General features: G+C 45.5%; 2 pseudogenes across 1 annotated transcript; both read right to left on the bottom strand.

Annotated features, from left to right (window-relative positions):
* Positions 1 to 44,005: 44,005 nt before the first annotated feature.
* LOC147745346 (uncharacterized) lies at positions 44,006 to 130,253 on the bottom strand (annotated as a pseudogene). Its single transcript, XR_015307487.1, has 3 exons — positions 129,850 to 130,253; positions 47,713 to 47,766; positions 44,006 to 47,191 (listed from the first exon to the last, which is right to left on the bottom strand). The product of XR_015307487.1 is annotated as an uncharacterized LOC147745346 (transcript).
* On the bottom strand, positions 88,323 to 90,040 carry LOC147745347 (18S ribosomal RNA; annotated as a pseudogene).
* Positions 130,254 to 144,179: the final 13,926 nt, after the last annotated feature.

The following is a 144,179-nucleotide window of genomic DNA, read 5'->3' as shown; positions in this document are numbered from 1 at the left end:
TATCTTGACGATATTGCTGTCTTTAGCTCCACCTGGGAGGATCACCTGGTCCACCTGCGGAAAGTGTTAGAGGCTCTGCAAGCAGCAGGTCTCACTATCAAGGCTACCAAGTGCCAGATAGGGCAGACACAGGTTGTATACTTGGACCACCTTGTCGGTGGAGGCCAAGTTCAACCACTGGAGAGCAAAATACAGTCAATCAGGGACTGGGCTCCTCCAACCACCCAGACTCAGGTTCGAGCTTTCTTGGGCCTGACTGGTTACTACCGAGAGTTTGTCAGAAATTACGGATCGATTGTGACTCCGCTTAATGAACTGACAAGTAAGAAAATGCCAAAAAAGGTTCAGTGGACAGCGGGCTGTCAAAAAGCATTCGATGACCTAAAACAGGCCATGTGCACGGCACCTATCCTCAAGAGTCCAGACTACTCCAAACCATTAATTGTCCAAACAGATGCTTCTGAGTTGGGTGTGGGAGCTGTTCTATCTCAACTGAATTTTGATGGTAATGACCAGCCCATTGCTTTTATAAGCAGACGGCTGACCCCCAGAGAGAAAAATTGGTCAGCTATTGAGAGGGAGGCCTTTGCTGTGGTTTGGGCCCTGAAGAAATTGAGGCCATACTTGTTTGGCACTCATTTCAAGATTCAGACCGACCATAAGCCCCTCTTATGGCTAAATCAGATGAAGGGTGAAAACCCCAAACTGCTTAGGTGGTCCATTTCCCTACAGGGGATGGACTTCACAGTGGAGCATAGACCTGGCACTGATCATGGCAATGCAGATGGGCTCTCCAGGTATTTCCACTTAGAACAAGAAGACTCACCTGGTCAAGGTTAGTTTATTGTCTCAAAGTTTGGGGGGGTCATGTAGGAGAGTAGGGTCTGCTCCTATGATCACCCAGATTTTTTGCTTTTGTTTCACTGGTTTACGACTTTCTCGGGCTGTCGGCCTGCCAATCAGACCCACAGCCTAGCTGTTCTCTCGCTAAATTGATGTGTGTACCTTAGGTGCATTACCCAATTGGAACTGGGCCACCTTGTCAGACCCTGTAACTCAGGGCATCGGTGTACCCAGGGCCTACCAGGGGCTGAAGCATGTATTATGCCACCCCTGGATGGCCATCTAAATCTGACACAACTGGCTGCGCGACAGCTGGGGCAACGTGGCGTACTCGCCCTTTGCTTTAGGTATAGTATCCCTATATCTAACCCAAAAATGGACACCCGAGTTCCTATCAGTCACTCCTATGGCAGGCCTTGACAATCCTGAAGGCAGAGTGCGTGGAATCATGTGAATTGGGCTCTGGCATGAGCCGAGCCCGGTTGCAGCTTGCGGAACCAAGACCCAATGGCTGTTCCATGATAACGCGTACCATATTAGTAACTTCGGTATCGCGTTATCAAGACATGTCGAGTAAGGTGTCATACGAATCGGGATGCTGACCCCTCACCAATGCTGGCGACGAGGTTAGCATTCCGCCCTTCTAGAGGGACACGACATGTACGTAACTGTGAACCCCGGTTAAAGTTAACTGAAGCCTCAGCTCCACAAAATGGATGCTGCCACCACAGACACGAGTCTGACCTCCTGCTGCTGGGAGTCCTTCCAGCGAGGAGAGCTTGGACAAAGGGTTTCCTGTCCGGGGCGGTGTTCGCACCATCCCAGGCAGGGTTTTGTGTATCCTGGGTAGGCAGGGATTCACAAGAAGGTGACTGCGGAGTGGCACCCCGGTGCTCACTACGCATCTGCCGGCTAGAACCAGTTCCAGGGGCGCCCAGCCCCTGACCTGGGGAAAGTCCGGCAGGGGAGAGGGGTGTAACCACCCCCTTCCTGGTCCCACCCCTAGGGCCGGACCTAGTCACGTACCCACCCCTTTCTTTAGGATAAAGGCAGGAGCGGGGACCCTTAAAAATTAGATCATCTTTGAATCAAGAATGCTTTCTACGAAAGGAACTCTCGACTCTTCTCAAGATTTCTCCCTTGTGGCTAAGGAGTAGTCACCCTGCATCTGCAGGCACCATCTAAGAACTCTGCGGTTTGCTGCAAGTCCTTCCTCAGGAATCCGACTGCCCAGCTCGACGAGAACCGGCTTCCCTGGCACCTCTGACCTCTACCCACATCGTCAGCTCAGCTGAGATCTGTGGGTGCGACGAGACCTCGAGGGACCGGCCATCATCAAGACCTGCACGATTTCTTAACCAGTACGACCACCGAGGGATCCTCTGGTGAGTGCTCTGGGGTCTGAGAAGCCCCGACCCTGAGCAGCTCCAGCACCGAAGTGCAGCCTCCCAGCATCTCCACGATCTGCATGGGGCCCTTCTGCTCTCTGCTGTTCAGCACGTTGTCTGGTCACTAGCCGCTGGCTTGTGACCTTCTTGACGACACTCGACAACCAACGCTGCTGGTCTGGTTGCTCCAGACTGGCTTTTGCTCCCTTCTGAGAGAGGAGCACCCCGGACCCTCCTGGTCCACTCAAGACGCCATTTTAGGCCCACCATGTGGCCCTGAAATTTGCCAAGGATTGTTGCCCCAATCCTGGGCCCAGCGACGCCGACAGCATCAACCTTCGTGGGACAGCTCGCACCTCCATCCTGGTCGCCGACAACACCTCCTGGTCCGTGAGGCTGCAGAGCCTAGCATCGCCCACTCACCTAGTCGAGGTGACGATCATCCGGTGCCCTCCTGGTACCCTCTGACTACTGGCTAGTAGTACGAACTTGGTCCCCTCTTCTTTCAGGTGTCATCCATCTCTGATCCAGGCTTGGATCTCTACGAACTATTTCCACTGGTCGCCGGCCAGCAACTCCTTCCTTCTGGCTCCTGGCTCGTCAGCGAAGACTCCCGACGTCTGTAAAGACTTGTGCAGCCGCAGCCCTTGGGGCTAGGTAACTTCGGCATTTCGGTGCCCGCATAGCCTCCTTATTTAAGGGTCCCGAGTCCCTATCGCTTCCGACTTGCCTTATCGGGTCCGCCCGAGACCACTAAACTTTCCGTGCCCTCGGGCACTTGTATTGATTGTGCACTTGAAGTATTTTCTTAAGAGTTTCGTTGTGTGCTTAGTATCCTGTCCTCATAAAGAGTACAGGGCTGTTGTGATTCTAATAAATATACTGTTTATTTTCATAACACTTGTGTGGTGTCCTTTCACTTGGTGTTCAAGGGGTATGTGATGGTATAACAGCTGGCTTAACACGCCCTCTAGAGTTTAGCCCGAAGACTGCTCGTATCCACGCTACTAGGACAGCTGGTCTAAGGTTGACTTACAACCAATCACCATAAGGGTCGTTTGGACTGATGCATAGTGATCACTAGAATAGTGAGCACTGCATATCAGGCCAACTTCTCACATTATCCATGAATAGAATACCTCTGTCTGCCGATACTCGTGTGCCTCTATCACGAAAATGACTGTACCAAGATGAGGTGTTACTGCCTGGCTTTTCTATGGGGGTACAGAACAAAATTCAAACTACACGGTGCAGCATGCTACCCATGTAGGTAAGCGCTCTGGCGCACCACATGTGGTACTAAGCGCTATGTAAATGTTGCAGTACATTACAGCTGTGTTTTTTCAAACCAAAACCCCGAAATATGTAACAAAGCTGAGAGTGGGAGTGAGTGCGTGTAGAGAGAGATAAGTAGCCAATGGGTTCTGAGGGCAGGAGAAAGAGGGGCGGTGAAGAGATGTGAGTGGGATGAGCAGTGAAAGTGAAAATGAAAGCTTGGTAAGTGAAAAGTGAGATTGTGCAAGATGGGAGAGAAGAACGGTAAGGACATAGAGCCAGTGCCAAGAAAGAAAAGAAAATACCATCCTAAATTAACTTGCTGTATATGGAACTCAGTACCACAGGTTTTGTTGTTTCCATGTGCTATAAAAACTGCTATGAGTATTACCCAATTTATTGGACTCAAACTGTTGACCTGGGAAGCATGAAAGACTGAAGTGGCCCTTTTTACACTTCACAAGCAGGTGTCAGCCCTCATTGCTTAAATCACTGAGCCTTGCTTAAAAAAAGCAAATGCTTTTTAAACTGTGAAAAATGTCATAAAAAATAGCAAGCAAATGGGAGAGGTGCAGCGACAGAAAGGGACATAGAAACTATGAAAAAACAAAAAAAACAAAAAAAATAGGAAAAGGAACTTAAGGGTGGGAGACCTAAGAAGAGAGCGGAGAGACGAGAACAGATATTTTTTGTAGTTTGATTCAGAGCATTGATGGGCTTAACATGTGCACTAGTTACATTAAACATAGAGATTTTAAGTGATTTGTCCTGAATCACAGGATGCTGAGCCTACGCAGGGACTTGGAGTTGGTTTCCCTGTTGCAAAGTCGCCAGTTCTGGCTGTAACCCACATCCTCTCCCCGGATAACAAATGCTGAGGTAAGATAAGAGAGGTTAGGGGCTGGATGCATGCAGAGAGGATGGCGTAAGGGGCTACGGTGGTTAGAGATACAATATAGACAGGAAGGAGATACTTAGGGGTAAAACGAGGGAGAGGAAAGTGTTGCTATGGGTAACTGATAGAAAGAAGAGAAGGTGAGGCGTGGGTAGGAAAAGGTAGACTTTAAAAGAAGGGTGAGTTGGAGAGAAGAAAAAAAGGAGGCAGAGGAAAAACTGGAGATTAGTAAAGAGTACAGAGACAAGAGATTAGTAGACCTGAAAAGGAGAGAGGTGCGGAAGGAAAGAGGACACAGAAGGTGGAGAGAGATGCAATTAAGCGAGAGAGGAGAAACAAAGAAAGAAAAAGAAAAAAGGAGTCTGGAAGAGGGACTACAGAACGTAGAGATGTAGAGAAGAAAAGGAAGGAGAAATGTGTAGGAGAGCAGGGCACGATGGAATGAGACGAGAAAAAATGGTGTCTGGGATAAGAGAAAGTTTAACAAGTGCAGCCACTTGGCTACGATAGTGAAAGCGACGATACAGGACAGATGGCACCCAGCGCGCCCCTGCTTGCTCCCGCAAGCTGTAGGCCGCCACACGCACGAGTGAAGGTCTTGAGTGATTGCAAGAGGCCCTCACCTAGAGCAGCGCATGCACGCTGTGCTAGGCGAGGCCTAAAATGAAGGCTGTGGTCCAACGAGGATTAACATAGCCAACCTGTGACACAGTGTAATATTGCATGATTGTGCTTTCAATAACGAGAATATAAAAATATTTGGACTGCTCTGTTATAACATAAACTGATATTTAAAATTTTTTAAAATTACTCTCCTAAAGAAAATAAAGGATTCTCTTAGTCATGTATTCAACATCACAAAAAAAGACTAAATGGAAAACCCCAGCTGTTCCACTGAATCAATTCTGAAGCCCTACACAAAATATTAGTTGCCCTCGCTAGCCATGCTTGAGGGGGCATTGGTAATTCTAGGCTCCAGTGATGATTAACACTGGAATTTGATGTGATGTGTTGTGCTGAATCAGTCTCAGAAGGTGATGAGCTGCACAGAAGTGGCTTGAAGTGCAAAATGCTCACAATCTGGAGTTGGGCCAGAAAGTCAAACTGAATCTACGGTCATCGAAATGTGTGAAACATCAGGCATTTAAAACAACTGCAGAGATTCCAATTTATGACGATGGTTCATGATGATGATCTGAGCCAAATCACAGAACATGGTGTGAGAACAAGTAGCGCACTGGAGCTCACGCTGACTATTTGAACATGAAACTCGTAGCAGTCAAGTTGTATCACAGCAGCTATAAAGATCGATCAGTGATTAGAATCCATATCTCAGTTATCCAAGTGGAAAAGGAGAATACCAATAAAGGCAGATCAAGGTGCTGAAATCTCAGGTTTTGGGCTCTCTGTGCTTACATTGTATCCGTACAACGAGGTTGTTTAAAATGCACATGATGGTAAACACAACAAAATCAATGTAAAAGGAGAAGGGTTAAGGACATGGAGGAAATGAATGATGCTAGCACTGTAATATCAAATAGTTGTGACAGGAGTCCCTCAATAATATAAAAAGGACAGAAATATTACTTCAAGTTATAAGTTGCTGCTCCTCAGTCAAACAAATGCTGTGGACAAATGCTCTGGTGTTCTAGCAGGATCTTCCAATTCGCTCCAATAGCAGTCCATGTACCTGCATCCACTTCAGTTTTACCATTCCTGTCGAGTTGAATACCTTGGAGGCTACTTGCAATGGTAACTTACACCCATGAGTAATCTACACATGCAAGATTGCTCATACACTTTTGAGTAACTTTGCTACTTTTGGATATTCGCCATTTAAGAGTGTAAATGTATTCAAAAGTGTAGATTTGCATAACTCCACTCCCTGAAACGAGGTGAAGCCCAATTTACAAATGTAAGTTACTTGTGTGCAGATAGAATATTGAGTTTAAAATGTTGAGTTGCACAAATATTGAGTTAGAAATATTGTGATTAAGAAATATTGACAGAAAGAATATTGTGTCCAAGAATATTAACTTAAGGTAAGTAATATCGATTTTAAAAATACCAAAGTGTTTAATATAATTTGCAAAATTGTTAAAAATTGTTAAAAATATCGATTTTCTAATTAATGTTATAATTTTAGTATATATTTTAAATGTATGTGATGTATTGTTTTTGTATAAGAATTGTGTGCATTTTTATTATATGTGTTACATTTTTAGTAGTTATACATTTTTATAATTTGAATTTTACGTTTTTAGTTCCGTAGCGGGTTGTCGGTTTATAGGGGAATAGGGTGGGAAGTCATTTAATTATCTCAAATTAATTGATTATGTTTTATTTATTAATATTGGTTTAATTGAGATGTAATGTTAAATGTGTAAAGTAATTTATTATTAATATTTTCTAGTTCAAAATGATTATTTCATTTGTAATGAACTATGGTAATTGTATAATTAATTTTAGGTGTATGTTTTGGTGTTTATAGATGTAAAGGGTGGGAAGTAATTTTTTTTAACTGATGAATTAATAGTTGGTTGTTGATTATAATTACCTAATTGGTAAATAATTATGGTAATTGTGTAATTAATTTTAGGTGTGTGTTTTGGGGTTTAAAGGGGTAAAGAGTGTTAAGTAGCTTATATATTTTTTATTAATAATTATTTGTTAATTGCATTAAATAAAACTTTAATATGGCAATAGTGTAAATATTTTAGATGTTTATAGGGGTAATGGATGGGAAGTAATTTGTGTTTAATGAATTAATCTTAATATTTATTTTGGGTAATTGTTTATTTTTTGTATGTGGTTTTTACTTTTAAAGGTGTAAAGGGTGGGTATTAAACACATTTTAATTACTTTATAATGAGTTATTAATAGTAATGGGTTTTAATGTAAAAATACATTTTAAATGTGTTTCTTTATTTTATAGTATAATTTAGGTGTGTGTTGTGGACATTATAGTCTTAAAGTTAATGTTAATGTTAATATTAACTGGTATTTATATAGCGCATATTCCCCGGCAGGTCTCTTAGCGCTTTGGAGAAAGTGGCCAGAGCTACTAGCGGTGCCATAATAGTGCAAGGACAGGGAGCTAAACTGTGTCTGAGGCTTCTCTAAACAGGACCGTTTAGAGCTGCTTCCTGAACAGGAGGAATGCGGATTCTTTGCAAAGGTGTTCAGGCAAATGGTTCCATAGTTGTGGAACCAGGACGGAGAATGCTTTGCCCCCCCTTTGGATGCAGTGTTGCATCGTGGAAGAGTCAGGCAGCAGGCCTTGAAAGACCACAGTGTACAGCCTGGAACATAGTTCTCGAATTGTTCTTTAATGTGGGCTGGGGCTTGGCCATAAATTGCTCTGTGGGCGATGCAGAGGCCCTTAAGTTCTGGTCTCTGCCTGATGGGGAGCCAGTGCAGCTTATTTAAAAAAAATAACAGATTCCTAGGCAACAGGGAGGCCTGCAGGGTGGCAGGTCAAGCAACACAAAAGATAACATAAGCTACGGTGTACTCAACAAATAATAGCAAAATAAATAGACAAACATTATTCATTTATTATAAAAAACATACGCACAGAAAAATACTTAAAACCAATGTGATTAACAAACATGGAGATGGTAACAATGTATATCAAATGATGTAGGGCATAGAATGATACAAGAAGCAATATATAAAAATTAAATACACATACAATGAGAAAATTCAATGCCAAACAAAAAGTTAATACAACAAAAGTGGGTTAGATGTTGATCTCTACGCTCGTTTTGGGGTATAAAACGCCTTCTTCGGGAGAACCACTTGAAGATCCTATTAAAAACATAATAATAAAAATAGATAAACGAATCATATCATATGTTAAAGTACACTGAAACTATTTCCATAACTGATGATCATACGTACAGCAGAAAACAAAAAATGGCTGTTTGGTGCTGGACAGAAGAAATGGAGCAAAGGAGAGGAACCACACCCTTGTGAAAAAGTGGTTTGAGATAGTATAGAGTGACCTGATAGGGTTAAGAATGAAAAGATAGTTCCAAGAGAACACAACAACGGGGTAGCGTGACACCTTCTTGGGAGCCTGAAAATTAATCATCCTGGCTGGGTAATTCAGTACCACCTGCAGTTTTTTAACAAGTTTCTGGGGGAGGCCGATATATAAGGCATTGCCATAGTCTAACCTCGAGACAATAGTGGCTGACACAATCGTCTGTAATGAGATGGTTGAAAGGAAGGGGACAAGTTTCCGCAACTGCCTCATGAGACCTGTACATGTGCCGACCACTGAGGTGACCTGGTTGACCATGGAAAGTTCGAAATCAACTTTAATGCCCAGGCTTTCCATGACCGGCAGTGGTGTGGGTGTGACACCTAGCTCATGGGGACAAAAAAGGTCTCTCCAGGGGTTGTTTTGGTGGGGATAACAAGGACTTCTGTTTATCCAGGTTGATTTTCAGTGAATTGGCTGTCATCCAGTTCACTGTAAGCCTGAGAATGTTTTGTGCATGATCATGCGCATGGGAAGCATTGTCAATAGGGAAGATGAGCTGGGTGCCATCTGCGTAGTTGAAGACTCTGCAGTCCAAGCTGGCTAGGGCCACTACCAGCGGCTGTAGGCACATGTTAAAAAGGACTGGGGTCAGTGCAGAGCCTTGGGGAACGCTGCAGGTAGGGATGCCACTGTCCGATGCCTGCTCACTCAACTGAATCCTCTGGACTGGCCTGACAAGAAGGATTCTAGCCAGCGATGAGCCAACCCAAAAATGCCCAAAGCAGTGAGTCTGGCCAACAGTTGTGCATAGCTGAACATATTGCACGCCGCTGATAGGTCTAGTAAAATCAGGATGCTCTTTTTTTTATTGTCAGCCATGATTCTGAGCTCGTCGACTACTGACAGCATAACCAGCTCAGTGCTGTGATGGGCTCTAAGCCTAGCCTGTCGCCCCTGGAGTAGTGGTGTTCCTCCAGGAAAGACGAAATTGTCTTAAGGACATGTTGTTCCACAACTTTTGCCAGGAAGGGAATCTGGGAGATGGGCCTATATTGTTGGGGGTTAGCAGTGTCTGCCCGGGTTTCTTTAACAGGGGGGTGACTCAGGCCTCCTTCAGGTTGGATGGCAAGTAGCCAGACTCCAAGGAGTTGTTTAATAGAGCGAGGATCTGCCTTTCCAGCCAAGGGAGGGCCATTCGGAAGATTCTGTTGGGGGGGGGGGGAGGTCTGCAGGAGAACCCGATTTGGTCCGATTCATCAGCAATGTCAGAGAGGCTGAGTCTAGGTTGGGAATGGTGGTAAGTAGCTTACGGGGGGAGGGGCTTGGAGCTGAACCAAGGAGTTCTGATTAATAGGGGTATTATGAATCTCGGAGAGGATATCCCTGACCTTCTGGAGAAAAAAAGATTGGAATGCATTGCAGTCAATGGGCTGGGCTGCCGATTTCCGCTCAGACTTTTCGTTGAGTTCTTTCAATATTTTGAAAGTCTCTTTCTGTTTGTTTGCCTGGCTGTAATTCTTGTCTCGCGGTACTCGGCTTTCCTGGTCATAATAGATTTTTTGTACGAGGTAAGTAGAGTTTTGTAAATTATCAGCTCGGCTGGGTCATATGCTTTACGCCACCGTCTCTCTGCTTGATGGAGTTTTTGATTCCTTTCCCTCAAGATCTCATTAAACCAGGGGGCCCCCTTGTTGTGTGTTGATTTAGATACTGTATATAGATTTACCGATTTATGCCCATATATAGGTACAATCCATATAGCCCTAATTTAGGCATAGAAATCCAGCACTTATTTAGGCATTGCTCATGCTAACCAAATACAGGCATGGTCAACTACATCGGTTCATCTTCGTCACAACGAGTTCTTTGAAAACCAGATGCTAAAGCCTAACCCTGGCCATAATACCACGCTACGGTAATGGGGCATGCAGACTTTGTACTAATTAGCACTTCGCAAATGGGGCATGCAGACTTTGTACTAATTCGCACTTCGCAAATTTTACGTAGTACAGTACCAAAACTGTGCTTAATCACATAGTGTAACAGGTAAATTAACAACATCCTCAGATGCTTTGAAAAAGCAATTTTACATGCTTAAAAGCATATAACCAATTCACAAAAGTGAACTTTTACAATGAAAACATGAGGCAATGAGAGAGCTGATGATTTTGGGGTCCCCCCTAACCTAGGGGGAGGACCAAGCAGATGCCTTGAACACAAAGAGCATAAACAAAAAGCACATTTTGTTGAACTTCAGTGGTTTTCCCATCCTCTTAGGACCACCCCAAGCACAGTTATTTGCAAAAAAACATCCCAATGAAAGGCCCTGCAAAGCATTATGGGACGAGATTAGCAGTGGGCGGTGAATATTATAGTATCCAATATCAAAATAATTCCCCAAAGAGCTGCAGTTCACCTAGTTTTTACTAGATGTCCCTCACGAGTCAAATGCAAAGCATTGAAATTATTCTTACATCAAGCTGCAGTTCCACTAGTCGTTACTAGATGTCCCTCATGAGTCAAATGCAAAACTATTGAAACCCTTTCATCAAGCATTTGCATTTGACTTGTGATGGATGTCACAGGCACACCACCAGACTATGCCCAACACTGCAGGAATGAGGATAGCCCCATTCCTCCACCACCACCCAAGTGACAACCACTGAATTACGCACACATTGAACCTGCCACTAGAGTACCGGGAGAGGGTGGCATAAATGAGACAAAGTAGGTAGGGGAAGAACACCTCGTCTGGCCTCCTGCTTGTCCTATTCTATATTGGCATAGGACACAGACAGCACCTGAATAGGGAGACAAACAACAACGAACCTCAGTATTACAATATATATAGAGGTACAATGTCTTAATGAACATGCACACACAAGCCCCGTCTTTAACGTACAAGAAAATCCCTTACCAGTCCAGGCACGTAGAGTAGTAGTTCCTTTTATTAAAGCTTCAGGGATTCCACAATAACTCAATGTTCCAGGATACCACTCTCCTCATAGACATAGAAGTATATAAATCCGGGGGAAAAAACTCCATAAACAGAGAAAACCCCCAGTTCTAATATAGGGAAATAATGAAATGTCAGAAAAAATGGCTAAATAGTGGGCACTACAAAAGGTAAAGTAAGGAAAAATGCTACGAAATGAAATGTTCGTGTTTCCCCCCAAACTCCACACAATGACATGGAGTGGACACACAAATCCAGGAAGTTAACCAGATACCGATACACTGACACACGTCCGCATATCAGACTCCACAAAAAGGGATTCCAGGAATAAAGGGTTCTGTACCAGAAAAAGACTCCTCAGACCGGCAAAAGTGCTCCCACGATGGCCTCAAACAAGAAAAAACTGGGCAATCCAAATTCGCCGCCTGAGGTCCAAGATTCAAACAGCAACAGGCAAGAAAGGCTGGAATCCAACAATCTAAATAAAAACAGCAACAGGCAAGAAAGGCTGGAATCCAACAATCTAAATAAAAACACGAAGACACAGGAAACTCCAAGAACAAGTCCATCCGGGTGAGTCTTGACAAGGGTAGATAACAAGCACTGGTAAGGCGCTACCAGCTTCCTTTTAAAGGAAGTTACCCCCAGACATGTGACTTACGTGTGCATGGCCACAGAGACAGGACTACAGGACAGATAGAGAGGCAGGCTAAATCCTAACAAGGGACATCTAGTACCACCAGCTGAACTGCAGCTCTTTATAGAATTATTTTGATATTGGATACTATATAATATTCACTGCCCACTGCTAATCTCATCCCATAATGCTTTGCAGGGCCTTTGGTTGGGATTTTTTTTTCCAATAACTGTGCTTGGGGTGGTCCTAAGAGGATGGGACCACCACCAAATCGTTCAATAAGATGTGTTTTTTTGTTTTCAAGGCATCTGTTTGGTACTTCCCCTAGCTTAGGGAGGATCCCAAAATCATCACCTCTTTCACTGCTTGCTAATTTTTAGTTTCATTTTTGTGAAAAGTACTATATGTACTTTTGCATAAAAAGATAGAGTTACTTATTTTATCATAACTGGCACTGTGCAAGATGCCATTTGCAATTATTTTGCAATTTTTTTGCAATTTTGTCACAGTGCAGACAAGTACACAGTGTCATCAGCTACGCTACGCAGACTACGTGTACTACGTGAAGTTCAAAGTATACTATGTGAAGCTACGTGTAGTGCTGCTATGCAAACTATGCCCAGGCCTATAAAGCCTTTAGGACTTCCCCTTGCCTGGATATTGATTTCTCCAAGAACTCATTTATTATGCATGAACATCTATTCCTTAGGGGTTCATTCATGACGTTCCTATGCCTGACTTGTATGTCAAAACTGGCATTCCTAAACACCTTCAAGGTATAAATGTAACTTGACTTGCTATGGAAAACCAATGGTGCGGTACGGCTACCTACTTGCAAAACACCGCTCGCCACAGCAAGACTAGATGTCCCTCACGAGTCAAATGCAAATGCTTTATGAAAGGGTTTCAATGGTTTTGCATTTGACTCGTTAGGGACATCTAGTAACGACTAGTGGAATGCAGCTTGATGTAAGAATAATTTCAATTCTTTGCATTTGACTCGTGAGGGACATCTAGTAACGACTAGGTGAACTGCAGCTCTATGTAGAACTATTTTGATATTGGATACTATAATATTCACTGCCCACTGCTAATCTCGTCCCATAAAGCTTTGCAGGGCTTTTGGTTGGGATTGTTGTTTTGGCCAATAACTGTGCTTGGGGTGATCCTAAGAGGATGGGACCACCACTGAAGTTCAACAAAATGTGCTTTTTGTTTATGCTCTTTGTGTTCAAGGCATCTGCTTGGTCCTCCCCTTAGGTTAGGGGGGACCCTAAAATCATCAGCTCTCTGAATTGCCTAATGTTTTAATTGTAAAAGTTCACTCTGGTGAATTGGTTATATGCTTCTAAGCATGTAAAATTGCTTTTTTAAAGCATCTGAGGATGGTGTTGATTTAGCTGCTATGCTACGGTAAGCACAGTTTTGGTACTGTACTAAGTGCAATTAGCGAAGTGCAAATTAGTACAAACTTTGCATGCTCTCTTAGCATAGTGTAGTATTATGCCCAGGTTTACACAAAAGCATGCTATTACAGTATTATTTTATCTTACTGCTAACGCTGTACATTTTATACTTCGCATTCTGTTTTTCTATTTTAGCAGTTCATATCTCTTGTATGAGAAATAAGACTGTACAATAAACCCTTTTATTAAAACGTCCGTCTCACTATTTCTGTGCAACTCTGTAGAAACGAAACATGCACGATTGACTGAGTGAAACTGTTATCTATTGTTTCCACGACTCTGAATATATTGTTCTGATTCTAAGGGAAACAAAGTTGTCAAGTTTATGTGGTTGTCATTTACATTATACCAATGCGAGAGCCTATCAGGGATATAGGAACTACACTACACACTTGTCTCTAACTCTTTCCCTCTGCTCCGGTGTCACTTGATCTATGGCTGCACAGAGAGTACCAGTGAGGGATTTACTTTCCTGGTCCAAGTTTCCTATCTCAAATTTGGGGGGGGGGGGGGGGGAGGTGCTGAGTAGGGTGTCACTAGGTTCACTGCCTCAATTTTATTCCAACTTCACACTCTTTTCCACTCTGCGGGTGGTTGTGACAGTTGGCTGTCCATTGGGACTCAGCAGCTAATTAACGAGTGGTCAGACAAGGCAGAGGGGGTTGATGTCTTTTAGACTAGCCCGTGGTTGTGAGGTCCAAATGAGGTCCAGGATGTGACCTTTAATGTGGGTGGGGCCATTCTTCCGCTGAGTAAACCAGTGACTGACCAGGGTGCTTGGCCCCTGGACCTGGTCGGGCGCGGATAAGCTAGCCTTTGGCGCGCCAGCGGCGCACCGGCTGCGCACGTCCGCTGCGTGTCTGCTCCACGTGGCTATTTAGGTACTCCCCTTCCGCGCCTCAACCAATCAGCTCTGCGTTGCAGCAGCTGTACTCCTCCTGAGCACTAGACCGCGTTTAGGCAAGCGGAAGTGCTGGTTACTTGGGAAAGTGCGTAGGCGGGGCAAATGCGCTGCAGGTACCGGTCAGTTTTACTTTAAAAAAATAGGTCAGATTTGTTTTTTTAAAAGCATGTGCAAATTCAACACAATTATTTAGCAGCAAGAATTAGGCCTAAAAAACTATTAAAAATGATTAAAAAGCAATATTTCCAGAGCACCTTAAATCTACATACACTGAGGACCTCCTAGCGAGCGTTGGCGTCTCTCTCCACTTCTCGCTGCGCGTCCGCTCCAGCATGGCTATGTAGGTACTCCCCTTCTGCCCCCCAACCAATCAGCTCTGCGTTGCAGCAGCTGTTCTCCCACTGAGCACTAGACTGCGTTTAGGCAAGCGGAACTGCTGGTGACTTGGGAGGGTGTGTCGGCAGGGGAAATGCGCTGTAGGTACCGGTTAATTTCACTTTAAAAAATGGGTCAGATTTGTTTTTTTAAAAGCATGTGCAAATTCAACACAATTATTTAGCAGCAAGAATTAGGCTTAAAACACTATTAAAAAGCAATATTTTCAGAGCACCATAAATCAACATACACTAAGGACCGCTTAGCAGGCTTTGGCATTTCTCTCTACTTCTCGCTAAAGTGTGTGTAGTTAATTAATGTTATTAGGTTGTTTTTTAAAATAATTTTTTTTGATTGAGTAATAATTATTAATTATGTTAATTATGGAAGTAAATGTAACTTAACATGTTGAAATGTTATGTTATTTGTGTGGTGCTAATGGGTAGGAAAAAATAAATACATCTAGTTTTTAGTTGTAAATATGTTCTAGTTCAAAATATATTTATAATTTTATTTTATATAATATTTATAGGTTTTTGTTACATATAATTATTATAATAATATATTTTCTGTTCATATATTTAACATGTTTGCTTTTTAATTTAAAAAAAATATTATTTATTTACTTTTATATTTTTCTTTTATTAACTGTTTGAGTGTGAATAGTAATTTTTGCCGCTCCGCATCCAACACTTTCCCTATTGTTGCACTCACTGGAGTGGGAATAGTCATTTTTACTCCTCCGTTATCCAACACTTTCCCTACAGTTGCACACACTAGAGCGGGGTTAGAACATTTTACCCCTTTGCTGCCCAACATTTTCTCTACTGTTGCACTCACTGGAGTGGGAATAGTAAATTTTATCCCTATGCTATGCAACACTTTCCCCACTGTTGCACTCACCAAAGTCGGAATAGTAAATGTTAACCCTTTACTATCCAACACTTTCCTTATTGTTGCACTCACTGGAGTAGTAATAGTTGTTTTTACCCCTCTGCTATCCAAAACTTTCCCTACTGTTGGACTCACCAGACTGGGAATAAAAAAATATACCCCTCCGCTATCCAACACATCCTACTATTACACACCGTGGAGTGAGAATGGTAATTTTTCACCCCTCCGCTATCCAACCCTTTCCCTACTGTTGCACTCTCTGAAGTTTGAATAATAATTTTTACCCCTCAGCTAGCCAACACTTTCACTACTGTTGCACTCACTGGAGTGGGGATAGTAAATTTTACCCCTCCGCTATCCAGCACTTCCCTACTGTTGCACTCACTGGAGTGGGAATAGTACATTTTACCACTCCGCTATCCAACACTTATCCTACTGTTGCACTCTTTGGAGTGGGAATAGCAATGTTTACCCCTCTGCTATCCAACTTTGCCTACTGATGCCCTTTTTGGAGTGGGAATAGTAATTTTTGGCCCTCGCAAACACAACACTTTCCCTGCTGTTGACTCAATGGAGTGGGAATTAAAAAAATGTATCTCTCCAGCCCATGACAGCAGACGAAATAGCGCAGGTGATCATATCACCGAACTCAGGAAAAGCCCTTGGCCCTAAGGGCCTTCCCATCGAGTTATACAAGCTTAACCCTGATAAATTGACCATTTATCTTAAAGCCATGTTTGAGGAGAGTAGAGAAAAGGGGGCAGGTCATCAAGACCTGCACGATTTCTTAACCAGTACGACCACCGAGGGATCCTCTGGTGAGTGCTCTGGGGTCTGAGAAGCCCCGACCCTGAGCAGCTCCAGCACCGAAGTGCAGCCTCCCAGCATCTCCACGATCTGCGTGGGGCCCTTCTGCTCTCTGCTGTTCAGCACGTTGTCTGGTCACTAGCCGCTGGCTTGTGACCTTCTTGACGACACTCGACAACCAACGCTGCTGGTCTGGTTGTTCCAGACTGGCTTTTGCTCCCTTCTGAGAGAGGAGCACCCCGGACCCTCCTGGTCCACTCAAGACGCCATTTTAGGCCCACCACGTGGCCCTGAAATTTGCCAAGGCTTGTTGCCCCAATCCTGGGCCCAGCGCCGCCGACAGCATCAACCTTCGTGGGACAGCTCGCACCTCCATCCTGGTCGCCGACAACGCCTCCTGGTCCGTGAGGCTGCAGAGCCTAGCATCGCCCACTCACCTAGTCGAGGTGACGATCATCCGGTGCCCTCCTGGTACCCTCTGACTACTGGCTAGTAGTACGAATTTGGTCCCCTCTGCTTTCAGGTGTCATCCATCTCTGATCCAGGCTTGGATCTCTACAAACTATTTCCACTGGTCGCCGGCCAGCAACTCCTTCCTTCTGGCTCCTGGCTCGTCAGCGAAGACTCCCGACGTCTGTAAAGACTTGTGCAGCCGCAGCCCTTGGGGCTAGGTAACTTCGGCATTTCGGTGCCCGCATAGCCTCCTTATTTAAGGGTCCCGAGTCCCTATCGCTTCCGACTTGCCTTATCGGGTCCGCCCGAGACCACTAAACTTTCCGTGCCCTCGGGCACTTGTATTGATTGTGCACTTGAAGTATTTTCTTAAGAGTTTCGTTGTGTGCTTAGTATCCTGTCCTCATAAAGAGTACAGGGCTGTTGTGATTCTAATAAATATACTGTTTATTTTCATAACACTTGTGTGGTGTCCTTTCACTTGGTGTTCAAGGGGTATGTGATGGTATAACAGCTGGCTTAACACGCCCTCTAGAGTTTAGCCCGAAGACTGCTCGTATCCACGCTACTAGGACAGCTGGTCTAAGGTTGACTTACAACCAATCACCATAAGGGTCGTTTGGACTGATGCATAGTGATCACTAGAATAGTGAGCACTGCATATCAGGCCAACTTCTCACATTATCCATGAATAGAATACCTCTGTCTGCCGATATTCGTGTGCCTCTATCACGAAAATGACTGTACCACCTCGTGATGTCAGTCCGTTTTCTATAAGTTTTAAAGTTATAGTTTTTCTTATGTTGACTGGAATGATAATTGCATCCGGTTCATTAATGCCTGTAACATCGAAACCCGGTTGATTTGCGTCTACCGCAACTTCATTGGTTCCGTTGTTATTGCCATTTTCTGACATTGTAGTAATGAAGGTTTGCAGAGCAGGTTTCCAAGGAAACAAAGATTAGGTGCACAATATTTTGGAACACTGTATCCTTCAACGTTGACTAAACCAGAAACTTTACATAGGAATCTCTTCCTACTAAGTTCCGGCGGATTTTAACCTTTCAACCACTCCAGACGTCTATTGGAGTATTTACGGGAGAAAGGGTCTGTGTGAAAAAGCACGACTGAGTTACTCTAACGTCTTGCGTTAGTTTTATCGCCTTACCAACCGTTGGGCGCCATGTAGTGTAGTTCCTATTTTCCCTATAGGCCCTGTGCATTGGAACAACATAAACAGCAGTATAGACGTAGGAGTGCGGTCTTCTAGGTCTCTACTGACTATGTTAGACTTAATTTAGGTTTGCGCCAGCTAGCTCAGAGGTCACTGGAAACTTTCTTGACTGAATAGGAAGTGATCAGCTTCCCTGGCTCAGACAAGAAGGGATTCAGCTTCCGACAACCGCATAAACATGACAACTGTGCTCCTCAGAATAAGAGCCAATCTCTAGAGTCGTGTGAAACAATAGACAGCTATTTCACTCAGTCAGTTGTGCAGATTTTACTTTCACCCGGATGCAGAGAATAGAGAGACGGGCGTTTTTCAATAAAATATATTATTTATTGAGCAGTCTTCCTTCTCATGCAAGAGAAATGAATTGCCACAATGGCAAGACTTGTTATTATACAAGTGCATACAGTAAAATGAGTATTACGAAATAATACTGTAAAAGCATTGATATGGTTTCTTAGCCATAAGATAGTTAAAATGAATAAAATATATATACATTCATATATACATTGGCTAACGACCTCAACTGGTCCTTCTAACTACGCCTACCCCAGTGTACCTGACCTAAGCCTAATACAAGGGAGGGAGTAAATAGTAGTAATTTAAGTTAAGTTGGTTTTGCCAAGAGTTTGCCTCAAGAATTCTCTCTAAGGGTTTATTCAGCACCGTACCTCTGGAATAGAATGCAGGAGGTCTGGTATCTCCTCTCAGGACCCGATATCCCAGTTACCCGCAAGGGTAGGCTGGAAACGCCGGAGCTGGATTTTCTCGGCAGGAGAAAAGACAGCGTCTTTCTCAGCGCGTCAAGGAGGAGGGGCAGCGTCCGTGGGCTTCTCGCATCTGCTGGGCTCTGCAAGGGGACAGCTGTTCTGCTCCAGTATTCACCACCACCGTGTGCTTGCTTAAGGCAACGTTGGTATATTTATACCTGAAAGGTGCCGAGTTTGACGTAAGTTTTTGGACATAAGACGTCAATAAAGATATCACTAAGAACTGGTCGTTCTTACAGTGCTCACAGGAGTTCTATTACTAATCAAAACAAAGCAAGCGGGGCTTTCCCAGGTTGCTGGGGGGTTTGAGATGTCGAAAGAACTTGGTGTGTTATCTAGGAATCTAAGGAAGTGGCTTCTGCTTTGTCATGGACTGTCAGGAGCTGCAGAGACGAGTTACTGAAATATGGCTCTGATCGTTATGCCATTATAGGGATATGTATTGAATCTAGTCGTATAGGGGCATGAGGTCACAATATTGATCAGGGTCCTAGATAAAACACAACAGGAGAATTCCAATTCCCATTGATCCAGATTTGTATCCTGCATGTGCTTTTATTTCATAATCCCAGCGATTTAACGCCTTACAGCTGTTTCCCATAAGGTGGGTCTCCTGTAAAAGAACCACATCCACGGAGTGTCTTTTTATTAACTGGAGCACTATGCCTTGCTTGACTTTACTCCCTAGCCCATTTATGTTCCAGGACATTAACTTCATTTCAGCCTGAACTTGTCCCATCATGTTACAGCTGATCTCTTTTTAGCAATTTGTAGGGGCTTTGCTGGGTTTCATCCCTCCCAATGCACCCTAGGGCCCCCAGTAAAGGACACAGTGTCTTGGTCATGTTGGCAAGTACTATCTGCGTGTTCCATGTAACATAGAAAACAGCACAAAAATTGACGGTGCCCAGTTGCCCCCCCTCCCAACTCAGCAGAGAGCCTGCCGACCCTACCCAACTTACTAAACATAGGGAACATGTGCTTGCCCTTCATCTCTTCCCCCATCCCATCTTGGACCTTACAGTTAGTCTGTCTGCCATTAATGTAGATCTTCAATTCTCATCAGCTCTAAGGTGTTGCAGCCCATTTCTGCCCAGGCTGCTGACCAGGTTCTACGTTGTATTTTTCCATTCCCAGTATGATAGCTGGACGGTAGATTATTTAGGCCAAAGTTACTTCAACAGATAATTGTCCAGCCAGTCCACAAAGATACTTTGCTCTTACCCACTTTTCCTCAGTATCAACTAGCCTGGCTCTCGGTCTCTGATTTCATGGCATAACCTGTGTGTGCCTCTTCGGTTAGTCACTCATTTGGGCCCATCGCTGTTTTCTTTGTTTTTCCATGTCAGGTCTCACTGTGGGCGCCCCCAACTGTCCTCCAACCCTCCTCCAGCGTAACAAAGAATCAACCCTCCCACCGGTTTCGACATGGAGGCATGCTAGTAAGAGCATGGAGTATGTCACCTCTTTATCTCTGAGCGCCCTCATCACCTCGATGAAGCTGCGCCTAAGTCTTTGTGGACATCTACAAAAAATGTATGAAAAACGTATGAACTGGTACGGATGGAGAAATTCTGGTACCTGCAGATCCGACATAATATACAGGCAGCAGTGCCCCAGGGGTCTGAGCTCCCAGAGTCGTCACCTCTGGTATGTAGACTCCTCGAGGAACACTTGCCCCGAAAGGCAATATCGCTCACTTACCGAAAGCTCATTAACAATTTACCAGACACTCTTACCACCCTGAAAGACTGCTGGGGTCAAGACATAATGGACTTACAAGAGAAGGACTGGCCCGAAGATGTATCCTCCCCGAGGGAGGTAGCCATCAGGGCCCGTTTCAGACTAGTCCAGCTCAAGATCCTGCACCGAGTGTACATCTCCTGCACTACACTTGTGAAGATGTGTCGTAGGACAGACCTGTGGTAGAGTGTGTGGGGGGGGCGGGGTTGGGATCATTTTACTACATAATATGGACATGTCAGAAGATTCACGGCTACTGGCAGGCAACTGTCATGTATGTCAGGGGTGGTAGGACAAGAGCTTACATTTTCGCCTAAATGGTGCCTCCTAAATGTGTGGAAAGAGACAAACATGGGGCGAGCAGAACAAACCCAGGTAACCCTGGGTCTTATGTTAGCAAAAAGCTATATAGCTCGCCACTGGGGAGCTACAGACCCCCCCCCCCCGCCCACGCTTTCAGATTGCAAGAGGGATATGGACTGGTGTATGCTGGCAGAGAGGGTGCCTGAAAAAGTGGGGAGAATTTGGAATAAATAGAATGAATATAGGGGGAATCCATGTATGGGAGAGGATGCAGCCTTATGGCTAGAGCGGTCAACCATGAAGCTGGGGAACCAGATTGGAGTCTCGGCAACATTGCTCAACATCCTATGATTCTGGGCAAATCACTTAATCTCCCCGTGTCTAACAAAAATGAATGTGTCCTTCTGTAACGAAACTGGTGCTCATGTACAGCGCTCTGATACCCAATTTTGCGGGTCTAGTTTACGCTATGTAAAACTCAAATAAATAAATAAATAAATAAAAGCGTTTGCAATGCAATAGGTCTTGCATTTACACGAGTATACGCTATTGGCATTGTAAATCACAATGCCTTTTATTTACATTTTATAAACCAAAACATAAATAATTGAATACAGACCCACTTGGAATCAGATCTTGAATTCCAGGAGGTATGTCCACTCCACCTGACTCATGACAGTCCACATAGCTAGGGACGAACGGATCCTACTATACTACTAAACAACCAGACCTGAACCACCACATAGTATCTGACATACAATCAGACATAAGGAACACTACTAGCAAAAAAGAGACCAACATACTGCTCAAATTAATGTAATTTCTAACTATACTCATTCACTACTAATCCTTTTTGGGTTCCGGAGTAGCGTGCTTCAGCCAAAGGGTGCTTAGACGCCTCGTCTGGGGTAGTAAGCGCTACATAAATGTAATTACAACTACACACAGCTAGGTAATCAATATTATACGAAACCCAGCAGTAGAATTGCAAGGGTGCCATGGGCCCTGTTCCAGGCAATAAAAATGCCTCCTTTGACTACTGCTGGGGTAGTAAAATACAGCAATTATCAGAGTTCACAAACCCTTGGTGCCACTGCACCTGCTGCACTAATAGTAGGTACACCCCACCCAGCATGAACAGACACCAGTCACGTTTATGACGGTCTGAAAGTCTATACAGTGCCTGAATTCACCAGGTACAAAAGCATATTTTGTTCCTTCACTTGGTGCAAGTAAGGCAAGGCATCACTGAGCTGAAAGTAACTATCTTCAATGGGAGGAAAGAGATTTGGAGGAAAGGGACACAGGGGAGTGAGAGGCAAAAAGAACTCAGGTGTGATGCAGTCAGGATAGCGCTGCGGGAGGACATCTCTAGGCACCTGAGCCAGGACGCTCTGACCCAGAGGAAATTCTAGGTCAGAGAAAAGAACCGCTCCTGGAAATAAATTGATGCGGTTATGTATGCGGCGCACAACTAAACTAAACTGCCCCGTATGGGGAAAACATCTCTTACAGGGCTTTTAATGCGACTCGTGTCCTGTAATTAGTGTTCTTCAATTAAAGGGTAGAGCCAGGAGCCTGCCCCTTCGGGCTTTGCAAAGACACAGACAATCTCTTACAGTGGTTTAACTGGGTGCGGGGTTCCGTGGCTCAGAATTGAGGGGCGGTTATGAGGTGTTACTGCCTGGCTTTTCTATGGGGGTACAGAACAAAATTCAAACTACACGGTGCAGCGTGCTACCCATGTAGGTAAGCGCTCTGGCGCACCACATGGGGTACTAAGCGCTATGTAAATGTTGCAGTACATTACAGACGTGTTTTTTCAAACCAAAACACCGAAATATGTAGCAAAGCTGAGAGTGGGAGTGAGTGCGTGTAGAGAGGGATAAGTAGCCAATGGGTTCTGAGGGCAGGAGAAAGAGGGGCGGTGAAGAGATGTGAGTGGGATGAGCAGTGAAAGTGAAAATGAAAGCTTGGTAAGTGAAAAGTGAGATTGTGCAAGATGGGAGAGAAGAACGGTAAGGACATAGAGCCAGTGCCAAGAAAGAAAAGAAAATACCATCCTAAATTAACTTGCTGTATATGGAACTCAGTACCACAGGTTTTGTTGTTTCCATGTGCTATAAAAACTGCTATGAGTATTACCCAATTTATTGGACTCAAACTGTTGACCTGGGAAGCATGAAAGACTGAAGTGGCCCTTTTTACACTTCACAAGCAGGTGTCAGCCCTCATTGCTTAAATCACTGAGCCTTGCTTAAAAAAAGCAAATGCTTTTTAAACAGTGAAAAATGTCATAAAAAATAGCAAGCAAATGGGAGAGGTGCAGCGACAGAAAGGGACATAGAAACTATGAAAAAACAAAAAAAACAAAAAAAATAGGAAAAGGAACTTAAGGGTGGGAATCCTAAGAAGAGAGCGGAGAGACGAGAACAGATATTTTTTGTAGTTTGATTCAGAGCATTGATGGGCTTAACATGTGCACTAGTTACATTAAACACAGAGATTTTAAGTGATTTGTCCAGAATCACAGGATGCTGAGCCTACGCAGGGACTTGGAGTTGGTTTCCCTGTTGCAAAGTCGCCAGTTCTGGCTGTAACCCACATCCTCTCCCCGGATAACAAATGCTGAGGTAAGATAAGAGAGGTTAGGGGCTGGATGCATGCAGAGAGGATGGCGTAAGGGGCTACGGTGGTTAGAGATACAATATAGACAGGAAGGAGATACTTAGGGGTAAAACGAGGGAGAGGAAAGTGTTGCTATGGGTAACTGATAGAAAGAAGAGAAGGTGAGGCGTGGGTAGGAAAAGGTAGACTTTAAAAGAAGGGTGAGTTGGAGAGAAGAAAAAAAGGAGGCAGAGGAAAAACTGGAGATTAGTAAAGAGTACAGAGACAAGAGATTAGTAGACCTGAAAAGGAGAGAGGTGCGGAAGGAAAGAGGACACAGAAGGTGGAGAGAGATGCAATTAAGCGAGAGAGGAGAAACAAAGAAAGAAAAAGAAAAAAGGAGTCTGGAAGAGGGACTACAGAACGTAGAGATGTAGAGAAGAAAAGGAAGGAGAAATGTGTAGGAGAGCAGGGCACGATGGAATGAGACGAGAAAAAATGGTGTCGGGGATAAGAGAAAGTTTAACAAGTGCAGCCACTTGGCTACGATAGTGAAAGCGACGATACAGGACAGATGGCACCCAGCGCGCCCCTGCTTGCTCCCGCAAGCTGTAGGCCGCCACACGCACGAGTGAAGTGTCTTGAGTGATTGCAAGAGGCCCTCACCTAGAGCAGCGCATGCACGCTGTGCTAGGCGAGGCCTAAAATGAAGGCTGTGGTCCAACGAGGATTAACATAGCCAACCTGTGACACAGTGTAATATTGCATGATTGGGCTTTCAATAACGAGAATATAAAAATATTTGGACTGCTCTGTTATAACATAAACTGATATTTAAAAATTTTTTAAATTACTCTCCTAAAGAAAATAAAGGATTCTCTTAGTCATGTATTCAACGTCACAAAAAAGACTAAATGGAAAACCCCAGCTGTTCCACTGAATCAATTCTGAAGCCCTATACAAAATATTAGTTGCCCTCGCTAGCCATGCTTGAGGGGGCATTGGTAATTCTAGGCTCCAGTGATGATTAACACTGGAATTTGATGTGATGTGTTGTGCTGAATCAGTCTCAGAAGGTGATGAGCTGCACAGAAGTGGCTTGAAGTGCAAAATGCTCACAATCTGGAGTTGGGCCAGAAAGTCAAACTGAATCTACGGTCATCGAAATGTGTGAAACATCAGGCATTTAAAACAACTGCAGAGATTCCAATTTATGACGATGGTTCATGATGATGATCTGAGCCAAATCACAGAACATGGTGTGAGAACAAGTAGCGCACTGGAGCTCACGCTGACTATTTGAACATGAAACTCGTAGCAGTCAAGTTGTATCACAGCAGCTATAAAGATCGATCAGTGATTAGAATCCATATCTCAGTTATCCAAGTGGAAAAGGAGAATACCAATAAAGGCAGATCAAGGTGCAGAAATCTCAGGTTTTGGGCTCTCTGTGCTTACATTTTATCCGTACAACGAGGTTGTTTAAAATGCACATGATGGTAAACACAACAAAATCAATGTAAAAGGAGAAGGGTTAAGGACATGGAGGAAATGAATGATGCTAGCACTGTAATATCAAATAGTTGTGACAGGAGTCCCTCAATAATATAAAAAGGACAGAAATATTACTTCAAGTTATAAGTTGCTGCTCCTCAGTCAAACAAATGCTGTGGACAAATGCTCTGGTGTTCTAGCAGGATCTTCCAATTCGCTCCAATAGCAGTCCATTTACCTGCATCCACTTCAGTTTTACCATTCCTGTCGAGTTGGATACCTTGGAGGCTACTTGCAATGGTAACTTACACCCATGAGTAATCTACACATGCAAGATTGCTCATACACTTTTGAGTAACTTTGCTACTTTTGGATATTCGCCATTTAAGAGTGTAAATGTATTCAAAAGTGTAGATTTGCATAACTCCACTCCCTGAAACGAGGTGAAGCCCAATTTACAAATGTAAGTTACTTGTGTGCAGATAGAATATTGAGTTTAAAATGTTTAGTTGCACAAATATTGAGTTAGAAATATTGTGATTAAGAAATATTGACAGAAAGAATATTGTGTCCAAGAATATTAACTTAAGGTAAGTAATATCGATTTTAAAAATACCAAAGTGTTTAATATAATTTGCAAAATTGTTAAAAATTGTTAAAAATATCGATTTTCTAATTAATGTTATAATTTTAGTATATATTTTAAATGTATGTGATGTATTGTTTTTGTATAAGAATTGTGTGCATTTTTATTATATGTGTTACATTTTTAGTAGTTATACATTTTTATAATTTGAATTTTACGTTTTTAGTTCCGTAGCGGGTTGTCAATTTATAGGGGAATAGGGTGGGAAGTCATTTAATTATCTCAAATTAATTGATTATGTTTTATTTATTAATATTGGTTTAATTGAGATGTAATGTTAAATGTGTAAAGTAATTTATTATTAATATTTTCTAGTTCAAAATGATTATTTCATTTGTAATGAACTATGGTAATTGTATAATTAATTTTAGGTGTATGTTTTGGTGTTTATAGATGTAAAGGGTGGGAAGTAATTTTTTTTAACTGATGAATTAATAGTTGGTTGTTGATTATAATTACCTAATTGGTAAATAATTATGGTAATTGTGTAATTAATTTTAGGTGTGTGTTTTGGGGTTTATAGGGGTAAAGAGTGTTAAGTAGCTTATATATTTTTTATTAATAATTATTTGTTAATTGCATTAAATAAAACTTTAATATGGCAATAGTGTAAATATTTTAGATGTTTATAGGGGTAATGGATGGGAAGTAATTTGTGTTTAATGAATTAATCTTAATATTTATTTTGGGTAATTGTTTATTTTTTGTATGTGGTTTTTACTTTTAAAGGTGTAAAGGGTGGGTATTAAACACATTTTAATTACTTTATAATGAGTTATTAATAGTAATGGGTTTTAATGTAAAAATACATTTTAAATGTGTTTCTTTATTTTATAGTATAATTTAGGTGTGTGTTGTGGACATTATAGTCTTAAAGTTAATGTTAATATTAACTGGTATTTATATAGCGCATATTCCCCGGCAGGTCTCTTAGCGCTTTGGAGAAAGTGGCCAGAGCTACTAGCGGTGCCATAATAGTGCAAGGACAGGGAGCTAAACTGTGTCTGAGGCTTATCTAAACAGGACCGTTTAGAGCTGCTTCCTGAACAGGAGGAATGCGGATTCTTTGCAAAGGTGTTCAGGCAAATGGTTCCATAGTTGTGGAACCAGGACGGAGAATGCTTTGCCCCCCCTTTGGATGCAGTGTTGCATCGTGGAAGAGTCAGGCAGCAGGCCTTGAAAGACCACAGTGTACAGCCTGGAACATAGTTCTCGAATTGTTCTTTAATCTAGGCTGGGGCTTGGCCATAAATTGCTCTGTGGGCGATGCAGAGGCCCTTAAGTTCTGGTCTCTGCCTGATGGGGAGCCAGTGCAGCTTATTTAAAAAAAATAACAGATTCCTAGGCAACAGGGAGGCCTGCAGGGTGGCAGGTCAAGCAACACAAAAGATAACATAAGCTACGGTGTACTCAACAAATAATAGCAAAATAAATAGACAAATATTATTCATTTATTATAAAAAACATACGCACAGAAAAATACTTAAAACCAATGTGATTAACAAACATGGAGATGGTAACAATGTATATCAAATGATGTAGGGCATAGAATGATACAAGAAGCAATATATAAAAATTAAATACACATACAATGATAAAATTCAATGCCAAACAAAAAGTTAATACAACAAAAGTGGGTTAGATGTTGATCTCTACGCTCGTTTTGGCGTATAAAACGCCTTCTTCGGGAGAACCACTTGAAGATCCTATTAAAAACATAATAATACAAATAGATAAACGAATCATATCATATGTTAAAGTACACTGAAACTATTTCCATAACTGATGATCATACGTACAGCAGAAAACAAAAAATGGCTGTTTGGTGCTGGACAGAAGAAATGGAGCAAAGGAGAGGAACCACACCCTTGTGAAAAAGTGGTTTGAGATAGTATAGAGTGACCTGATAGGGTTAAGAATGAAAAGATAGTTCCAAGAGAACACAACAACGGGGTAGCGTGACACCTTCTTGGGAGCCTGAAAATTAATCATCCTGGCTGGGTAATTCAGTACCACCTGCAGTTTTTTAACAAGTTTCTGGGGGAGGCCGATATATAAGGCATTGCCATAGTCTAACCTCGAGACAATAGTGGCTGACACAATCGTCTGTAATGAGATGGTTGAAAGGAAGGGGACAAGTTTCCGCAACTGCCTCATGAGACCTGTACATGTGCCGACCACTGAGGTGACCTGGTTGACCATGGAAAGTTCGAAATCAACTTTAATGCCCAGGCTTTCCATGACCGGCAGTGGTGTGGGTGTGACACCTAGCTCATGGGGACAAAAAAGGTCTCTCCAGGGGTTGTTTTGGTGGGGATAACAAGGACTTCTGTTTATCCAGGTTGATTTTCAGTGAATTGGCTGTCATCCAGTTCACTGTAAGTCTGAGAATGTTTTGTGCATGATCATGCGCATGGGAAGCATTGTCAATAGGGAAGATGAGCTGGGTGCCATCTGCGTAGTTGAAGACTCTGCAGTCCAAGCTGGCTAGGGCCACTACCAGCGGCTGTAGGCACATGTTAAAAAGGACTGGGGTCAGTGCAGAGCCTTGGGGAACGCTGCAGGTAGGGATGCCACTGTCCGATGCCTGCTCACTCAACTGAATCCTCTGGACTGGCCTGACAAGAAGGATTCTAGCCAGCGATGAGCCAACCCAAAAATGCCCAAAGCAGTGAGTCTGGCCAACAGTTGTGCATAGCTGAACATATTGCACGCCGCTGATAGGTCTAGTAAAATCAGGATGCTCTTTTTTTTATTGTCAGCCATGATTCTGAGCTCGTCGACTACTGACAGCATAACCAGCTCAGTGCTGTGATGGGCTCTAAGCCTAGCCTGTCGCCCCTGGAGTAGTGGTGTTCCTCCAGGAAAGACGAAATTGTCTTAAGGACATGTAGTTCCACAACTTTTGCCAGGAAGGGAATCTGGGAGATGGGCCTATATTTTTGGGGGTTAGCAGTGTCTGCCCGGGTTTCTTTAACAGGGGGGTGACTCAGGCCTCCTTCAGGTTGGATGGCAAGTAGCCAGACTCCAAGGAGTTGTTTAATAGAGCGAGGATCTGCCTTTCCAGCCAAGGGAGGGCCATTCGGAAGATTCTGTTGGGGGGGGGGGGGAGGTCTGCAGGAGAACCCGATTTGGTCCGATTCATCAGCAATGTCAGAGAGGCTGAGTCTAGGTTGGGAATGGTGGTAAGTAGCTTACGGGGGAAGGGGCTTGGAGCTGAACCAAGGAGTTCTGATTAATAGGGGTATTATGAATCTCGGAGAGGATATCCCTGACCTTCTGGAGAAAAAAAGATTGGAATGCATTGCAGTCAATGGGCTGGGCTGCCGATTTCCGCTCAGACTTTTCGCTGAGTTCTTTCAATATTTTGAAAGTCTCTTTCTGTTTGTTTGCCTGGCTGTAATTCTTGTCTCGTGGTACTCGGCTTTCCTGGTCATAATAGATTTTTTGTACGAGGTAAGTAGAGTTTTGTAAATTATCAGCTCGGCTGGGTCATATGCTTTACGCCACCGTCTCTCTGCTTGATGGAGTTTTTGATTCCTCTCCCTCAAGATCTCATTAAACCAGGGGGCCCCCTTGTTGTGTGTTGATTTAGATACTGTATATAGATTTACCGATTTATGCCCATATATAGGTACAATCCATATAGCCCTAATTTAGGCATAGAAATCCAGCACTTATTTAGGCATTGCTCATGCTAACCAAATACAGGCATGGTCAACTACATCGGTTCATCTTCGTCACAACGAGTTCTTTGAAAACCAGATGCTAAAGCCTAACCCTGGCCATAATACCACGCTACGGTAATGGGGCATGCAGACTTTGTACTAATTAGCACTTCGCAAATGGGGCATGCAGACTTTGTACTAATTCGCACTTCGCAAATTTTACGTAGTACAGTACCAAAACTGTGCTTAATCACATAGTGTAACAGGTAAATTAACAACATCCTCAGATGCTTTGAAAAAGCAATTTTACATGCTTAAAAGCACATAACCAATTCACAAAAGTGAAGTTTTACAATGAAAACATGAGGCAATGAGAGAGCTGATGATTTTGGGGTCCCCCCTAACCTAGGGGGAGGACCAAGCAGATGCCTTGAACACAAAGAGCATAAACAAAAAGCACATTTTGTTGAACTTCAGTGGTTTTCTCATCCTCTTAGGACCACCCCAAGCACAGTTATTGGCAAAAAAACGTCCCAATGAAAGGCCCTGCAAAGCATTATGGGACGAGATTAGCAGTGGGCGGTGAATATTATAGTATCCAATATCAAAATAATTCCCCAAAGAGCTGCAGTTCACCTAGTCCACCGGTTAATTTCACTTTAAAAAATGGGTCAGATTTGTTTTTTTAAAAGCATGTGCAAATTCAACACAATTATTTAGCAGCAAGAATTAGGCTTAAAAAACTATTAAAAAGCAATATTTTCAGAGCACCATAAATCAACATACACTAAGGACCGCTTAGCAGGCTTTGGCATTTCTCTCTACTTCTCGCTAAAGTGTGTGTAGTTAATTAATGTTATTAGGTTGTTTTTTAAAATAATTTTTTTTGATTGATTAATAATTATTAATTATGTTAATTATGGAAGTAAATGTAACTTAACATGTTGAAATGTTATGTTATTTGTGTGGTGCTAATGGGTAGGAAAAAATAAATACATCTAGTTTTTAGTTGTAAATATGTTCTAGTTCAAAATATATTTATAATTTTATTTTATATAATATTTATAGGTTTTTGTTACATATAATTATTATTATAATATATTTTCTGTTCATATATTTAACATGTTTGCTTTTTAATTTAAAAAAAATATTATTTATTTACTTTTATATTTTTCTTTTATTAACTGTTTGAGTGTGAATAGTAATTTTTGCCGCTCCGCATCCAACACTTTCCCTATTGTTGCACTCACTGGAGTGGGAATAGTCATTTTTACTCCTCCGTTATCCAACACTTTCCCTACAGTTGCACACACTAGAGCGGGGTTAGAACATTTTACCCCTTTGCTGCCCAACATTTTCTCTACTGTTGCACTCACTGGAGTGGGAATAGTAAATTTTATCCCTATGCTATGCAACACTTTCCCCACTGTTGCACTCACCAAAGTCGGAATAGTAAATGTTAACCCTTTACTATCCAACACTTTCCTTATTGTTGCACTCACTGGAGTAGTAATAGTTGTTTTTACCCCTCTGCTATCCAAAACTTTCCCTACTGTTGGACTCACCAGACTGGGAATAAAAAAATATACCCCTCCGCTATCCAACACATCCTACTATTACACACCGTGGAGTGAGAATGGTAATTTTTCACCCCTCCGCTATCCAACCCTTTCCCTACTGTTGCACTCTCTGAAGTTTGAATAATAATTTTTACCCCTCAGCTAGCCAACACTTTCACTACTGTTGCACTCACTGGAGTGGGGATAGTAAATTTTACCCCTCCGCTATCCAGCACTTCCCTACTGTTGCACTCACTGGAGTGGGAATAGTACATTTTACCACTCCGCTATCCAACACTTATCCTACTGTTGCACTCTTTGGAGTGGGAATAGCAATGTTTACCCCTCTGCTATCCAACTTTCCCTACTGATGCCCTTTTTGGAGTGGGAATAGTAATTTTTGGCCCTCGCAAACACAACACTTTCCCTGCTGTTGACTCAATGGAGTGGGAATTAAAAAAATGTATCTCTCCAGCCCATGACAGCAGACGAAATAGCGCAGGTGATCATATCACCGAACTCAGGAAAAGCCCTTGGCCCTAAGGGCATTCCCATCGAGTTATACAAGCTTAACCCTGATAAATTGACCATTTATCTTAAAGCCATGTTTGAGGAGAGTAGAGAAAAGGGGGCGCTACGTATTGACCAACGAATACCAAACATAGTAACTATACATAAGGAAGGCAAACCCAAAACAGACTGTGCCTCATATAGGCCGATCTACCTCCTTAATGCTGAGCCCAAAATCCTTGCCTAAGTATTAGCTAATTGATGAATTAAAGTAATTTATGATCTGGTGCACCCAGACCAATCCGGTATTATACGGCTCCGGAACACGGCGTTAAATCTGCACCGAGTGCATGGGAGTTCTTGGTAGGGCGGACACGATTCTGGAACCAGCTATACTTGTCTCTTTGGATGCCACCATGGCGTTCGATACCATTGAAAGGCCTTATCTTATAGCTGTCCTCCAAAAGTTGGGGTTCAGCCAGGAATTCATTCAGTAGATTTGCCTTCTAGAGTCGGCGCCACAGGCACAAGTCGTTGTTAATAATAAAAAATCAGACACATTTACTTTGAGCAGGGGTACATGACGGGGATGCCTGCTTTCCCCCTCAAGTTTGCTTTAGCATTGGAACCCCAGGCAGCGAGGATCAGACGGGATCTAGTTATTTGTGGTATGCGTTGGTCACCTGATTGGGAGGAACGCATCTCCCTTTATACGGATGACGTACTACTTTATTTAACATACCCCAAACGATCCCTAACTGCAGTTCCAGATATATTGGCAGTATTTGGCAGATATTCTGGGTTTAAGTTCAACTGGACCAAATCCCACTTCTATGTCCTGCACGTAGGTCCACCGGACCTGCCCAGTAACCGTCCAATTCAGATTAGTGCCACAGGATTCAAATATTTGGGGATTTTTCTTTCCATAGACCCTGCACTTAGATACGAAAAAAATCTCCTTCCTCCAATCTTACGATTAAAGTGAGACATATCCAGCTGGAAATCTCTTCCCCTCTCTCTCTTTTACGGAAAGCTGTTCTTTTTAAGATGATGTTCCTTCCCAGTTTCTTATGTCCTTCAAAACTCGCTCGACCCTGTTGCACCGAAGTATTTCAAAGAAATTGAACACCTTTAGAACGAATTATTATGGACTGGGACACCACGAATAGGCTTATGTAAACTTACGCTAAAATGGTATGATGGAGGCATTAGTCTCCCGGATATAAGGAAATATTATTGGGCTGCGCACCTGGCGGCTATTAACCACGGCACTTACGGTAACCCTGATGATCCAGGTTATCGTATGGATAGGTGGCTCCTCCTGGGAGGGAATTATAACAGGTCACTCTACGCGAAACCTGGCTGGCTACAGTTAACGGGCCCCACTGGCCACTCAGTGAAGATATGGCACGCCGTGAACAGATCCCTCGGATGGGAAGGTAGACTGACGTTGGCCATACCCCTGCGGGAATCAGCAAAGCTAGGTAACCTATGGACATCGAAAGGGTTCGATCAATGGGACACGATTGGCATTTCACAAATTAAAGATCTATGGGAAAAAGGTGGGGTGAAAACATTTGCCACTCTCCAAAGTCAATAGGAGCTAACGGACACTGAGCTTTTTTGTTACACACAGGTTTGCAATGCACTACACTCACTACTCCCAAGGGGCTCCTCCCTTCCAGAATCGTCCCAGTTGGAGGACAGGATTCTAGATGGGCACCTCCCAGATAAGACCATCTCCTTAATTTATAATAAGTTGATATATAGGGGGTCATTAGGATGTCGGGCGGATTGCCTCCGCCAGGCTGGCGGTAGCCACCGCTGGCCTGGCGGAAACAATCCGCCGGACATCCATTGCCCAAATCCCCCCACACCATATTAGGATAGCGGGGGGACCGCGGCGGTGAAAAACACCGCCCGCCTCTTTTCCGCCCCGGTCACCTTGCGGCCGGGGCGGAAAATGTTTAATATGGTGGCGGTGTCTGTTAGACACCGCCAGCCATATTACAATGGGCATTTTGGTAAGCCTTTCCGTGGCGGCAATGCCGCCACGGAGAGGCAGGCGGTCTTTGCTTTGGGGGCCCCCTGCGGGCCCCCCTGGTAAAGGCCGAGGTGTTTGTTGCAAAGGGCCGCATTTGCATACACCAAGCAGCAGGCACCGCGGGGTGCCTGCTGCTTCGTGTATGCAAATGCGTGCATTTCATTTTAAGATTGTGGTGGGGGGTGCAGTGAGCACCGCCCGCCACAATGTTAAAATGAGGATTGCGCCCACCACTGTGGCAGGCGCATCCTAATGCACATTTCGGGAACCCCACCCTTAAGGCGGGCGGTCCCGTTTCCCCACATCCTAATGATCCCCATAATATGGAAGACCCTCTCTCACTGTACTGAGGCAGAAATATGTGGCATTCCTGCATGATTAAGACTGGTACTGCTTAAAATCCTACACAGGATACATATGACCGGCCTCCGACTAGTACAGATGGGAAGAGTTGAAACAGGAGACAGTCGCAGAAGGTGTGGGCAGATAGGTACCTTTATGAACATCATATGGCAATGCACGCACATTCAAACATACTGGAGGGAGATACATGAAGTCATGAGGGAAGTCCTCGCTATTGCTATTCACACTGAAGCACGTAGATGTCTACTAAACATATCGGAACCAACTGACTTGAACACCCATCAAACACAGTGGGCCACTCTGGGGTTCATGCTAGCCAAAAGAAACATCACTTAAGCCTGGGGAGCGGCGACCTCCCCCACACTGGGGGCATGGGATAAGAGTATGGACTGGTCTAAGTTCAGGGAAAAGACAGTATATACTGCCCGAGATTGTCCTAGAAAGTGGTCCTGCATTTTACACAATGGAACTCATATCATGGAAATATTTGCACCCCTCCCCCCCCCACCGAGTATTGAATTGGATGATCTGTTCCCTCCCTGAAATGTCCCTATTTTGTATAATGTGAATGATTATTGTCTAAAATTGTCATGCCTTGGTTGATATTGAGTAGATTCTGGAATTGCTTGTATGTCAACGATTATTAAATAAAAAAGATTTATATAACAAAAAGTTACCCCTCCACTATCCAACACTTATCCTACTGTTGCACTCAGTGGAGTGGGAATAGTAATGTAACCCCTCCTCTATCCAACACTTTCCCTACTGTTGCACCTGTTGCACTCTTTGGAGAGGGAATAGTAATTTTCGCCGCCTGAGGTCCAAGATTCAAACAGCAACAGGCAAGAAAGGCTGGAATCCAACAATCTAAATAAAAACAGCAACAGGCAAGAAAGGCTGGAATCCAACAATCTAAATAAAAACACGAAGACACAGGAAACTCCAAGAACAAGTCCATCCGGGTGAGTCTTGACAAGGGTAGATAACAAGCACTGGTAAGGCGCTACCAGCTTCCTTTTAAAGGAAGTTACCCCCAGACATGTGACTTACGTGTGCATGGCCACAGAGACAGGACTACAGGACAGATAGAGAGGCAGGCTAAATCCTAACAAGGGACATCTAGTACCACCAGCTGAACTGCAGCTCTTTGTAGAATTATTTTGATATTGGATACTATATAATATTCACTGCCCACTGCTAATCTCATCCCATAATGCTTTGCAGGGCCTTTGGTTGGGATTTTTTTTTTCCAATAACTGTGCTTGGGGTGGTCCTAAGAGGATGGGACCACCACCAAATCGTTCAATAAGATGTGTTTTTTTGTTTTCAAGGCATCTGTTTGGTACTTCCCCTAGCTTAGGGAGGATCCCAAAATCATCACCTCTTTCACTGCTTGCTAATTTTTAGTTTCATTTTTGTGAAAAGTACTATATGTACTTTTGCATAAAAAGATAGAGTTACTTATTTTATCATAACTGGCACGGTGCAAGATGCCATTTGCAATTATTTTGCAATTTTTTTGCAATTTTTTCACAGTGCAGACAAGTACACAGTGTCATCAGCTACGCTACGCAGACTACGTGTACTACGTGAAGTTCAAAGTATACTATGTGAAGCTACGTCTAGTGCTGCTATGCAAACTATGCCCAGGCCTATAAAGCCTTTAGGACTTCCCCTTGCCTGGATATTGATTTCTCCAAGAACTCATTTATTATGCATGAACATCTATTCCTTAGGGGTTCATTCATGACGTTCCTATGCCTGACTTGTATGTCAAAACTGGCCTTCCTAAACACCTTCAAGGTATAAATGTAACTTGACTTGCTATGGAAAACCAATGGTGCGGTACGGCTACCTACTTGCAAAACACCGCTCGCCACAGCAAGACTAGATGTCCCTCACGAGTCAAATGCAAATGCTTTATGAAAGGGTTTCAATGGTTTTGCATTTGACTCGTTAGGGACATCTAGTAACGATTAGTGGAATGCAGCTTGATGTAAGAATAATTTCAATTCTTTGCATTTGACTCGTGAGGGACATCTAGTAACGACTAGGTGAACTGCAGCTCTATGTAGAACTATTTTGATATTGGATACTATAATATTCACTGCCCACTGCTAATCTCGTCCCATAAAGCTTTGCAGGGCTTTTGGTTGGGATTGTTGTTTTTGCCAATAACTGTGCTTGGGGTGATCCTAAGAGGATGGGACCACCACTGAAGTTCAACAAAATGTGCTTTTTGTTTATGCTCTTTGTGTTCAAGGCATCTGCTTGGTCCTCCCCCTAGGTTAGGGGGGACCCTAAAATCATCAGCTCTCTGAATTGCCTAATGTTTTAATTGTAAAAGTTCACTCTGGTGAATTGGTTATATGCTTCTAAGCATGTAAAATTGCTTTTTTAAAGCATCTGAGGATGGTGTTGATTTAGCTGCTATGCTACGGTAAGCACAGTTTTGGTACTGTACTAAGTGCAATTAGCGAAGTGCAAATTAGTACAAACTTTGCATGCTCTCTTAGCATAGCGTAGTATTATGCCCAGGTTTACACAAAAGCATGCTATTACAGTATTATTTTATCTTACTGCTAACGCTGTACATTTTATACTTCGCATTCTGTTTTTCTATTTTAGCAGTTCATATCTCTTGTATGAGAAATAAGACTGTACAATAAACCCTTTTATTAAAACGTCCGTCTCACTATTTCTGTGCAACTCGGTAGAAACGAAACATGCACGATTGACTGAGTGAAACTGTTATCTATTGTTTCCACAACTCTGAAGATATTGTTCTGATTCTAAGGGAAACAAAGTTGTCAAGTTTATGTGGTTGTCATTTACATTATACCAATGCGAGAGCCTATCAGGGATATAGGAACTACACTACACACTTGTCTCTAACTCTTTCCCTCTGCTCCGGTGTCACTTGATCTATGGCTGCACAGAGAGTACCAGTGAGGGATTTACTTTCCTGGTCCAAGTTTCCTATCTCAAATTTGGGGGGGGGGGGGGGTGCTGAGTAGGGTGTCACTAGGTTCACTGCCTCAATTTTATTCCAACTTCACACTCTTTTCCACTCTGCGGGTGGTTATGACAGTTGGCTGTCCATCGGGACTCAGCAGCTAATTAACGAGTGGTCAGACAAGGCACAGGGGGTTGATGTCTTTTAGACTAGCCCGTGGTTGTGAGGTCCAAATGAGGTCCAGGATGTGACCTTTAATGTGGGTGGGGCCATTCTTCCGCTGAGTAAACCAGTGACTGACCAGGGTGCTTGGCCCCTGGACCTGGTCGGGCGCGGATAAGCTAGCCTTTGGCGCGCCAGCGGCGCACCGGCTGTGCACGTCCGCTGCGTGTCTGCTCCACGTGGCTATTTAGGTACTCCCCTTCCGCGCCTCAACCAATCAGCTCTGCGTTGCAGCAGCTGTACTCCTCCTGAGCACTAGACCGCGTTTAGGCAAGCGGAAGTGCTGGTTACTTGGGAAAGTGCGTAGGCGAGGCAAATGCGCTGCAGGTACCGGTCAGTTTTACTTTAAAAAAATAGGTCAGATTTGTTTTTTTAAAAGCATGTGCAAATTCAACACAATTATTTAGCAGCAAGAATTAGGCCTAAAAAACTATTAAAAATGATTAAAAAGCAATATTTCCAGAGCACCTTAAATCAACATACACTGAGGACCTCCTAGCGAGCGTTGGCGTCTCTCTCCACTTCTCGCTGCGCGTCCGCTCCAGCATGGCTATGTAGGTACTCCCCTTCTGCCCCCCAACCAATCAGCTCTGCGTTGCAGCAGCTGTTCTCCCACTGAGCACTAGACCGCGTTTAGGCAAGCAGAACTGCTGGTGACTTGGGAGGGTGTGTCGGCAGGGGAAATGCGCTGTAGGTACCGGTTAATTTCACTTTAAAAAATGGGTCAGATTTGTTTTTTTAAAAGCATGTGCAAATTCAACACAATTATTTAGCAGCAAGAATTAGGCTTAAAAAACTATTAAAAAGCAATATTTTCAGAGCACCATAAATCAACATACACTAAGGACCGCTTAGCGGGCTTTGGCATTTCTCTCTACTTCTCGCTAAAGTGTGTGTAGTTAATTAATGTTATTGGGTTGTTTTTTAAAATCATTTTTTTTGATTGATTAATAATTATTAATTATGTTAATTATGGAAGTAAATGTAACTTAACATGTTGAAATGTTATGTTATTTGTGTGGTGCTAATGGGTAGGAAAAAATAAATACATCTAGTTTTTAGTTGTAAATATGTTCTAGTTCAAAATATATTTATAATTTTATTTTATATAATATTTATAGGTTTTTGTTACATATAATTATTATTATAATATATTTTCTGTTCATATATTTAACATGTTTGCTTTTTAATTTAAAAAAATATTATTTATTTACTTTTATATTTTTCTTTTATTAACTGTTTGAGTGTGAATAGTAATTTTTGCCGCTCCGCATCCAACACTTTCCCTATTGTTGCACTCACTGGAGTGGGAATAGTCATTTTTACTCCTCCGTTATCCAACACTTTCCCTACAGTTGCACACACTAGAGCGGGGTTAGAACATTTTACCCCTTTGCTGCCCAACATTTTCTCTACTGTTGCACTCACTGGAGTGGGAATAGTAAATTTTATCCCTATGCTATGCAACACTTTCCCCACTGTTGCACTCACCAAAGTCGGAATAGTAAATGTTAACCCTTTACTATCCAACACTTTCCTTACTGTTGCACTCACTGGAGTAGTAATAGTTGTTTTTACCCCTCTGCTATCCAAAACTTTCCCTACTGTTGGACTCACCAGACTGGGAATAAAAAAATATACCCCTCCGCTATCCAACACATCCTACTATTACACACCGTGGAGTGAGAATGGTAATTTTTCACCCCTCCGCTATCCAACCCTTTCCCTACTGTTGCACTCTCTGAAGTTTGAATAATAATTTTTACCCCTCAGCTAGCCAACACTTTCACTACTGTTGCACTCACTGGAGTGGGGATAGTAAATTTTACCCCTCCGCTATCCAGCACTTCCCTACTGTTGCACTCACTGGAGTGGGAATAGTACATTTTACCACTCCGCTATCCAACACTTATCCTACTGTTGCACTCTTTGGAGTGGGAATAGCAATGTTTACCCCTCTGCTATCCAACTTTCCCTACTGATGCCCTTTTTGGAGTGGGAATAGTAATTTCTGGCCCTCGTAAACACAACACTTTCCCTGCTGTTGACTCAATGGAGTGGGAATTAAAAAAATGTATCTCTCCAGCCCATGACAGCAGACGAAATAGCGCAGGTGATCATATCACCGAACTCAGGAAAAGCCCTTGGCCCTAAGGGCCTTCCCATCGAGTTATACAAGCTTAACCCTGATAAATTGACCATTTATCTTAAAGCCATGTTTGAGGAGAGTAGAGAAAAGGGGGCGCTACGTATTGACCAACGAATACCAAACATAGTAACTATACATAAGGAAGGCAAACCCAAAACAGACTGTGCCTCATATAGGCCGATCTACCTCCTTAATGCTGAGCCCAAAATCCTTGCCTAAGTATTAGCTAATTGATGAATTAAAGTAATTTATGATCTGGTGCACCCAGACCAATCCGGTATTATACGGCTCCGGAACACGGCGTTAAATCTGCACCGAGTGCATGGGAGTTCTTGGTAGGGCGACACGATTCTGGAACCAGCTATACTTGTCTCTTTGGATGCCACCATGGCGTTCGATACCATTGAAAGGCCTTATCTTATAGCTGTCCTCCAAAAGTTGGGGTTCGGCCAGGAATTCATTCAGTAGATTTGCCTTCTAGAGTCGGCGCCACAGGCACAAGTCGTTGTTAATAATAAAAAATCAGACACATTTACTTTGAGCAGGGGTACATGACGGGGATGCCTGCTTTCCCCCTCAAGTTTGCTTTAGCATTGGAACCCCAGGCAGCGAGGATCAGACGGGATCTAGTTATTTGTGGTATGCGTTGGTCACCTGATTGGGAGGAACGCATCTCCCTTTATACGGATGACGTACTACTTTATTTAACATACCCCAAACGATCCCTAACTGCAGTTCCAGATATATTGGCAGTATTTGGCAGATATTCTGGGTTTAAATTCAACTGGACCAAATCCCACTTCTATGTCCTGCACGTAGGTCCACCGGACCTGCCCAGTAACCGTCCAATTCAGATTAGTGCCACAGGATTCAAATATTTGGGGATTTTTCTTTCCATAGACCCTGCACTTAGATACGAAAAAAATCTCCTTCCTCCAATCTTACGATTAAAGTGAGACATATCCAGCTGGAAATCTCTTCCCCTCTCTCTCTTTTACGGAAAGCTGTTCTTTTTAAGATGATGTTCCTTCCCAGTTTCTTATGTCCTTCAAAACTCGCTCGACCCTGTTGCACCGAAGTATTTCAAAGAAATTGAACACCTTTAGAACGAATTATTATGGACTGGGACACCACGAATAGCCTTATGTAAACTTACGCTAAAATGGTATGATGGAGGCATTAGTCTCCCGGATATAAGGAAATATTATTGGGCTGCGCACCTGGCGGCTATTAACCACGGCACTTACGGTAACCCTGATGATCCAGGTTATCGTATGGATAGGTGGCTCCTCCTGGGAGGGAATTATAACAGGTCACTCTACGCGAAACCTGGCTGGCTACAGTTAACGGGCCCCACTGGCCACTCAGTGAACATATGGCACGCCGTGAACAGATCCCTCGGATGGGAAGGTAGACTGACGTTGGCCATACCCCTGCGGGAATCAGCAAAGCTAGGTAACCTATGGACATCGAAAGGGTTCGATCAATGGGACACGATTGGCATTTCACAAATTAAAGATCTATGGGAAAAAGGTGGGGTGAAAACATTTGCCACTCTCCAAAGTCAATAGGAGCTAACGTACACTGAGCTTTTTTGTTACACACAGGTTTGCAATGCACTACACTCACTACTCCCAAGGGGCTCCTCCCTTCCAGAATCGTCCCAGTTGGAGGACAGGATTCTAGATGGGCACCTCCCAGATAAGACCATCTCCTTAATTTATAATAAGTTGATATATAGGGGGTCATTAGGATGTCGGGCGGATTGCCTCCGCCAGGCTGGCGGTAGCCACCGCTGGCCTGGCGGAAACAATCCGCCGGACATCCATTGCCCAATTCCCCCCACACCATATTAGGATAGCGGGGGGACCGCGGCGGTGAAAAACACCGCCCACCTCTTTTCCGCCCCGGTCACCTTGCGGCCGGGGCGGAAAATGTTTAATATGGTGGCGGTGTCTGTTAGACACCGCCAGCCATATTACAATGGGCATTTTGGTAAGCCTTTCCGTGGCGGCAATGCCGCCACGGAGAGGCAGGCGGTCTTTGCTTTGGGGGCCCCCTGCGGGCCCCCCTGGTAAAGGCCGAGGTGTTTGTTGCAAAGGGCCGCATTTGCATACACCAAGCAGCAGGCACCGCGGGGTGCCTGCTGCTTCGTGTATGCAAATGCGTGCATTTCATTTTAAGATTGTGGTGGGCGGTGCAGTGAGCACCGCCCGCCACAATGTTAAAATGAGGATTGCGCCCACCACTGTGGCAGGCGCATCCTAATGCACATTTCGGGAACCCCACCCTTAAGGCGGGCGGTCCCGTTTCCCCACATCCTAATGATCCCCATAATATGGAAGACCCTCTCTCACTGTACTGAGGCAGAAATATGTGGCATTCCTGCATGATTAAGACTGGTACTGCTTAAAATCCTACACATAATTTACACTTTACACTTAAAATCCATGACCGGCCTCCGACTAGTACAGATGGGAAGAGTTGAAACAGGAGACAGTCGCAGAAGGTGTGGGCAGATAGGTACCTTTATGAACATCATATGGCAATGCACGCACATTCAAACATACTGGAGGGAGATACATGAAGTCATGAGGGAAGTCCTCGCTATTGCTATTCACACTGAAGCACGTAGATGTCTACTAAACATATCGGAACCAACTGACTTGAACACCCATCAAACACAGTGGGCCACTCTGGGGTTCATGCTAGCCAAAAGAAACATCACTTAAGCCTGGGGAGCGGCGACCTCCCCCACACTGGGGGCATGGGATAAGAGTATGGACTGGTCTAAGTTCAGGGAAAAGACAGTATATACTGCCCGAGATTGTCCTAGAAAGTGGTCCTGCATTTTACACAATGGAACTCATATCATGGAAATATTTGCACCCCTCCCCCCCCCCCCCACCGAGTATTGAATTGGATGATCTACTCCCTCCCTGAAATGTCCCTATTTTGTATAATGTGAATGATTATTGTCTAAAATTGTCATGCCTTGGTTGATATTGAGTAGATTCTGGAATTGCTTGTATGTCAACGATTATTAAATAAAAAAGATTTATATAACAAAAAGTTACCCCTCCACTATCCAACACTTATCCTACTGTTGCACTCAGTGGAGTGGGAATAGTAATGTAACCCCTCCTCTATCCAACACTTTCCCTACTGTTGCACCTGTTGCACTCTTTGGAGAGGGAATAGTAATTTTTGCCCCTCCACTGCCCAACACTTTACCTACTGTTGCACTCACTGGAGTTTGAATAGTAAATGTAATTACTCCACTATCCAACACTTATCCTACTGAGGCGCTCACTGGAGTGGGAATAGTAACTTTTACCCCCCTGCTATCCATCACTTTCCCTACTGTTGTACTCACTGGAGTGGGAATAGTAATTTTTACTCCTCCGCTATCCAACACTTTCCCTCCTGTTGCTCTCACTGGAATGGGAATAGTAATTTTAACCCTTCCGCTATCCAACACTTTCCCTACTGTTGCACTCACTGGAGTTTGAATAGTAAATTTAATTGCTCAGCTATGTAAAACTTACTCTACTGTTGCACTCATTGGAATGGGAATAGTCATTTTTACCCCTCCGCTAACCAGCACTTTCCCTACTGTTGCACTCACTGGAGTGGGATAGTACATTTTACTTCTCCGTTACCCAACACTTATCCTACTGTTGTGCTCAGTGGAGTGGGAATATTAATTTTTATTCCCTCCGCGATCAAACACATTCCCTACTATTGCACTCTTTGGAGTGGGAATTAGTAATGTTTGCCCCTCTGCTTTCCAACACATTCCCTACTGTTGCTCTCACTCGAGTGGAAATAGTAATTTTTACCCCTCCGCTATCCAACACATTCCTTACTGTGGCACTCTGAGGACTTGGAATAGTAATTTTCACCCCTCCGCTATCCAACACTTTCCCTACTGTTGCACTCACTGGAGTTGGAATAGTAAATTGAATTACTGCGCTATCCAACACTTACCCTAATGTTGCCCTCACTGGAGTGGGAATAGTTATTTTTACCCCTCCACTATTCAACACTTTCTCTACTGTTGCACTGAGAATATTGTGAAATGTAAGTTTAAATATTTTTTAAGTTTAATGCTCTAATTCACTATAGTTTTTTCATGTTTTAAATCATTGATATATATATATTTATAATTTTAAGCTTTTAAAAATGTAAAAATAATAGATTAATTATTGTTTTAAAGTATATATATATGTATAAATAAATATGTTTGTGTGTTTATAGTTTTTTATTACGTATATTTGTTATATTGTATTCAAATGTATATTACATGTATTTTATTTTGTTAAAATTAAATGTAATATTCAATATATTTAATATATATTATTTTATATGTATATCAAAGTAAAAAAGTTGATATTTGTGGAAGAGGTGTGGATCAGCGGCCGGGGCGACTGACTTTGGGACGCAGTGGCTCACGGTTCGATTCCCGGTGCCGGCAGCATATCAGCCCAGCACCATGTGACTATGACCAATAGCTCGCTTAATCTTCCCGACTGTCCCCTAGCACCTTTACACCTTCGGGTAATTGTTCATACTTTACAAATACTGGACATTTACATATTTTATACATCTATATTTTTTGCATCGATATTTTTTAGTCAATATTGTTGTACTTACCTGTTCAAGTATAGGAGTCGATATTTTTGTCTATATTTTTTACTTAATATTTTTTACATTGATATTTATTACATCAATATTGTGTCAGTGAACCAAGTTACTACCACCAAAAAGGAGCAGTAATAAGTCCAGCAACACACATGGCCAACCACTCATACTGCCATATCCTCTCACAGAAAATAATGGAGGCAAGGAAATTATATTATATTCGTTTATGTTGCTATTTCACACTTTTAAAGATACATATCAATTCAATAGAATTTTAAAACAGCATATATGTTTACAATCATTATTTTATGGTAAGATATGTTAATAACCTTTAACTTAAAAATAATTGTGACTAACATGTTCTTAAAAATTTCAATTTCAATGAATTCTGTACTTAACGTGTTGGAGGTTTGAGAGCATATCATAGTACATAAATACAAATATTTGACTTTAGGTGCTTTTCAAAAAAATCATATTTTTAAATTTTGTATTTAACACCTTAGCTGCTTTGCAAATATCCCTCCCGAGTGCTGCGCTGTCCATTGGAACTAGTGCTGAATGGACGTCCAATGGTCGTGCGCAGCACTGCGGAGGTAGCGCTTGTGACGACCGTTGGCCGTCAGCAGCGCTTAAGAGGCTATTATAGTTAGTTTAGCTCCACAACCACTCCAGTTGCCAGTGACAGTCCTACTTCCAGCCCAGACCGGGAAAGCAGCACTTTTTCGCCATTATTGATAGCCTCATGGAATATGGCAGACTTGGCAAGCAAATGACTTCATATAGACCACAAATAAAGCATGTTCATCACTCAGTGTGTGCTTTTCTTATTAGGCGGTTAGTAAGAGTATTAATGGATTGACGTCTTTGTGGCTGCTTCATGTGATGGTTTTGCAATGGTGACACCTCCTCCCCAGGGTTGACAGTGAGCACCTTTTATTCTCGCACATTGTCTGTCTCATGTAGAGTCATTACATTTACAACTGAAGATTTTGCACTGATATATCTTTTTTATGGTTGAGGGTTCTTTCATGTTGAATCAAGCTGACTCTCTGACTGATGTTTTTCTGGTATTTAGTACAATGATGAGGTTTTTACCTGGTGTGTTTTCTCTCATGTTGAACGAGACTGGCTTTCAGACTGAAGCTTTCAAAGCTTTCGGAGAACTATTAATGCTTTTGCCCAGTGTGAATTCTCTTGTGTCTAGTGAAAGTTATTTTAAACTACAGCTTTTCTGGAATTCAGAGCACTGATAGGGTTTGAGCCCAGTATGGATTCTCTGTTGTTGAATTAAGTGGAATCTCTGACAGAATTGTTTCTGGCATTCACTGCATTGATAAGTTTTTCCCCAGTGTGAGTTCTCTCATGATGAGTGAGATATGCTTTCACACCGAAGCATTTCTGGCATTCAGAACACTGATACGGTTTGAACCCAGTATGGATTGTCTCATGTTTAGTTAAAGCACCTTTGGTACCGAAACGTTTTTGACATTCAGAGCACGAATACGGTTTATGCCCAGTGTGGGTTCTTTCATGCCGAGTAAGGTCATATTTCTGACAGAAGCTTTTCCAACAATTAGAGCACTGATAAGGTTTCTGCCCAGTGTGAGTGCTCTCATGTCGAATGAGATGGTCTTTCTGACCAAAGCTTTTCTGGCATTCAGAACACTGATAAGGTGTTTGACAAGTGTGGATTCTCGTGTGGCGAGTGAGACTGCCATAACATCTGAAACTTTTCTGGCACTCCGAGCACTCATATGGTTTTTCTCCAGTGTGGATTCTCTTGTGTCGAGTGAGACTGCCGTGAAAACTGAAGCTTTCTAGGCACTCGGAGCACTGATATGGTTTTTCACCAGTGTGGATTCTCACATGTCGAATGAGAGAGGATTGGTGACGGAAACCTTTATGGCATTCAGGGCACTGATGAGGGTGTTGTCCAGTGTGGATCATCATGTGTTGAATGAGACTGCCCCGAACACTGAATCTTTTTTGACACTCGGAGCACTGATATGGTTTTTCTCCAGTGTGGATTCTCACATGTTTAATGAGATAGGATTTGCCATTGAAACCTTTCTGGCACTCGGGACACTGATAAGGTTTTTGTCCAGTGTGAGTTCTCTTGTATTTAGTGAGGTGGGATTGATAACTAAATCTGTTCTCACATTCATTGTTCTTATTCGAAATGTATGCAACTCCGTGTTGTGTTTGTTCCTGGATACATGCCATCTTAAGACTGAATCTGATTCCAGAGTTTGTACTTGTTTATATTACACTCAGCATTAACTTCTAAAATAAACTGAAGAGGCTCTTATTAACATTTGAATCGAAATAATTATAGCTTTTATCTGGACATCAATTTCCTACTTATAAAGGCAGCCTATCTAACTTGTCTTATAACTTTCACTCAGGACCCCCCAGTAATTAGTAAGATGTCTCCTTTGGATTCATTTTCTCTAAGTTATGCCGGGGTGATTTTTGACTCCAGTTTATCAAATTTGATTTAGGATTTTTAAAAACACTGATAAGGTCTTTGGTATTTAGTGTTTGCCTGTTAAGTATATTTGCTTATACAAGTAATGACAGGTGAATAGGTATTACAGGGTGGTTTATGAATTATCAATAGCAAAGCATTGGTCCCTTTTAAGATTACTATGCCAGTATATGCTTTTTCGCTCAACGGCTAAGACAGATACATGATCAATTTGGAGGTCCAGGACACTTTAAAACCACTCAGATCCACCCAACAGACAGAGTTGGTGGGGAAAATCTTTCTATATGGGAAATGATAATACAGCGTGTTTACGGTAATGACATCTGAGAGAGAACATTTATTTTAAACAATGTTTTCTCTCCTCTGAATCACAGGTGATGTAGACAACAGCTTGCCCTGTTAAACTGATGTAATTAGTCTTCTTGACAGTTCTGTCACATCACATGTACATCTACTGATCTGGTGGGTAGCGGTTTGGGTCTCCAAGGCTTTTCTCATAAACCATTAGACAGAATTTACAACAGTGATTATTCTCAAGTGCACTGCATGGGTATTAATTGTTGCCAATGTTTTTTGTTCTACCAATCTTAAAATGTTTACATTACGTGAAAATATTCTTACAATTAGTAGATGTAGACTTTCAATTTGCACTTGTCTTTCAATTATATTTCAGAGGCAACTCAATTTCAGTAACAGATTCTTGGTAAACATTTATGGTCATTTTCCTTTACAGATTTTGACAACTTTCACATTAAGCAGTTTCTTCCGCTCCAAGTTCCTCACCATTCCTAGCACTTCGAATGTGTTTCTCCCCTAGAGCTCCCGAATGTTTTAACTTTCCTTGAATTAATCCTTTTTGTTGTGTTTCAATGCATTTAAACCTTCTTTTTTCTGTTCGTGTTTCAATGACCTGTAGAAATAGAGTTAGATATTGTAAATAAACATGAAGAAAAAGTATGTATGACCTTATACTTTGCTGAAAGAAACATTTACAGAAACAAGATAGATAATCTGTTTGAGTTGAATTTCTGATAGTGGTGAAACAGCACTTGGATACTGTGTAGCTCGGGAGCTTGGGAACACTGGAAGTCGAGATTGTGAGTGCAAAAGAAGTGAATATTTAAGAAAGAAACAAAAGTAACACATATATTGTGAATGAGATTCTCAGCAGCCAACACCATTAATTTATACTTTTTGTGGCAATGGCTGGCATCATAGTGAGATATTTGTAATACTCTTTTATCAATTATCAGATGCAATTTACTCCCCTACCCACGTACAGTATTCATCTATTCCTTATCCCGTAATTTAGTAAGGGACATTTGATTGAATAAAGGAATTACTGCTTTAAATGCCACCATACAGTGAGACTGAGTCCAACTAGCTTAGAGGAATTCACCATTTCAAATTGTGGGATAGATAAGGACTTACTTGGTGGCCAGAAACTTATCACACTCCTTCAACAGGACCCGAGCACTGCAACACCTGAAAAAGGGGAAGAAAACAAAGGAGATCAAAAAGGACAGGATAAGACAAAACAACAAAGGATAGAGAAAAAAAGACTATCTTCCACTTCACCACAGGGACCCAGCACAGCCCATTAATGGCAAATAAGACAGATAAGGGCAGGATTAGAGGACATGATGAATAGGAAACGTGGAAGTCAGATGCAGAGAGCAAGGAACAGCTGGGCAACACAGGAGGCAACTCCTCGAGGACCAGTGCATCCCAACCCAGGAAGAGACCGTACCTGCACTAGGCCGCACCACATTCACATAATAATGCAAATGTGTCTCCATCTGGTGGATGCCAAAGTACGCGGCTGGTTGTACACATTAGTGGGAATGCAAACATTGAAGGGGGAGGTCTGCAGGAACATTGGGAGGCCTGGACACTACTACAACACCCTGCATGGCGACACACTTTGCCAGAGAACTCTTAGTATTCATAAGAGCCCTGGAGTAAAAGGAAGGAAGAAGAAAGCTTTCCATAATTTATTCAACTGGAGTTGATTAGCTTGACCGTGGAGAATATAAACTTTTGTAAGAAAGCACACTCAAAGCAGCTTGTAAACAATCAAAGAGGACTAAATAAAAGTCACATTTTCTTTTATGAATAAAAGCTATATAGCTAGGGAATAATCTGTAGATGTAGTTAAATTCCGGAAGCTGAAGAGATACAAAAAATAGAGAGAGAGGGAAAGAGAGAAAGAGAGAGAGAGCGACACAGAGAAGAAATAAGAGAAAAGAAACAGACGGTAATGGGAAACCTTCCCTTACAATTATTTTGTTTGTTCCCCCGGGGATGGCAGGTACACCACCTTGTCCATCGTGGAATACCTTGAAAGCAAGTAAAGAGACCCTTCAACCAAGAGCTTATTTGCATTAAACATGACTCACACTACATTCCATCTACCAAACAAACATTCTTAACTTACAAAGCAAAAGGAACTTTGTTCTCTAACTATTGTTAAGCACCTTCGGTCTATAAATAAATAGATTTTTTTAAAACCTTTTTATTCTACTGGTACATATGATGAAACGCACAACACACATCTTCCTCTAAATCAAAACCTTGTGCTACAACGAGCACACCATGAAGCCTTGTTGAACAAGGTCTGGGTGGATATATAGTTCACCCACAGGCGGGAAAAGGTCTGAATGAACATACAGGCCACCGACAGGCTAAACAAGGTATGAAAGAACAGCCTGAGCACCTTCAGGATGATGAACAAGGTCTGAGTGAACAGACAGTGGATGCACAGGCTGGAAAAAGTCTGGGTGAGTATGCAGCGCATTTACAGGTTGAACAAGGTGTGAGTGAACATATAGCACACCTACAGGCTCAGCTAGCAGACCCTAACAGCAGAGCCACTTCTTCATAACTATATCTTTCCATTTAGAGCCTATGAAACATGACAATTCAAACAATCTGGTGGTCAAACAGCATGTTAAAGTTCTTGTACATAATTCAGTCAACCCATTTGAGCTTTTTAAGTATATCTGTGATTTCCTGTTTATTCAAGTGTGTTTCCTGAATCGCAATGATCTGCGTGGGTGAATCCCTTAGGTATTGTAAGATTCTATTTCTTCTAGCCCTAACACGCATACCATTTACATTCCAGGATATGTCTACCATTAATATTTAACGCTCAAATGGGTTGATAAATTTATAACTAAGGACCACAATACCAGTATTCGAGGCACAGCTATTATCTTTAAAAAAGCAGCAAGGGCCCAGATTACGAGTTGGGAAATAGATGCGAGTAGTAGATGGTTGATAGTTAAGGCTCAACTACATTCGAAGGATATCACTATTATAAGCTATTATGGACCTAATCAGGACGATCCTTCTTATTTAAACATCCTGCAGAACCATTTGATTACCTGCTCAGATCCTATAGTATGGGTGGGAGATTTCAACCTCGTCCTAGACCCGAAGTTAGATAAATCCCCTACTTCCAGAGCGGTTGCTCATAGTAATATGAGGGACACACTACTCAGATGTATGTCGAATCTTGGCCTAATAGATTTATGGAGGCAAAGGTCTGGCAATGCTATGGGTGTTTCTTACTATAATTATAAATACAGACACAAATCACGAATTGACTATGCTCTATTTAGTCGTTCCATTAAGGATTGGGTCAAACATATAACTTACCTCCCTCTACACTTGTCAGATCATTCTGCTATTTTTTTCTCTGTAAAAGTGGACCAGAACTCTACTCACCATTCTTGGTCGTTCGACAGAACAATTTTACTGGAGGAAGAGGAGAAAGACTATTTGACGCATGAAACAGTCTCCTTTTTAGAGCAAAATTTAGGCTCTACTTCTCTGGTCATAGTATGGGAGGCTTGGAAGGCCTTCATTAGGGGCTGCATTACAGGAAGGGCCTCATACAGGAGAAAGAAATATGAAGAGGGAATACGACATATTGAGCAAGAGTTGAGTCACTTAGAATCATTAGATCAGTTCCCTTCAGACAATCAAAAGGAAAAAACAGAATTAAAAACCAAGCTAGACATACTACTACAGGAGAGGATAAATAAAAGATGGCAGCAAAGCAAACTTGCTCACTTCGAATATGGTGAATCTGCAGGAAAATTGTTGGCCTGGAAAATTAAAGCTGAGCAATCCAGAAATTTTATTAAAGAAGTGAGGGTTGCTGGAGAAGCTAATAGCAGGTCAACAGACTCGGCCATAGGGGAAGCCTTCAGTGAGTTCTTCCAGAATATATACACGGAGGAACTGAACGTTAATGCAGATGAAAGGAATGAATGGCTGAATAATATAACTCTCCCGGAATTGGAGGGCAACCAAACGGAATATATAGAAAAGGATATAACGGAATTAGAAGTCTCTAATACCATTAAGCAACTATCACAGGGCAAAGCCGCGGGACCAGATGGTCTCCCCGGAGAATTATATAGGATGCTTAATTCTACGCTTACCCCAGTCCTTACGAATCTTTTTAATGATATAATGGCTAGAGGGCTAGCACCTCCAAGCTCCTGGGGGGAGGCAAATATAGCCTTAATATTAAAAGCAGGCAAAGACCCAGCCGAATGCGGATCTTATCGCCCAATCTCGCTTCTCAATAATGATTACAAGATTTTCACCTCAATTTTGGCTGCGAGATTGGGAAGCGAGATTGGGTCGATAATCCACTCTGATCAAAAGGGGTTTATTAGAGGCCGGCAATTGGCTGATCTAACCTACGATCTGGTGGGTGCCACGGATATTGCCTCAACTTTCGGTCTACCCCTCGCCATCATGACCCTCGACGCCACTAAAGCGTTCGATAGGGTAAATTGGGAATACCTAAATTTAATAATGAATAAATTCCATCTGGGACCCAAATTTTGTAGGACCATAGGCTTATTATATAACAACCCTAGAGCATCCCTATTAATAAATGGCACACGAACCACTCCTTTTAAAATCACCCGAGGAACAAGGCAGGGCTGCCCCCTATCCCCTCTCCTCTTTAATCTATATGTTGAACCGTTCGCACAATCCATTAGAGAGGACACCAATATTCCACATTTTATTTTCTCGGGCTGGGAAAAGAAGATCGGCCTCTACGCCGATGACATACTCATTTATACAACTGATCCTACATTGGCATTCCCCGTAATTATAAAGAAGGCAGAGATTTTTGGGAAATTCTCGGGTTATGAAATTAACGCAGGAAAAACCGAAATTATGGTTTGGAATATTCAAAATCTTCAACTCCCGGTAAAATCATCAATGAGGTACCTGGGAATTACAATAACTAAAGACCCAGAGCACTTGGTGCAAAACAACTTAGCTCGTATTTCCCGAGAATCCCAAATTTTGATGAAAGCCTGGTCCTTCCTCCCACTTAACATCTATGGGAGAACTAGCTTGATAAAAATGAGTATTCTCCCGAAATGTACTTTTATCTTTAATTCCATTCCGCTAGTTTTTGACACCAAACAGCTTGCAAAATGTCAGCAAAATATTAATTCTTTCATTTGGGGTTATAAATACAGCAGAGTAGCTTGGAAAAAATTGAGAAGGAGAAGAGAAAAAGGAGGGCTTGCATTGCCAGACCTGGAATACTATGCTTGGGCATTTCATTTGACCCATTCTAGGATGCTACTTAAGCTCCCCTGGGAAAATGCAAATGGGCTTATGTACAAGGCAATGCTATTGGGTTCGGACCTCCCAGTGAATGGCTTTCTCTTCAAGTTCGGCCAACCAGACGTTTTTCAAAAAAATTAGGTTAAAGACACTACTGAGTAGCTTGAAAGAGTGGTCTCAAATAAAATCTAAGGCCGGGATAGGATACTTATCTGAGCTTGCACCAATTTGGGATCTACCTGGACTAGCATCACAAGAGGTCAATACAGTTAAAAAAGTCCTGCTAGATGCAGGGATCACAAAGTAGGGAGATATGTTGACGGAAAGATCAAAGATGGACTGGGATATCTTCAAGCTAAAAGTAACATCACCACTCTCCTGGATAGTATATCTACAAATAGGAAGCTGGATTCGGACTCAAATTAAGAAAAAAGGAATGATGGGAGAGGAGAGTCCTTTAGAAAATATCCTAGTTGAAAGACCTGCGGGAAAAAAGGAAGTTGCACTCTTCTATTGGCATATTATAGAGGATGGAGAGCGAGATTCCAACCTCCCGGAAAAATTATGGGGCGCAGAGGGAGAACCAGATAGAGAGGTTATTTGGGAGGAATCTTTCACCCTCCTTTACAAAATCATCAAGCCAGCATGGTTGAGGCGCAACCATTTCTTCACACTCCACAGAGCGTATTATTCTCCTAAAAGGCTGTCGAAATTTCAAACAGGGAAGTGCTGCTGTAAATGCTCTTTACCAGCAGCCTCGGACCTTCATATGTTTTGGGAGTGTCCGAACATTGCCACTTTTTGGGATGAAGTCAGAACAACACTCGAATCTATTCTTGGTATCACTATCCCGTGCTCATGGTCTTTAATTATCTTCGGATTAAACCACAATATTAAGGGACTAGAGAGAGATTTTTTGTTTTATGCCATCTTATTGGCAAGAAGAGAAATTTGTAAAAATTGGGTTAACATAAATCCCCCAACACATGCAGAGTGGCTGTCTTCACTTTATGCAACATCAAAGCTGGATTTATCGAGAACTTGCAGCCCTCGATCACTTAAATTTTGGGACCTTTTGATCGATTGGAGGAGGGATAGTTAGATAACCCGGGTTTTTTTTTTTTTTCCCGGGTCTGATGATTAGGCCTAAAAATCTCTCTGTCCTAAAGGGTGGTATCGTACAGTTACAGGACAACTGGCCGAACTGGTCCGAAGGGAGTAAGTCCGTCCAAGCTCTGTTGGCGACGTGGAGGCCGACTCTCGGGGTACCTGGAGCTCAGCTTTGGGCTCCGAGTTGCCACAGGGGGGTCGGTCCTTGTGTCTGAGAGGATAAGAGCATAGTTGGATCGACTTCTTGGCTAATGAGGACACAAAAAATAAATAAATAAATAAATAATTCAGTCAAACCGCCATAAATCAATCAACCACTCTTAGAGCTACACATACCATGCTCTCTGAACAGCAGCGATTCAAGTTCAAGCTGACGCAGCGTGAAACGAAGGCTGATATAAGGCAGCAACAAGGCAGCAATGGAAATCCAATCTCAATTCTTAAGGTGAATCAGAAGTGGAAGGGAGGCAACCACCCCAAAGGACACTGAAGACAGTTTGAGGCAGCAGGGGACGCGTCATCAATAACATGTCAGTCAATGGCTAATTGGTGATGTTGGAGGCAGCAAGTCAGATGGAGGACATTCAAATGGCAGGACCCGTAGGCACTCCACTGCGATGGGAACTATGCGGTCCATTAGCAAGTGAAACCGACGCAGATAAGATGATAATGTGCAATTAGCGACCAATGCCCCGGAAGGGCAAAGAGTGAAGCAATGCCTTCTACGATGGGTGGTCATGCATTTCATGGCCGGCAACAGTGAATGGAGGGCAGTACGGCTTCCTAGCACAGGGCCAGGCAGGTATATGAGCAGACAGGGAAGCTGAACAAGGGCTCACCTGTCAAGTCAATATGGATAAATGCATGTTTATGGTATTACTATAGCACAAACCCAGCCAAAAGGCAACACTGGGCGATGGGGCAGAGCCAAGCTCAGCAGCCACGAGTTGTCCATTCAGTGAAACTCAGTTCTGAATTTCTGTTTTGTCCCCATTTAATTGGAGACAGTAGAGGGACATTCAGATAGCGATTTTCCTCATGCAGGCGAGAAATCGCTATTTGACATTCTAAATGTCCTGCCCAACTGAGATGACCAGCTGGGTGTCATATGCATAAGAAAGTATTTCGAACCTGCATGACGTGACTAACTGGGCATGGAGGGCTACATAGATGTTTAAAAGTGCAGGGCGCAAAGAGGATCCCTCTGGGACCCCCACATCCAGGAGTTTGGTTTTGGAATGCTAAGTACCCATGAAACTGTTTTTACCCTATATTTGAGGAAACCTTTGAACCACTTGAGGGCAGTGCCCTAGATATCTATCTGGTAGAGACATTGAATCAGGATGGAGTGTGAGATGGTATGACATGCCACCATGTCAAGCAGGACCAGCATGGTGGGATTTCCTGTGCCCACAATAACCTGATTGTATCTCCTACTGCTAGTAGACAGTTTTGGTTCTGTGGAAAGGTCCAAAGCCCAACTGGGAGGCATCCAGCAAACAATGATTCTCCATGTAGGAAGAGAGCTGTTTGTTGACATAAGACTCCAGAACTTTGCCCCACACAGGGAGAGAGAGAGAGAGATATGGGGCAATACTTAGCTTGTTCCTTGGGATCTCGATTGGATTTTTAGAATAGATGTGACATGTGCTGCTTTCCATAATCATGGAATGGTGGCCAGGGTCAGAGACTGGTTACACAGTGATGTATAATAGCAGTCGCAAGAAGAGTAGATAAGATGGCAATTTAATGAGGAGGACAGAGATTGGAAGGGGTTACGGATTTAACTTTAGCTAAGAGTCGAGCATTGGGAGATGGGTTCAAACCTTTTAAATACCACTGAAGTAATATTTAATGTAGCATATTTTATCCTGTTATAATTCTTTGATTAAACTATTAGCTTCCTTATTCAAAGTGCTGTCTCGCACAGGTAGGGAATGCCATAGTACTGTAAATATACAAGCCACTATTCCCTAGTGCACCAACCAGGATTCAAATTAGCAACTCTCCAGTTTGGCACAAAGACATCAGAAACTATAACATTAATCAACTGAGCATTTCATACAGAATAGTTTAACTTGCAATTACTCTTCATTTCAGGTGTTTACTTTATATTAATTCCTCACACTAGGACCTCATTGACACAGCTCTCATCCGCTCAAAGTTCCGCTGCAGTATACTATGAATTTACAAATGAAGACTAAAATAAATAAATGTAAGTATCTGAGGCCAATTATTTTAGCGGAAGGGAAATATATAGACTGGTTGACCTCTGTTTGTTCACCCTATTCCCCACCTTGGCTAAAGCCCATGCACCCTTGCATTGAGAGATGGAGCTGTAAGTGCATATGGTATCCTGATTACATTTCGGCCTCAGCACACACAAATCTTGCGTGCACACTGCATACACGGGTACAAAACTGACAAGGAGGCCCAGAGCGTGGCTCTGGACACAGAAGTGTGGTAGGATGGAGTCATGACTACCTTTCAGAAAGTCTAGGTGACCTTTTCAGCAGAAGATTGCTGATTGGTCTTTAAAGAGCTCTCCTGTATTGTGAATAGTGGGGAATCTATAGAGTCTGCAGAGACAAACGCTAGTGAAACAGAAGTTTCTGGGAAGAGCTGGATTCTTTGTTTTCCTTTGGGTGGCCCGTCTAGGATGAATGTTCTGACTTCTTAACATCAGACTGTGGAAAATGGATATTTTTCGTTATTTATGTCCCATTATACACCCTCTCTTTTACGTCCCAAGCTCATCATTATGGTAACTAGAAAACACAGGCACATACACGTAAGGTTGCACACAACACATTTCTTCCTTTAACTACAACCACACATTCTTACGGTCAAGCCGATTCCGAGAAACAAGCCCCTGTTGTAACCACATGCTCTTAGGGTCAGGCCGATTCCGAGAAATAAGCCCCTGTTTGCCAAGACACGACAACCAATTCCGAGAAACCAGCTCCTGTTTGCTAAAGACATGACACCAGACATCCTGTCACAACCGTTTTTCTTATTTAAGGAACCAGCCTAGGGTTATTTCTCAACACTCTGCCTTTTCCGTGACTTCCTCACGATTATGACACAGTTACGCTGCCTTTCCGTGACTTCCTCACGATTATGACACAGTTACGCTGCCTCTGCCATGACTTCTGTAAGATTACAACACTGAAATTTGCTCAAGGGAAGCTCGTTCCTCTTTTCTATGTATAAATGCTATGTTTTCTTTGATTAAAGTAGAGACTATTCCTGAGCCTCCTTAAGTGACGGAGCTCTCCCTTAACTCGAGTTACTGAATAAAGACCCTGTATTCTAACCACCACGGACTCTGCTCTTCATGCTTGACCTTATTGATATTATAGAAATTCCAATCAAGGTAAATTACTAAAATATTTACCACAGTAAATTGGCGCCGGAACAGGGACTTCCCTTTATCCCCACGCGCCGGTGATGCAGACACGAACCGGTCTCTCCAGACACCGACGGACTTCAAAGTGCACACTGCCGGGTGTTCCTGCATGAACTCCTTCGTGTCGAAGAGGGACCGTGCCGCGGCCCGACCATCCAGACGAGGCGGTGAGGACGACAGTGGAAGTCTCGACCCAGAGCCCGAACCTTGTGAAGTTGCCGAGTCCGAGGTCTTCAGAACCCCGACAAGTCCCTGATCAAGAGCGCAGCGTAACTAGTCCAGTGACAAGGTCTTCAAGGTCTTCAAGTTTTCTGCACCTCGGTGAGTACTGCTGGGGGTGTATCAAGACGGGTTCTGATTTTCAGAACACGGTCAAGACGGGTTCTAGGTTTCTAGAAAACGGTATGTTTGTACTCTGATACTCAGGGTATATCAAGTTATCAAGTGTAAATTTTTTTATATATTGACGTAATGCCTTTGTTTTCTAAATTGTGTAAACTGGGTACCCAGAAGCGGTTACTGGAACAACCTGTACCAGTCCCCCAGAAGGATACTCCTGGTTACTTCATGTATACGAAATATGGAATTGGTGCCATCTTGTATTTGGATCTTTGGGAAGGTTACACTAAAGATTTAGAAATTGCGATCAGATGGCCAAAGAGTGGCACATGGGATTTAAATTGTATCATGGCAGTTGAAAAGAAATGTTCGGAACAGAAAGCAAGACCCTCGATGTTAGAGAGTGTCGAAATATGGCTAAAGGAAGCGCATCAAAGGGAACAGAAAGAGCAAGGGAAAGTGGAGAAAGCAAAAAGAAGGTCGGAAGAAAGTAAGATGAGAAAGTTAAAGGATCAGAATGATGATATTAAATTGGTACAAAAGAAAAGGGAGGTGAGCATTATTATTCGTAGCAATTTGATTGAAAGTACGCTTTAATTAGATTTGATGAGCATTTTAACTCGTAGCACTCTGATTGAAAGTACGCTTTAATTAACTCTTAAACAGTGCTGCGCTGACTGTAATAGTGATTGCTGCCTGATTGTACCGGTGCCACTGCCATTTGCACCGCGTTATTCCTGCTTGCGCCCCAATCCTGATTGGCTTTTGGCCTGCTGCCATTTTGTTTTTATTGTTGTTGTTGTGGCCCCCTGCCCGGATCTCCACCCCCGCTCCCGCCTCCCAGCTGATCCTCCCTCGCCCCTCCCCCACCCCACTATCCACTTATGACAGATGCATTTGCGCGCAGCGGTAGCGCCCCATGCGCGCCGAAGGTGCGCCAAAGGTAAGCCCGTCTATGCCCGTCCACGCCTGGACCGCGCCCAGCGCCAGACCCCCTGGTCCCCGCAATACCCTCGCAACCCGCCTAACGTACAACGCTGCTTCCCTTCTCGCCCTCAACCCCGGACGCACACGACAATGCTGCACAGCCACCCCAGGATACACCCATGGACCATTCGCCTGCCACTCCTGCAAATTCGCCTGCACAAGGACCTACAACGATTCACAGCTCCAACTCCAACCACCTGAAGTGCATCCTGCTGAACACCCGCTCGATCCACAGACATGCCACGGAACTCTGGGACCAACTCGACACTGCATCGCCGGACGTCGCCTTCCTTACAGAAACCTGGATGAACACCTCTTCAGCACCCGACATCGTCATAGCCATCCCGAATGCTTACAAGATCATCCGAAAAGACCGCATCAACCAAACAGGAGGAGGCATCCCCATCGTTCATAAGAATACCATCAAAATCACGACCAACTCCGACGATAACCTCATGACCGCCGAACAACTCCACTTCCAGATCCACACCGACCCCAGGACCACACTCAGATGCACCCTCATCTACAGACCACCGGGAACCCGCACACAATTCACCGAAAACATCACAGACTTCATTAGCCCACATGCCCTCACCTCCGAGAACTACATTCTACTGGGAGACCTCAACTTCCACCAGGGAAAAAACAACGACAGCAACACCACCACCCTTCTGGACAACCTAGCCAATCTCGGACTCAAACAACTTGTTGACACCCCCACCCACCTTACCGGACACACGCTCGACCCTATCTTCACCTCCAGCAAACACATCTCCTTCGATCACACCTCTGCTCTTCATTGGACGGACCACCACTGCGTTCACTTCAACTATAAAAAGACCACGACCCACAAGCCCCCACAACCTATTCCACGAAGAAACTGGAACAAAATCACCACCGACCAACTCTTCACATCGCTCAACCAAAACCCTCCTGCCATATCAGCAGACCCAAACCAAGCTGCCACAGAAACTCACACAATGGATCACCCACTGCGCTGCGAATTAGCACCCTTGAAAAACCACCAGATCAAACAAGGTAGCAAAAAGGCCCCCTGGTTCAACGATGACCTTAAGAAATCCAAGAAATTATGTTGCACTCTCGAGAAAACCTGGAGAAAAAACCCAACTACCGACAACCAAACCTCCTTCAAGAACGCCACCCGCAAACACCACCAATGGATCCGATCCACCAAGAAATCTGCATTCAAGGATCGACTCGACAACAACCCCCACAACAGCAAAGAACTATTCAACATCGTCAAAGAATTTACCAACCCCACCGCCGGCACCAACGACATCACTCCCTCTCAAAACCTCTGCAACTCTTTATCCTCTTTCTTCCACAACAAAATCGCCGACATCATAATAGCTTTGAAAACCAGTCCGATGAACAGCCCACTCCACCCACCTCCGAACCAAAACAGCACTCTCACAACTTTCTCGCCTGGAACCCAATCACCACTGAAGATACCATCCACCTGATGAACTCCATTCACTCAGGATCGCCAACCGACCCATGTCCCCACCACATATTCAACAAAGCAGACTCCATCATCGCAACCCATCTCCGCGATGTCATCAACTGTTCCTTCAACTCCGCTACCTTCCCGGAAAGCTGGAAACATGCCGAACTCAGCGCCCTTCTGAAAAAACCCACAGCACACCCCTCTGAACTTAAGAACTACCGCCCCATCTCACTCCTCCCATTCCCTGCCAAAGTCATTGAGAAAGCCGTCAATAATCAGCTCGCCGCCTTCCTGGAATCCAACAATTCCCTCGACCCTTCTCAGTCCGGCTTCCGTGCCAAACACAGCACCGAAACCGCCCTCATCGCAGCTACAGACGACATCCGAACGCTACTGGACAACGGAGAAACAGTTGCCCTCATCCTACTCGACTCTCCGCCGCCTTCGACACAGTATGCCACAGCACCCCCATTCAACGCCTCAACAACATCGGAATAAAAGGTAAAGCTTTGGACTGGATCATCTCGTTCCTCGCAGGAAGAACCCAGAGAGTCTGCCTCCCCCCATTCAAATCAGAGGCCACCGAAGTCATCTGTGGTGTACCACAAGGATCTTCACTCAGCCCCACCCTCTTCAACGTATACATGAGTCTCCTCGCATCCATCGCGCGCCAACACAACCTCAACATCATCTCCTACGCAGACGACACCCAGCTGATCCTCTCCCTCACAAAAGACCCAGACACCGCCAAAACCAATCTACATGAAGGAATGAATGAAGTAGCCGAATGGATGAAGAACAGCCGTTTAAAACTAAACTCGGACAAAACTGAAGTCCTCATCCTAGGATCAACCCCCTCTGCCTGGGACGACTCATGGTGGCCACCGGCCCTGGGTACAGCACCCATACCTACAGATCACGCTCGTAACCTTGCCTTCATCCTAGACTCCTCCCTCTCGATGACTAGACAAGTCAACGCCATCTCATCTTCATGCTTCAACATCCTACGCACGCTCAAAAAAATCTTCCGCTGGATCCCCACCGAAACAAGAAAGGCAGTCACCCACGCACTGGTCACCAGCCGACTGGATTATGGAAATACCCTTTACGCCGGGACCACAGCCAAACTACAGAAAAAACTCCAACGCATCCAAAACACCTCAGCCAGACTCATACTGGACATTCCCCGTCAGGCTCACATTTCCGGTCACCTGAAGGATCTCCACTGGCTCCCCGTCAACAAGAGAATAACGTTCTGCCTCCTCACCCACGCACACAAGGCCCTCTACGTCTTAGGACCCGAATGCCTCAACACACAACTGTCCTTCTACACTCCCACCCGCCAACTACGATCATCCAATCAAGCCCTCGCCGCAATTCCGCGCATTCACAGATCCACCATGGGAGGAAGATCCTTCTCCTACTTAGCAGCTAAAACCTGGAATTTCCTCCCCACACACCTCCGACTTACACAGAACTACCTCTCCTTCAGAAAACAACTAAAAACCTGGCTATTCGAGATGTAACGCACCCTCCCTCCCTCAAGCGCCTTGAGACCCTCTGGGTGAGTAGTGCACTATATAAATTTTTGAACTTTTTTGAACTTGTCTTATCACAAAAGACAGAGTCTGATGGTAGTTCAGACCCTAACGTCCCCACAGCACCTCCACGTCCTAAGGTTCCTTCCGTGCCCGAAGACTTCATAACCACCTATTTAATGGAACCACCTCCTGCTTATACTAATCAAATAGTGGCCAGATGAGTAATTACCCAGACGGAACCCATCCCTGACACCTCGGGTGGTGTTCTACCTATGTTAGAGTGTGGGTATGACCCGACTCCAGGGGAAGGCCCACAAACAGATGTCTCCTATCGCTTACGGGAAGCCCTAGAAAGCATGCGGGAGGACACAAACATCACAAATTGTCTGAATAAAATTTACGAGGCTCTCCGAACAGGAGAAAATTTAGAAGTCCTACAAGAGGCTATTAAAAATAGACCTATCGCTCATAGAAAATGTCTCTCACGATTTATGATTACCTGTTTCATCCGTATGATCTCAAGTGCTGGGAAAAAGGTTCCCGGCGACCTACTTCAGCTAGATCAAGCAGTGGTAGCGGGAAATTATAATAAAATAAAAGAAATTGATCTCTTCATCCCTCTCTTTACCAGTAAGGTTTCCGACTCACACCAGAAAAATGCCCCTACCCAGGAAACCGAGAATGCAGGTAAAGACGAGGACAGGGAAGAAGGAACTGTCTTTCAAGGAGCAGTACGTTCCCGTATCCCTCGTTCCCAAGGTAGCGGACAACTCAGGAGTAAGACTAAAAAATTGTCAGCTTCTTCAGACAGATTGTTCCAACAAACACAAGAAGCTCTGGATGATTGGATGGATGACGAGCATCCACTCACCACACAAGAAAAAGATCTTGCTCGATCAAGCGCCCATTGGGTGTCCCAATACTCTATATACGGCCCTGTCATAGTCGCTCAAATGTTTTTATCGCTCCCTATGACATCTCAAAGACTAGCCAGTATATATATGGTTCAACACCTCATTACATTGTACGAAGACATTGGCTGCCCGCCCAAAATGTTACATCCTCTCTTACGACATTGTCTAGAGGGGAGATGGGTGGCAAGGGGACAAGAATTCCTCAACATTTTCCTGGATCAGCGACAACGCTATATCCAATACCTTTCTGATGTTTATGACTCAAATCCCCCTCAGTACGGCCATGGTCAATTTCCCCTTCGAGAAGTACACCCCGTTGTAGATTCTGCAGGAAAGTTACAAAAAACATTTGTCTATACTCCCTTGACAAAACGAAATATTAGAGATGAAGAAAATGGCCCCTTCTCATGAAAAATATCCTACAGGGTTCCATAGGGAACTTAAGGATATTCTTCAAATGGGCTCCTTTACTTATAAGGATCTCAATATTCTCCTCAAAGTCCTGCTGACTCAAGGAACATACGACAAACTAAAAGGAAAGGATTGGGAGGTTGAAGGGAAAAAGGTAGCATGGGCAGCTTTGGAGACAGAAGACACTGCTCGTGATACTGGACAAGGCCTGGTTCTGGAAATCCCTCGCCTTCTCCCAAAAATACTCTCACAGTTGTTGGCCACTAAAAAGGAAGATTGGGATGCTATCTCTGCATGCAAACAAAAACCAGATGAGGATATAGGGGACTATTATACAAGATTAGAGAAATGTTTACTTATCAATAGCGGTCTTTCCTCAGGTGGGGAAGCCTATAGTCCATTGTTTGTCTCAAAATTTGTAGAAAATGCCTTACCTATGATCAAAAATAGAGTATTAAAAGTTGAAAGCACTTGGCAAACTAGTTCCCCTTCACAAGCACTTCAGATGCTCCAGTACCATAAAAACAGAATTAGGGACGAACAAGAACAAGAGAAAACAAGCATTTACAATGCAATGGTCTCAGCATTATTAAAGGTAGAGCTATTAGCATTGCTCATGACTTTTTTTAAATCATAAATAAATGGCATTGTCATTTACATTGCCAATAGTCATTATTTGTTAGGTGAATGTATGTTGGTCAGCAGCGGTTTCCCAAAACACGTTGGTGAGCCTTTTTCACTTGAGTGAAATGCAGTACCTATGGAATTGATTGATCATGAAATCAGTTCCTTGTTTTTAATCACGGTGGAATCCTTTAAGGGGGTCTGATAGAATAACTGCAATGCTTTTTTTCATTATGGGCGAGTGCAACTATTAGCCACTTGCATTTGTTCATTAACCAAGAGTGACAAAGCGAGTAACTTGATTTAAAAAAAAAAAACATTATTGGTTACCCGTTTTAAGGAGCCATTTCGCCTAAACTGTTTAACTGAAAGTATTTTCCCTTTACTCATTCAAATTTGTTCCCCCTTTATCTGTGGGTGGCCCCTACATACTGTCAGTGCTCCTAGAACCCATTATTATCCCACCTCCCTCTCTGTCTTGTTACCTCCTTTTTCCACTTACATTTTTTAACCAGATTGCGTCACTGGGATTATCTATAGGGTTTCTTTCTGTTATTTCTACCAAATTATATTTCTATTAATGTGCTTGTCCCCTTTAAACGGTATTACATTATGTTTTGTCTCAGAAACCAACTACTTATTTAGGAATGTGTCTGAGAAATTGCATTCTGCAGGCAAATTACCTGTCAATGATTTGGTCGATTTGACATTATTTTGCAGAATGTTTCTACTCTGCAGCCTGTAGGCGGCTGTGTGACAGTGTGGTGAGTGGTGGCTGTGTGACAGTGTGGTGAGTGGCGGCTGTGGGACAGTGTGGTGAGTGGCGGCTGTGTGACAGTGAGGTGAGTGGCCGCTGTGTGACAGTGAGGTGAGTGGCAGCTGTGTGACAATGAGGTGAGTGGCGGCTGTGTCAGATTGTTGAGTGGTGGCTGTGTGTCAGATAGGTATTCCGCATCCAGGGGTACAGCTTGCTGTGCGAACGCTGCGTGCCAGGGTCAGAGGCATAGCCTGAGGCCGTGTAGTGGGAGGCCACGTGGGGGGGGGTCAGGAAAGAGCCGCCGGCTGTGGGGGGTGAAGAGGCCGTCTGAGGGCAGAGCTGGGGTGTGGGGGGAGAGCAGTTGCTCCGGAAAGCGTGGAGGGGGACCCCGGGGCATTACGTTACGGGGCACTAAGTGGTTATTACAGTACAATTAGATTTAAACAAGCATATAACCAAAAAAATTGCAATATTTTAAAAAAAACAAGCATTTGCAATGCAATAGGTCTCGCATTAGGAAAGTTTGAGCTATTGGTATTGTAAATGACAATTTTTTTATTTATGTTTTGTTTTTGAAAATAGCTAAATTAATAGCTTTGTCATTTACAATGCCAATAGTTATAACTTTCGCAAATGTGACACCTATAGCATTTACGTGACTTACATGTATTGATATTACAAATAACAATGACTTAATTTTTTTTCAATAGTTCATAATTAAATAAAAGTTATTGTAATTTATAATGGCAATAGCTTAAAGTTTTGTAAATAACTTTTGTGAAGATTATGTTCAGTGTATTTTATTGTGAACGAAATTCCAAGAACAGAAGTGAAATATTAACATCTTTTTGTTACATTTGTAATAAAGCTTGAAACATTGAGAGAGCATATTTGAACTAGGTGTTGTTGAATGGTCGCAGAGATTGATGCTGTGGTGGCGCTGAGTGATGTTGTGATGGCAAACGAGTGATGCTGTGGCGTTCAATGATGCTGTGGTAGCACATAGTGATTTTGTGAGGGTGAGGGGGTGTGAGGGTGAGGGGGAGTGAGGGGGTGTGAAGGTGAGAGGGGGTGAGGGTGAGGGGGGGTGAGGGTGAGGGTGAGGGGGTGTGAGGGTGAGTGAGGGGGTGTGAGGGGGTGTGAGGGTGAGAGGGGGTGAGGGTGTGTGAGGGTGAGGGGGTGTGAGGGTGAGTGAGGGGGTGTGAGGGTGAGGGTGTGTGAGGGTGGGGGGGTGAGTGTGTGTGAGTGTGTGTGAGTGAGGTTGTGTGAGGGTGAGGGGGTGTGAGGGTGAGGGGGTGTGAGGGTGAGAGGGGGTGAGGGTGGGTGAGGGGGTGAGAGGGGGTGAGGGTGTGTGAGGGTGAGGGGGTGTGAGGGTGAGGGTGAGTGAGGGTGTGTGAGGGTGAGGGTGTGTGAGGGTGAGGTGTGAAGTCATCAGGATGAATGCCAGTCCATTATTTTATGCCTACCATGCCACACTAGACAAAGTATTGCCTTGTACAAATCATTACCGATCCAGCTCCTCATACAAACACTCCATCTCGAACTTCCAGGCGAGCCCCCTACAGAAGAGACCACAAGCAACCCAAACCTGTTTCAACCTACTTAGGCCCCATCAGTTAGATATAGCTTGTGCCCTATGGCACATTGACCCACGTCTGGGCATACCATTCACAGTTAGAGAGTCAACTGCAACAAAAACAAGATGATAAATGTATGCTTGAATTTATTTCAGCCACTGGTAATCGCATAGGCCACATTCCAGTCCATTGTGAAGTGAAGCAGATGAATGGAATTTCTTCAAAAGTGACTGCATTGAGTTCATAATTCTTAGCCAGAGTTGGAAACCCTAAAAAGCTAATTAGAGCATGAAAGTTTAGATAATTCTATTCTCATTATAACCATGAGCATGTCACTGAAGAAGTTCTCTACATGGATAGAACCAATTAAACTCGCAGAAGGCACCCCACTGCATACTGAGCAAGAAAAGCTGAGCGAGACATTCACCAGGGATTGTGTACTGAATGGGACAAAAACAGCAACCCCAATGCCTTAAAAGACAACCATCAATAATTAGGCAATTGCATGTAAACACTACGCAGACAACATGATAAAGTGCCCAGGGCCGATTGTCAATCACTGACTTCTTGTCACAGAATGGGGTGGTGCCAGCAGTCTCATGGATCCCATCCCACTCTGGGCAAGTGAGGGACTGCTGACTTCTCTCACTAGCTGGCGTTAGGTCAGCCAATGAGGGAGAGCAGCAGTCCCAGCCCTCCAGGGATCTCAGAGGCAGAGCTATGCAGGTAAGTATGATTTAAATTTTAATGTTTGGTGCGTGCGTGTGTGCATGAATATTAGGTCGTGAGAGCTGTCAATGGATGTGTGTGTATCCATTCGTCTGTGAATGCATGAGTGTAAGTGAGTGTTTAAGTGTGCATTAGCACCCCGACCTCCCCCTCCCTGCTAAAAGTACAACCGGCCACTGGCCTCAAGCAACATGAACATTAAAGGACTCCCTGCACAAAGGAATCCTCCTTGCCATGTTCACTCTTTTGTTCCCTATTATTTCTAAATAATTAAACACTCATTTATCTTTAGATGTCAAAGCCCAACGCGTTAGGCAGTACCCACAAACACCCAAATGTTGGGACACAGACCTTTGTTACTTCACTGACGTGCTGGGCAGCGGGGCGAGTCCAGAGAATAGAGAAAGGGCATCGGGAGACATTTCAAACGTAAATGGCGAGGCTGTGCATCCACTCACATCTCCTGGCACTTAAAAGGCGTAGACGCACTTACACATTTGTATCCATTGCATCACAGATTTCTCGTTGAGAAGACACCTGATAGGACAGTATTAGAGCTGGCGACCATATTCTTATGATTAATTGGCTATGACCAACACAGCCACAAACACAAGGACAGCCCGCGACAAAGCCAGGCCTCCCGCCTCGGGGAGTCCTGCCCGCGTCCGAGCCACTTGACGGCTCTTTGCGTTATCTGACATTTGCGAGTCTTCCTGAACAATGAATCATGACAGACCCGTGAAAGGGGAGCGCCTTCACAAAGGGCAACGTGTTGTCTAATGTCACCGCGCCTAAATCGCACCGCGATATTAAAAAAAAAGCCACCTTTGCAAATCTGTGCGAAACGTTCGCATTTTATGATGGCAAAACAAGCTGCACCAGGCATACAGAGCGAGTATGACGCCCTCCAGGTAAGAAACGAGAGTGCCGCCGCGCTGCCCTCGGTGACCCGGAAGCTCTTGGCCGGCCGGCCGGCCAATCCGCTCGCGGCCGACCAGAAGTCCCGCCTCCCGAGGTCCGCGAGCTGCCGGCGCATGGAGCGCCCTGCCGTCCGGTGTAGCCCGGGTCCCCAGGAGGGGGCCGGGGAGAAGGAGGAGTGTGGCGCCTGTTGCGGGGCTCCTCTGACCTGAGGGAGCCCCGATTTAGATGAGGAGACGCGCCGTGAGGAGCCCCGCCAGAAGAGCGCAGTTGGTGAGTGGGGCCCAGGGCTGATGTAAAGTGCGTGCGTGCCTGTGTGTATGCCTGGGGGGGGAGGGGGAGGGGGCGCCTGTGTGTGTGTGTGTGTGCGTGCGTGCATGCAGAGGGGTGGGGGCTGCCTGTGTGTGTGAGCAAGGGCTTTGCGCATGAGCAGCTACCAGACGCTCGCTCCAGAGGTGAAATCTGACCTCGTCAAAGCGCGCGTCTGGTAGCTGTCCACATTCCTAAATACGGGCCACAAAAGGTCTGAAGCAGACACTCTCAATGCTCACGCATTGAGAGTAGGTCTGCTCGACCTAAAAAGGACTTTATCCATATAATCTGCACATGCTCTAAACTTCACAATGCACGAGTCACTTTACTTAGAAAATCTCTAAACACCAGACGTATCAGGACCTGTAGCACTGCAACAATGTCAGAGCTAGACCCATCGGATCCACAATTGAATTGCACATTGAATAAATTATTTAACGTCTTCGAACAGGCCCTAAAAATTGACTCAAAAATATCCAGCCGGAAGGTGGCAATTTTTTTCTCCTCAGGAGTAAAGCAAGTGACTCAAACTTTTAAACAACAGATCAAGTCTGCTGAAATGTTTGGGATTTTGCCAATGTAAATAGACTGGGATCTGGAGTAACAATTAGAGAATGTTTAATCAACAGTGTTTAATATTTTATCAGCAACACATTGATGTTACGTTTTAAAAACTGGCAAATGTTATTGATTGTTTTATATGTCCTTTTATATTGTTAAGGTTTTAACTAATTAAACAATAAAACTTACTTTGCCTTTGAATATGTGGGCTTCAGAACAGGGAATGAGAACACAGAAATAACCCAGCCATGGGCCCGATTCACAGAACTAACTTAAGACAAAATCCTAAACTTACTACTTTTGGTATTCACAGAAGTTAGGATTTTGTCTTAAGTATGTCTTAAGAAAGACTTAAGACAGACGTAAGACAAAAACCTAACTTCTGTGAATCCCAAAAGTAGTAAGTTTAGGATTTTGTCTTAAGTTAGTTCTGTGAATCGGGCCCCATGTTCTTGCAGACTCTTCCCCAAACTGAGACATTGTGCCACCAAAACAGCTCTGTCACAAAATCAATTCCTTTTAAAACGTCAAAACAGTGCGGCATGGCAGCACATATCCTCGTACTTCTCACCAACCACACAATGCTTTATTTCCATTCAAACACCACATGCAATGTATGTGCACATCTCACAATGCAGCACCATGAACATACCTTGACAACTAGCCTGCCACTGCACAATAAGCCTTTCGTTATTTTAAATCACCCTTGCTCTACTCAATGTCAGCCACAACACATCATACAGATCAGCATTACAACACACACCACTGCTTCCAACACTGCACCACAAAATACAACCCATTGCCTCACACTACAGATGAACTGTAATTCACACTACTGCCACACACATGTGGTCAGCCTATGAAAAATGAAAAATCAAACCCTACATTGCATGTAATAACCATTGACAATCTATAGAATCACATGGCACACCCCAAAATTGAAAACCATCATCGCTTAATAATAACCAGTAAAACGCACCCTTGCCACACAATAACACAACACTTTTGATCCACAACTCCACACCAACTAGACCTCCCTACCCTTAAAGGCATGAATTGACCCTCAGCCATCCACAATCACTCTTTTATGCCATACAATGCTTACTGGCCCACCAGGTAAATCAAAACATGCCTAATACACCCACAAAAACTAACAGATGCCACCCCCAAGCCAAATTCACTCACCATGTAAAGTAATACAACCAAAACACCAGAATCCCTCATTCTAACTATACCACACCTCTTTCGTTCAAGTCATAAAGTATACCCCACAGGACAACTACACACTTTCCTACTCAAACCACATGTTGGCTTACCATACCACATAACCACGCATACTAACCACCTGGCAAATAAACTACATACTGCAATATATGACAACACAGAGAAAACAAACCACATACCATCACAACAACAACAGTTTGCTTACATTGATTTGATTTTCACCACCACCGAGGTCAACGAAAACAAAATACATGAATTATTAATATACACTTTAAAACAATTTTAAAAAACTCTTTAAAAACTTGAACAAATTATGACAAACTGATTTATCAGGAGACGACTTGCATCACATAATTAAACCTTGAGAGGAAGAGACATTATATCTAAAACAAATGGGCTTTATGACCCAACACTGGGCCTCTACCTGGTTCAGGTTTGGGCAGACTGACACAACATGAGGTAAATCTTGTACTCCTCCATTACACAAATCACAGATACCTGATATAGGTATATTCCATCTGGAGGTATAAACTTTAAACCGCAATAGAAGAATGCACCACCGTTCTCTGTGATCTAGCTGAAAGTGTAGATATAGCTTGGGAGATTTATATTCTATGCTTTTTACATATTGATCATAGGTTTGTATTTGCGAACAGCGTTCTACATCCAATTTGAAGCTTATATTTGGTGTCAAGTTCTGTAGAAAGAGCTTCAAATGTGCTGGTGTCCAGGATTGTAATAGTGCTACTGTGCAGTGAGACACATTAAGAGCTATATTAAGATTCTGAATAAAAGTGTACTGCGATGACTCATCTCTGAACTTCTCCAATTTCAAAATGTGCCTTAGAGATCCTGAGTTGGTGTGTAAAAGATTATATAACCATCTTAATATGTTGGAAATGGATCTAGCATATATACTGGCTAAAGAACCCATCCCTTCTCTGCTGCTCAGATCCGCCAGAAGCCATATCAATGGTTATTTAACTAGCCCCACAATGTATGCAGCTCCACAGCATAGAAGACACCGAGCCCACAGAGCACCACAACACACAATAGCAAGTAGAGGTATACAAGCACAACTCATCAGAAGCATATGCTTGACACAACATTAGGGGACCCATTAGGATGACGGGCGCCATCCCATTGTGGAAAGGGACCGCCCGCCATAAGGGCGGGGGTCCCATGGGGGAAATTAGGATGCGCCCGCCACAGTGGCAGGCGGATCCTGTATTTTTACCATTGAGGCGGGCGGTGCTGAAAGCACCGTCCGCCGCAATGGTAAAAATACATGTTATTTCACCACTGGTCTCTAAGCGCTTCCTAGCAAAAGAATGGGTCACTAGCGTAAAAGGGTCTAGTGGCAGCGGGAACGGCACTTAAGCCGATGCTAATGTCTGTCTGAACAAGTAGGTCTTTAAAAGCTTTCTAAAGGAGAGCAGAACCGATTCCTTTCACAGGTTCTCCGGTAGATCATTTCAGATCTGAGGAAGGAGGACTGAGAAAGCTCAGCCCCCTTTGGTTTTAAGATTATACCTAGGAGAGGCTAGCCAAAAGGCCTCGGAAGAGTGTAGAGCTCTACCGGGCACATACTTTTCCACTCGATCTTTTATATATTTTGGTGCAATCTCATGAATAGCCTTATGGGCTATACAAAGACTCTTAAATTGCACGCGCTGTTCAACAAGCAGCCAGTGCATTTTATGTAGTAATGGAGTGGCTTACGTTCTCCTGGGGAGTTAAAATGAGCCTAGCCTAATCATTTTGCACAACTTACAATCTCCTAAGGAGCTTCTGGGGAATGCCCAAATAGAGGGCATTACCATAGTCGAGCCGAGAGATAACAGTGGTGGAGACAATGGCTTGTAATGCAGAAGTAGAGAGGAGAGGCACAAGTCTTCTCAATTGCCTAAGTAAGCCCGTGCAGATGCCCACGACCGAAGAAACCTGGCCAGCCATAGACAAATCCGATTCAATTTTCAATCCCAGGCTTTTTACAACTGGCCCCGTAATTGGGACCACACCCAGTTCAGGAGGCCAAAAAAGATCACACCAAGGGCTATTTTGAGTTGGAATAATTAGCACCTCGCTTTTATCCGGGTTGACTTTGAGGGAATTGGCTGCCATCCAGTTAACAGTAAACCTAAGTATGTTGTGCATTTCAAAGCACAACATGACAGGCCCCGCGCGGTGCCTGCTACGTTGTTCTCTGTAATGCAGGGGGGTACCATAGGTACCCCACATGTGCACCTCCCACCACACCGGAATCCCTGGGGGCCCGCAACGGGCCCCACAGGTAGACTCTGCATGCCTATCCGTGGCAACATTGGAAAATGCCCATTGTAATATGGCTGGCGGTGTCTGATAGACACCGCCACCATATAGAACCCTTTACCGCCCCAGTCGAAAAGCGGCAGATGGTCTTTCCATCCGCCACGGACACCCCAGCCATGATAATATGGCGGGTGGTCATTCCAGCATGGATGGCGGGCAGATTGCCCCCGTCAGTCCGGCAGTGGCTACCGCCGGCCTGGCGGGGCGATCCGCTCGCCATCCTAATGGATGCCTTGGCTATTATACCCTACAATAATGAGCAGAGCGACTCACTATATAAAGATTGAAGACCAGGACGCACAACACAGGCCATGCAAATAGCACAGCAAACATCACTGTTGCACATCAGATTACTTACACCATGAGGCAGTGCAACGCACACCATACACAGCGAATATACTACTTATATATGAACCCACTACACATCAAGTCATATACAGCATAGGGCAACACATCATGTCCCACACACCACATGGATAAAATGCTAACTCCTACTTACTTCACCATTCATCATTCTACAAAGACACACTGCAAGTTACACACCAGGGCCTAGTCACAAACTGCACTTTGTAGTACCTCATAGGAACTAATGTTAAAATAAATTCAATTAAGTAAAGTATTTAAACATGTAAATACAATGTATTTAATGTAAAAAAGTCAACAAATAAAAAGTCATTATTTTTTCATTTTAAAATATTTTATTAACTATTTTTAATTTAAAAATTCAAGTGACATTAATATTTATTCAAAATAATTAAACTAATTGAATGCTATACATTCGTTTTAATGATTGTTAATACATATTAAGGTAAAATTACTTTCCTTTAGGTGGGATTTTTTTAATTTATAGTTCCCAAAAATAATTTTAGTTTAATTTAATACATTCAAAATAATTACAGTTCGAATTAAATATAATGTTATTAATGATCTAATTGTATTACAAAATTCTGCATTCAAAATACATATTTAAATGTGATACTCACTAATATGTAACATGAAATACATTTTTCAAATTCTTTAAATTGTTGAATAAACGTTTGGCCCTGGTGGCCAAGAACGCCGCCTAGGTGTGGAAAAATTGCTAGTAGTAACTTCACACTGGTAAATAAACCTTCAGCCCCTTAATTCGAGGGCCGAAGATATGTAAATCTGCACTTTGTAAACATTTCACATAAATCGTGAATAGCCAAAAGTATGACATTTACCACAGAGTGTAAGAATGAACTTACTAATGCAAATGTACTCATCTCCACATTTACCTTTGTCAGCAGCCCCTGCCATCTTAACCAACCCCATTGATCGCCAGCAGACACGCCTGTACATTAGAGAAAATCAGTCAGGAAGTAATTACTGGGATGTGATGTATTTCGGGACCAGTGCAATCAGCGAGTTGAACAGCGCCTAGAAGCGTGCTTCGTGAAGTGTGTTGAATGTATGTTCTCGACTCAGATTTCTCTCGAGGGCCGTCTGGTTTCGAAGGCACCGGCCCAGGGGCGTAGCTAGAGATTGTGGTGCCCGGGGCTATCCCTCAGGTTGCAGCCCCCCTGTGCTGTGGAAAATGGACGGCGAGCACTTGAAAGAGGTCCGAGAGACACGTAGTATTGCCGCTAATAGTTACCACGATCAATCATGCAAGTTACATGCACATTGCACATACATGACACGGTCCAAGGCAACACAGTTGAATACACACCGGTGACCAGCAGTACAAAGGAGAACACACAGACAGCATGATCTATCTGGGGACTCAGAAAAACTGCATGTGACATCCATCAGAGAGCTGCGTGAACGATTACCTGATAATCCCCTCAGCACAATGCAAACATGCATATACATGACACTGTTCAGGGATCCATCATCTACAGCTGACATTAAATGACTAAACATCGTGGTTCCCCCCATTATAGCAGTGGGGACGTGCACAAACGTGATGTGCTCTGACTTGAGGTACAATAATGCAATGACGAACTCAGAACAGCATGAACTACTGAGGGGGGGGTGGGGTGGTACACATATAGCCTGGCCTTAGAATAGAGTCACACCAGTCTCAACAGTCAGACCCACTCCATTGCAGCCAGAGAGTTTCTGCCAAACTCCTAGTGCCTACTGCTTGGTGCCGCTCTAAGTTGCAGTGTGTGCAACAGCTAAGTTCAATTCAAGTCAAGGGAGATTTCTAAGATCTGTCTGTCTATCTTGTCACCAACCTAGCATAAGCCTGCATTAAGTGAGTCTAACTGGTGGCCCACCACAGCAGAAAATGCCTCAATGGTAAAGAAAATGAGAAAATAACATACTGGGACCCATGTTCATGGATGCTTGTATCCTTTCAGGCGCCAACCATCACGTGTGGTATTAGGGGGCAAAACCGCAATTTGCATGATTTTCAACACGCTTGCTGGGTCGACTTACCGGTCTGCTCCTCTCCTTTCGTTCCTGTCTTCAGACGTTTCAAACAAACTGCTGTGGAGATACCTGTGATGCACTGTAGAAGTTCCTCTTGGGTTGGCAGTGGTCCTCCACTAGGCCCTGGGACGGACCCACCTCTTCAAAAAGGTTTTGAATTGGGGTCATCAGGCTCTGTGTAGTCCCATCCTCGGCGCTGCACCTGTACAAAGTGTGGAGGCCGGCTAGTGGTCATATGTGTAATAATGGCATATGGCTCTCGTTGTCGCTGTGCCAAGGATGCTGCCCAGAGTGCCTCAGGAGAAGGTGGGAGTGGGGAGTGCAGGATTTCCCTTGAGAAAGAAAGGGCTGAATCAGCATGTCATGGGGTCTGGGGCAAGAAATGGAATGACCCCCCTTCCCAAGCTGTTTGAATGAAAAAATACAGGAATAACCATGATGCAGAGGGCTCCTCGGGTCTCTGGGCCCCAGGCACTACCGGAAGCTACGTCCCTCAGCTCAATGAGCACGAAAAGGGCATTTTTGGAGACAGCCACTCTGGCGCGATGGATTTAGAGGTGTCCAAAATGTGTCCAGGACGGTTGGATCCTTGCCCGTTTTTTTTTAAGTTCCCATAAGACAAGTTTAGCCACAAGTAATCTAAAATAAAATATTTGCATAGCTAGTGGTCATCTGACATGCATCTTTCTCTCCTGGGTCTATGGTGGACACCCTGATAGAGTAAGAAGGGGCAAAACGTGGGAGGACCTGCAACATGATGTGTACTGGGCACCCAAATGAGGCCCACTTCAAACAAAAACCACTGCAGGCGCTATCGGCCAGCATAGTGTGCATGTGGTGCGGTGCCCTAACCCACCTCACCCATCAGGATGCAGAGCTGCAGCGGAAAGGCACCTGAAATCAAACACAGAAATGCAAAATAAAGCGGTGTATGCTAAATAAGAACACGCCCCCATGTTTCCATGACACGGTGAGGGCAGAGCACAACACCCTTGACACCAATCCATGCAGTGTCAGCACGAGAGCACATCTCCCTGCCCTTCACTTTGGGAGGTGTCGGAACACATCCATCTTGCTCTCCCTACACCCTGGGCATGCAGCAGTACGGAACACATCCACCATGTCCCCCCTAAGCCGCATTGCCTGGCGTGTCCACCTCACCCTACTGTACGGCAGTGCCACAACACACCCCCCTACATTTCCCTTAGTGCCTGCAGTTCCAATCCACACATCCTTCCTTGCTCCCCCTACCCTAAATCATGTATGCTAAATATATCCGATGCCCTCTATGACAGCGTGTGCAGTGCCAGGACAGGCCAGGCCGCTGCCTTTGTGTATTGCACTGTTTGGACAGGCTGCTGTCTTTCCTCCTGTATTGCACTGTTTGCTACCTCATGTATTTTGTTTGCTCACAATTGTCACTTTTACCTCATGTAACTTATCGTCTGCTTTTGTAATTTTGTTCATTTGTAATTTTCTGGTCCTATTGTGAAGCGCTCTGACGCCTTCGGGTAAAGTCCGCGCTATATGAAAACGCATAAATAAATAAAAAAATAAAAAATAAATGTGCCTTCGCTCTCAAGACACAGCGATACAGAGAAAACACAGCGCCTTTGTCTCCATCCCCCAGCGCCTGCATTGCATAACAGCTCTTGTTCTCACTTCCGACAGTGCAGAGCAACATCTCACATTTTATTTTCCCTCTACTGCCATAGCTGTCAATGTTTCAGATTGCGATGTGTGACATTTTCATAACTTTAGTGAAATTATGAGTGACATTTCAACGACTACGAGTGACACTTTCTCGCAAGCGAAAAGCATGCAATAAAGAGGAGGGAAAATACTAAATATCAGAAATTACAGTCATTTGGGCAACATAAATCGCTAATTAATTCTTGAAACTGTGCAGAGCATCAGAAATTTAAAAGCACTAATCCTAGTTATGAGGGGCCTCTGGAGGGTGACGTGAGTCGTGACGACCCCCCACACGATGAAAGAGAGCTGGGAGCCCTACAAAACACCACAGTAAGTCATTGAAAATAAACCGTCTCAGACATATTATGTACAAATACTTGCACCATTTATAAATTAAGCACCGGGTACATTATGTGTATAATGTGACCACGTAAAAAACTCTCAACTCAAGTACACAATTAATTAGTTAGATTATCTGACTGATCTAGCTGCAGACTATCGCTGACACTGACTCATTGAATTATAATTGAATAATAAGTTAATTACTTACAGGCCGAGTGGGTCACGCCCAGCTACTAGTGCTTTCAATGACCGACGGTGCCCACCATTATAAATCTAAGAAGGATTGAGACAGAGCAGCCATGCATGCAGATTACTGTCTGAAATAAATGAAAGGATCAGATCTTGCATCGTCCGATGCGGATGACCGACGATACCGCAGCTGAGCCCTGGCCCCTCAGCCAGCAAATTAATGTTAACTATTATAAACTAAAACTACTTAATACAGGTGCGCAACGGTGCCCCGCTACCAGGGCTAAAATTCACGGACTAACTGCAGTGCACTGTGTGTGAGACTCTCTGTGTGACACGAACACCAATACCACTAAAAGTCAGTGGCAGAATGCAGGCTGCCTGGCCAATGAACTTACTTGTCTGTAGTGGGGTCTCACAATACTCTGGCAGCTGGCACTAGTGTTTCACGCTCTCTGAGTGAGCCGGACGTGTCAGGGCCGCACATCACTGCAGGCAGCTCTCTCCCAGGCCTCTCTCATGCGAGGCCATGATTATTAACACGGAGAGCTGGCGTCCGAAATCGAACGCGGCAGTGAAAGCGGTGCAAGATCACAGGCCCCTGCTTTCCCTCCGGCTGATGATATATCCGGTTCTCTGTCTCCTCCCTTGCCTGCCTTCACTCTGGTGCAGTGTGAGGCCTATCACCGTTAGTTAGTCACACTTCTCGAGTGCGCAACGCCAGGCGCCAAGACCGGACGCACCTCTTTTTGCTCCCCAGGCCGCCATCCAATAGGCCAATACTACTACAGTAGACGCCCCTTAAATACTGCCGCCTGGGGCGGACCGCCCCTCCCGCCCCCCCCTAGCTACGCCGGTGCACCGGCCTTTACTTTCCGGGTTCTTAGAACCAGGGACGTTTTTACAATGCTCAAGAGTTTCTTGGTTTCTTGCTGCCCGTATTCAGGAAACAATGACCGCAAATTCCCCTCGAGAGATGCGCATTGTTTTCAGAGCCGCGCTGTTATTGCGCGCTGCACGCATGGGCACCTCCCGGGTCAGATTTCTTTTATATTGTTAAAGCGTCCACAGGCCCTTCGAATGTGAATCCACTGCTCGGCTTTGTCGGGCGCCTGTTCCTGCAGCCTGGCTTTCTCCCAGAATTATGACGATGTGTTTAAAAGTTCTCAGAAAATAACGCTGTGCCTCTTCGAAAGAGCATATGAACAACAAGAATGAAACGAACTGCTGCACGCGCACCAGCGCGAGACAACGCAAAAACGATCCCGTTCCCCAGGTTCAGGCGTGAGTAGTGCACGAGTTGGAGAGCTCGAGACGCCGCCGTGAGCGTGCACGTAAGCAGAGGAGGATCGCCGGAGAAGACATGGAGCCTGATGCCGATGCCGAGACTGACCTGCTGCGGAGGGAGAGTGACACGCGGAAAGAGCCAGGTGAGTGGGGGTGTGTGGTATTGGTGGGGGAATGTGTGTGTGCATGTGTCTGAGTGTGCTGCTTAGTTGTGTGGGGTGTGGGGTGGGGGTGGGGGGGGGGGTCTGTGCGCTCCTGTGTGTGTGTGTGTGTGTGTGTGTGTGTGTGTGTGTGCGCGTGATTGAGAGGCGAGAGGCTGCCTTGCTGTGCACAGTTGGAGCAAGAGATGTGCACGGCTGGGGGGGCGGGGCCAGAGGGCGCGTCCACGAGGTGTAATCGGCGCTCGTGGCCAGATCTAGGTCGCTTCACAAGGAACTCGGTAACAATAGGTCTAGCGAGACCTAAAAATCAGAGGTAATAATGAAGGGCAAAACATTATTTCCTTGACAAATTGGGCTGATATTTTAAGTAGTCAGCATTGTGGCCACATATTGCCGCAAACACGGTTAAAGTCAGTTAACTAGAGAGTCCACCCTTTTGAGCTTAAAACATCAGCACGTGTTGGAGTGAATTAATGAGGCAGTGACAAAATCCGAGTGATTATAGTATAGCGGTCCAGTGTCACACATGCGACACACTTTAGCCTGTCCTGGCATTTTAACCATCAGCACTTTGAAGGCCAGGATTCACATGCCTAAAATGTGAACTGCAAGTCCCAGAATGCAATCTTCCTGCTAAGCCAGAACTGACCGATGGAGCCACACGAGTGGCTTCGTAGGAATGATGTAGATGCATATGCAAAAGGTAACGCCTAGCGATTGGGTGTTATACAGCACAAACCACGGCAGTGGCGCACATCTGGCCTTGAGCAAGAGGTTGGTGTCTGGAGAATGTCTGAAACATTACTGAGAAATCATAATCGCTGCATTGAATGTAAACACGCACTGTGCAGCTAAAAACCTATAGATCAAAGCAACATCTGCGACCGGTACCACAAGGCCTGCTTTAGGACAATGATAAACTGTGACAAACAAGTCTCTCTGAAACAGGTGTTATGTTTGTTTGCTGCGCAGCAACGTCCGTGTGCACGCAGTGATCCTGCCACAGGCCGCATAATTAATTAATACTACACATGTTGCCAACCTCGGAGAAATAAACGTATGAGTAGGCTCGTCCGTACCTATTGTACATTAACCCGCTGAGTTATCCCACCGGTCTCCAACGAATAGCATCAAGGACGGAAATGCACATCATAAAGTGTCTGCGCTTGCATGAAAAAGAGAAATGGCACTCGGATAGGTAATACCCTACTCTTCAAACCACCCCCTTCCTCGCCCCCCTTACGCCCACCCTCTCACCCGTCCTTCTACCCCATGGGTAAGAAACTAACTAACATATTTTAAAGTCAAAATATTTTATTTACATTGTGGTCACAACTCTAAAGCCATCTAAGACCTAGGAAAACGCAAAAGGAATTCATTCGTTAAAGTCAATATGTGCCTTTATATACAAATTATTAATAAATCATTTTACAATCTAGTTACGTTCTGCAAAGTCAACGGGCGGGGCAGACCTTCCAATGGCCTGCAAGCCGCTTATGGCGTAAAGGATCTAACAAATGCATGAGTTGCCTTCATAAAGTGGTTGTTCAATAATCATTCCCTGCTGGTCACGCTGGAGTAAAACGGATATCAATGAGCCAAGACCAACTGATTTGCTCAGGGACAGTGTAATACAAGTTGATTGTTTATACATTTTCTAAAATAAATGTACAGTCAGAGACTGTATATTATGGGTTTCTAGCGCGCATCCCAACGCAGCTTTAAAGGCACGAGCCTTTAACAACTGAGCAGGCCTTTAATGGCCGGTGCCCAGCTCTGGCGGCCTACAAAGCTATTAGAACATTCACCCCATGAGAGTAGAATGTTCTAATAAAGAAAACAAAGGCATCGGACCTGCTTGTAAAGTAAATTGTGAGCAAGTCCACACGCTTTTGTGGGCCCTATGTTAAGTGTTATAGCTCCTGGCACGGGGTGGCAGCGTCTCTCCGGAGTGCTTGGCAAAGAGGCCACGAGTCATACTTTGTCCATGGTTTGGCTGCTGCGCTGGGACTCTGCAGGGCACACACACATTCTATCCAGGTGGGGTGGAGGGTGAGCATTGCCCTCTTGAACTTCCCTGCGCCTTGTAATGCTCTAGTCCCAGCCCTCAGGCTATGGGGCACCAGAATTTGCCAGTGTCTCCCTCTGTGAGGAGGCCGGCAGTGGTGTAAGTCCAGACCCTCTGGTATGGGTCTCGTTTCCAAGCTTGTCCTGGCTGAGTCCGGTGGTCCGAGGATCCGTCCAGGGGCAGTCAGGCGTGCCATGTGCTCGCGATCTCAAGGCCCTGGTCATCTCCCATCATCTTTCCACTATCTCTTTATGGGTTTGTCTAAGCTGCAGTCCCGGGCTCGTCATGGGTGGCGGGACAGGTGGTTCTTTCCCTGGTCCTTGTGTAAACCCACCCCTCTGTTTTTCCACTTTTAAGCCTCTATTTAGCAGGGGCAAAAGTCAGATTGTCCTAGGGTCAGAGGCAGACGTGCGCTTTCATACCGGGGCACAGTGCTGCCCCCCACCTCCTGTTATACATTGTCTTTCTTTAAGGAGGCGGAAGTCCATGTGGCTGAGGCAGACACGCACCCCCTGCCATGCGCCCCGAAGCCCTAGGCCCTGTTCTCGGCGCTCAGCTGCTTCACCAGCTCCTTGATGTAGTGGATGCTGCACCAATTTGCGTGTAGATAGATCACTGCATTCCTTCCTCATTCTTCCTCTATCTGGCCGCGAAGCGTCCCTCGAGGAAACCAGCTCCTCTACTAAGCCAGCGCTGCAAAAGACAGACCAGCGCATAACGGACGGACCCCCGTCCTCAAAACTCCCACAGCCAGGCCCACCCCCCACATCCCAGTTCATGTAAGCGACCCCACAGGACCCGGTCTCCCCGCCCAAAGCCTGCAACCCATCCCCCGTACAGAAAGGCAGCTCCGACATCGAGAAAACATGGAAGGACCCAGGAAAAGGGAAAAGGAGGGGGGGCGAGGGAATAACTCACCACACGGAAAAACAGCGTCGGGGGCACTGGAGGAGATATTGCTGCTGTAGGTGCCATGCCCGTCGAGCTCCGTCTCTGCCTGCTGCTGCGTCTGTCAGGGCGAGTCACCTCCGTCACCGCGCATCGTCAGCCACCATCCAGGCAAGTAGGGACCGGCCTGTAATCCGGTGGCACGAAAAACGGCACAAACAGGCATAAATGGGGGTAGAGGCAGAGGCTTGATGCTCACCTTCACTGCAGTGAAACAAAATGGCGGCCTCAAGCTTCTGAATTTTTCGGAATCGGGGCGTGGTTTTGTGGTTCTGAGTGACAGACGTCACTGTCTAAAGAACGCAAAAAATCACGCCCCCAAATCCGAAAAAAACGGAGCTTCTTTGGAGGGACGGCTCTCTACTCCAATGGCTGGCCTCCGTTGAGGAAGCCAGCCAATGGTGGAGAGACAGGGCAGAGAGGTGGGTTCTGAAGCCCTACTAAGGAACATTAAATCTCCGGACCGGAAGCTGCTTCGCAGCTTAACGGTCCCTCGACCTAAAAGGGACGAAAGATACTAAAATTAAGGTATTGGAAGCCCAGACCAATATAATTCCTCAGACCCATAAGCAACCTCCAGTACCACAAGAAAGGGTTACCAGTAAGTATTGCAAAATGCCTGGCCACTTTGTATGCAAATGTCCAGTCTTACAACACAATGTTGCTACTGGAAAGACACAACCTCGCACCTATACCACTCGTCCCTCTGCTCCAACGTCATCTGCCTCAACTGAAACTAAATTAGCCACAAAACTCTATCAGTATCCCGTATCATCCTACCCTGAATTCCCCCAAGATTTCATGAGACAGCTGGGAGGAACACAATAGTCGTCCACTGATCCCGGTCCCGGTCGACCAAAAGGGTCCCTATGTACATGCTAAGCTCCTGGGTAAAGAAACAAAATTTCTGATTGACACCGGGGCCAGTAGGACGACAGTACAACACAACGAAGTTCCCAAGGTACCCCTCTCTGGCTCAAATAGTATTTCCTTGGGTTTTTCAGGTACACCAGTCATCAACAAAGTTTCTGAACCAGTGTCACTTCAGGTTGGCCCTCTTACAGCTTCCACCGATTTGGTACTTACTAGGTCCTGTCCCGAAAATCTACTTGGCATCCAGACATTAAAGGAACTGGGTGCTGTGATATGCTGTTCCCCGGAAGGGGTCCGACTATTCCTCCGAGATTTCAAAGGTCATTTCACCACACAAGAGTTAGATGTCAGATTAAGGGACATTCCTGCTACATTATGGGCCACTGATCCAACTGACGTAGGATTCATGGATATCACACCACACATAGTCACGTTAAAGGAAAGTGTTGTCCTACCTCGTCTCCGCCAATACAAGTTAGCTCCAGATGCGGAACAAGCCCTTATTCAGATTATCGATGACTTGATTAAAAAAAGGAGTGGTCAGAGAGGTATCTTCCAACATATGTAATTCGCCAGTTTTGCCAGTGCGAAAGGAAGCAGATGACGGTGCACCACCAGTTTACAGACTTGTGGTTAATTTACGTGAGCTCAATACATGTGTGGTACCACAATACCCTGTGGTCTCAGACATCAGTACTCTGCTAACAGCTATAGATCCTGATGCAACACATTTTACCGTTATCGACCTTAAAAACGCTTTCTTCAGTATACCCATTCATCCAGACAGTCAGTACCTATTCGGATTCTCACTACAAGGTCGTAGTTTCTGTTTCACAAGAGCTCCTCAAGGGTATACAGAAAGTCCCAGTATCTACAGTCAGGCACTTAAAAGACAATTGGATGACATTGTTCTGCCCTCCAATACGACATTGTTACAATATGTCGACGACTTACTGATCACTGCACGTTCTGAACAGGAATGCGAACAAGCATCACAAATTGTCCTAATGTTTCTTGCACAACATGGCCACAAAGTATCACCTTCTAAATTGCAATTGTGTTTACAGCAGGTGGCATACTTAGGACACCTGCTGTCAAAGGAGGGTAGGGCACTCACACCTGAAAGAATCCAACTCATTTTTAACATTCCTGTACCTAAGACACAGAAAGAGGTCCGTGCCTTTATTGGCCTCACTTCCTAATGTAGGCAGTGGATCCCCCAGTTCGCCTATTTGGCCAAACCCCTGATACAATTAATGACCTCCAATTTTGCCACCTCTTCTCCATTGCCATGGACACCTGATCATACTTTTGCTGTTGACACCCTTACACAAGCATTATGCTCTGCACCTGTCCTTGCCACACCAGAATATGCCAAACCTTTTGTCCTCTTTGAAGGTACAGCCCTATCAGTGCTCACACAAACACAGGCCAATAAACATCGTCCCTGTGCTTATTTCTCCAGTACTCTCGACCCTGTTGCGCAAGGCTTGCCTGCCTGTTTAAAATCTGTAGCAGGTACGGCTCTGGCAATTCGACAAAGTGACTCCATTGTGCTAGGACATCCTCTTGAAGTGCAAGTCCCACATGCAGTAGAATTACTTTTGAATAGGACACAGACACAACACTTGACCATAGCTTGTCTCACAGGTTATGAAGTTACATTATTCTAACCCCACATTATCATCAAACGATGCAATATCCTCAACCCAGCTACACTACTGCCCACTGTTCCAGTAGACACCCAAACTCACGACTGCTTAGAGATAGTCGAACTAGCCACAAAGCCCCGGTCTGATCTTGTAGATGTACCTTCAAGTGCACCAGAACACACACTATTGGTAGACTGTTCCAGTATGCGCCTCCCAACAGGCGAACTTTCAGCAGCCTATGCTGTCACTACAGAAAATACAGTCCTCCTGGCAGCCAGAATACCCGTACATTCAGCCCAAGCAGCAGAACTCATAGCTCTTACACAAGCATGCGAGTGGTCAAAAGGAAAACGGTTTAACATCCACACCGATTCGCAATATGCGTTCGGGGTAGTCCACAACTTTGGTATTTTGTGGAAGGAGAGAGGCTTTCTAACCTCTCATGGAACTAAGATACAGCATGGGGATATTATTCGTCAGCTACTAGAATCAATACACAGGCCTGCTGAAGTAGCTATACTGAAATGCAAAGCACACACAAAAGTCATAGACTCTGTCACCAGAGGTAATGCTCTGGCGGATGCCACAGCTAAACACGCTGCTCAGACAGGAACACTGAACACTGAAAGTTCCATCAGTACTGTTTATCCAGTTATCGATCCTACCAAAGATGTAGTAGACATCCAAAACCAAGCTACAGAGACTGAAAAGAGAAAATGGGAAGAAGAGGGAGGTTCTCACACAGATCAGGGTTGGATAACAAAGGATAGCTCCAAATGGTTTCTTCCTGACATAATGGTTCCTGTAATCATAGAAACTGCCCATGGTCCCGCACATCTCGGAGAAAAAGGGATGTTGGAAAGTCTAAATTTGGTATGGCATAACAAGAATCTGCGCTCAGCGGCCAAACAAAAAGTAAGAACCTGTATGATTTGCTGTCAGTTTAATCCGGGGAAAAGTGTATCGGTTGAACAAGGAGGGTTCCACCCTCCAAATTACCCCTTTGAAGCCCTCCAAATGGACTACATACAAATGGAAAGATGTCGGGGACACAAGTATGTCCTCGTAGTAGTCTGTACCTTAACCCGATGGACTGAACCATACCCCGTCCCAGACTATGGTGCCCAGATGACAGCTAAACAATTGGTGAGGGAATTTTTTCCTCGATATGGGTTGCCAAGAGTCATATACTCTGACAACGGACAACCATTCTCCTCCAAACTAATGGAGGCTGTCTCCTTACTGTTAGGATACACCTGGAAATTCCACTGTGTTCGACACCCCCAAGCAGCAGGCCTAGTTGAACGGCATAATCAGACTCTAAAAAAACCAAACTAGCTAAAATATGGGCTGACAAACAAATAGAGTGGGTTACAGCTCTTCCAGTTGCTCTCTTCTACATGCGAATGGTGGCACATTCCCGGACGGGTCTGTCACCACACGCGGTCACATATGGGAGACCTCCAAATATCTGGGGTGTCCCATCCCCTAGAAAGTTAACTGATATTGATTCTAATCATCTGACAGATTACCTAGCTTCCATGATGTCTGCACTACGTTCTTGTCGTTCACAGGTGGCTGCAGCCTTTCCAGACAAAACAACACCCGAGGAACATGCCATCCAATCTGGGGATTAGATCCTGGTGAGTAATTTTGATCGCGCCAGCCCCCTGGAAAGAAGGTGGACGTCTCTGAAGTTGGTGCTACTCACGACGAGAACTGCAGTCAAAGTGGAAGGAAGAAAAGGGTGGCTCCATGCCAGCCATTGTAAGAAATTCTTCGGACTAACTCCTACTGACATTATTGCTGATCCCGAGAATATAGACACTGAAACGACAGACTTTATTTCACCCCTTCCTGAACTTTCCCCTCAGGAGGAGTACAGATCGCAGCTGCGATCCCATCAGAAACAAGCTAGAGACATCGCATCTGACCTCGACCTACCGGCAGCTAATTAAGTCCAAGACGTAGTTTTGGTGAAGCGGTTGCTGGGAAGTGTCCGGTCACGTATGCATAATTGACTCAGACTAGCTGCCAAAAATGGAAAATATGTCAAAATGCGTAAAATTATTGCATAACAGAGTTTCGATCTTTTTATCCCTGGTGATTTAAATTTTTTGTATCACGGCTTGCCTAGGTTGGTTCCTTCATCTAGCTTTCCCACCTTCTTCCCCCACGCTTTCGAACAACACAGCTATGCATTCACATGTAGATCTTCCTCCACATCTCGAAAATAGAAGAAAAGAATTTTTCAATAACACATTCATCTCCACACTCCACCAACACCAAATGGTTATTAACAAAACCAACTGTTGGGTCTGTGGTTTAATGCCACACTCCGTAAATGGAGGAATGCCTTTTATCCCTCTCCCTTTTGGCTATGCTGGATCTACCTATGCATTTTCTATGATCTTCTCCGCTTCTTAAGAAACATTCCTGAGACCAAAGCCAAGAACACTAGTACATGGATCGAGATAAAAACAAAGACAGTACGAGTTGTTGAAAAGATGGTGAATTTCACCGTGACATGGGGACCGGCAGATAATAATGAAAATACCAGTTAATCCCTTTTCAATGACACTACCTCCTTTAGGGAAACGTTTTCCGTCCAAAAGAGACAAACAGAACAGGGAGGATGGGCCGTGCCCCATAAGGGCCTATTCTGTGTAAGAGGTAAGGGCAAGGGTCAGAAAATGGGAGAAAGTGAGTGTAATAAGACATACACCCTACCTGACCTAAATTTCCCAATGATGGCCACTGCCCCCAACACCTATTTTATCTGTGGACCTCACGCACGTACTTGGCTACCCCAAGGCTGGTCCGGGAAGTGCTACATTGCATTTCTCCTCCCCCCTACCTACACCGCCCCAGCAGATTACCATCTAAGTGACCCTCCGACCGTAATTAATAGACGGCGAAGGGGGGGGCCATAGATGCTGAAGATACAGCGGACCAAGAGGCTGGCGATTTCTTTAAAGGAATCATCCCTTTCTGGGGGCCCATGACTAACAGCCGCCACATAAGGCAACTGACTCGTGTATGCCAGAAAGCCATAAATGAAACAGCTGGTGCATTAAGCAACATCACCGCTGAGATGGCTGCCGACAGACTCATGACGTTGCGGAATCGCATGGTTCTAGACATCATATTGGCCGACCGTGGTGGCGTATTCGAATTGATCGGGTCCAGCTGTTGCATATATATTCCAGAAAATGCACCCTTGGTGTATTCCGCTATTTCCCGCCTTCATGTACTTTCCAGAAAACTAGATACAGACACTGATGCCTGGTCCCTGGCGGGATGGCTCTGGAGCCTCCTGTCCTCATGGGGATGGAAGGCACTTACAATCATAGGTCTCGCTCTAGCCATTCTCTTCACCTGTTGCGTCTGTATTCAGTGTGGCCCAGTACTCTGTAGTTTCTGTATCACTGCCTGCATTCCCAGACCCCAAACTAGAAAGAAAGAGAAGGAAAGGATCATGTTACAGTAACAAGTGGACAACCTAATGAACACAGAGGTAGATTAAGGAAAACAATCTTAAAAGGGTATATTATGGGACAAGGAGGGAATGTGGAAAATGGATATTTTTCATTATTTATGTCCCATTATACACCCTCTCTTTTACGTCCCGAGTTCATCATGATGGTAACTAGAAAACACGGGCACATACACGTAAGGTTGCACACAACACATTTCTTCCTTTAACTACAACCACACATTCTTATGGTCAAGCCGATTCCGAGAAACAAGCCCCTGTTGTAACCAAATGCTCTTATGGTCAGGCCGATTCCGAGAAATAAGCCCCTGTTTGCCAAGACACGACAACCAATTCTGAGAAACCAGCTTCTGTTTGCTAAAGACATGACACCAAACATCCTGTCACGACTGTTTTTCTTATTTAAGGAACTAGCCTAGGTTATATCTCAACACTCTGCGTTTTCTGTGACTTCCTCACGATTATGACACAGTTACGCTGCCTTTCCGTGACTTCCTCACGATTATGACACAGTTATGCTGCCTCTGCCATGACTTCTGTATGATTACAACACTGAAATTTGCTCAAGGGAAGCTCCTTCCTCGTTTCTATGTATAAATGCTATGTTTTCCTTGATTAAAGTAGAGACTATTCCCGAGCCTCCTTAGGTGACGGAGCTCTCCCTTAACTCGAGTTACTGAATAAAGACCCTGAATTCTAACCACCACAGGCTCTTCATGCTTGACCTTATTGATATTATAGAAATTCCGATCAAGGTAAATTACTAAAATATTTACCACAAGACACATACAGCCTCAGCTCTGGTGATAAACACATTGTCTCATTGTAAGAGGTTTCTAATCAGCTTCCTTAAGGTTATCTTTTCTTTCTAGAAAGAGGCATCAATTCTGTCTCTAGAATCCTATGAATCTTGCCTTAAGCCCATCACTCTTTCAGCACATCCCACAGACATCAAGAAAGCGATCTCTCCACAGACTCCAGGTCTATTACACATTACTCACCCTTAAAAGGTTCAATGCTACTCGCGACATGACCCCATGTTGTGTACCTGCCCGGATGGAACCGCACGCTCCGCTCCGAGAAGATAATATCCACTCATTGCACAGTGTTTTGTCAGATGCTTAGACCTCTAGTTTGTAACACTCTCCCCATTCAGATAGGAGCTACCCAGTGATTACCAAATTAAAGTTAGAACTGAAAGGTCTCTTAACTGAACTCTGAAGTCTGTCACCCGGCCATCCCAACTCTCTAGTCCTCACCAGGCCTGGCCACAGTGGCTATAAACTGTAAACCTGTCCTTTTATAAAGACGTGTTTTTTTCTTAGTTTTAGTATTTAAAGGTGTCACCCCAGTATGATATGCCTCTCCAGGAGTTGCTGGCCTTAAGGGTCCATTGCTAATGTAAAGAAAGGGCAACAGATAGCATTCCAGCCCAGTGTCCCTACAATAAACACATAACTGTGCAAAATCTGATTGATTGTTTCCTGATCACGAATGTGCTTGCGCAGAAGAAATTGACCTGGTTGAAAGTGACTTGGTTTGCTGTTCATGCATTTGGGCTGTAGGACGTACGTCACGTTCATTGAGTCGAATTGGGGTGGCGGTCCCTGTTCTCCAGAGCGCCTGCAACTGTGAAATTGTTCTCAACGTTAAAGCATTTACGGTCAGCTGAACTACAACTGTGCCGTGAGTTCTGTCATTTTCATTTTTCTCTGTGACACGCACACCTTCATGGAATCATGTGTGTCACAGCAGATGTACAGTGATATGCACACCAAACATTGAACTTGATTTACATACCCCCCACGCAGGGATCGTGCCGGGTGAGCGTTGGTTCCGTCTCGGGAGGGCCTACCAATGAGCCCCTCCCAAGATAAAGACAGGGGACAGGTGCCGCCCCCTGTCCCTCCTGCATTGGTCGGTTCCTCCCCGGTGGAAGAGGCCCGCCAAAAGCCGGGTTCTCACCCAAACACCCCATGCAGCCACGGACCGCTCCGCTGGCCGAGACGCGCCACGGCAGGCCGGGCCCTGTGCCTATGGTGTGTGCTTGCAGGAGGCGACCGAGGGCTTCGGGCTGGTGCCGTTGGTCGCTTAAGCCGCTCCGCCGTTAATGATCCTTCCGCAGGTTCAACTACAGAAACCTTTTTACGACTTTTACTCTAGATAGTCAAGTTTGATTGGTTGCTTACCCCTGTGGGGCCAATCCAAGGCCTCACCATACCATCCAATCGGTAGTAGCGAAGGGCAGGGACGTAATCAACGCAAGCTTATGACCCGAACTTACAGAGAATTCCTCATTTAATGGGAAATAGTTGAAATTCCCAATCCTTATCCTAAACGGGGTTCCGCGGGTTGCCTGCACCTGTCAGCAAAGGGTAAACACACGCTGATCCGTTCAGTGTAGCTCGCATGCAGCCACGGACATCTAAGGGAATCACAGACCTGTTATTGCTTGATCTCGTGTGACTGAACGCCACTTGTCCCTCTAAGAAGTTGGACGCCGACCACTGGGGGTCGGTTAACTAGTTAGCATGGAGGAGTCTTGTTTGTTATCGGAATTAACCAGACAAATCGCTCCACCAACTAGGAACGGCCATGCACCACCACCCACAGAATGGAGAAAGACCTATCAATCTGTCAATCTTTTCCATGTCTGGGCCGGGTGAGGTTTCCCGTGTTGAGTCAAATTAAGCTGCAGGCTGGTGGTGCCCTTCTGTCAATTCCTTTAAGTTTCAGCTTTGCAACCATACTCGCCCCGGAATCCAAAGACTTTGGTTTCCCAGAAGATGCTCGACAGGTCATGGGCATAACGCCGCCAGATCGCTAGTCGCCATTGCTTATGGTCGGAACTCCGACTTTCATTCTTGATTAAAGAAAACATTCTTGGCAAATGCTTTCGCTTTGGTTTGTCATGCGCCGGACAAAGAATTTCACCTCTAGTGGCACAATACGAATGCCCGGCCGTCCTTCTTAATCTTGGCCCCAGTTCCGAAAACCAACAAAATAGAACCAGAGTCCTATTCCATTACTCCTAGCTGAAGTTTCAGGCGACCGGCCTGCTTTGAACACACACATTTTTTCAAATTAAATGCTTCGGAGCCCCAGGACACTCAGTCAAGAGCATCAAGGGGGCCCCGAAAGGCAGGAGTAGGTACAGGCGGTAGCTCGCCTCGTGGCAGACTGCCAACTCGATTCCAAGATCCAACTACAAGCTTTTTAACTGCAGCAACCTTAATATACTCTATTCGAGCTGGAATTAACGCGGCTGCTGGCACAAGACTTGTCCTCCAATGGACCCACGTTAAAGGATTTACAGTGTACTCAATCCAATTACAGGGCCTCAAAAGAGTTCTGTATTGTTATTTTTTGTCACTACCTCCCTGAGTCAGAAGTGGGTAATTTGCACGCCTGCTGCCTTCCTTGGATGTGGTAGTCGTTTCTCAGGTTCAGTCTCCGGAATTGAACCCTGATTCTCCATTACCCGTGGTCACCATGGTAAGCACAGAAAGTACCATCGAAAGTTGATAGGGCAAACATCTAAATGTATCGTCGCCGTCACGAACACAAGCGATCAGCCGAAGATTATCTAGAGTCACCAGAGCGGCCGGGCGAGCCTGGATTGGTGTTGGTCTAATAAATGCACGCATCCCGGGTGGTCAGCGCTCAGTAGCATGTATTCACTCTAGAATTACCACAATTATCCAGGTAACAAATGGAGCAATCAAAGGATACTCAACAACATGAAAAGGGTGTCCCCAATATATATGAAAAAGGACAAAAGTTCCAAAATATAAGAAATAGCACCCACAGAATTGCTCACAAGAGTTCCAGAATTATTTTTTAATTTTATTTTTCTTTATGATATTCTCTTTTTGTATAAAAAAAGGAAAAAACAAGATAAGATAAACATCAAAACAGTTCACTTGCATAAATCCATAAAACATCACAATGGATTATTGTTAAAATGCCCCATAGTGTTTCTTTGAACATCTGAAGAAGAACAGGCAGCCCATAAGTGTACCAACGTTCAACAATATATAACCAAGAGTTCACATAAATAGAACAAAAAAATATAATCACATAAAAGGAAAACGGACATAAAGCCCAAAGTTACATTCAGTAACATAAGAAACTACACATAACAATCACTAGAACAATAAACCACTGTAGAAAGCACACTAGAAAAGCGCTGACGCGCGTTTTGGAAAATACCAAAAACAATTTACTTTAGCTTCCTTCATCAGGGCGCACATGTTTCGTTTCATAGAGCATTAATGACCCAAGATATAATCATCAAAGTATGGAGATATGAGCAAATGTGAACACCAGGGCTGGCAAAGCATATCTCAGAATTCTGGGGTCAGATGCAGTGGGGTTTCTGCAATCAATACAGGTTTCAGCAGGAAATATCTTAAACCGGGCCATAAGTCCACAGCATGTGGAGAGAGACCACGCAATTTTTTAGCAAAAGGAATAGGGCCCGCAAAGCACATAGGAGAGTTCCAATGTCTCTGTATGATAGGATTTAACAATCAATATATATATTTTCAAAGGGTAAGTCTTTGCGATTGGATTGGTGAAAGTAACGCTGACTTTCTACCAAAGAAGGTACGGGTCCTGTGAAAAGGATTTCATCGTCATGGCATCTGGATACCGGAACCGTCTGGACGTACGGGCAGTACCGAGTTAAAAGGATTGTATCAAACCCAGAAGAATCACAGATTCAAATGGCTAATATGATCAGCAGAATCAATGAACGGGGTTACCCGATGGCTATACTGGCACAAGCTTAAGAGAAATGCACTTTTAAAACCAGAGAAGAATTATTGAGACCGACGTGCAGAATTAAACAATCCCAAATAGTAGTGCTATCAAAATTCACGACATTGAGTCACCAATACAAAAAGATAATTCGATCTAATTGGCCACTATTAACAGGAGAACCAGATTTTATTGGCATTTTCTCATCTGAACCGATCTTTGGTTACACAAGGAGTAAAAACATTCAAGAGTTGTTTAAACCCACCACAACAATAGTCTCAGCAGAATACAAAGGAACAATCCCATGCCATAATTGCAGCAACTGCCACAGCATTATTAAAGGGAATACAATCATCACCCCCTAGCGAGGAACACCAATCAAATTGAAAGTTATTACCACCTGCGACACAGCCAATGCCATATACCTATTGAAATGACCATGCGGGCTAGTATACGTAGGTAAAACCATCAGAAAGATAAAAACCCGCATTTTGGAACACAAAAGCAATATAAGGACAAAAAACTTGAAATCGACAATAGCCGTCCACTTCACTGAACGACAACACAGCATAGCCCAATTGAGATTCACTATCTCAGAAATTGTGGAGAAAAAGGCTGGAAGAGATAATAACAAAACTCTATTACAGAGAGAGAACAGTTGGATTTATCTATTACATTCCATTAAGCCAAATGGACTCAATGACCGTCTGGAATTCGCATGTTACTTATGAACTATGATGAAACTGAACTTTTGACATTTTTCCACATCCCATAACTGTTCATCCCTGGTTTACCTTTTTAAACTCTGTTTTGATGCACATCCCTTTTTGGACATTGGTTCATTTCACCATTTTTCATTGGATCCATTCACTTTTTCTCACTTTTTGTTTGCCTGTCTATCTGTCTTTTCATCACCTTGTCTGTTTTCTCTTCCTACAAATTGGTTCACGGGTTATCATTTAGCCCTCAAGAACACATTATTAAACATTTTATCTCTTTACTTTATTTCATTGAATAACATCACACGTGTAAGAAAATGTTTATTATATGTTTCACTTTGGTCGGATATAGATATACATATATGAGGCTGTTCCTATATGAAGTTTACCAGAGAATACATCCATGTACAATCATAGACCACAGCATTGCAAGATGCCTTAGGCACCTGTTTCAAGTTGGCGCCGCCAGAGACGCCAGTCCTCATAGTCCACTTTCTATCTCCAAACGTACTAACATCACGCTCAGCGTTCACCATTCTCACTGACTGCGAGAGCGCACACACGCGATTCAAGGAGTACAACGTAGCTTAAGAGGTAAGAGAGAGAACTTTGATACACAACTAGCGGATCGCAATCCAACCAAGATATTACTTTTTTGCACATTTTCGATTTAATAGCAAAAGCGCTGCATGACAGGAGTGAGTAAACGCACAGAACTCGATTTATGGAGCACTTTTTCAATCCTCTCACGGAGCTACCGACAATGATGGGTTTTCTAGTCTCGTCATTTTTTTCACGTTTCCAGCACTTGAGTTTTACCGCTAACATGACCATTTGAACTAATCTTTATGCATGATGTCAAATCTTCATGCATGGCTGTTTAGACCGTTCTAGTCACTTTCACCGCCCGAATAACCACACGTTCAAACAACAATACAACTTAATTACATAACTGCTTTTTCACTGATCACTTGATTAATTCAAGCACCATTATTGTATCTCACTGACCTACTGAGTGGTTCCTCATTAAGTTTTATGTTTTCCTTTAGATTTCCCCTGAAGAAGTGCACTGAGATGCACGAAATGCATTGGGAATACTCTTGCTTAAAACATGTTGTTATAATTGTAGCAGAACAAATCTGAAAACTTCAAAATGTATCAAGATATTCATGGATTGAATAAATGTCATTATTTCCTTCATTTTGAAGGAACTTGGGTTCATCTTTGGATTATTATTTGGTTTATCAAAATAATCGCATATTGCGACACACGCTGCGCCCAGAGGGTTGCCATTTGATTTTAGGGGGCGCTTCTTTTGAGTCAATCAAAGGAACCATAACTGATGATCCATTCGCAGTTTCACTGAACTGGCTGTATGGCCCCAGTCAACAGTCGTGCCGGGAGCAGGGGGGCCCGTCCCCCATTCCCCACCCGGCGCATCCCGAGGGGCGGCTGGGAGCGGGTGCCCGAGGGAGGGCGCGGAGGAGATCCACACGGCGAAGCTGCTGCCAGTGGGGCTGTAACACCCTCCGCCAGAGCGGAGGGCCAACTGCCACCACAAAGCCTTCCCAGCCGGCCCGGACCCGGTTGCGGCGCACCGCCGTAGAGCAAATACGCCCTGCGAGGGATGGGTAGAGCCGGTTTAAGAGGTTCCGTGGGCAAGTTTGAGAAAGCAGTGGCACACACAACTCTGTCTTAATTTTGAACGGTGACATTTTCTTTTCAACTGCAAGTGTGACATCTACATTGTTTTCAGAAAGTTTTTTTTTGCTTTTTGGACTTTGTGCTCTCAATCTACGATTTCTTTCTAAACCTATTTAGAGGCTATTGGGGCTTCACATTTCACGGCTGAAAGGAAGAAGTATCTTCTCCTTCATTCTTTAGGTTTTGAAGGTAGAGAAGTTTACAAACATCTTCCTGATTTGGTGTTGGCCGAGGGTGAAGTCGTTGACGAATATCAAGAAGTTGTAAAGAAACTTGTTATCAAATTTGATGTGCAACCTAGCTAAGTTGTATTAAGACACACATTTTTTGAGTGTACACAATCACAAGGTGAGAATGTTTATACATATATAAGTGCTTTAGGCAAACTCTGTGCTGAATGCCATTTTGGAGAATTCTATGACCAGTTGTTCAGGGACCAGTTTATTGCACATTGTTGTGACAAGCAAATTCAACTAAATTGCTTACTATGGGTAGTCCAGGTCTTAAAGAGGGTATAAAAGTGTCAAAATGTGTTGAGTTGGCACAACTGTCTATCAAAGAGCTTAATGTAAATTGCACCCCAAGTGAGTCTGTAAATGCCATTGCTTCCTCTAATACTTCTAGCAGCACCTCACGTAAAGACAATAAGTTGAAAAAGAACTTTACTTTTTCAAAAGAACCCATATTTGCTTAAAGTGTGGGTACACCCCACAAGGGAAGGACAACAAGATATGTCCTGCCAGGAATGTTAAGTGTTAATAATGTGGCAAAGGTGGACACTTGCGAAAGTGTATCAGTCAAATATAAGTAAACCTACAAGGTCAATTGCGTAATGGAGGATGAATCCGTGTGTGAGCGTGAACTCGTCCAAAATATACAGGATATGATTGTGGTTGTCATAGATGTTAGTATTGTTACTGGTGATCCGGCTGATTGTGTGGACCATTATGTTGACATGTTGGTAGGCGGTGTGTGCCTGAAGCTGCTTGTGGATTCTGGTTCTCGCATATCTAGGATTACCTATTATTTGTTCAAGAAATCTTGGGATGGCAGGCCCCTTTTTCCACCTGACAGGGCACTAGTTTCTTACGAGGGACGCAGAATTGTTTTGGAGGGCTTCCTTGAAGATGTGCTTGATTTTAGGGGGGGTAGAATTCAGGGTAAAATTTATGTAGCTGTTTGTGGTTTAAATATTCTTGATGGTACCACCAAGGACTTTTTGGCATGGAATTAAGACCTAGTACCAGCAAACAAGTTATGGTGATCAAGGACAATCCTGGTTCTGGTTGTCCAGAAGAAGAGTTTCCTAAAGTGTTTTCCAACAATCTTGGTAAGATAGTTGGTTTCAAGCACAAAGTTAAAGTCAAGAAAGATGCAATCCCTGTGAAGCACAAGGTTTAGTTCTGTGCCCTTTAGCCTTAGGTCGGATCTTAAGAAGAAATTGGACAGATTACACAGTTGTGGGGCCTTTGAACCCATGGAATCTAGTTTGTGGTTGAGTACTTTGGTGGTTGCCTGCAAACGGAATGACGAAATACATTTGTGCATTGACCTTAGAAGTCTGAATAAAGAAATTGGGTTGATTTGCAACCTCTTCCAAAAATTGGTGATTTATTGGAGGAATTGAGGTATGCAGAGTGGTTCTCGAAGATCGATCTTGCCTCAGCGTACCACCAAGTTCTGTTGGATGATGAGTCTCGCCACTACACAGCTTTCAATTCCCCTTTTGGTTCATTTCAGCTCTGTAGAATGCCTTTCGGGCTTGCATCGGCAGCTTCTGTTTTTCAACGCATAATGCAGAAGATTCTCAATGATGTAAAGGGTGTTGTCATCTTTCAGGATGATGTTCTTATTTTCAATAAACATTTGGAAGAACTTGAAAAGACGTTGAAGACTGTGCTTCGCATTTTTGAGGAAATGGGGATTGTTGTAAAAAAAAATAAGTGTGAATTTTGGAAGAAAGAAATTGAATTTTTGGGGAATTTGATCTCTGCTGATCTGAGAATAAGTTCCTGAGAGATCTGGCTTCCCTCCCAGTTTCAACCCCCTTAAAGCCCCTTCTCCAGGACACGGGTAAACGCTCAATTAAAGATATAGTTCGCCTACGCCCTTTATTATTCTGGGTGCGCCTGAGAAGGACGCCCGAATTGGCAAACTATGCGGTTCCAAACGAAGTATTGACCTTTGAACAGGCAGTACTCAAAGAGATTAACCAACTGGAAAGACAAACCCCTTATTCCAACATCTCCAATATCGAAATGTTGGTTTTGAAATCACTGGCAGAAGACCCCCTCATTACCATTAAACAGGCGGATAAGGGCGGAGCAACAGTCCTGCTTAATACTACGGACTATGATCTAGAGTGTACCAGACAGCTAAATGATCGCAGATACTACACACCCATTCCCAGTGATCCTACCAGGCGCCTACAGACCATTATTACAGGCTTGGTGATGGGTGCTGAGAGCGAAGAATGGATCTCCAAAAAAGAGGCAGAATTCATGATGAAAGACAAACCCCTTATTCCAACATCTCCAATATCGAAATGTTGGTTTTGAAATCACTGGCAGAAGACCCCCTCATTACCATTAAACAGGCGGATAAGGACGGAGCAACAGTCCTGCTTAATACTACGGACTATGATCTAGAGTGTACCAGACAGCTAAATGATCGCAGATACTACACACCCATTCCCAGTGATCCTACCAGGCGCCTACAGACCATTATTACAGGCTTGGTGATGGGTGCTGAGAGCGAAGAATGGATCTCCAAAAAAGAGGCAGAATTCATGATGAAAAAGGAACCTCGGGTACCATATTTCTATATACTGCCTAAGATCCACAAGGGGACCAGACCAGTACCAGAGAGACCAATCGTGTCAGGGATCAATTCAGTCCTTGAGCCACTCTCACAATTTTGTGACCACTTTCTACAACCACTGGTTAAATGCATTCCCTCTTACATCCAGGACACAACAGATGTCTTACGCATCCTGAACTCCATCCAGGACACAACACAAATTGATCTTTTGATTACTCTAGATGTGGAGGCCCTCTATACGAATATTCCTCAGAGGGCCACCCTAGAAGTGATAGAGGAAAGAATGGGCCAAGAGACCTGGTACTCCAACACTCCGAAAACCTTCATCATGGAGTGCGCCACCCTGGCACTCACTGAGAATTATTTCGAGTACAAGGGACAATACTATCACCAGACCCAGGGGACATCTATGGGCAGTACCTTCGCCCCTTCGGTAGCCTGTCTGTACATGGCTGAGTTCGAAGACAAGCATATACACCACCAGTCTAACCCTTTTCGAGACAACATTAAAATGTGGAGACGCTTCATAGATGACGTCTTAATACTCTGGCCAGGCCCCATGACAGCCCATGAGGATTTCTTTGAATGGGTGAATACACTAAACCCCTTTTTACATTTCACCATGTCCTCTTCACCTAAGGAAATTGCCTTCCTTGACCTCACTATCAAACTGGAAGAGGGGACCCTAAGTACCTCAATGTACAGAAAACCTACAGACCGTAATAGTCTACTTCATTACAGAAGTCACCACCCCAAGGCCTTACGCTCAAATTTACCATTCGGACAATTTCTCCGGATACGACGCAATTGTAGCGATGTGGCCGATTACAAGAAGGAATCCTTGATCCTTTCCAGGAACCTCCTTGACACAGGGTATCCAAACAGCGATGTCTCCAAAGCTAGAAAACGGGCTCGGAATAACAACCGAGAGGCTCTACTAGAGAGACAGGAGAGTACACCGATCGAGAACCAACGGATCACTTGTGTCACTACCTTTACCCCATTGTCCAATAAAATCAAACAGACCATTAAACGCCACTGGGGGATCCTCAATACAGGGGACCTGGATCTGGAACAACCTAGGTTTGCTTTCAGGAGATCACAGAACCTGAAGGATATCCTGATCAGCACCAGGCCAAAGAAAGCCATAAAAGAGACACAACAAACCCTTTGGCATCTACCTCCTGTCAGGGGCCACTACCCATGTGGCTCCTGTGGTGTCTGCAGATATACCTTAACAGTGAAAACCATCAAACTCTCTGAGACTTTCAATTGGGAACTCAGGCACCACACTAATTGCAATACGACACATTGCATTTACCTGCTGACTTGCCCGTGTAATTTGCAATATATAGGGATGACCACCCGCCCTATAAAAACCCGCATCATTGAACACCGCAGCAATTTCCGCTGTAAGAAAACCCACACAAAAATGTGTAAACATTATGTGGAATCCAATCATAATGAAGATTCCTTGAAATGGGTCATTTTGGAATCCAGTCCTAATTGCCCAAAGAATGCACTCTTTATGAAGGAGCAGAGATGGGTCCACCGCTTATCCTCTGATAGCCGAGGTTTGAATGAAGATATACCTTGGCACTCACTGTAAGCCAACCATTACCAACTACTCCATACTGATATTGTCTGCCCATAATCTGATTGGGCATGGTTAACACACAATGACTACACTCGCTGTTTAGGTGACCAGTATCCATGTCCATCCTCTAGACCCACGGCCCTCACACCCTGGCCGACACTATTTTGTAACACAACAGATGACCATCACGGGTTGTAATTCTAATTCATGTGGGGCGCTGCTCCGTGGCTGGTTGACTATACCTTCAATGGTTGCATTACACTCCAGGTTCACTACACCTTTGCCCTTTCCATCATGGCCGACTTGTGCACACAATACACCACGTGACCTTCACGGCCGGAAATTTACATTATAAATAGAGTGTATGACCAGGCACACGAAGCGGGCTTTAGTATATTGTAATGACACTTGTCTTATATGGGTTGTAGTTCTAAATCGTGTGGGACCCCGTGTCGACTAGAATAGACCTTAAATGATAGCGGCACACTCCAGGTTATTATCACCTTATGCCCCTTCCATCATGGCCGACCCGTGCACACAATACGTCACGTGACCTTTACGGGCACTTAATTGCAGTACCAATACAGTGTATGACCCGATAGACATAGCGGGCCAATATACAATGTAATGACACTTGTCTGGGATAAGGTGTCCGCCCATTCAACTCCGGTAACTCCAGCTGTTGAGCCACATCGACCATTACAACATGGACGCTACAATAACTACTTCCGTCACATGACCCGCACGGAAGGGCGGAACCGGCGAGGTCCCAACTCAGCCGGTTCTCAATAAATAACAAACACCGCTAGACCTACCCATCTATCCGATCTCGGCGGAGATGGGTAGGTGCATCCACGCGGTCACGGGCTGATTTAGGTAAGAGGGGATACCGTTACGACACTCGGATTACTCTAGTCTTCAGGTCCTAATCCTTTTTTGTCTGCTTATGGAGCCATCTCGAAGTTTTCCATTCTATTCGCCCTGCAGCTATACTTGAAGGCTGAACCCCGCTGAACTGACCCGCCGAGCACTCATGTGGCTCTTAGACCTTGACCTTTAGGTGAGCCATTAGCCTGCCTAACTTTGTTTACCACACCACAGAGATAGGTAGATGGTGTCACCTACTATATTATCATGGGATGATCTGCCACTTTGCAACATAAATGGTGCTATTGTTAAGTCTGCTGCTTTTAATCACTGTTTTTATCATAGTGTTTTACTATCACAAACATAGTGTGATTGTGTGTGTTTTACACTGCACGCTTAAATCACCCGGCATGTACAGGTTGTGTTTAAACCCCAACACCACCCCAAGCATGCCACACTGTGTTTATACTCTGACGCTGACCCTCCTAGCTTTTGATGAGAAATATACCATTAATGTTTAACTGCTTTCTTTCTCATTGTCTAGGCATAGGACTTTCCACCAAGGTAATATACACCTACATCACATACATGACACTAGCATGTTGTTGAGTTCTTTTATTATTTTTTACCCCCATAAGGTCCTGATGAATCGCAGGTGATTAACCTTAGTGCAAGAAACATGTTGACCATTTGTTTTTCAAGGCTTCTCTAGGGTCACTCTACCTAACCTGGTGACGCCTAGCGAGCCTCTTGTTCACAGTCTTTTAATTGTAGCAGGGGGACCTCCAGAATAAAGTTGTTTCCGGCACCCCTTGCTGCATTTTAATCACCACACCAAGTCTACCTGTTTTCCTACCCACACACCCGCACTTCATCATAGGGCAGTTGGATAAAAAAGATCTCTGATAAAGAGCCCCTCCTCGAGGTGAGCCCGTCGGGGATTGCACCGCCCCCCCCGACGAGGAGCAACCGCCAAAAATGAAGCATGACATCCTTTTGGGTGTGTGAGGCAAATACATCCAACAAAATGGATGCCCAAAGGTGTACTACTCACACCTTCGGTCACGTCAGCTTTACCTAACTTTCCCCTCCTTTTAGGAACAGTACAGCACCCCCCTTTGTTGGAAAACTATGCGGCAGCCCTTGACAAACTCATCAAACTGAACAGCTGCAATAAGATCGTGTGGCTGAGCAAATTGAGACAGCTGGTTTTAAACCTGGGGATGGGTGAAACCTGGATTAGCCAATGTCCTCCACCCAAACAATATGTCAAGAAAATATACTGGGAATGGGTGCAGGCAGAGGAGCCACATGGCTCCAAATGGGGGCCCTTAACTGAACCGTTTTTGGAGCATAAACCTGTTAGGAAGCTTGAACCATTTCTTGACTTCATTCAAAACCCAAAAGACAGGTTGGTCTATTTAAAGCTGAGGTTTGGGACACTCCCACTTAACAAATTCACTGAGGGCTGGAAAAAGTCTGAGTTCCCTTACGCTTCTTGCCCAAGGTGCCCTGCTCCCAGAGAGTCACTATCCCATTTTCTGTTTGCATGTAAAGCCTATAGGGTGGCTAGAAGAAGATGGCTGAAACCAATATGCAAAGAGATGGGTTTTAGGCACCATAGGATGGTTCAACATATCCTAACAACTGATACTACATCCTTGACCATCGTGTGTGGGGTAGCAAAATACCTGGGAAATGCCTGGCAGACGTGCATAAAGCTGATAAAAGATAACATGATCTAGACGATTGCGGGCATATATAGATTGTTGCTCTCGATTAGATTGCTGTAGCACTTTAGGTCCCTTGGCTTTTATTGTATACTAGCAGCCCGTCCCGACGTTGTCCGGGGGGTCCCCCTTTGCGCACCCGCCACCTTCAGGGCCCCTAATTAGCTGCACACAGTTCACCGCTCCTCCTAACAGGCCGCTCCTCCCCTTGCTTCACCCACCTCTTAGTAATAAACCTCATCTCCGGCTGACCAATGCCCTGTGCAAACACGCACACATGTCTCTCTTTATTATTATTTTATTTTGTGTTCCACCTCTTAGCATAAACCTAATCTCCGGCTGACCAATGCCCTGTGCAAACACGCACACATGTCTCTCTTTATTATTATTTTATTTTGCGTTCCACCTCTTAGCAATAAACCTCATCTCCGGCTGACCAATGCCCTGTGCAAACACGCACACATATCTCTCTTTATTATTATTTTATTTTGCGTTCTGTCTTTTATTTCCGTTGTGAATGTGGTACCACATTGGAGACTTCCCGCAGGTGTGTATGAGCGATAACAGGCCGCTTCTCCCCTTGCTTCACCAACCTCAGCCCGAGTCCTTTCCTCCGCTCCTCCCCGCGTTCCTGTCAGCCGCACATTGGAGACTTCCCGCAGGCGTGTGTGATCGCTAACGGGCCGCTACTCCCCTTGCTTCACCCACCTCAGCCCGAGTCCTTTCCTCTGCTCCTCCCCGCACTTCACTCAGCCGCACACGTTCCGATCCTCCCCGCGCTTCACCTTCCTCAGCCTGAGTTCCTCGCTCCTGTCCGCGCTCCTGTCTGCCGCTCCTCGACCTCCTCGCGCTCCTGTCCGCCGCAACGCCCTCGATGATGTCAGCACGCACGTTCACGTCGTTAGCGCACACGCCCGGCGCTACTTCCAAGGGACTACTTTATTATGAATGTATATTTTTTATAGAACGTATATTTTTTGGGTATATAGCCTATGTCACTCTGCAGACCCTGACAATTCTAATGATGTATTGTGTGTTTGGATTGGCGCTGTGGTTCCCGAGTTTACCCGCCTCAAAGGTTCAAAGTTCTTACTTTATAATAGTAGTATAGATATAGATACGTCTTTTTATTGTATTTATTGCCTTGTAATTTAGTTACATGTATTTTATGGATTGTTTTTACGACTAGAAAATGTACATACTTTTATGATAAATGTTTATCGAATAAAGTACATACTTGACTTGATTGATCTCTGCTAAAGGTGTCAGTCCTAGGCCTGGTCTGGTGAAGGCAGTTGTTGAGTGTCCATGTCCCAAGAACAAGGATGAATTGCGCTTCTATTTGGGTTGTGTGAGTTTTACTCACGTTTCATTCCAGACTATGCCAGTAAAATGAAGGCTCTCTCCAAGATTTTAAGGGCTAACGTTACTTTTGAGTGGAATGAAAATTGTCAAGAGACGTTCGACATGGTCAAGTCAGAGATGATTAATGCAACAACCCTCAGCGCGTATGACCCGGATGTTCCTTGCAACATAACTGTGATGCTAGCAACTATGGGTTGGGCGCTGTTTTGACTCAACATTTGGGAGGGAGTGAAGCCACTGCCAGTTATGCTTCCAGAGTGCTGCGTGATCCTGAATTGAACTACTCAGTGATTGAAAAGGAGCTATTGGTGTGCTATTGGGCATGTTAAAAGTTCAGAACTTATGTTTGGGGCAGGAAATTCGTTATTCAAACTGACCATAAGCCCTAACGTCCTGGAGAGTGAGCGACTTAAGTATGCTCCGCCACGCATTGCTCATCTCATCACTAAATTGCTGCAATAGGATTTTGTGGTCAAACACATTCCGGGTACGAGAAATGTCTGAGCTGATGTGTTGTGATTGTAATTGTAATTTCTATTTGTATAGCGCATAATCACCAACGGTCTCTAAGCGCTGTGAGAGGGATTCTGCTTTTAGTCACAGATGGGGAAGATTGGTAAGCTACCGTGTGCCCCATGCCTCCTGGAAGAGTAAGGTCTTGAGTTTTTTTCTGAATGGAAACAGGGAGTGTTCCTTTCGTATGTTGTCCAGACTTCCCATTAAAGATGATGATATACTTGATGTGGAAGAGGACAAGGAGGATTGTTTTATCGCTTTCATAGATGCTCTGGAAAGTAAAGCTTGTAGTGAGAGTGAGTGGGAAAAGACAATGTCTGAGGGCCTTGTACTGGGCAAAGTTAAAGAATTTATTGTGAATGGCTGGCCCAGAGAGAGATGTGTGGCTCCTGTTGTTCAACCGTTCTGCAAAATTGCTGATGAGTTGTCCATTGAACATGGCATCATTATGAGAGATCAAAGGTGTATTCCTCCATTTAATGTTTGTGTTAAACTGGTTGACTGCACTCATGATGGACATTTATGGACCATAATGACGAAGAGAAGTGTTAGATTGCACTATTGGTGGCCTAGAATAGATAGAGACATTGAGTCTAAAGTTAAAGAGTGCGTCACCTGTTGTGGAGCTGATACAAAGTTGCCACACCACCTTTACAGCGTATTCCATTTCCAGAAAAGCCTTGGCTTAAGGTGGAGATTGATTTAGTGGGTCCATTTCATTTAATTTTCTTCCTCATCACTTATGCTTTGCGTTTGTCTTGATAGATTTTCACAGCAAGTGCCCAGGAGTCAGTTTTTGTGCTTCTCCTTGGAAATAGTGCCATTAATTTTTAATTTTAAGAGAGAGATTCCCGGAAGTGCTGGTTTGTTAATCAAGACATGGGAGTATGTTAATCAAGATATGGGAGTGTTTCAGCGTGAATCTGGAGTTAAACATTTGAGAAGCACAGTTGGACATCCTTAAACTAATGGATTGGTCGAAAGGATGATAAGGGTTGTTGTGGACTCCATTAAGGGGGCAAAACACAATGGATATGGTGTGGAGGCTGCTGTCAGATCCATGTTGCGGTTTTACCATACTGCACCCCACTCCCCACTCCCTTATTAAGATAGTGCCTTTTGTGTCTCTTAGAGGTCGAGTGCCCAAGTCCGCCTTATACCCGGCTTGGCTCTTGAGAACTGTTTGTGATAAAGTGTCATGCTGGGTGGACCAAGGTGCGTTGGAATCCAGGGTTGAAGCAGCACATGAAAAAATGTGTAGGAATAGGTATGATCACAAACATTCTGTAAAACCTGTTGCTTTTTTACCTTGTGACATGGTTCGCGTCAGGAACACAAATTTTGTTAAAAAAGGAGGTGCAGCATTTTGTGATCCTGTGTGTTTTGAGAAAGTGTGTGGTGGTGCTGTTATGGTACGTGGCGGGCATTGGTGGAATGCTAGCAAAGTGGTGAAGGTTTCTGGAGCAACTAATCAGGTCACTGAACCCTCAAACCGTGCCAGTTGTGAGGTTGAGGTATTTCCTCCCTCTTCTGGTGAACATGATTCTACTGTGGTATCAAGGAGGTTGTGTTGTGTGAGACGTGCACCTGGGAAACCAAGATGATGTACCTTCAATGCAATAGTGTACTCCTCATGTATTTACAATGCTATATTGTACTTTCAGTGCAATTTTAATTAATATTTGTACTTCTTGTTTACCTTTTTAGAGTTCTTCTTTAGGGTGGGTTGAGGGTTTTGCTTACTTCTTTTAGGCTTTCTCCATTTGTAAATGTAAATGTAAATTGATACTTGTATAGCGCACTACTCACCCACAAGGGTCTCAAGGTGCTTGTACGAATACCGCTGTGGAACCCATCCTGGCTTTCCCTGTGAGGTGTCGACTCCTGGGCACCCCCAAGGTGGAGGACAGGCATCCTTAGCGTTGTGGGGGCCGTTGTGGAGATTAAGCAAGCTATTGCCCAGAGTTGCAGAGTGGGACTCCATGATTGGAAAAGGCACTGAGGCGAGAATTATAAGGTCCGTGGAATTTTTGAGCTCAAGACCCACTGAGACCTCTGCATCAGGGTCTGCCGCTTTAACCATTGAGCCACACTTCTCCACCTGTGTGTTTTTTTAAAAAAAAGGTAATATGTCGTGCTTAGCCATGCTTGTTATGTGTTCATGTTAGAACCCCCATGCGTTGCTGTGGTGCTCTCGTGAATGGGAGATTCTATGTTTGGCAGTTGGCGGCTCTCGGTTGGTGTGAGAGCAGCAGTAGCTTGAAGAACCTACAATAAACACATAACTGTGTTTACTCACTGTGTCTTGTCTTCAGTACGTGTGTGGACACCTCAAACTCCCTGACATTACAAGACACCAAAGTCGCTGTCCTGACATGGTTTTTGGCTCTATTTCTGAGTGATGGTGACTTTAAGCTTGCTAACATCTTGAATCTGTATTCTTGCTTTGTGTTCTTTTAAGGCCTTTTCCAGACCTAGAAGCATAAACTAGAGGATAGCTGCTTTATATGAAGATAGATCCCTTATTCTTGACTCTAATCCATCTATTGCCTATTGGCTGTGACATAATTATGTGTCCTTTCATCATCCTACCTATAGTAGAGGGTGGATCCTGTAGTCCTGACTTTATATTACATATTGGTATGGTTTGTGTAGGTATTCTGATAGAGCTAAGTGTTATTTCATCCTTCTCAGGCCTACAAGGCCCAGAACTAGAGAGACTCCATTTTGCTTTCTGTCCCTGCAGAAGTGAGATGCTTGCAGGGTAAAGGTAATGTTTTAGTTATGAGCTGTTGTTCACTTGGAGAGAACCGGTCTGGGCCAGCCCTTATCGGTAGGCTGTATTATTCTCTGTGTGGAAGACACCACAAAAGGCCGGCCGGCTGGGTGTGTGTCCTTGACGCGGAGTGGTGCAGAGATCTGATGGGCGGCGGGCTGATGGCTGGAACTTTCCATGAGGAGACAGCATTCCATATTAGTGAAGTGCAGAGGCGGAGTCAGTTAGTTGAGTTGGATTGGAGCAGAGGAGAGGAGTGCAGTTGCAGAAGGAGTGGAGAGTCAGAAAGAGTTTGAGTTGGAAGGAGTTCAGTCGATGATTGGAGCAGAAAGAGTTGAGTGCAGAAGGAGAGGAGTTGGAGCAGAGGAGAAGAGACAGAAGATGCTTGGAACAGAGAGAAGACAGACAGACAGTCAGTGAGCTGGAACTGAAGGAAGCAGTCAGAAGCAGTTATTTATCAGGAGGAGTTGTGAACAGCTGGAGTCTGAAGTAATGCCTTTTGGAAGAGACTGAAGTTATATTGTGGATTAATCTGTGGGAGCAGCTGGAGTGAATTGGACATTGGAACAGAGACAATCAGACAGAGTGAAGAAGCTAGTGGAGCGAACGGTTATCAGAGCGGCAGAAACTATTAGACTGAAGTTGTAAGGTGGAGAGAGTTCGTGGGGGAGAGGAATCCAGTGCAGAGTGATCAGCGCAGATGTGTGTCCAAGAGTGCAGGAGAGAATCTAAGACGAGCTAAGGCACAGACGAGAGAGGAGCCCAGATGACAGCTAGAGCAAGACCTCACACTCCTTAGGTGATACCCTTCTTTATCTTTAAATATTAACCTTGTCCCTATTGTATGTCTAATCCTTTTTCTTTCAGCGGTGTGTAGTCCATTTACAGTCCCTGTTAGTTACATGTGGATGTGGTATAGTAATAGAGCTTTACAGAGACCCCGCAGATCTGTGTATGTGTCTATTCCCATTTTACCTTTCAGGCTATGTGTTATAGTATAGTGTTATATTGTAATAAAGATACCCTAGTTCTTAGTGAACCAGTGTGCATGTGTTGTTCTTATGATAGAGCTAACCTTTCTTCTAACCAGATGCTGTATAGTAACTGATGGATCAAAAGGAAATAGGAGTGCTTAAATCAGGGAATAACTTTTGCATACAGTGTGTGCCTCTTGTTCTTATAGTCCAGGTAACCTTTTCTTCTAGTCAGGTGTTACAGCAGGTAAGTAGCAGCTGAATAATTAGGGAGAGAGGAGCCCTTGAGCTAGGAGAATAAGTTATACACTAAGTAATTCGGCCATTCCATAATATTATTGTACCCCTAGTGAATAGTGAGAGAAACTTCCCAACATACAGAGATAGAGAGCTGAAGGTATTCATAGGAAAGTGATCGTCGTTGGTAAGCGGCGTTAATGAGAACACCAGGGGGGACACTGGTGCTTAGACCCGCAGGATTGCGGCTTGGGATGTAAGTAAGAGAACACCGGGGAGGAGACTGGTGTTTATACCCGCAGGATTGTGGCTTGGGATGTCAGTAAGAGAACACCGGGGAGGAGACTGGTGTTCATACCCGCAGGATTGCGGCTTGTTCTTGAGTGAGCACTGGTTGTGGCCAGTGTGTAATGGTATATAATCAGAACTGCCCCAGGGTAGATTAGTCTGGGCCCATGTGGTCGCGAGACTATGAGGTATGAGTGTGGTGTAGGGCATGGACGTCCTTAGTAATCAGTGAGTATTCCTAGTAATCCCTATAGATTTAGTGGTGTTTCTGATGATATGAGCTTGTATATTACGAGTTCCCCATCCTCAGGTAGGTACTCAGGTGCCTGGATAGATGGGTCCTGAGGAGGGAGGTGGTTGCGTTTCGGCTGGGTTGGTGGTGCTCTGGTGAGCTGATTCTATCTGGTCTGAAAATCCGGTTGTTACAGTCGCTCAGTCATGAAAGGCTATTCAAGGGAGTCATCAGCCGCCTTCATGTCTGGGTTTACCTGATGCAGCACTGCAAACAATGTCCGTAGATCAATAGCTCTGGATCTACGCAGGATCAATCCGGACTGCACTGGGGGGACTATTCTCTCTAGTGGGAGGGATAGCAGAGTCGCATCACCTCAGGCAGGAATTTATTATCACAGTTAAGCAGTGACAGAGGGCTATAAGAAGTACACTTAGGCGGGTCTTTTCCAGTCTTGGGAGCACTTATCTGATTGCTTCAACTATAGACGGTAACAACACACCGCCATTCAAAGCCCCGACATACACCTCCAGCAGATATGGGGTCGGTATATGTTTGAAAGCTTTGTAAAACTCTATATCAGACACTCAGATCCCGGTGCCTTTCCTCCTGTGAGGGCGTCTATAGCTGCAAATATCTGTTCCCCAAAGATCGATCGATGGCTTATGATGTGATACGATATGAGAGCCAATTTACATAGCGCTGCACAGCTTCTCCGGGAAAGAAGTGTCCTGGCGCTAGTATGACAGCATAAGTAGCAAAATCACACCCCCTGAAAACAAATGCGGAGACCTTGATGTTATTTAAAAACAGAAAGGTTTTTAGTCGTTTCCTGACATAACTCAAGTTTCTTGGGCGCACAAGTCAGGTGGGAGTATATGGGAAGGGAAAATTGGCAAAAGGAGGAACAAATATAGACAAATTTTCGCAATAGATGACAATAAATTCTCCTATTGGTCTTGTGGCTAAAGTCCACTGTGAAATTATTCAAATATTTTCCAATATCATCACACCCACAGGAGGATAAGATTACACATTTCTATTTATTGTAATCTATTCAAAGTATACTTATCTCATTTCGTTTATATATATGTCACAAAACACAAGCGCTAAATCCTCTCAAAACAAATATATGCACTATACACAGCACATTAACATACCTATGTACATACCTATATGCAACAAATATACACAATAAAAACAACATATACACTTTATACAGCAAAAAATGTAACAAAAAAGGGGGGGGGGATATAATTTTTATATATATATATATCTTTGTTCAGTACTTCCTATCTTTTACCCTATGGAACAGTACTACGAAAGTGTCCTCCGGTACACTAGGAGGTAGTCAGACACAACGGCTCCAAAGTAGCGAGACCATTTTAGAGCTTTGGATGGTCTTTGTGCAGAAGTTAGACTCAAGGGATTTGGTTAGCCGCTTGTTCACTGTGGCCTCTGTTAGTTTGGTGAACATCTGGTGCAGAGAGACAGGCCCATCCTTAGAGTTAAAACAAGAGTTAGAGTGGGGAAACCAACTCTCTAGATAACCCTCAAGCAAAAGAGATGAAGCACAGAAGGCAGCTTTGGAGTCCTCCTTCACACAAAACTTGAGAAGAAACAGTGCAGGCCTCCTTCACTAAACATGAACATCATACGTTTGTGCTACGCATTTGCACAAAACATAAAAAGCATGGACAACAGAAGAACAAGCCTCAAACCTACAAAATAGAAGAAGATCAAGCCTGCCTTACAAAACATGTGCAGACTGGTCAGCAACTATCCAGAAATTCAAGTGGCCTTTGGGAATGTTGAAATCTTTGGGAATGTTGAAAACGTTAACCAATATTTGATCTTTACCCAACATGCTTGACAAGGCAGGATTTTTAATCACATGCTCATTATGGTAAAAAACAACACTACAAGTTCCAGAATACAAAGCAGTATTGGCGTAAACATTATGACTGGTTGCATGCTGAGGTGCAACGGGGAGCAAAAATAAGAAGGTTAGGCTATGATGCATTACAGAGTAATTACCAGTGCCTGAGATGAACAAAAACAATCCATCCATCATTTTCCATATGCCTATATTTGACAGGTATGCACAGACATAGGTTCAATGCTTGCAGCACCTCTTTAATCAAGCTGCACCCTACAGTCAAGGCCCAGAGAGGCTGAAACCAGTCTTGCACTGCTTGTATTGCGGTTCAGAAAGGACCTGGGTTGGCCTTTCAGGCTGTTCTGCTCCTATTGGAAGGAATCTAAGGCTGCTTCCTATCTGAGGTATATAACAAGGAACAGTGATTCCTGTGGACAATGTGTGTGATATATGGTAGTAGTTAGCTCAAAGGCAGTATTCATGGGTAGAGAGATGTCGGAGAGAGAAAAGAAACCATACACAACAAGACAATCACAAATATTTGCTGTTTATGTAAATGTGTAATCAAATTAAATCGAGAAAGGTGCGTGGTGCCCCAAGTGAACATAGAACCTACATATCAAAGGTGAAAATTTGTGATATAAAATAGGTTTCAAGTATACAAAAACGACCATAGCATAATGTAGTATTCTTGTATCTTGTTTATGTGTTATACATGCTTTCTCCTACCAGTCCACCTCATCACTACACATAAATATTCAGTAGTTAGTAACAGCCATCTAGAACAATCGTAGGGGCTGGTGAATGGTTCGTTTTAGAAGTGTGTTGATGGCATTTAGACCCCACCATCACACATATTCGTGATTGTCTTGTGTATGGTTTCTTTTCTCTTTCCGACATCTCTCTACCCATGAATACTGCAATTGAGCTAACTACTACCATATATCACACACATTGTCCACAGGAAACCACTGTTCCTTGTTATATAATAGATACCCTGGTTCCAAGTGAGTAGGGTGGCCCTTGTTTTCCTATACACATCCTATCTGAGCTGGCATGGAGGGCCACACAACGATGGACTGGTATGCAACCTCAAGTAATTACCAGTGGCTCAGATTAGGTTCTCAACATCCCTGGAAATTTCATCACCTCCCTTTAAGACAGATGATGTCCATGATATGAGACACCCTTGCGGGCGAGTAGTGCGCTATACAAGTATCCATTTTTTTTTTACATGATATTACTGGAAATGACACCAAATTACAATGGACCCAGTGAGGCTACAGACAGAGTGGACATCAGGAAAACTACATGAGAAGACAAGGATAAAAGACTTTGAGGACTGCCTCACTGACACTAACTTTCACCAAGGAACGCATGTAGTGAAGTGTTGGGAGCTCCAGGGCCTGTGGCAAGGCACTCAAGGTACTGTCAGACTACTGCAACGCTTACCTTGAGCCTGCAGTGTGGCCTTGCAAAGACAAATAGAAACCACCTCTATAGTCCCTTTCCTCTTGTTATATTTCTAACAGGACAGGAAGAAGGCTGGGTCTGGTGTCTGGGCTACTCATCCTGAAGGGTTCTTGGTGTGGAAGTGATCAATAATCCAGGTAATCCTATGCAAGACTCAGTTGACACCACTGAGTCTTTCCTCCTATTGATGCGTTCTTTGTAAATGTAAATGTATAGGCATTTATATAGCGCACTACTTACCCGTAGGGTCCCAAGGCGCTTCGACCACTGCGAAACCCTTCCTGGCTTCCCTGAGAGATGGTCCCTTAATGGGTATCTCCAGGGTGAGACCAGGCATCCCCGGCGGTCTGGTGGGGCCGTTAGTGAAGATGAGGCAAGCTAATGCCCAGAGTTGCCGAGTGTGATCGCTGATCAGAGTGGGCACCGAGGCGAGAGAATTATCTAGTCCGCTGACCCTGGTCTTTGTGGTCTTTATAGAAATCCAGAAACAAAATTCAGGGTTGGAACAGCCCCATACAGGGGAAAGTGCTTCCAACATGTGGACAATATGGTTCCCCAAAAAGTGTTCCAGGTGTGTTGAGAATAAAGTAATAGTTGAAACACTCAAAGCACGTTGGTGGACAACATAATAGAAGCACTTCCAGCACGTTAGTGAGCAAGACAATAGTTGAAGCGCTTCCTGCGCATTACAAAATAAAGCTCAGAAAGGTGCTCCCAAAGTCAGCAATACAAGTATCAGAACAGGTGCGACTACTTACAGGGGGCAGACTCATTGCTGCCAGGGTTTCAGATTGCTACGTGTGACATTTTCATAATTTCAGTGCAATTAGGAGTGACATTTCAACAAGTATGAGTGACACTTTCTTGTGAGGAAAATCAAGCAGAGAAGATAAGGGAAACATATAAATAACAGAAATTACACCCATTGAGGAACAAGAAACACTAAGAAGATCTTAAAACTGCTGCAAAGCCCAAAATGGCGGAGTGAGGATCCGTGCCGGCTGACTCACCTGTGAGCTCCACTCCTCACTCTCCCTCCTAGAACCCTCGCGGAACGAATGCTGAAACGAAAGCTGTAATCTCACTGAGGTTACAGAGCAGGCTCACTACGGCGGCTCTCTCTGCTCCAATCAACCAATGCTTTTGCTCCTCGAAGCTGCCTGGCTGCTACGACAGCTGTTTGGTGCACGGATCGGTAACTCCGGGCTCAGCTGTTCTGGTCTCTTCGTCAACCGGCGAGCGACTGCCGGAGTGCGTGGGACCCAAAGGATGACCCCAAAGAACCCTTCGCAGATGCCGTCACGCCAGACACGAAACAGCAAACAGGCGATGACGGCTACGACTACGGCGGCAGCAGCAGTAATTACCTCGCTTTCAGCCGCCACTTCTTCCACAGCTGCTACGATCACCGTTTCATCCGCGGCAGTCCCGACGGCAGCCGCCACCTCTCTGCAAACCCTTGAGATCCACCTCGACGGCGCTCTGACGGAAAATAGCGACCCCCCTGCTACAGTCTCTGCTTCTGCAGTCTCGATCTCAGCAGCAGAAGTGAAATCCTCAACGGGTACAGCCAAACAGGTAACGAAGTCCTCAATTTCATCTAATGTGCCACAGATTAAGGGTTTAGTATCCAAAACGGACAAAACCGGGACAAAAACACAGGCAAAGGCAGGGGGGGTGGCAGAAGGGTCTGCCTCACATCATTTGACTCCGAGTAACCAAGGTGTTGATCCTGACCCCTTGCACGCGAGCACTATGACACCAGAAGCGCTAGACCCCAATAGGGGTAAAGCTCCACAGATGCTGCCAGAGCCACCACCCCATCTACCCAAACCGACCTCTATTGATCTCATTACAAGCAACCTACAGGCGATACCTGAAGATGTGGGTAACAAGCCCGGGGGGTCAAATGAGAATATAGCAAATATGCTGCTCCCAGCTGATGCCGAGCTGGACTCCTACGAGGACTGTGAGGTCGAATCAGAGATAGAGGATGATAGGTCAGCAGATCTATTAACAGGGGGGTGCGCTTCACAGAACAAAATCAAGGGGAAACCAAAAACAAAGAAAAGTAGCAAAGCTGGTGCTATCTCCAAACGACTCAAACAAAAGACAAGCCGTAATCCCGCTCTGAAGAAGCATATCTTAGAAAAAAGTCCGCTTAGAAACTGGATTGTAGCAAAGGGTTTGGTTAAAAACATGACACTGAGGCTATCAGGTGGGAGCCCTACCGACCCTCTACCAGTCACGACCTCCCCGGAGAAAAGTATATTGATCAGTCCAGGTATCATGCCTTCGGGGGACAAGTTGGACGGGCTACAACCTCAAGAGCAAGCTAACGGATCATCCTACAGCTTGGAGCTAACATTATTGGACGAAGCCAATAACTCACCATCAGCCATCCAACCGTCCTCCCCGGCAACAACAAGCCCCTCCTTCTCAACGGCGACACCCCCGGGCCCTGCCATTGCTTCTCCTACAACGGCTACAAGAAATGCAGAAACTGATACTCCTCCCTCCTTAGATGAAATACTAACGGTTCTGAGCAAACAACTGAGCAATCAGCGGGCGGAAGCACAAGAATATTTTCTTCAGCTTAGAGAAGATAATAACAAGACGCAATCTGTCTTACAAGATCTCACGGCTAAAATTGGGGGGGTCTCTCAAGATACCATTGAGCTACAGGAACGGGTGGTACAGGTGGAGGAGACAAACACCAAAATGATAAAAACAGTGGAAAAACAAGATGATCAACTGAAGGTACTACAGCTAAAAGTTGAGGATTTGGAGAATCGTCAAAGGCGCTCCAACCTAAGACTTTTTGGAATTCCGGAGAGATCAGAGGGCGCAGACCCTAGAGCCTACATTGTAGGGGTCCTTCAGAAGGCTTTCCCGGACCTGTCAGACTGGGACTGGGATTCACAAATCCAAAGGGCCCACTGTTTACCTCTGTTTCAGAAGAATAGAGAGAACCAATTTCCACGCCCATTCCTAATTTACTTCGGCAATTTCCTTCTACGACAAGCGGTCTGGCAGAGAGCCCGCCCCAACTCCCCAGTAGCTGTAGGAGAATTCTCGCTTTTCGCACGCTCCGATCTCAGTAGGGACACTATGGACAAGAGGTGGCAGTTTCGCAAACTGATGGATCCAATTAAGGCCCATGGTGGGCAAGTTTTCCTCCAAGAACCTGCTCGTCTAAAGGTTATAAGAAATGGGCGAACCCATTTCTTTAATGATGTTAAGGAAGCAGAGAATTATCTCTCCAGCATTATATCTAGCCAGAGCTAGACCCAGAAACAATTTAACATCAGAAGTAAATAAGTAAAGACTGATGTCAGAACAAATTATCTAATGGGAGTATGGGGGGCACAACTCCACAAACTCACGAAATTAGAGGGGGAGAAAATGAGAAAAATCGAAAGGAAACGAAAAAGACTTATGCATGTTTAATGATTTTTGCTTTATGGAGGGGGGGGGTGAGAGTGACACAGGTTGCGTCACCACACACGCTGCCTTACTAACGGCAGCATTCACTGGGGGGTGGTTCTTCCCCGGCTGGGGCGAGAATCAAGGGGGGGGGAGGGGGGAGGGACAACATCTCCGCAAGATGGGGGCTAGGGGAGCCAGGGGGGGGGGAATATAATAAAATTTGTGTGCAGGATGACAAGTGGGAACTAATTGATAAAATTCGCAACTCATGGTTTTTTTGCGGCATTACTATATGTTGTAGAGGCTTAAGAGAACTAGCTTTAGCCTTATTATTTGGTTATCTGAAGAGGGGCGCATTATTTCAACAGACATCTAAATGCATCTAATTAGATGTTTAGCCTGGAACGTGGCAGGACTTAATAGCAAAAGCAAAAGATCCTTAGTATCAGAGGAATTGAAACTACATAACCCTCATTTTTGCTTATTATCAGAAACCCACATCGTATGGAAAGACAGGAAAATCTTAAGTCAACTGGGATATGAAGTTTTGGTTTGTTCCACTTTTGGGAATCCTACAAGAGGAGTTGTCATTCTTAAGGACAAACGACTCAGGGTAGAGGTACTTCAAACCGCTCATGACAAGGATGGCAGATGGGCCATAGCGCAAATCAATTACGCTAACACTAAGTATGTCTTATGCGTAGTCTACGGCCCAAATGTAGATGACCCAAAACACTTTGACCAACTAAATGTGAAACTTTTGGGCTGGGAGGGGGAATTCATAATAATGGGGGATTTTAACTGTATTCTGGACTACAAAATAGATACTACCAAACCGAATGCTCATCAAAGGATGCACAAGACCAGGCTGTCCATAATAGATATATGCCGGACACACAATATTAAAGATGCTTGGAGATATTTGTATCCATCTGTACCGGGCTTCACATACTATTCTGCGCCCCACAAGACGTGCACTAGAATAGATTTGGCTCTAACTAGCGATAAATTATTACAGGCTGGTTCTATGATTCTCTGTCCCCGGATAACATCTGATCACAATGCACTCATAATAACATTCGATACACAAAGCACGCGGACACCACCTAGGCCTTTCTCTTTTCCAAGACACTTGCTTTCTGATCCAAATTATGTGAAACAGCTCAAAACTCATCTCAATGAATATATAACCATTAATAGAAATTCAACCGGGTGCTGCATGGTATGGGACTCTTGTAAGGCAAGTATCAGAGGGCTCACTCAAGCCTATGTCTTCAGGCAAAATGCAGAACAGAAGCAGCACAAGCTTACACTACTAAATAGTATAACCAAATTGGAAGATTTACTTGTTAATGCATTACAGCATAACCCCACAGCAGTAATGGAAATTAACCTAAAACTTAGCATATTGAAAACTGATATAAAATCTAACCTTATTAGGAAAAACAGCACTAGGATCCAAAAATCCAAAATAGCCCAATATGAGGGTGGGGACAAAATTGGCAAAGTCTTAGCATATAAAGTAGCAGAAGATAGAGCAGATACCTTAATTTCTAAAATCCGAGGACAAGGGAACAAAATATATAATCAGCCACAAGATATACTCAATCAATTCGCTGAATATTACAGAAACCTATATACCCCAGAAAATCCTGCCGATATAGAATCAATTGAGGAATATGTAGAAGAACATCCAGTGAGTACAGTGAACCCATTAGGCTTGGATGTACTCTCTAATGCCATATCACTGAATGAACTACAACAGGCTATTAACTCGCTACCAACAGGGAAAGCGGCAGGAGAGGACACAATACCTCTGGAACTCTACAAAACTTGCGGCCAAGAATTAGAACAGCTATTATTGGAAGTAATGCAATCGATTGGACCAAACGGAACGGCTCCTAAATCCTGGAACAGGACAAAAATAGTTTTTTTTTTAAAAAAAGGGAAAAATAAGGAAGAGAGAGGGTCATACCGACCCATCTCTCTGATCAACACTGATGCGAAAATATTCGCTAAGATCATGGCAAATAGATTAGCCCCTTTTATGCCCAAAATTGTCAATCAACAACAACATGGCTTTATCTTAGGGCGAGATACAACCGCGCACGTAAACATGGCAATCACAGCGTTTGATATCGCGGAGGTTAAGTCCACTCCACTCGGCATGATATTATTAGACGCCGAAAAGGCTTTTGACCGAGTGGGGTGGACCTATCTCTGGCGAGCACTATCTAAAATGGGTCTTGGGGGAAACTTTCTGAAGGGTATAAAAGCACTTTATGACAAACCCACCGCTTGCATTAGCTACGGGGGCCTGACTTCATCAGAATTCCCTATAATGCGAGGGACTCGGCAAGGTTGTCCTCTCTCACCTCTTTTATTTGCCCTCTCACTCGAACCTTTTTTACTTGCACTCCACCTTCAAAATGTGATTATCCCATTCAATTTCAGCTCACAGGAGCTGAAAATGACAGCCTACGCTGATGACATCGCCGTATATACCATGGACATTGCCAAAGCACTAAAAGGAATTTACCTCGAGGCCGAGAAATTTGGGAAGGTGTCAGGTTACAAGCTTAATGTTCAGAAGACGCAAGTCATATCGAATTACTCCCCATCTGTCCCTATACCTGAGATCTGCAAAGAGGCCACATATCTTGGGGTTAAACTAACAGCCAGACTACAAAACATTAACAATATAAACTATAACGACTTGACTAAAAAAACTACTCTTATTCTGAAAAAATGGAACAAACTGCCCTTAAATATGATTAGTAGAATTAACCTTATCAAAATGAAAGTTCTGCCAAAATTTGTATACTTATTTCGCTCCATCCCGCTGTCACTTAACAATACATTTTTTCAGCATCTAGACGGGCTCCTGAGCAGTTTTATTTGGGGCTACAAAAGGGCCAGAAGGTCATTAAAAATAATGAAAAATAATCTAAACAAAGGAGGGCTGAATGTCCCAGACTTCAAACTATATTTTTGGTCCTCATTTTTTACTCGTATACGCTCAGTACTACACGGAGATAGAACTCCCCTTTTTTTTCATTCTTTTATGCTGAAACAAGACTCCTCATTCTTTCTGTTTAGAATCAATGACCCGAACTACTACAAAAGGGTAAAGTTCAAGACCGCCAGAGACATTGCTAGGATTTGGAATAATATATTAAAACATTGCAAAACAAATTTTTATCACTCAAAACTTCCGTTGTGGGGCAACCCAGGTCTCCCGGCTATCTTCACAGATTCTATCACTAATAGTTGGGCTTCTTTTGGGATTAAGACGCTGGAGGATCTTTACGGCTCGCAGGGGTTTCTAGAATTCAATACACTTAAGCAGCTATACGACCTACCGGAATCTTCAAGGTTCAAATATATGCAAATCCATGACTATCTGATCAATTATAAAAAGATACAAAATATTTCTGATTGCGATATCTGGACTTGCCTCTATTCAAATAAGAACAAATCAGTTATCAGCGAATCTTATAAAATACTCAGCCTCCTTAGAACCAACGACAGCGACAAACTGGCGGCGAAATGGAGTACCCAGCTAAACCTAAATATTACTCCTAACCAGATAGAGCACTCTCTTACTAATATAAATAATCTTGTACGATCATCCAGCCTTCGGCTACAACAATACAGAACGACCTGCATGTTATATTACACACCAGAAAGAATTACCAAATGGTCATCAAACCCCTCCTTCAGTAGCCGTACCAAATGCCCCAAATGTTCGCTGGAAGCAGCTAATTTAGCTCATATCTTGTACTCTTGCCCCAAACTAAAGAACTTTTGGGGCGACATATTGAGTGTACTGAGATTAAAAAATATTTCATATCCCACCACTACGGCTGCTTCGGTCCTACTAGACCTTAACACCTCTTTATCCCCACAATCATCTCTAATCACTATACTTTTTTCATGTGCAAAATTAACTCTGGCTAGGGCCTGGATTGACCCAGAACCACAGACGGTCTGGAAATGGTGGACCTTAGTAATAGAAATACACGCTATGGAGCTAGCCTTAGCAAATCTTAGGGGAATACGCTCACTGACTAAGTTTAATAGAATTTGGGGCACTCTTCTAGATTGAGAATTTTATATTGTTATAATTCTATAAATTTGTATGACTCTTAAGCCTTTTGTTTAATTTTACAAATGGATGAACTTGTACATGAACTTTTGTTGCCTTCTGTTTTATTTTGTCATCTTGCATATCAATAAAAATATTAAAAAAAAAAAAAAAAAAAAAAACTGCTGCAAAGCACCAGAAATGGAATGGCACTAACCAACATGACAGATAGAGAGCCCTGCCTCTGAACAGGACACTTGATACAAGTAGGAAGTCTCATCTTCCACTCGCGCAACAATACCAGAGTGCACATTAGTGTTTTTGAAAAGGTTAACAGAAAGTGCAGAGAAACACCTCTAAGAACAGGGCAGCGCTGCAGCCAGGCCGGCAGCCCTTGACTGTATGGGTCTCATTTAACAATACACAACATTCCGAATGACATAATATTCCATATGTAAAACAAATTAAAAAATGAAAGATAATGTTCATTTTCTTCTAATTCTTCAATTTATAATGGTGGATGTGATGAAAAGGGCCATGGGTTCATACTCTAAAAAAATCTATTTCCTACTGATTATTCAAATTGGACGTGTTTTTTTTTTAAAGATGTGTGCGCTGTTATTTTATATAGAGTTTAAAATGAACTCTGCCTACACCTTACACTCTGAAACTGCGCACACCAATGCTGACCAGACATGACTTCCAGGACCGGCTGAGCCAGGGGCCAGGGCCTAGCTGCAATAATCTTCAAACTGGGGCTATACTGGGCGATCAGGGACGAATACGTTCAGATACGAGTATGCCTCTTAGATACATGGGTTTCACTTTTGAAAAAAACATCTTGTGTCCACTGCCCAGCCCAGGAGCACGACTACCAACAGGCCCCAAGACCACAAAGCATGGGTTTCTCTGTGCCACCCTCTCTGAGCGTGGCACCGACAGCCACGTCAGCACACCGCAGAACATGCCACAGCCTTGGATTAAAATTATGCCTGATGATCAATTACCTCCTGCAAAGGCATCAAATGTGTCTTCTAAATAAGAAGTGGGTTGTCACTAGGGCAAAAGATTTTCAATGCAGGTGCCGAGACACTGTCCCAGACCCACACCCGGCGCAGCACCAGCGTAGCTTGATTATACTCAGCCCATCAAGGTCAGTCTGACACAGTGGAGCTACAGGCTCTGAGGCTGCTCCAACTTTACTTTTCTCATTATACGAGACGCACTAAAAATAATTGGAGAAGGATTGGAAATGTAGTAGTGACACAGACACTTACTAGTACTGTCTAGCAGGCAGCGCCTTCTATGGAAAGGGCCAGCTCGCCACGGCAAATCCCCCCTACCACATGGGCTCCTGGCAGCGGCCACGGTGCAGGACTCGATCACTCGCTCCGGCCGCGTCATTCACAAGGCTCTGTTAGTTTGTAGTGCAACACCACTCTGGACGCGGTCCGGGTCCGGTCGCGGCAGGTCCTCACATCATTATGCTGCAGGGCCTACAACGTGGGGTGTAATGCAGCTAACTTCACTGTCTGCCTTCCACTCACGGCGCATTATTGGTTAAACTCATCACTGAGTCAAGTCGTGACATCAATGAATGCTGCGGTGGGTGAGAATGTTGCTACATTGTTTTTGCAATGAACTGCCTAAGAAGACATGAGCTGAGCCAACCCCAAAGCAGCATGGAGCCAGCCAGCTTTCCACCAGCGGTGCTAACAGCACTCCAGCTTCACAGCTGGGAGGCGCTAGTCAATATTATGTGTGACTTTGCATTTCAGTGCAGTGACGTTTGGATCACCACACTGACATTCATTAGTCTAGCGCCTGATGAGTGGTACTTGGCAGGAAGGCAGGTGAAGGGGATTTACAGTTATCCTCACTTAGCGCATTTGGTACGTTGAGACGTGGTAACATGCGGATTGCGCACCGCTGCCGAGGGGTATCCTTCAATACAGAGAGGTTGCTCTGGAGTTCCTTTCATTCCATAACATGAAACAAGGCTTCCTTGTGTCGGCATGTGAACAGAAACGAAGCAGCTTTAGGTTCACTAACCCGGGTCTAAATACCAAAAGACCAGTAAGTCCAACCTGCCTTCTGTGTTTAGGCGTTCATCAGGAAGAGGCAAAGGCTAAACTGGTCGCTGTGCAGTAAGCTGACATGCTTCCTTCCAGCAAATGGCCGAAAGGAGACAAACGGCCATATTAGTAGGTCCCACACACAATCACTACACATTCACCCTTTCGCTACAAACAGGAGGAAGCTAACCAGGGTGATTTTGGTTTTGAGACCCAGAACAATGACAAGGACTATGGGACTTCTCACTCTCATTGCAGAGCCAGGCAAGGACCAGGCTGCACAGCCCGCTATCCCTTCAACAACATCAAAGAGATAGCAGTACAGCAAGATGCAGCTATACAGATATCTCATCCACTTCCTTGAAAGGCCTGGTATGGACCAGGATGCTTAGCTTGTTCTTTCTTTCTTGGATGGCCTGGTATGGACCACAATGTGAGTCAGGGCCTGGTGTGGACCAGCATCTGAGACGGCGTCTGGACAGGCCTCACCTCCTACCCCCAGAGCTGATGTTTCATCCTCAGCACAGGACAAGCCGTACATCATCTGTACCCCCCATGGTCAGGCCTCACCTATTCTGCACCCCTGGACAATTCTCACCTGATCTGCACTCCACAGACAGGCCTCACCTCCTCTGCACCCCCCATGCACAGACCTATCTTCCTCTGCCCCCCGCACAGGCCTCACCTCCTCTGCACCCTCTGTGCACAGGCCACAACTCCTCTGCACCCTCCCCCCCTCACAGGCCTCACCTCGTCTGCACCCCCCCTGACCTCCTCTGCACCCTCATTGCACAGCCCTCAACTTCTCTGCAACCCCCCACACAGGCCTCACCTCGTATGCACCCCACCTGCACAGGCCTCACCTCCTCTGCACCCCCCCCTGCACGGGCCTCACCTCGTCTGCACCCCCCCTCACCTCCTCTGCACCCTCATTGCACAGGCCTCAACTTCTCTGCAACCCCCCACACAGGCCTCACCTCGTCTGCACCCCACCTGCACAGGCCTCACCTCCTCTGCACCCCCCCTGCACGGGCCTCACCTCCTCTGCACCCCCCCCCCTTCTGCACGAGCCTCACATCCTCTGCACCCCCCCTGGGCAGGTCTCACCATCAATGCACCCCACCAAAACAGGCCTCACCTCCTCTGCTCCCCTGGACAAGCCTTACATCCTCTGCTTCCCTTGGACAGGCTCATACCCTCTGCACCACTTGACCAGGACAGGCCTCACCTCTTCTACACACCCTGGACAGGCCTCACCTCCTTTGCACCCCCTCTGGTGGGGTGAGGCCTCAACTACTCTGCATCCCTTGGACAAGTTTAACCTCCTATGCACCTCCCTGGACAGGCCTCGCTTCCTCTGCACACCCTGGACGGCCCTTACCTCCTCTGCACTGCTCTTGATGGACATGCTTCACCTTCTCTACACTCCCCTGGGTAGGCTTCACCTCCTCTTTTTTCACTTGGACAGGCCTTACCTCCTCTGCGCCCCCAGAACAGGCTTCACCTCCTCAATCATTCAAGGCATTTATATAGCGCACTACTCACCCGGATGGTCTCAAGGCGCTAGGGGAGGGGGGTCCGCTACTGCTCGAACAGCCAGGTCTTGAGCTGCTTCCTGAAGGCGAGGTAGTCCTGGGTCAGGCGGAGGTGGGTCGGGAGGGAGTTCCAAGTCTTGGCGGCGAGGTAGGAGAAGGACCTTCCCCCTGTGGTGGCTCTTCGGATGCGGGGGACGGCGGCGAGGGCATGGCCGGTCGAACGAAGCTGGCGTTTGGGAGCGTAGAAGTTGAGGCGGCTGTTAAGGTATCCTGGGCCTTGGTTGTGTAGGGCTTTGTGTGCGTGGGTGAGGAGACGGTAGGAGATTCTCTTGTTGACCGGGAGCCAGTGCAGGTCTCTTAGGTGTCCGGAGATTTGGTTGCGACGGGGGATGTCCAGTATGAGTCGTGCTGAGGCGTTCTGGATCCGCTGGAGCCTCTTCTGGAGTTTGGCGGTGGTTCCGGCGTTGAGGGAGTTGCCGTAGTCCAGACGGCTGGTGACGAGGGCCTGGGTGACCGTCTTCCTGGTCTCGGCGGGGATCCACCGGAAGATCTTTCGTAGCATGCGCAGGATGTTGAAGCACGTCGAGGAGACGGCGTTGACTTGTCTGGTCATGGAGAGGGAGGAGTCCAGGATGACACCCAGGTTGCGTGCGTGCCTCACCTCCTCTGCACCGGCAGCACAGAACAGGCCTCACCTCCTCTGCACCCCCCAGCACAGAACAGGCCTCACCTCCTCTGCACCCCCCAGCACAGAACAGGCCTCACCTCCTCTGCACCCCCCAGCACAGAATAGGCCTCACCTCCTCTGTACTCCCCTAGACAAGCCTCACTTCCTCTGCACCACTCTGAGGATGCCTCACTTTCTCCTCACACCCTGGTTATGCTACAAGCCTCCCCCGAACCCCCTGGACAGGCCTCACCTCCTCTGCATCCCCTGGACAGGCCTCACCTCCTCTGACCCCCTGGACAGGCCTCACCTCCTCTGCACAGCATAGACAGGCCTCATCTCTTTTGCTCCCCCTGCACAGGCCTCACATTCTCTGCACCCCCCATGCAGGAATCATTTCCTCTGCATTCCCCCACCCCTGCACAGGCCTCACCTCCAATGCACCCCACTGGACAGGTCTCACCTTCAATGCAACCTACCAAGACAGGCCTCACCTCCTCTGCACACCCTGGACAGGCCTCACCTCTTCTGCACGCCCTTGACAGGCCTTACCATTTTGCACCCCCTCTGGTCAGGACAGGTCTCAACTCCTCTGCACCCCCTGGACAGGATTAACCTCCTATATACTCCCCCTGGACAGGCCTCACTTCCTCTGCAACCCGAGCCCCCAGCACATGACAGGCCTCACCTCCTCTGCACACCCTGGACGGGCCTTACCTCCTCCGCACTGCTCTAGACTGCCTCCTACTCCTCTACACCCACTGGATAAGTCTCACCTTCTCTGCACCCCCCTGGACAGGCTTCACCTTTTCTGCACCCTATGAACAGGCCTCACCTGCTCTGTACTCCCCTGTACAAGCTGCACCTCCTCTTCATAACTCTGCGAATGCCTCACTTCTTCCTTCCCCCCTGGACAGGCTTCATGCTCCTCTGCACCCCCTGGACAGGTCTCACATCCTCAGCACCCCCTGGACAGACCTCACCTCCGCTGCACCGCATGGACTGGCTTCATGCCTCTTCTGCACCACCTGGACAGGCCTCACCTCCTCTGCACTCCCCGGACAAGCCTCACCTTCTCTGCACTGCATCTGGACAGGCTTCACCTCCGCTGTAACCCACTTGGACGGGCCTCATCTCCTATGCACTCCCGGGACAGGCCTCACCTCCTATGTACCCCACCTGGACAAGCCCCAACTCCTCTGTACCTCACCTGGACAGGCCTCACCTCCAATCTACCCCCTGGACAGGCCTCACCTACTCTGCGAACCCCTCTGTAAAGACGTCTTCTCTGCACCCCTCTGGAAAGGCCTTATCTCCTCTACACACCTTGGATAAGCCTCGCCTAATCTGTACCCCCAGCACAGGACAGACCTGGACTCCTCTCCACCCCCATGGACAGTCCTCATCTTATCTGAATCCCCAGGCACAGGACAGCCCTCACCTCCTAAGCTTCATCATGGACAGGCCTCACCGCCCTGCACTCTACTGTACTCGCCTCACCTCACCTCCTCAGCACACCCCTGGACAGGCATACTCTCCTCTGTACCCCCTGGACAGGCAAAACCTCCTCTGCCCTCCCCCCCCCCCACGGACAGGCAAAACCTCCTCTGCCCTTCCCCCCCGACAGGAATAACCTCCTCTGCACCCCCAGACAGGCCTCACTTCCTCTGCACCCCCTGGACAAGCTTCACCCATTCTGCACATCCCTGGATCGGCCTCACCTCCTCTCCACCCCCCAACACAGGACAGACCTCGAAGTCTCAGCTCCCCCTGGACAGGGCAGGCCTCACATACTCTGCATCACCCAACACAAGACAGGCCTCACCTCCTCTTCACCCCTCCCCTGGTAAGGCCTCACCTCCTCTGCACTCCACTGGACAGGCCTCACCAACCATGCACCCCCCAGCACAGGACAGGCGCACTTCCTCTATACCACCTCTGGACAGGCCTCAACTCCTATGCACCCCCAAACACAGGACAGGCCCCCCTCTCCTGCACCGCTCTGGACAGGTTTCACCTCCTCTGCACCCCCTGGACAGGCCTCTCCTCCTCTGCACCCCCACCCTGACAGGCCTCACCTCCTCTGTAGCCCCTGGACAGGTGTTACCTCCTCTGCGCACTCTGTAGAGGCCTCACAATCTCTGCACCCACCTGGACAAGCCTCCCTTCTTCTTCTGCAGCCCCAGGACAGGCCTCTCCTCCTACGCACCTACCAACACAGGAGAGGCTTCACCTTCTTTGCATTGCTCTGGACCAGCCTCACCTCCTCTGCTCCTCCTCTGGACAGGTCTCACCTTCTCTGCATCCTCTTGGACAGGCATTACCTCTTCTGCACCCCAGGACAGTCCGCACCTTCTCTGCTCCCACAGCAAAGGACTGGTCTACCTCCTCCGCACTCCCTGGGGAGGACTTCAATCCTCGCTACACCCCTGGACAAGTGTTACCTCCTCTGTGCCACTCTGGAAAGGTCTCATGCCTCCTCAGCACCCCCTGGACAGGCCTTGTGCCTCCTCTGCACCCCTGGACAGGCCTCACCTCCTCTGCACCCTCTGGACAGGTCTCATGCCTCATCTTCACCACCAGCACAGGTCCCATGCCTTCTCTGCACCCCTGGACAGGTCCCATGCCTCTTCTGCACGGCCTGGACAGGCGTCACCTCCTCTGCACCCGCCTAGACAGGCGTCACTTATTCTACACCCCCTGGACAGGCCTCACCGTGTACACCCACCAGCAGAAGGCAGGTCTCACCTCCTCTGCATCGCTCTGGAGAGGACTCACATTCTCTGCATCTGCCTGCACATGTCTCATCCCCGATGCACCCCACCTGGACAGGTCTCACCTTCTCCACACCCCTGACAGGACTCACCTCCTCTGCACAACATGGACAGGCCTCACCTCCTCTGGACCCCTGGATAGTCCTCATTTCCTCTGCACACCCCTAGACAGGCCTCACCTCCTCTGCACTGCTCTGGACAGACTCACCTGCTCTGCACTGCTCTGGACAGGCCTCACCCCCTTTGCACCCCTGACAGGCCTCTCCTACTCTCCTTCCCCCCTCCCACCCTGCCAGGCCGCGCCCCCTCTCCACCCCCTGGACAGGCCTCACCTCATCTGCCTCCCTCTGGAAAGGCCTCACCTCCTCTGCATCCCCAAGCACAGAACAGGCCTCACCTCCTCTGCACCCCCCAGCACAGAACAGGCCTCACCTCCTCTGCACCCCCCAGCACAGAATAGGCCTCACCTCCTCTGTACTCCCCTAGACAAGCCTCACTACCTCTGCACCACTCTGAGGATGCCTCACTTTCTCCTCACACCCTGGACATGCTACAAGCCTCCTCCGAACCCCCTGGACAGGCCTCACCTCCTCTACATCCCCTGGACAGGCCTCACCTCCTCTGACCCCCTGGACAGGCCTCACCTCCTCTGCACAGCATAGACAGGCCTCATCTCTTTTGCACCCCCTGCACAGGCCTCACATTCTCTGCACCCCCCGTGCAGGAATCATTTCCTCTGCACCCCCCCACCCCTGCACAGGCCTCACCTCCAATACACCCCATTGGACAGGTCTCACCTTCAATGCAACCTACCAAGACAGGCCTCACCTCCTCTGCACACCCTGGACAGGCCTCACCTCTTCTGCACGCCCTTGACAGGCCTTACCATTTTGCACCCCCTCTGGTCAGGACAGGTCTCAACTCCTCTGCACCCCCTGGACAGGATTAACCTCCTATATACTCCCCCTGGACAGGCCTCACTTCCTCTGCAACCCGAGCCCCCAGCACATGACAGGCCTCACCTCCTCTGCACACCCTGGACGGGCCTTACCTCCTCCGCACTGCTCTAGACTGCCTCCTACTCCTCTACACCCACTGGATAAGTCTCACCTTCTCTGCACCCCCCTGGACAGGCTTCACCTTTTCTGCACCCTATGAACAGGCCTCACCTCCTCTGGACCCCTGGATAGTCCTCATTTCCTCTGCACACCCCTTGACATACCTCCCATTCTCTGCACACCCCTAGACAGGCCTCACCTCCTCTGCACTGCTCTGGACAGCCTCACCTGCTCTGCACTACTCTGGACAGGCCTCACCCCCTTTGCACCCCTGACAGGCCTCTCCTACCCTCCTTCCCCCCTCCCACCCAGCCAGGCCGCGCCTCCTCTCCACCCCCTGGACAGGCCTCACCTCATCTGCCTCCCTCTGGAAAGGCCTCACCTCCTCTGCATCCCCAAGCACAGGACAGGCATCACCTCCTCTGCACCCCATGGACAGGCCTCACCTCTTCTGTACCCACCTGGACAGTTCTCGCTTCCTCTGCACACCCCTGGACAGGCCTCACTTACTCTAATTTGCTCTGGACAGCCTCAACTGCTCTGCACTGCTCTGGACAGGCCTCACCTCCTCTGCACCCCCTGAAAGGACTCTGCTTCCCCCCTCCTCCAGACATGCCTCTCCACCCCCTGGACCGGCCTCGCCTCATCTACATCCCTCGGGACAGCCCTCACCTCAACTGCACCCCCAAGCAAAGGACAGGCCTCGCCCCCTCTGCACCCCATGGACAGGCCTCACCTCCTTTGCACCCCCTGGACAGGCTTTACCTCCTCTGCACCCCCTGAACAGTCCTCACCTCCTCCGCACCCCTGGACAGGACAGGCCTCACCTCCTCTGCACCTCCTGAACAGGCCTCACCTCCCTTGCACCCACCTGGACAGGCCTCACCTCCTCTACACCCACCTGGACAGGTACGTCTAACCTCCTCTGCACTCACCTGGATAGGCCTAACCTCCTCTGCACTGCTCTGGACAGGCTTCACCTCCTCCAAACCCCTGGACAGGACAGCTCTCACCTCCCTTGCACCCACCTGCACAGGTCTCGCCTCTCTTGCATCCACCTGGACAGGCCTCACCTCCTCTGCACCCACCTGGACAGGCCTCACCTCCTCTGCACCCACCTGGACAGGCCTCACCTCCTCTGCACCCCCCTGGACAGGCCTCACCTCCTCTGCACCCCCCTGGACAGGCCTCATCTCCTCCGCACCCCCTGGACAGGCCTCACCTCCCTTGCACCCCCTCTGGACAGGACAGGCCTCAACTCCTCTGCACCTACCTGGACATGCCTCACCTCCGCTGCACCGCATGGACTGGCTTCATGCCTCCTCTGCACCCCATGGACAGGCCTCACCTCCTCTGCACCCCCCTGGACAGGCCTCACCTCCTCTACACACACCCTGGACAGGCCTCACCTCCTCCGCACCCCCTGGACAGGCCTCACCTTCCTTGCACCCCCTCTGGACAGGACAGGCCTCAACTCCTCTGCACCCACCTGGACATGCCTCACCACCTCTGCACCCCCTGGACAGGCCTCTCCTCCCTGGCACCCCCTGGACAGGCCTCACCTCCTCTGCACCTACCTGGACAGGCCTCACGTCCTCTGCACCCCCTGGACAGGCCTCACCTCCTCTGCCCTCCTGGACAGGCCTCACCTCCTCTGCACCCCCCTGGGCAGGCCTCACCTCCTCTGCCCCACCTGGACAGGCCACAACTCCTCTACACTCACCTGGACAGGTACGTCAATCAATCAGGAGTTTGTTAAAGCGCGACTACTCAACCGTAAGGGTCTCAAGGCGCTAGGGGTGGGGGTGGGGGGGTTCAGGTTCCATTCCATCAAGGAGGGGGTCTGTCGAAGAGCCAGGTTTTGATGTTTCTTGCGAAGATGGGGAGCGATGTTGTCTGTCTGAGGTGTAGCGGAAGGGCGTTCCATGCTTTGGCCGCGAGGAAGGAGAAGGAGCGGCCTCCCGATCTGGTCTTTCTGGTGCGGGGGACCACAGCGTAGAAAAGCTGGGCTGATCGTAGGGTCCTTTGGGGTGCGTGGAATTTGAGTCGGCTGTTCAGGTATGCTGGTCCGGTGCCGTGGAGGGCCTTGTGTGCGTGGGTGAGCATCATAAAGGTGATTCTCGCCTCAACGGGGAGCCAGTGGAGTGTGCGCATGTGCTGGGAGATGTGGCAGTGTTTTGGCAGGTTGAGGACCAGTCTTGCGGCGGCGTTCTGGATGTTCTGTAGCTTGCGGATTAGGATTTTGTTTATTCCGGCGTAGAGTGCGTTGCCGTAGTCGAGTCTGCTGGTGACCAGGGCGTGAGTGACTGACTTTCGGTGTTCGAGGGGGATCCATTTGAAGGTCTTACGAAGGAGGCGGAGGGTGTGGAAGCAGGAAGATGAGACAGAGTTGATCTGGCGGTCCATTTTGAGCTTGGAGTCCAGCATGATTCCCAGGTTGCGTGCGTCGTCTGTGGGGGTTGGCGGGTTTCCGAGGGCGGTGGGCCACCAGGTGTCGCTCCAGGCGTCGGGGTTTGGGCCCATGTTGAGTACTTCTGTTTTGTTGGTGTTTAGTTGTAGGCAGCTGTTTTTCATCCATTTGGCGACAGCTTCCATGCCTTCTCGAAAGTTGCGTCTGGCGGTGTTGGGCTCGTTGGATAGGGAGAGGATGAGCTGGGTGTCGTCGAATGACACGATGTTGAGTCCGTAGGTTCTGACGATGGGGGCAAGTGGAGCCATGTAGACGTTGAAGAGCGTCGGGCTGAGGGAGGAGCCCTGGGGGACTCCGCAGGTGGTAGGTGTGGGGTCCGAGAGGAAAGGGGGGAGTCTGACCGCTGCGTCCTGCCGGAGAGGAAGGAGCAGATCCAGTCGAGGGCCTTGTCCTGGATTCCTGCATCGTGGAGTCTGACCTCCTCTGCACCCACCTGGATAGGCCTAACCTCCACTGCACTGCTCTGGACAGGCTTCACCTCCTCCGCACTCCTGGACAGGACAGCTCTCACCTCCCTTGCACCCACCTGCACAGGTCTCGCCTCTCTTCCATCCACCTGGACAGGCCTCACCTCCTCTGCACCCACCTGGACAGGCCTCACCTCCTCTGCACCCCCTGGACCGGCCTCACCTCCTCTGCACCCCCCTGGACAAGCCTCACCTCCTCTGCACCCCCTGGACAGCCCTCACCTCCTCCGCACCCCCTGGACAGGCCTCACCTCCTCCGCACCCCCTGGACAGGCCTCACCTCCCTTGCACCCCCTCTGGACAGGACAGGCCTCACTCCTCTGCACCCACCTGGACATGCCTCACCTCCGCTGCACCGCATGGACTGGCTTCATGCCTCCTCTGCACCCAATGGACAGGCCAAACCTCCTCTGCACTCCACCTACAATCCTCACCTTCTCTGCTTGCATATGGACAGGTCTCACTCCCTCTACACATCCCTGGACAGGCCTCACCTTATCTGCACCCCCTGGACAGGCCTCACCTCTCTTGCACCCCCTGGACAGGCCTCACCTCACTTGCACCTCCTGGACAGGCCTCACCTCCTCTGCCCCCCCGTGGACAGGCATCACCTTCTCTGCCTCCCCTGGACAGACCTCACCTCTTCTGGACAGGCCTCACCTCTCTTGCACCCCAGGATAGGCCTCTCTTCTCTTGCACCCCCTGGATAGGCCTCTCTTCTCTTGCAACCCCTGTACAGGCCTCACCTCCTCTGCACCCCCTGACCGGGCCTCACCTCTCTTGCACCTCCTAGACAGGCCTCACCTCCTCTGCCCCCCCCCCCCTGGACAGGCCTCACCTCCTCTCCCTCCCCTGGACAGGCCCCAACTCCTCTGCACCCCCTGACCAGGCCTCACCTCCTCTGCACCCCCTGGACAGACCTCACCTCCTCTGCACCCCCTGGACAGGCCACATCTCCACTGCCCCCCCTGGAGAGGCCTCACCTCCCTTGCACACACCTGGACAGGGCTATCACCTCCTCTGCCTCCCCTGGACAGGCCTCACCTCTCTTGCACCCCCCCTCCCCCACCTCGGGACAGGCATTGCCTCTCTTGCACCCCCTGGACAGGCCTCGCTTCTTCTGGACAGGCCTCACCTCTTCTGGACAGGCCTCTCCTCTTCTTGACAGGCCTCGCTTCTTCTGGACAGGCCTCACCTCTTCTGGACAGGCCTCTCCTTGCTGCTGCAGTGACGTCTCACAGGAGCCCTCGGTGACGGAGTTTCATGGTCAGAGGAGCCCAGAGTTCATCACCCTTCATCCAGCGCTTCTGACTCCGCACTGAGCCTCGGGGCGCTACGCACAGGCCTGGAAGAGAGACACTGCTCCCCTGGACCTGCGCCGGATGCAGGACAGTGCCTCGGACCGACCCTAGAGCGCTTTAATACAACACAGCAGATCCTAGGAGCTACACACGCGAGACGTCTTAATCACTCCGAATAAGGAAATGACAGAAATGTCCTGCTCCACTTTGCATCTTTCAGCCCTGGTACCCGGTTCCCTTGATGCAGTCCCCTCAACTATCCCTCTCCATTAGTGACCTTTAACCCAGGAAGTGACCTGTCTTGGAGGAAGCAGATCTCGCCGGAGTATTTTTCACTTCTGTGGTGATCGAGTCTTATGCAGCTGAGATTGTACCCCACCACTAATGTCTGCACCCCAAGGGGGTATTCTAATGTGTACATCTCTTCTTGTACATAATTTATGAAAATAAATGTTTGATTCGAGGCGCCCTGACTCCCCCAGGCCTCTTCACTCTTTGTAAACATCCTAAAGTAAGATCCTTCCCTGGTGAGACTGCTGCTGCCCCTCCTTGGGGAACACTTGTCCCACCTTAGGAGGGGGCGGGAAGGGGGGGCCTCTTCGACTTTCTGGGGGGAGAGGAGGGGGGAGGGTGTAGCCAGCAGGGCCGGACTGGCCTTTTATCCCACCGGGCAATTCCCAGCTCCTGGAGGGTAACTGCAGCAGGGGTGGGAGGGGCTTTAAGAGATAGAGAGGGAGGAGAGAAAGAGAGAGAGCGATGCTGGAAGCAGAGAGAGAGAGCATAGAGAGATGGGGGAGAGAGAAGCTGTGGTACTTATTACTTACCTGTTACTATGACTGTTCTAGATAATTCCTTTCTGTTTTGGAATGCTCAGTTATGCTTGGGATGTAGGATGCTGGAATGTGATTGTTTGAATACCAGAAGCTGTCGAAGCCTTACAGTGGGAGCAGCCTCGCTCCTCAACCATGCAGCCAGAGCAAATAAACGACAAGATGGAAACTACCTCCAGCCTCTGGGTTGTTATTTATTTATTTATGTATTTGATTATTTATTTATGCATTTTTATATAGCGCGGACTTTACCCGAAGGTGTCAGAGCGCTTCACAAAAGGAACAGAAATTAAACATAATGAGAAACATTACAAAAGAACAGATTACAAAAGCATACGTTACGTTACATTTGTGAGCAAACAAAATACATGAGGTAGTAAAGGTAATAGTGACAATTGTGAGCAAACAAAATACATGAGGTAGTAAAAATTGTGAGTAACCAAAAATACATGAGGTAGTAAAAAGTGCACAAGAGGAAAAAGTGACAAGTGTGCAGTTACAAGATAAAACAAAGTATAATTTGAGGTATAATACTGCAATAAGTGCTAGACTCTTAGGCACAAGAACAAGCGTTACGTAGGCAAAGGTGGCACTTGTGCAAGTATCAAAGGTAAAAACATGTGAGAGGTAGCAAACCGTGTGTTACAAGGGCAAAGTGGTGTGTGCATGTTACATAAGGGCACCAAACACAAGTACATGGTAAATACTGCAAGAAGTCAGACACTCCAACCCCAGGAATACACTGGGAAGGCACTTCCATGGTCGTGGAAAGTAGAAATTATCAGTAGTGGGAAGACTTCCTCCAAATAACAAGAGGACGTGAATTACTTTTGGAGGTGTCTCTGGAGGAGGAGAACTTTGAGGTCCCTTTTGAAGGCCTGGGAGGAGGCGGTGGTCCGGAGCTGAGGCAGAAAGGAGTTCCAGATTCTCACTGCGTTGCCTGAAAAGGATTGGGCCATTGTTCTCTCCTTCTTGAAAGTGGGAGGTGCAAGCAGTAGATTCTCCGCATTGCGTGAAGGTCTAGAGCCTCAAGAGAGTTTCAGTATATTCGCCAGGTAGCGAGGAGAGGAGGAGTGCAAGGCTTTGTGGGTGATACAAGCGGTCTTGTAGATAGCTCTAGCCTCGAAGGGAAGCCAGCGGAGGGTGGATAACATCGGTGTGATGTGATCGCTTCTTTTGGCCCCATAAATGAAGCGAGCTGCTGAATGGAAAACAGACTTAAGGGGGGACAGGTGGGATTTAGGGAGGCCAGTAAGAAGAGAATTGCTGTAGTCTAGTCTGGAGAGGACCAGCGATTGCACCAGGGTTATAAGGTCTTGCTCCGGGAAGAAGCATCGGATTCCCCAAAGAAGGCGCAGTTGGTAACAAGCAGATTTTGCAATAGAATTGATGTGGGGAGTTAGATTGAGTTTTTTGTCTAGAATGACACCAAGGGATTTTGCGCTGTCGACAATGATGGGTATATTGTTTAGTAGATTCATCTGATCCATCCATGATTGAACCGGGGGAGGAGAGAGTGAGGAGGAGAAGAGGAGGAATTCAGTTTTGGAGGGATTCAGAATCAGTTGATGAGTTGACATCCAGTTTTGGATGGAGTCCAGAGTAGAGCTTAGGATGGAGAGATCATGAGTAGAGGCAACCTTGAGGTAGAGTTGAGTGTCGTCTGCATAGAGATGATAGTGAATCCCGGATTTGCTTAGGAGGTTTCCCAGTGGTTCTAAGTAGAGATTGAACAATGTGGGTTCAAGTATAGAGCTTTGAGGAACACCCTGACCTACCGCCACAGTGTAGTGTAGTGGTTACTACAGAAGCGTTGAGAGAGGTGGACGGATGGACCGCTTACTAATGACAGTCAATATGAGAAATATAAGAATGTTAGACATGAACCTTTGGTTACTGAAGAAGGAATTGTCTGCAGCCTTCGAAACCATCTCCCACAGTATTTTGAAACATCAACTGTGTGAGATGGGTGTCAGAGGGAAGGCCGTGAACTGGTTTGAGAGTTGTCTGACGGCCCGCTCTACCACCGTTCTTGTCCATCCATTAGTCTCATGTAGTCGTCCTTATGCTTTTTAATCTATATATAACACTGTTGGCCAGTATCATCCGATCGAACGGGTTTGAGACTGTGTCATAAACTGACGATACCCAATTGCTTGTCACCTGTGGTTCTGATTACGTTGGCACACTATCTCGTTTCAAGAGCTGTATGGTCCAAATAAACAACTGGATGAGTAGAAACAAGTTACAACTAAATGGCAGTAAGACTGAGATCATCTAATTTGGTAAAGCTGAGAAATTCTGGGCGCAATCCTGGTGGCCTTCGGAATTAGGCTCATGTCCCTCTCCTAAGTCAGTAGTACGTAACCTTGGAATTACCATTGACAGTTCTTTGTCCATGAAAACTCATGTTAACCAGGTTCTAGGTGTCTGCTATGGGATTAAGCACAATCTCTGCAAAACCTTTAAGTGGCTACCCATCGAAGCTAGGAAACCTCTGGTAAAGGGTCTAGTTATTAGCCGTCTTGATTATGGAAACGCCCTGTTCACAGCACTTAATGAAGACCTACTTTCCAAGCTCAAGATTCTTCAAAACACCGCAGCCAGACTTGTCCTTAATCTTCCCCCCAGATTCCCCTCAGCCCCAAATCTCAAAACCCTTCACTGGCTCCCGGTGCGACAAAGAGGCCATTTTAAAATCTTTAGTCCCACACACAAGATAATGCATGACACTGGCCCTAATTACCTAGCAAAAAAACTTCAATGGTACATACCGGGAAGATATTTAAGGTCTGGCACTAAATCATACCTTGTTCAGCCTCGTATTCGCACTTCTCGCAATGGTGGCCATTCACTCTCTTATCTTGCCCCCTTGCTAAGGAATAAATTACCATCACATCTCTCGTCCATAGTTGACCACAAATGCTTTTGTAGAAAGCTGAAAACCTGGCTTTTCCCTCAGTAAGTTTGCTATTAGTTTTCAGGTTGCTGTCTGTATCGCAGTTTTTTTGTTGCAAGCGCCTTGAGACCTCCCGGTGATATGTGCGCTCTACAATAATATCTGACATTGACAGTTGTCTGTCGAGGTTCGAGAACTGTTATACCGAAATGTCTGAGACAGCAAGTCATTGAAGTGGAACACCAAGGACATTGTGGAATCATTGCCACTAAACGAGCTCTCCTGGACCTAGTTTGATTTCCTGATCTTGATGAAAGAGTTAACAGAGAATAAAGGCCTGTCATTTGTCTAATTGCTTATCTCCCGAAACAACTCAAAATCCATTAAACATGTCTGATCTTCAGAAGCAGGTGTGGGAGAGGATCGCTGTGGACTTCTTTGCACCTCTTAACAATGGACACCACCTAATGGTCATCATTGATGAGTATTCCTGTTTTCCTTTAGTGGAAGACTTCTTGTCAATGGCTTTTTTCCTACGTGGGGTGTTCCTTTAATTCTGAAGTCTGACAACGGTCCACCTTTCAACAATGGAGAATCGAAATTTGCCTAGCTAAGTAACGGTAAGTTTCAATTCTATTAAGGATGCGGAGGCGAGGATTATGCTATACTTTCTTCGCTCTTTATTCCATAACTTTTCACAGCAGCTCAGAAGAAACAGTATAAATGCTTTATATATACCAGAAACTAGGTAAAGAAAGCATTAACCGCAAAACAAATGGATCTTCAGTGTCCAACGAACTACAACTCCCATCATTCCATGAGAGCGGAGTCCCATAGTATTCCTCCAACAATGTCCACAACATGTAGCTAGGTCTTCCATCTTAGGTCCTCCTCCTCTTTCTTCGCTGCTTCGCAGCCAGTTAAGTGCCTTTTTTCTCATCTCTATGGGGGTTTAGGCTTTGTTACTTTAATTTAACCTAGCGATTCTAATGCGCTGACTGGGGATCTCTGTGGGGTTTTGCATGACATCTTTACTGTTTTGACCCACAGAGTCCCTTTCCTGATCGCGGGAGCGCTCCATCGCTCCTCACGCAATCTTCCACTGTGTGTGGTGGTCTGCGCGGCCACCAGGGGGTGCTGTGGCATCTCGCTGCTCCTCGGCGCGGTTTCCTGTCACAGAGGAGCCGTGCTGAGGACGGAGAGTCGCTCGTAGCCTTGCCCCACCGCCTTACCTGAACGCCCAGTATTCTGGGTCTGTATTTGCCCCGTTTTTCCTTACGCCCCGCACAGGGTCTGTACAGCGGGTTTTACCGCGATAAACGCCTACGGGCGGTTGTTGTCAGCACTTAGCGGTTTTTGCACCGCAATTGGGCCTACGAAGGCCTTAGTGGCCGCATACCCTTGAGGGTTCTTGTTTGCCCAGAGGGCGCGCTGGGAGGCGGATAAGGCCCGGTCCTGTGGAGGGTCTGCGCGCCAGGAAGAGGGTGCTGCCTTCATTCCGGTTTCCAACCGGGCTGTTTGACTGAAGGGCCTCCGGCCACCTTCTGACTAGGCCAATTCAATCGGCCTTCCTCACCCTCTGTGGGCTTTGTGTTGGTTGTGTACCCTACGCCCCTAGTGCCAGGTCCTGAAAGCATGGAGCAAGAGGGCTACTAATGAAGAGGAGGAACAATACCAGTACCTCAATGATGAGGAGTTCTATAATACGGTAGACAGCTCCATTTACAGATGCGTCACGGAGATAGTGGGCCCTATGGAGGACCGCCTGTCTGCCCGCATTGTGGAGGAGTGTGCGAAATTAGCGCAGGGTCACTCAGTTGCGCCGGGTGCGGCGATTCCTGCGGGAGTGGAGCCCTCTACCCCGAAGAAACCCTGTAGGGAGGGGAACTCGGCGGGGGCGCAGGGTGTGGACAGAGACGTCTTTGAACGCCTACGCGATGCGTTTTTGGCCAAGGCAACCTTGGCCAAAATATATATTTTATATATATTTTATATCTATTTTGTACTGTTTGTACTTTTTATTTAACAAAGGAGGAGATGTAGGGGCTTGTCAGTTAGCAGTGACGGAACATCTCTGTTCCCTGACGGACACCATAGAACAACAGAACAGTGACGTAAGTGATTGGGTGTGCTTCATAAACATGCACAATGCAGAACGTTCAGTTTACAGATTGCAGAATAAAGACGTATATAACTGAGCTCAGTTTGTGGCGTTATCATTTATGTTCAGGGTGGGGCGGACTCTACAGTATCAACCATGTTGCACCTGAGAGGTAGGATATTTAGAGCTGCACTGGTGGAGAAGTGTCTTCCCAGTAATTGTACAGAACTGGTATGTTGTGACGGTTTTGTCTAGGGTATCCAACCTGATAAACCAGCCCTCTTGAAGTAAATGCATGGTAGCCACAATCCTACAGTGGTAAGGTAAGGTAATTTTATTATGCATGATTAAATAAAACTGTTGTATATACAAATACAATGATTGCATTAAAAGCATAGTTATAAGGACCTATTCGGTCAATTGTGTCCATGTTGTAAGTCTTTAAGTTTGAAAAGTTAATTGTTTGCCAGGACTTTGGGTTGTTCTGGCTTTTTTATTTGTGGATACGTTTGGTCCACATTGATTCATTCTCATGCCTCTGCATATCCCAGTTTATCTTTTTTAATGCTTGCCCTGAGTTTCCTCAGTTCACCCTGCCGGCTGTTCTCCTTTGGGTACTGGCAAAGTTTCCTTAGTATCTGATTGATTGCGTTTTTAAATTTTGTTATTTGGGGCGAGTTGTCCTTTTCTGGCTCCCACATTCGTAACAAACTTCACCCTGAGGGTGTGTGTTACTGTCACCCACGTGGTGAGGGGACTCATTTTTTGAGTTGTGTTTTCAAGTAGAATAGATTTAGCTGATTCTAAAAGCTGCTCCGCTGAGTCCAGACTGGATTTGATCCTTTCATTGTTGGCCGTGTACTCTGTGGCAATTGCTTTGATCGTTGCATGGAGTGGGGAAGCGGCTCCTCTCAAGGTGACTTATTGAGGTAGATGGTCACTCTATGACAGATCCCCTAGTCTGTATGAAGAAACATTGTGAAATAGTGGGAGCGTTGTAAATGTGCAGTCAATGTGGGAGGCGGAAGATGTCGGATAAAAGGTGGATGCTGGTGGATTATCTTCATGAAATCACCCGTTCAGGCCTCTGAAGTTGAGGTGTTCAAGTTCCCTTAGACATTTCACATCCCTAAGTTTACTATGTACACCCCACTCTGTCATAACCCCAGCTCGCCTTCCTTTTCCCATGATTTACGTGTGAAGCAATGGTCTTGTACACATCTGCAAAGTATTAGCTCAGTTTTCCTTGCCTAATTATGGTTTTTTTTTTTAAATACTTACAAATTCTGGAATGTATCTTTCAGGAAATGAGGGCTGTTTGTCTCACCTGTTACGCTTCTAGATATATTTTCATCCACTTTTTGGAAGGGCTTCATCCGCTGTGTATATCAGCTTTTTATTAGCGGTCAGGACGACAACTTGCAGCATTTGGCTGCCCGATGGTCTGCCCACTAGGGGAGGGATCTACGTTGATTTCGAGAGGTGATCATATGGTCAGCGTATCAAACTGTCAAAAACATCGCAATATCTCCCGGTTAATCATCCGCATTATAACTTTATTCAAAATATTTATTATACACCAAAAGATTGTATTAATGGGGTTGGAGGTCAGATTCTATCGGCTTCCACTGCTGTTATCCTGGACTGGAGACGGTGCACATATTTATTACATATGAAGCAATTAAGAACCACAGGAAACAGCTTTTCCAGGAATTAGTAAAGTTATTGTAATGGATATTCAACCAACTCCTGAGGTTGTTGTACTCAGGTATGTGTAGATTTCTCATCTATATAACACTGGTTAGCAATGGCGGCAATGGCCTTGGAAAGGATACCGATTACTCGGAAGTGCTTAAAGAAAACAACTTCTAGGGAGCGGTGGAACTGGTTATGTAATATTTCCAGCCTTCAGATGGGGTGTCTGGCGGTCTGTAAGCAGCGGAACTGGCTCCGACAAACCTGAGAACCAACGTTGAACCTCAGGCAAACCCCCAAGGGGATTGAACTAGTGGCGGCAGATGGTCAGAATATGTTAATAATTGTAAAGCTTTGGTGTATTCCCCAAAGAAGGCGCAGTTGGTAACAAGCAGATTTTGCAATAGAATTGATGTGGGGAGTTAGATTGAGTTTTTTGTCTAGAATGACACCAAGGGATTTTGCGCTGTCGACAATGATGGGTATATTGTTTAGTAGATTCATCTGATCCATCCATGATTGAACCGGGGGAGGAGAGAGTGAGGAGGAGAAGAGGAGGAATTCAGTTTTGGAGGGATTCAGAATCAGTTGATGAGTTGACATCCAGTTTTGGATGGAGTCCAGAGTAGAGCTTAGGATGGAGAGATCATGAGTAGAGGCAACCTTGAGGTAGAGTTGAGTGTCGTCTGCATAGAGATGATAGTGAATCCCGGATTTGCTTAGGAGGTTTCCCAGTGGTTCTAAGTAGAGATTGAACAATGTGGGTTCAAGTATAGAGCTTTGAGGAACACCCTGACCTACCGCCACAGTGTAGTGTAGTGGTTACTACAGAAGCGTTGAGAGAGGTGGACGGATGGACCGCTTACTAATGACAGTCAATATGAGAAATATAAGAATGTTAGACATGAACCTTTGGTTACTGAAGAAGGAATTGTCTGCAGCCTTCGAAACCATCTCCCACAGTATTTTGAAACATCAACTGTGTGAGATGGGTGTCAGAGGGAAGGCCGTGAACTGGTTTGAGAGTTGTCTGACGGCCCGCTCTACCACCGTTCTTGTCCATCCATTAGTCTCATGTAGTCGTCCTTATGCTTTTTAATCTATATATAACACTGTTGGCCAGTATCATCCGATCGAACGGGTTTGAGACTGTGTCATAAACTGACGATACCCAATTGCTTGTCACCTGTGGTTCTGATTACGTTGGCACACTATCTCGTTTCAAGAGCTGTATGGTCCAAATAAACAACTGGATGAGTAGAAACAAGTTACAACTAAATGGCAGTAAGACTGAGATCATCTAATTTGGTAAAGCTGAGAAATTCTGGGCGCAATCCTGGTGGCCTTCGGAATTAGGCTCATGTCCCTCTCCTAAGTCAGTAGTACGTAACCTTGGAATTACCATTGACAGTTCTTTGTCCATGAAAACTCATGTTAACCAGGTTCTAGGTGTCTGCTATGGGATTAAGCACAATCTCTGCAAAACCTTTAAGTGGCTACCCATCGAAGCTAGGAAACCTCTGGTAAAGGGTCTAGTTATTAGCCGTCTTGATTATGGAAACGCCCTGTTCACAGCACTTAATGAAGACCTACTTTCCAAGCTCAAGATTCTTCAAAACACCGCAGCCAGACTTGTCCTTAATCTTCCCCCCAGATTCCCCTCAGCCCCAAATCTCAAAACCCTTCACTGGCTCCCGGTGCGACAAAGAGGCCATTTTAAAATCTTTAGTCCCACACACAAGATAATGCATGACACTGGCCCTAATTACCTAGCAAAAAAACTTCAATGGTACATACCGGGAAGATATTTAAGGTCTGGCACTAAATCATACCTTGTTCAGCCTCGTATTCGCACTTCTCGCAATGGTGGCCATTCACTCTCTTATCTTGCCCCCTTGCTAAGGAATAAATTACCATCACATCTCTCGTCCATAGTTGACCACAAATGCTTTTGTAGAAAGCTGAAAACCTGGCTTTTCCCTCAGTAAGTTTGCTATTAGTTTTCAGGTTGCTGTCTGTATCGCAGTTTTTTTGTTGCAAGCGCCTTGAGACCTCCCGGTGATATGTGCGCTCTACAATAATATCTGACATTGACAGTTGTCTGTCGAGGTTCGAGAACTGTTATACCGAAATGTCTGAGACAGCAAGTCATTGAAGTGGAACACCAAGGACATTGTGGAATCATTGCCACTAAACGAGCTCTCCTGGACCTAGTTTGATTTCCTGATCTTGATGAAAGAGTTAACAGAGAATAAAGGCCTGTCATTTGTCTAATTGCTTATCTCCCGAAACAACTCAAAATCCATTAAACATGTCTGATCTTCAGAAGCAGGTGTGGGAGAGGATCGCTGTGGACTTCTTTGCACCTCTTAACAATGGACACCACCTAATGGTCATCATTGATGAGTATTCCTGTTTTCCTTTAGTGGAAGACTTCTTGTCAATGGCTTTTTTCCTACGTGGGGTGTTCCTTTAATTCTGAAGTCTGACAACGGTCCACCTTTCAACAATGGAGAATCGAAATTTGCCTAGCTAAGTAACGGTAAGTTTCAATTCTATTAAGGATGCGGAGGCGAGGATTATGCTATACTTTCTTCGCTCTTTATTCCATAACTTTTCACAGCAGCTCAGAAGAAACAGTATAAATGCTTTATATATACCAGAAACTAGGTAAAGAAAGCATTAACCGCAAAACAAATGGATCTTCAGTGTCCAACGAACTACAACTCCCATCATTCCATGAGAGCGGAGTCCCATAGTATTCCTCCAACAATGTCCACAACATGTAGCTAGGTCTTCCATCTTAGGTCCTCCTCCTCTTTCTTCGCTGCTTCGCAGCCAGTTAAGTGCCTTTTTTCTCATCTCTATGGGGGTTTAGGCTTTGTTACTTTAATTTAACCTAGCGATTCTAATGCGCTGACTGGGGATCTCTGTGGGGTTTTGCATGACATCTTTACTGTTTTGACCCACAGAGTCCCTTTCCTGATCGCGGGAGCGCTCCATCGCTCCTCACGCAATCTTCCACTGTGTGTGGTGGTCTGCGCGGCCACCAGGGGGTGCTGTGGCATCTCGCTGCTCCTCGGCGCGGTTTCCTGTCACAGAGGAGCCGTGCTGAGGACGGAGAGTCGCTCGTAGCCTTGCCCCACCGCCTTACCTGAACGCCCAGTATTCTGGGTCTGTATTTGCCCCGTTTTTCCTTACGCCCCGCACAGGGTCTGTACAGCGGGTTTTACCGCGATAAACGCCTACGGGCGGTTGTTGTCAGCACTTAGCGGTTTTTGCACCGCAATTGGGCCTACGAAGGCCTTAGTGGCCGCATACCCTTGAGGGTTCTTGTTTGCCCAGAGGGCGCGCTGGGAGGCGGATAAGGCCCGGTCCTGTGGAGGGTCTGCGCGCCAGGAAGAGGGTGCTGCCTTCATTCCGGTTTCCAACCGGGATGTTTGACTGAAGGGCCTCCGGCCACCTTCTGACTAGGCCAATTCAATCGGCCTTCCTCACCCTCTGTGGGCTTTGTGTTGGTTGTGTACCCTACGCCCCTAGTGCCAGGTCCTGAAAGCATGGAGCAAGAGGGCTACTAATGAAGAGGAGGAACAATACCAGTACCTCAATGATGAGGAGTTCTATAATACGGTAGACAGCTCCATTTACAGATGCGTCACGGAGATAGTGGGCCCTATGGAGGACCGCCTGTCTGCCCGCATTGTGGAGGAGTGTGCGAAATTAGCGCAGGGTCACTCAGTTGCGCCGGGTGCGGCGATTCCTGCGGGAGTGGAGCCCTCTACCCCGAAGAAACCCTGTAGGGAGGGGAACTCGGCGGGGGCGCAGGGTGTGGACAGAGACGTCTTTGAACGCCTACGCGATGTGTTTTTGGCCAAGGCAACCTTGGCCAAAATATATATTTTATATATATTTTATATCTATTTTGTACTGTTTGTACTTTTTATTTAACAAAGGAGGAGATGTAGGGGCTTGTCAGTTAGCAGTGACGGAACATCTCTGTTCCCTGACGGACACCATAGAACAACAGAACAGTGACGTAAGTGATTGGGTGTGCTTCATAAACATGCACAATGCAGAACGTCCAGTTTACAGATTGCAGAATAAAGACGTATATAACTGAGCTCAGTTTGTGGCGTTATCATTTATGTTCAGGGTGGGGCGGACTCTACAGTATCAACCATGTTGCACCTGAGAGGTAGGATATTTAGAGCTGCACTGGTGGAGAAGTGTCTTCCCAGTAATTGTACAGAACTGGTATGTTGTGACGGTTTTGTCTAGGGTATCCAACCTGATAAACCAGCCCTCTTGAAGTAAATGCATGGTAGCCACAATCCTACAGTGGTAAGGTAAGGTAATTTTATTATGCATGATTAAATAAAACTGTTGTATATACAAATACAATGATTGCATTAAAAGCATAGTTATAAGGACCTATTCGGTCAATTGTGTCCATGTTGTAAGTCTTTAAGTTTGAAAAGTTAATTGTTTGCCAGGACTTTGGGTTGTTCTGGCTTTTTTATTTGTGGATACGTTTGGTCCACATTGATTCATTCTCATGCCTCTGCATATCCCAGTTTATCTTTTTTAATGCTTGCCCTGAGTTTCCTCAGTTCACCCTGCCGGCTGTTCTCCTTTGGGTACTGGCAAAGTTTCCTTAGTATCTGATTGATTGCGTTTTTAAATTTTGTTATTTGGGGCGAGTTGTCCTTTTCTGGCTCCCACATTCGTAACAAACTTCACCCTGAGGGTGTGTGTTACTGTCACCCACGTGGTGAGGGGACTCATTTTTTGAGTTGTGTTTTCAAGTAGAATAGATTTAGCTGATTCTAAAAGCTGCTCCGCTGAGTCCAGACTGGATTTGATCCTTTCATTGTTGGCCGTGTACTCTGTGGCAATTGCTTTGATCGTTGCATGGAGTGGGGAAGCGGCTCCTCTCAAGGTGACTTATTGAGGTAGATGGTCACTCTATGACAGATCCCCTAGTCTGTATGAAGAAACATTGTGAAATAGTGGGAGCGTTGTAAATGTGCAGTCAATGTGGGAGGCGGAAGATGTCGGATAAAAGGTGGATGCTGGTGGATTATCTTCATGAAATCACCCGTTCAGGCCTCTGAAGTTGAGGTGTTCAAGTTCCCTTAGACATTTCACATCCCTAAGTTTACTATGTACACCCCACTCTGTCATAACCCCAGCTCGCCTTCCTTTTCCCATGATTTACGTGTGAAGCAATGGTCTTGTACACATCTGCAAAGTATTAGCTCAGTTTTCCTTGCCTAATTATGGTTTTTTTTTTTAAATACTTACAAATTCTGGAATGTATCTTTCAGGAAATGAGGGCTGTTTGTCTCACCTGTTACGCTTCTAGATATATTTTCATCCACTTTTTGGAAGGGCTTCATCCGCTGTGTATATCAGCTTTTTATTAGCGGTCAGGACGACAACTTGCAGCATTTGGCTGCCCGATGGTCTGCCCACTAGGGGAGGGATCTACGTTGATTTCGAGAGGTGATCATATGGTCAGCGTATCAAACTGTCAAAAACATCGCAATATCTCCCGGTTAATCATCCGCATTATAACTTTATTCAAAATATTTATTATACACCAAAAGATTGTATTAATGGGGTTGGAGGTCAGATTCTATCGGCTTCCACTGCTGTTATCCTGGACTGGAGACGGTGCACATATTTATTACATATGAAGCAATTAAGAACCACAGGAAACAGCTTTTCCAGGAATTAGTAAAGTTATTGTAATGGATATTCAACCAACTCCTGAGGTTGTTGTACTCAGGTATGTGTAGATTTCTCATCTATATAACACTGGTTAGCAATGGCGGCAATGGCCTTGGAAAGGATACCGATTACTCGGAAGTGCTTAAAGAAAACAACTTCTAGGGAGCGGTGGAACTGGTTATGTAATATTTCCAGCCTTCAGATGGGGTGTCTGGCGGTCTGTAAGCAGCGGAACTGGCTCCGACAAACCTGAGAACCAACGTTGAACCTCAGGCAAACCCCCAAGGGGATTGAACTAGTGGCGGCAGATGGTCAGAATATGTTAATAATTGTAAAGCTTTGGTGTATTGCGATCCGTATCAGCTATTTTACGCGGAGATATATGTCACTTGAAATCTATTGTATTGTAAGGTAATATTGGCATTTGTATCCCATTGCACTTCATATGGCAAAGGTGCAAATATCGCAAGGTGTCAACCCTATCGAGGCACACACACCTCCATATACTATCAGCTAGATTCATGAAGCATTTTTGCAGGCGCAAACGGTGCGAATCGCAGAATTCGGCCTTTTGCGCCCACAAAAATGGCATTTGAAATTCATCATTGGGTCATGTACTCGCAATTTGCGAAATCGCAAAAAAATGCGAATTTGTCAAATTGCGATCGCATTTAAGGAATCTCAATTTGAGATTCCTTAAATGCTCTTCATGACCCAAAAAAATTTGCGAATTCGCTATTTTTTTGCCGCTATTTACCACGAAGTCAGACTTCGTGGTAAATAGCAAAAACTGAGAAAAATGCTCTTTTGTGCATTTTTCTCAGTTGTATGTTACACACACACATGTCTTTTGGACATGTGTGTGCGCAACATAAGTCAAAATTTACATTTCAGGGGTGCTACAGG

This window comes from Lissotriton vulgaris, chromosome 1_1 (genome assembly GCF_964263255.1).
Source record: "Lissotriton vulgaris chromosome 1_1, aLisVul1.2, whole genome shotgun sequence".
In the NCBI taxonomy this organism is placed as follows: Eukaryota; Metazoa; Chordata; class Amphibia; order Caudata; family Salamandridae; genus Lissotriton; species Lissotriton vulgaris.
This window is presented reverse-complemented; position numbering and strand designations above follow the sequence as displayed.